Source organism: Xyrauchen texanus, chromosome 39 (assembly GCF_025860055.1).
Source record: "Xyrauchen texanus isolate HMW12.3.18 chromosome 39, RBS_HiC_50CHRs, whole genome shotgun sequence".
Taxonomy (NCBI): domain Eukaryota; kingdom Metazoa; phylum Chordata; class Actinopteri; order Cypriniformes; family Catostomidae; genus Xyrauchen; species Xyrauchen texanus.
Genome location: NC_068314.1, coordinates 12,956,202 through 13,100,380, shown reverse-complemented (window position 1 = coordinate 13,100,380; position 144,179 = coordinate 12,956,202). Strand labels below are relative to the sequence as shown.

The window sequence follows — 144,179 nt, the reverse complement described above, 5'->3', positions numbered from 1 at the left end:
CACGATCCTCGCCCTCACTGGGGGGAGGGGCGGTAGCATCATCCGCGCCCGCTCGTGGAGTCGAGGCGGACTCCCAAAAAGGAGATATTTCGGCTGGGAGAGAGCGTGCTCTTCCCCCAGTTCACATTGAGGCCCAAGCTATTTAGATGCTGAAGCAGTAAGTCTCTGTGTTGGCATAACAGAGCCTCTGATTGTGCTAGTAACAGCCAATCATCGAGGTAGTTCAATATGCGTACGCCGCTCAGTCTCAGAGGGGCGAGCACTGCATCGATGCACTTCGTAAATGTGCGAGGAGCCAGAGACAGTCCGAAGGGCAGGACTTTGAATTGATATGCTGTTCCCTCGAACACAAATCTCAAAAACATCCTGTGGTGCTGTACAATTTGGATATGGAACTACGCATCCTTCAGATCTATCGACGCAAACCAATCGTGTGGGCGTATATGCGATAGAATTTGTTTCTGAGTAATCATTTTGAATGGGTGCTTTATAAGTGCGTGACTTAATTGTCTCAGATCCAGGATTGGCCGAAGTCTGCCATCTTTCTTTGGGACAAGAAAATAACAGCTGTAAAACCCTTTTTGTGCTTGACAATTTGGCACAATCTCTATCGCATTTTTCATGATTAGATTGTGTATTTCGGCTCGTAACACTGGCTCGTCTTCGGACGAAACCGTGGAAGACAACACCGTTGAAATGGGGTGGCCGGCGAGCAAATTGGATCGTATTGCCATGTTCGATCGTTTTTTGCACCCATTCTGAAATGCCCGTTAGGGCTCGCCATGCGTCTGCGTAATGGGACAGAGGGCATTTTGGTTTGCTCACCGTATGATATAATGCGTCGCTTACTACAGGGAAGCAGTTGTGCATAATGTGTGTGCTTTGAAGAGGAAAAGGGCTCTTTTTTGAGAATGTATGAGCATCTCGTGCATTTGCAACGAGTGCTGTATTCTTTACTGCATTTTTTATTGCATATGTCACAGAAACAACATTTTTTAAAACATTGTGAACAGTAATATTCCTCTCCCGACGAACAGCAGTGGGGAGGTGGGGAACAGTGTTCTGTGTCTCCAATCGAGCCTTCTTCAGAGCACCGGAGGGAACGACGGGCTCCATTTTCCTCTTCAAAGCGATGCGCCTGTCAGGAGCACTTCTGCTGCACAGGGGAGTTCCTCCCGTCGGCACGAGGTGGGCGCTGATGCGGCTGCTTCCATTTGGGCCAAGGCTTGCGTGGCCTTACTGGTGGCTCGGCGGGGGCTGGTGCAGGCGCTGAGTTAGCGGGCATGGGTCTTTTATCCGGGCACTGGCTTGAGACAGAGTGGGGGTGAGCCATCTGCGGTATGCTCCGTTTGGGCATAAAGTGTCTTATGGCTTGTAACTGCTGCTGAGTCGTGACGTAGCGCTCAGAAAACGTACTCACTGCACCGCCAAAGAGGCCGGCTGGAGACACTGGGGCAGCCAATAGAGATGTCTTCTCTCTGTCACTCATCTCCGTGATTGTCAGCCATACAAGCTTTTCCAGAACGACCAGGTTATGCATGTATTTCCCGTTGGCCAGCAACAAGTCTGTAGCAGCCCGAAGCTCTTTAAAAGTCTCTGGATCAAAGCCTTGCTCGTCCATATGTCTGAGGTGCTTCGCTTGGAATACCTGAAGCACTGCCATTGCATGGAGTGCTGATCCAGCTTGTCCTGCCACTGAGTAGACTTTCCCCGCCAGTGTGGACGTCTGCCTACACGGCCTAGAAGGATGAATGGGGCATGATTTCCATGCCCTGCTACTCGTTGGGCAGAGATGTGCTGCTACCGCCTCCTCCACCGGGGGTACTTGAGCATAGCCGTTCTTTTCCCCATGGTTCACGTTCGAGAGAACGTAGTCACTGTGCGTGCGTGCTGAGAGGGGCACATGCCAGGACTTAGATAGTTCGCTGTGCACCTCTGGGAAGAACGGGGCAGTTCTGCAGGCCACGGCCGCCTGATGGCGTCCGGACTGCAAGAACCACTCATCAAGGCGAGACTGTCCACGTACCTCTGGGGGAGACCACTCGAGATTGAGTTCTTCGACCACCCTTGCAAGGACGCGAAGCATCTCCCTGTCAGTGGTGCGCGCACGATCCTCGCCCTCACTGGGGGGAGGGGCGGTAGCATCATCCATTGACCAGTCGCCTGATGCAGCGAGAGACACGACATCGTCATTATCATTCTTATCATCCCCAGCGTCAGATCCACCAAACGAGATGAGGCCGCACGCTCCTTCAGAGGGCCGGAGCTCATCTCGTACATAGCTTATGGGGAAATATGCGCTTCATGGAGATTGAGGGGCTCGTGGGGCGTGTGCTGGCACAAAATCCACCTCAAGTTCATCCTGCTCGACCTTGCGACCAGTAGCAAAGGCTTTTTTAACCGAGATAGTTCCAAGATAGGGAATTCCAAGGAAAATCAGCTCGGACAATGGGACACACTTTGTCAATGAAGCAATAAAGCAGGTGGGTCAGTTTTTGGGAATTGACATGAGAACACACTGCAGTTATTGAGAGGGAGAATCAAACAATCAAGAAAAATTGGCTAAGTGCTATGAGGAAACTGGGCTCACATGGGTTAAAGCACTCCCAATTGTGTTGATGTACACCAGAATGAGAAAAAGAGTCAAAACAAATTTAAGTCCATTTGAAATACTCTTTGGTAGACCACCATTCATGGGAATAGAAAGGGGTAGACAAGGGCTGCCATCAACAGATCTGTGTGAGAATGACATTTTGAATTATTGCAAAGAAATGTCTCCTCTGTTGTCCAATGTTTGTGTTCAGGTGAAAAGCTGCATAAGATCAGGCCTGGCGATTTCGTTGTGATTCATGACCTGAGGAAAGAGCTGGGAGGCGAAAAGGTGGCTGGCACCATTCCAAGTGCTACTAACGACTCACATGCCAGTGAAGGTCGCAGAGAGAGCTACGTGGGTTCATGCCAGCCATTGCAGGAAAGTTCTGCGCACATCGCAGGAGAATCAGCAACAGGAAGAGATTGTTCCGAGTGAATGTCAATAAATGCCGAGATCAAGTTTGAACACCAAGTACCACTATCAGTGGAAGAGCAAGGCCAACCACAGAGAATAACACGGCCTGTGTGCAGAGTGGACCCCATCGTGTGGTCACAAGCAGTAATCATCATGAAAAGGTACGAACTGAAAAGAATTCAAGAACAATGCAAGACGGTTTAAAGCAGGACGGTCTGACTGCAGGGTCAGAATCTGATTTCACATGAAGTCAAATTCACATGCCCATTCAGCAAGCCACGTGAAACTTCACCTGCAGCAATGTGGGTGTGTGGCAACAGGGCATTTCATCGGATGCCAAAGAAATAGTCAGGGTGTTATTATCCAGCTTTGATGAATGTGGGTACATCTGTGTATTTGCCAAACAGGGCACCTGGGGTGGGAAGGGAAAAAAAGAAATGTTGAAATATTGCCTGGGGTTTTACCAAAGCACTATGCAGCAAATGTGGGGTGGTCATTGTTCTTAGGGGTGGGTACAACGGTAACAATTAATAAGATAAATGGGCTAGCATGGACAGTATTAGCAATAGCTAATAGCACAGAAAATGCTTTGACAATGATAAATGATGAAATGAAACAGTTAAGAGATTCAAAACAGGTTGGTTCTTGATGTGTTAACTGCAGAGAAAGGGGGAGTTTGCAAAATGTTGGGAATATCTTGTTGTTTCAATATTCTAGATTACAGCGACAACATCACAAATGTAATTGAACACATGAGAAAAGCCGTACAGGACCCTGAACATATTGAAAGTACATGGGTTACTTGGTTTATGAATCTCTGGGGAGGATGGGTGTATTGGCTGATCCAAACTGTGTTACCAATTGCATTGATAGGACTGTTGATATTGTTATGTTTACCATGCATCATAACGTGTGTTTACAGCTCAGTACAGAGACTGGTTAAAGCAGGGATGTCTGTTCAAATGGTAAAAATGACAGCATATCCAGAGGATGATGAACACAAATAAGATGATACAAGTAGCGAGAGCTACTGTGAAATGTGTTAAAATGAGGTATGTCTTTTCTTTCTGAGAATGTTTTGATATGTAAAGAGGATTATAAGCAGCTGTCATCCGTGTTACAAGATGGCGTACAAGGAGAGGGTTTGAAATGAGGGATTTTATTCTACTTTTATTCTTTGTAATTTTATAGCCTGCTGACATAACCAAGATGTTAAATTGATGTGTTTTTCCTACTTAATCTGTGCACTATTTCTTGTTTATACTGAGGTGACTGAGGGTCTGATTTTATGTCAGACGTGCAGTAACAGTGTTTACTCATTTAGCCCGGCTTCAGATAAAGTCTTTACTTGCTTGCTAATACTTAGGGGACTATCCCCACAAAAAACAGCCTAAGCTTTTTATTTTTCCAAATGTTATTTCACAAATGTTTAAGAGAGTGATCATTTATGCGAAAATCAGAGATGAAGAGTGTAAGTGTGATGATATGACTTAATATTTGTCTTATTGTTTATTATTGTGATTGAGTAATCTGAATGATAAAAAGCGGGGAATTGTTGTAGAAATTTTGATACTCATTGAACAGTAATAGTCATTGCAAGGGAATGCCTCTGTGTCTGAGGGATGCAGAGGGGGAGGATCTGCTTTTGTTGAGAAACCTTGGAATAAAAGAGTATAAAATACAAGTCAGCCCTCCCCTCTGGGTCCCACTCACGGCACAGATCAACTCCTGTGTAATGACTGGGTCCTTCTTGCAAGAATAAATCATTTTAAAAGACTGTTTGAGTCAGAGTGTCTCTTACGCAGTGATAATGGTTGGTTGATAATTTTTTGCCACATCAACACATTATGCCAAGATATTGAAGATGGTAAATTGTGAACAGATTTTGAAATATCGAATTTTTACCATAGCAAGGCATTAAATGAATGCCAAAAAATGGGAAACAGCAGTGTCTCACATCTTATATGTGCAATGTGTAATTTAGATAAAAATTGAGATGTTGGGGGCTAATCACATAGATTTGACTATTTTGGGTTATGGACATAGTGCCACCACTGGGCAGCAGGGAGTGTGGCCCTTACAAGATACTTTAAAATAGTTATCTTATATTTACCCAAGTTGCTTCAAACTTTTTAGAATCATGTAAAATGTCAAATGCATGTGTCCACCTTGCATTATTTTCCAGGAGCCAGAGGGTGGAAATGGACCCATGGTGCTTGGCCCCATCATTGCCGTTTGCAGCTATATTTTTTATATTGTTGTTCATTGACTCTTACTTTGATAGTCTTGTATTTCTTGTTTCCCATCTTCCTGTTGCCTGTCTTTCCCTTGCCCAGGTGTTTCTAGTTTGACATTAGTTTCATGTAGATTTAAACCCTCATGTGTCCTGTTTTCAGTTCAGTTTTTGTCCATTTATGGATGTATCTTCAATGAATGTGTGTTTAGTTGATGTCTTCAATTCATTTTTATTTTTTATATAAACACACACACACACACTATATATATATATTCATTTTTAATTATGTTTTTTTATTTTATTGCTAACTATTTTAAAGTTTTGCTATAATTTAATATAATTATTTATTGAAAAGAAATGTAGATCTTTCTTTATTTTTGTACATTTTCACAAATTGTTATTTCCTTTTAAAGCGGCATGTAACAGCCAAGGTTTAGAAATTTAGTTTTTAGCTCAGCAGTTGATTGACAGGTATCAAATCAAATCACTTTATTGTCACACGACCATATACATAAGTGCAACAGTGGGTGAAAGTCTTGTGTGGAGTTCCGAGCAACATAGCAGTCATGACAGTGACGAGACATACCAATTTACAATAAACAACATATTTACACAATTTACATATCAACTGTACACATAATTTCACAACACAATAATAATATACAATGTACAGTAAACAATACACACAATATAGAATACACATACAATAAAAAGCAAAAAAGTATAAAGTGTATAAAAACAAAAGAGTGAACAATTGTTCGCTAAGACTGCCACACCACAATTTATTACATTTTCATCTCAGAAACCAGGCAATGTGTTTATGACAAAATGCTAGACACTTACTCAACATCTCATTCTCAACCTCTGTTTGCTTCTCTGAGCAGTAACTGCCTCTTTAGCCCACATTTGAAGAGTGCTCCAGGGGAGTAATTTTGCCTTTTTGCTACCTGGTTCTGATTGTGTAAAGTGAACAGAAATGGAGTGAATGTACATTGGACATAACACAGTGAGCCAATCCCACTGTTCATATCATCTTCTGTGATAACAGCTTTAAGGCATCTGTGAAATTAACGAACGTTACATTTATATAGCGCTTTTCTGAAACTAAACTCAAAGTGCTTTACATAGTGAACAAGGGGTTCTCCTCAACCACCACAAGCGTGCACCTGGATGATGCAACGGCAGCCAGAGAGCACCAGTATGCGCTGTTGGCGGAGAGGTGAGAGTAGAGTGAGACAGCCAGTTAATGAAGGGAGATAATTAGGAGGCCATGACTGATACGGAACAATTGGGGGGAATTTGGCCAGGACACTAGGGGTTACAGCCCTACTCTTTTACAAAAAGTGCCCTGGGATTTTTATTGACCACTGAGAGTCAAGACATCAGTTTAACATTTCATCGAAAGATGGTGGCTTTTTACAGTATAGAGTTTCTGACAACCACACAGACTACAGGGTGAGCACGCTCTGTTGGGGACAACTCAAACTGGTGTCGCCTAGGTCACAATTTCCTGTAGATTATCATGACAAAAGAGTTAAGTTTGGCAGTCCTGTCAAAATATTAAATGTCTTTATTTGGGATTAAAAATTAAATTTCTTTGACAGGTAGTGAGAATCACCCATTCTACATAGAAATACATTTTGTTTAGTAGATTTCTTTTACTTTGATTTATTTAAAATTGCCTGCACTAACATTTCACTCTCTGTTTTCGACATGTCCGGGGCAAGAACTCCACACACTGCAGCGACTGCATTTAGATTGGGTGTTGCTTCCTCTTCACAAGGAAAGTGTGAGAGGGCTGTCTGTAGGACACCTGGACCATGAGGATATGGAGGATGAGATGGAACCTGATCCCCAGCCAAGACCAACAACTAGGTATGCATGAATGTGTATGTATTGTTTGTTTCTATTTCTCATATGAGTGATACTCACAGTAACAACAACACTGTTACTCTTATTATTTTGGGTATGGCTAGCCATTTTCACACAGATCCCAAGTCAGCTAGAAAGCATAAACGCTTCCCTGACACTGTTTCTTATCCCTCGTACTCTGTCATTGATTCACAGGCACCAAAACCTCTCCCATTTATGCCTAGTCCTCCATTCTGTATTGACTTAGGTAGCATGCGTCAGGCTGTGCGGTCAACCTCCAATATGATGTTGCGAGAAATTGACTTTTTCATGCAGTTTTTTACTCGGGCTGTAGTTGCTGAGATATGCAGCTTTATAAACCGTCAAGGGTGGGAGCTCGTACTTAACTGTCCATCATATTCTAGCTACCAAGGTGCCTGGATGGAGGTGACCCCCAATACATTTTACAAATTTCTTGGGTTGCTCATTTACAAGGGGTTTTAAATTTTCCCTGATTCCCATCATCATTGGGGAACCAAGTCACTTCAGGTCTTGTTTGGGCGAGGGGATTTATGTCAAGTGAATGCTACAAGGCTCTTTTAGCAGCTCTACATGTTGTAGACCTTACCACAGAGAATAATCAGGATCGCCTTAGGAATTTGCATTATCTTATGGACCACCTCAAACAAAACATCAAAAGATGGATAAGACATAAGACAGCTCGTGGGGATATGAAGTGGTGTCTGCTTGAGGGGAATATACTTGTAATTCAGTGGAAGGACATGTGTGCAGTTACATGCCTCTCCAATTTCCACAATGCGAATGGCTCAACCGAAATTACTAGGTTTGTAAAAAATGAAGGCGACTGGACAAAAGAAGTAGCCCTCCAGCCCATTGTCATCAGCGATTATAACAAAAACACGGGTGGTGTTGATAGGTCAGACCAAATGCTAAAATATTACGACATCCTACAAAATAAAAGTGGTGGAAGAGTCTTTTTTCCCACTTCATAGACATTGCCGTCATCAATAGTGTCATATTGTTTAAGGAATGGCAACACATTCATGTGGCACCAGGGGATGAGCATAGACCGTTGAACTTATCCCAGATAGATTTCAGAGAAAATCTGGCTCGTCAGCTGGGATGTATCGATATTCACGCAAGTTTCCCTTTGCAAGCACTAAAGCCTGTAGTCCCTCCTTTGTCGTCATCACTCCACACAGCCCATGTCCCTACATTTGAAGAGTCCTCTAAGAGATGTTGTGAATGTAATGGCAAAAGACTTTGCTTGGTTCGTGATAGGAACTGTTGCCTGCACTATCAGTCTTGGCACTCAGCTGAGTGTGACCAGTTTCGTGAAGAGGCCTAGGTTGGGCTGTGTTTACTGGTGTTGTTCTCCCAATCACCTCTTTTCTCCCTCTCTTCTCTCCACAGGTATTGCAGTTTTTGAGTATTTATGAATTTTTATAAATTCATTTCCTGCACTCTATAATATAAATGTATTTACTGTAGAAAGTTTGAAAGTTTGATTTTGTATGCTTTGCTGTGTAATTCGTGTGTAATTCTAATGTTCAAATTAAATAAAGTGTGTGTTTAATTGAACACATAAAATTTAAATTCCAGTGTTTGTGTCCTTCAATTTCAGATGCAATCTCAATTTATTATTACAGGTACTCAAAAGGAGTATTTGAGGAGTTGTCATGTGAAATGTATCTTAACATTCTAAATGTTTGTTTTATTCCGTTTTCCCACTAATCACTTAAATGGTCATAACTTTTAAACAATAGATTATATTCTAATCGGTCTGCTATTCTACATTGCCCACAAAATTATGTATATTTCATACACTCTAAGTTTCCCTCTAGCTTGTAATTAAAATGGTTGAAAATGCAGTTGTCTGATGAAGTATAGTGGCCGGAGAAGATTTTTGTAAAAATTGCTGTGTGAAATATTTTGGAAATCTTAAAGGATGATAAGCCTTAAATAATCATACATATATTTGTATCATTTGAAAGCCCTAGTTCATCTCTTCAAAATGGTATATAGAGTTCAGGTGTGTGATGTTATATGAATATAATATGAATTTGGATATGAATACCATATTCTGGCACAGAATGGAATTTTTGGAATTTTGGGCTCAAGCTGGAAAAGGTTAACTTTACACCAAACACCACAAAATCATATTACTTCAATAAATGTATCTATTTAGGGGAGTGAATTAACTCCAGATGATGTTTCACTGCCTGTCAATACGTTCTTCAGATAGTGCTGGAGACCATGGGGGGCAGACAGGACTGGAGACAATGGGGTGGGGAGTGGGGTGAGGTGGGGGGGTTAGACGGCGCTGGAGATCAGGGCAGTCCAGATGACCAGGGCTGAGCTGATGACCAGGGCAGAGCTTGCAGAGGACCTGGTGACCAGGGTGCACCAGGTGACCAGAGCGGAGCTGGTGGAAGACCCAGAGACCAGGGCAGACCAAGTGACCAGGGTGGAGCTGGCAGAGGTCCCGGAGACAAGGGTGGACGAGGCAACCATGGTTGATCTGGCGGACAGCTGGGAATGTGACCAGGCAAGGCAGGGAGCGGAGCACAGCCTGATGAGGTAGACATGAGTTGTTGAGCATGGCCTGTCAAGGCAGACGTGGGTCATGGAGCAGGGCCTGATGAGGCAGAAGTGGGCTGTGAAGCAGGGCCTGACGAGGCAGACATGGGCCGTGGAGCAGGTCCTGAAAAGGCAGACATGGGCCGTGGAGCAGGGCCTGATGAGGCAGACGTGGGCAGTGCAGCAGGGCATGAAGAGGCAGGCATGGCGAGGCTGATGAGGCAGCATAGCATGGCGAGGCTGACGAGGCAGCATGGCATTCTGGAGACTCAGTGGCGAGGCCTCTGGAGGCAGAGACTCAGATGTCAAAGTGGCCGGGGACTCAGTGGTCATGGCGGCTGTATGGCATGGTGAGGCAGACATGGGAACTTGGCGTGGTGAGGCAGACATGGAAATCAAGGCTTCAGGCACTGGCCTTGGGATGGCAGAGGCTTTAGGCGCTGGTCCTGGGACTGCAGAGGCTTCAGGCACTGGCCCTGGGATGGCAGACACTTTAGGTGAGGGCTCTGTGACGGCAGAGGCTTCAAGTGCAGGCTCTGGGATGGCAGAGGCTTCAGGTGCAGGCTCTGGGGCAGCAGAGGCTTCAGGCGTGGGCTCTGGGGCGGCAGAGGCTCCAGGCATGGGCTCTGGGATGGCAGATGCTCCAGATTATTGACCGTGGCAGGCGTGGGTGCTGGCTTGTTGAATATGGCAGGCATGGGCGCTGGCTCGTTGACAGTGGCAGCTGTGGTGGTGGAGTCAGGCAGAGCGAGAGAGATGACCAAAGAGAAGAGACTGAAGAGCAGAAGAGAGGAAGAGAGCATGTTCTTCCTGTTTGGAAACATTTGAACTGAAATTGGCCGCATCCCCCAAGGTGTCCTGCGCCAATCAGAAGTGACTTTTCAGAGTCACATGGTCAACTGGGCTGTCTTTTCCGACTGTTGATTTATGGTCCTTTGTTTCAGATTCTTCCAAATCTCGTGCTCAAAAATAGTGCAAATTTAATCATGAATTTGTGTATCTTGAGAATGGTCCAAGAGATATGATATTCGTTGTCATCAGCTTTCTCTGCATATGTCAGCAAATGCTTACATACTAAACATGACATTTTTTCATGGATATTATATGTGTAGGTAACAAAACATGAAAATCCCTGGTTACAAAATCATACTGGTTAATTCATTGGTTATACAACATGGATGAAACATTACACACATTTTAAAGAGGTAAATCAGGCTACAATCATTAATTTGTCAGTTATACAAGTCACCACAGTTCAAAGCAATTGTCAGAATTGCCTAGCTAGGTATTGTATGAATTGTGGATTTAAATGCATTCTGTACATTTTAGAAGGTTGATTCAGTAAAGTACTGTGACTTTGTGTGAGATGTTTCTGGATTAAGGAATGTCTTAGTATTAGAGTTGTGCAAATCTGATGGTCTTTTGGAAACCTTTCAAGAAAAAGTCTGCTGTAACTGTGTGGAAGTTCAGAAGGTCAAGCTGAGGGGCTTGTCTGACCCATGACCCCTTTGCTTTAAATTAGGTTGTTTATAGTCTCTTAACCATTTTATTGTCCAAAGAGAGGCCTTCAGTAGGAAGTTGAGGCTTGGTCCGTTACTTTATGATGCTGAGGAATTCCAGGATTAAAAGGGTAAATCCTATATTCCAATCATGTCATTTAAATTCTTCTGCGTGTATAATCCAACAAAGGGTATCACACAACAAGGTCACCCTTATCGTAGGGCTCATGTGCAACATTGTTCTTCCCTTGGCAAAGCTATTGCAATTAATGTAACAACAATTTTGTATATTCAGGTTTTTTTTAAGGTTTTGCACAAACAATGTTTTCCTTTTCAAAGGGCTCATTCACCACCCTCTGCAAAGATATTGCACAAACAAGGCTCACCTGTTTGCCAGGGCTCAACAATTCTCATAAGCAAACTTCCCCTTAGCAGGGTATGGCATAATAGTAACATGTTGTGCCGTCATTCACAGGTCATGTTTTCATGAATATTAATTATTTCTTCTTTCAGATTCACCCCTCACATCCCAAAGACCCGGTTGCTGTCCTGAGTCAATCCATTTGCCTTGTCTTTTGTTTTGGGGGCATAGATGTATTATAGGTTCTATTCCTTTTGGGGTAAGCTCCGTTCCACTGCCGTCATAACCCCGGTTGGATCTGACAGTTCAATCAAGCATTGGAGTGCTGAACCGTAGGACGGGGCTGATGCCAAACAATATAAGTATCCTTTAATTCGTCTTTACAATCGCCAACAATATCGAGTCGTTCTGATAGAAATATTCTTCAAACGGCTGTGTTCCAACGCAAGAAACACCACTTTAAAAGCAATTCCCTGTTTTGCAGTATTTATATTGCACTCATAAAACAGTTAATTTTAAGCAAACTAAAAGACTATGCTTGCTGACATATCTTTTTAAAGACGACCAATGCTTTGCAAGTGTTTTCCACCTTGTGAGCAGGACATCTCCGTATCTGATGGGTACTTTTATGCTTGGGTAGATTCCATTCCTAGTCTAGTCCATTCATGTGCACCTGAAGAATTTCATGCTGGGGAAAACCACGCCATTGTAGCACTGGGTTTGATGGCTAATGCAGTCAATGTCACCACACTAGGATTGCTACGGATGAGACCTCTACAGTGCTGGCTCAGCCAGAGGGTTCCTCGTCATGCCTGGTGACATGGTCAGAAATGCTTACCAAGATGCCCAGATGCAAAGTTGTCACAACGAATGTCTCCAACATAGGCTGGGGAACCCTGTGCAATGGATGTATGGTGTTTTGCAGCTGGACAGGTGTACAAACTGGGTTACGTTCTTAACACATAAATTGCCTGGAACTGCTAGCAGTCCTCTTGGCTCTGAAAGCCCTTCGATCAGATGTGCAGAGGTCTCATGTCCTGATCCGCTCGGGCAGCAGAGCAAGGCATACATAAATTGCCAAGGAGGAGTTGGGTCATATCCAATGCTGAACCTGGTGAATCGAATTGTCTTCTGGAGTGAGTTATGTCACCTATGCCTCCCCAGCCACCAGACCTGACCAGGGTTGTTGCAACTGGTGGTAAACAACAAGCTACAGGGCTCCAACGTGGTGCTTGGTGCTCCTCCCAGAGTGAGGACCCAAAGCATTGCCCTGTGCCATGCAGGTAATAGTTTGGTATGTGATGGAGCCACTGGAGTGGGGCATGGTCCAAACAGAGGGTAAAAGCACATCCCAACAGATAGTACCGGAGGGTGAGGACCACCCACTTGATGGCCAAACATTCCTTGATTGTGCTGTACTTAGACTCTCAACTAATGTACAGCACAGAGCATTCCTCCCCCTCCACCATCTGGGACATTATTGCTCCCAACCCCCTGTCCGATACATCTGTCTGCAAGATAAAAGGGAGAGGAAGTCAGGAGAGTGCAATAAAGGCCCACCGGAAAGTGCAGCTTTCACTTGCATGAATGCCTGCTGACATGGTTCTGTCCACTGGACCGGATCTGGTGCCCCCTTTTTAGTAAGATCAGTCAGCAGGCTGGTCGAATAATCATACACAAACCTCAGATAATAGCCAGCCAGTCCTAGGAACTGTCTCACCTCCTTTTTGGTCTTAGGTCTTGGGCAGGCAGCAATTGCTGCAGTCTTATTAATTTGGAGCTGCATCCGTCCATGATCTAAGTGGAAACCCAGATACCGTACTTCCACTCTTCCAATTGCACACTTCTTAGGGTCTTCTGTGAATCCTGCCCATCTCAACGACTTCAGGACAGACATCAGGTGCTGCAGATGCTGCTGCCAATCATTACTGAAAATTATGATGTTATCTAGATAGGCAATGGCTTAAGCAGTGTGCAATCTGAGGATTCTGTCTATGAGCCACTGAAACATAGCTGGGACCCTGAACAAACTGGAAGGAAGGGTGACAAATTGGTGTAATCAAAACAGTGTGGAAAATGCAGTTTCTTCATGGTACATGGGAGCTAAGGGGATCTGCCAATATCCCTTTGTCAAATCCAGTGTCGAAAAAGTCTGTCATTGTCGAAACTGATCAAGCAGTTCATCAATCTGAGGCATTTGGTACGCATCAACCTTAGACACTGCATTGACTTTTCTATAATTCACACAGAACCGGACCGAGCCATCACTCTTCGGAACCAACACCACCGGGCTGGCCCAGTCACTGTTGGATTCTACTATTACCCCCATATCCAGAATAGCCTTTAGTTCTTTCCAGACCACTTTTTTTGGTTTGGGTAATTGGGATGACTGCGTACCACTACGCCTGGTGTCGATTTGATATGTTGCTCTATGAGATTTGTATGACCGGGAAGAGGCGAGAACACGTTGGACAGTTCTCCATGCAACCTAGCAACCTCCATGACTTGTGACTGGGGTGACTTGATCGGTGTCTTTTAAGTTCACCTCCAGCCTGAGCTCTTCCCTCTCTGGAACAACCATCGCCAAAGTCACGGGGACCGCCTCTCTCCATGGTTTTAGAAGATTGAGGTGGTAAATCTCACGTGGTCCACCTCTATACGTTCAATTAACCTCATAATCGATTTCTCTGAATCACCGTTTGACCTCAATTGGCCCTTGCCACTTGGTGAATAATTTTGAGCTCGATGTGGGGAGTATTACAAGAACTTTATCTCCCTGTGTAAATTCAGGTAGCCAAGTACCCCTGTTATACAGCCGGTTTTGACGTTCTTGAGCCTGGAGCAAATTCTCCTGTGTTAATTGCTACAATGTGTGGAGATTTGCTCTCAGGTCAAGAACGTATTGAATTTAGTTTTTGCTGTTTGAAGGTCCCTCCTCGTAATTTTCCCATAGGACATCAAGCATGTCGTGCTGTCGATGTCCGTACAATAATTAAAATGGGGAGAACCCCATGGAGGCTTGCAGGACCTCTCAAACTGCAAATAATAGGGACTAGAGACACAATTTCGAGCATCTTCATGCACATACTAACAAATAATTTTTTAAGTGTCTGATTAAATCATTTGACCAAGCCATCCCTTTGGGGTTGATGAATGCTGGTCCTGGGTAGCCGTGCTCCCTAACACCAGTGACCGCCATCACTGCCGATGCTGCTACAGTCTACGGGCACCAGGAGGTTGTTGGCTGGCAATTAATGGGCCACAAGTTGGGCTTCCCCGGACAACAGCAGCAGAAGGCGTACCATCCACTGGGTTCTTGGCCACTTCCATACTTCTGCCACTTGCTCAAAGAACACTGTGAAAGACTCTGGGTCATCCTGAGGTCCCATCTTGGACAATGCAACATGCAGCACGGCCCGGGGTCCTCCGCTTGAGCCTTGAACAGCACCAGGAACTGCTGCTCCTGTTCCACGGATAGCTCAAGCAGAGCCTGATATTGATCATGGTGGATGCCATGATTATGGCCTCCTCCTGGGATTGGGCAAAGGGCATATCTCTGGAAGACATACGTCTGGCTGCAGGATGGGCTTCTGTGGTTCTGTGACAACAATATCAATGTTCTGCCATGGCCATCTCAGTTGCCGGACTTCAATCCAATCATTGAAATTAACACTATCCTCAAGTATCCAGTCATATTTTTTTTTCACATGGCAAAATGACAATACACACTAGGGCTGAAACAACTAATCGATAAAATCAATAATTATCGTTAATGGAAATCATTGACAATAATTTAATTATTATTGATAATGGAAATCATCGACAACAAATTTAATTATCGATTAGTTGGATATTTGCAGTAAGCATGGAACAGCCCCTTCAGTGACATCACTTCACAGCCAAGTGAAAAATGTGTTGCATTATGAAACTCATTTGAAAAATAGCGGAGACAAGTTGAAGCTGAAAAAGCACGACCAGAATTTTCCAGCAAATGAGAGCACTTTATAAATACCTCAAAGAATATCAAAATAAGCATACAGTTTAATGTGGAACAGTTGCTGTGCCAGGTGCATTGACCTAGTGTTTGTGGTGTTTGATGCACTAGAGTTTTACATTTTACTGCTATTTTCTCTGTTTTATTATGTAAACATGTTATGAATTCAAATCAGCCATGTATTTCGCAAAACTGTTTGTTCTTACCACAAGCGAGTTTCCATTAAACTCTAAAGAGCAAACAAGCATGCGCATCCACGTCAATCAAACCGATCATAACGGAGAAAGGGAGCGCAATAATTCACATCATACCATGATACCACAATTTCAGATTTCAATGTAATCAATTGTGCAGCTTTCATGGATATTAGACTAAAGTCTCAGCAATCAAGGTGTGCAAGTTTTTAAAGTGTTTTCTCCTGCTTATGTAAGCGCATGTAATACAGTGAGCACGGATGAGGAGCACAGTGAGTATGAGTCTTTTCAGTGCAAGATTGAATTTCCGCAGGGTTTACAGATGACTATATTAAACTGTATGTAATGCTGATTATAATGTCGATGATTTCCATAATAATGCTAACGGTCCTAATATTTTAAAGTCCTCCTGATAATGCCAAATGTAATGTCTGATTTCACTAGTAATTTTATACTATGGCAAACATTATTTTACCGAATAAGTATACACAATTTTTGAAAAGAATAGTTTAGAAACATGTAATCCGTGAAAATACTATTATAAAAAAAAAATCTGTTCTTGTGTCACTTTTGCCCACTGCTGGGTAAATTATTTGTCCCAATCCATGTCCTAGGGATTATTTTACTCTTTAATGTGAGGTTTCGCAGATGTCCTGAAAGTAATAATAATAATAAATTTCAGGCTTTTTTCAAAGTGAGAGTTTTTTTGTGAGAGTATAGAATCGTGAATTCAGCTATGTAATTCAAAACAAATCCCTACACCATTTATTAAATCAGTTTTTTTTTATCATATTTTAATAAAATACAGGAAATAAATATAATTTTTATCTGATTAATTGATTAATCATAGAAATAATCGAAGATTCATCGATTATCAAAATAATCGTTAGTTGCAGTCCTAATACACACATTAGTAGGTACAGATGTAACAGGTCCAGCTCGACCCACTCCGAGTGGGATTGAAACTGGCATGCAAGGGGAGGCAGGCACGCTAACAAGGAGGCTACAGCCTCAAGCGTCAGTCGCTAGTACACCACTTGTGGCAAGTGGAGTGAGGTTTACATACTGCACAGCTAACTACCAGCTGGCTCCCATTACACCCCCTAAACCTCACTCCTATCCGGGTCATGGCACCACTGTATTTGGTCCTACTCGACCCGCTCCGAGTGGGATTAGATCCGGCATGGGAGGTGTAAACAAGGAGGCTAAAGGCTACAGCCTCTAGCTTCAGTTGCTATTGCGCCTCTTAAGGCCAGGGGAGAGAGGTTTACACATAGCTGTATAACACAGCTATCACATACCAGCTGGCTCCCGTCACACTCACCCTCTGAAATCTCACTCCCATCTGGGCCACGGCATCACTGTTACCGGTCCTGCTAAACCCACTCAGAGCTGGATTCAAACCGATGTCTCCGACGTGGGAGGCAGGTCGTTAACAAGGAGGCTAAAGGCTACATCCTCTAGCGTGAGTCGCCAGTGCACCTCTTGAGGCCAGGGGAGTGCGGTTTACACATAACATACAGCTATCACATACCAGCTGGCTACCGTTACACTCACCCCCTTAAACCTCACTCCCATCCAGGTCACCTGTAACCAGTCCTGCTCAACCCACTCTGAGCTGGATTTGAACCAGTGTCTCCAGCATGGGAGGTGAGCACACTAACAAGGTGCCTCAGGTCAGTTGCTAGGGTGCCTCTAAGGCCAGGGGGAGTGAAGTTTACATACTGCACAGCTACCTCCAGTTATATCAGTTACAGATATGTAGATATACAGATGTAATCCAATAAAAACATTTATTTTTTTTAAATATTTTTGTCAACCAAATATAAAATTACAAAAATGGTTTTATATAAAAATTCTGATTCAGGCTTTTTGGGGTCAATGTTTTTAAAATCTAAATATAATAAGTATCTCTCCTAAGTAGTAGGTTATCCATTTCTCCTCCTCTCTTTGGGATTATAACTTGTTCAATCCCTATATACCGTACCAAAGACACAGGGTGTTTTGCTTCCTTAAAATGTAGAGTTACTAGGCTGTGTTGGTTCTGGTTCCAAAGGCAACTCATATGTTCAAATCAACGCTATGAAAATTGACATGAGATACATCATCTAAAAAAAAAGTTTTATGTAATGTTCTCAAATCAGAGTGTACCAACATCTCTCAAATTAGGTAGTCGTTTATATACAACTTTGGAAAACTCTCTAAATACATCTCGAAGTACTGTATCTGAACTCACAATGTGCAATACAGAGACAGCATTATGTACAGGTGAAACTCGAAAAATTAGAATATCGTGCAAAAGTTCATTAATTTCAGTAATTCAACTTAAAAGGTGAAACTAATATATTATATAGACTCATTACAAGCAAAGTAAGATATTTCAAGCCTTTATTTGATATAATTTTGATGATTATGGCTTACAGCTTATGAAAACCCCAAATTCAGAATCTCAGAAAATTAGAATATTGTGAAAAGGTTCAGTATTGTAGGCTCAAAGTGTCACACTCTAATCAGCTAAACACCTGCAAAGGGTTCCTGAGCCTTTAAATGGTCTCTCAGTCTGGTTCAGTTGAATTCACAATCATGGGGAAGACTGCTGACCTGACAGTTGTACAGAAAACCATCATTGACACCCTCCACAAGGAGGGAAAGCCTCAAAAGGTAATTGCAAAAGAAGTTGGATGTTCTCAAAGTGCTATATCAAAGCACATTAATAGAAAGTTAAGTGGAAGGGAAAAGTGTGGAAGAAAAAGGTGCACAAGCAGCAGGTATGACCATAGCCTGGAGAGGATTGTCAGGAAAAGGCCATTCAAATGTGTGGGGGAGCTTCACAAGGAGTGGATTGAGGCTGGAGTTACTGCATTAAGAGCCACTACACACAGACGGGTCCTGGACATGGGCTTCAAATGTCAAACGTCTTACCTGGGCTAAAGAAAAAGAACTGGTCTGTTGCTCAGTGGTCCAAAGTCCTCTTTTCTGAAGAGAGCAAATTTTGCATCTCATTTGGAAACCAAGGTCCCAGAGTCTGGAGGAAGAATGGAGAGGCACACAATCCAAGATGCTTGAAGTCCAGTGTGAAGTTTCCACAGTCTGTGTTGGTTTGGGGAGCCATGTCATCGGCTGGTGTTGGTCCACTGTGCTTTATTAAGTCCAGAGTCAACGCAGCCGCCTACCGGGACATTTTAGAGCACTTCATGCTTCCTTCAGCAGACAAGCTTTATGGAGATGCTGACTTCATTTTCCAGCAGGACTTGGCACCTGCCCACACTGCCAAAAGTACCAAAACCTGGTTCAATGACCATGGTATTACTGTGCTTGATTAGCCAGCAAACTCGCTTGACCTGAACCCCATAGAGAATCTATGGGGCATTGCCAAGAGAAAGATGAGAGACATAAGACCAAACAATGCAGAAGAGCTGAAGGCCGCTATTGAAGCATCTTGGTCTTCCATAACACCTCAGCAGTGCCACAGGCTGATAGCATCCATGCCACGCGCATTGAGGCAGTAATTAATGCAAAGGGGCCCAAACCAAGTACTGAGTACATGTGCATGATTATACTTTTCAGAGGGCCGACATTTCTGTATTTAAAATCCTTTTTTTTTTATTGATTTCATGTAATATTCTAATTTTCTGAGATTCTGAATTTGGGGTTTTCATAAGCTGTAAGCCATAATCATAAAAATTATATCAAATAAAGACTTGAAATATCTTACTTTGCTTGTAATGAGTCTATATAATATATTAGTTTCACCTTTTAAGTTGAATTACTGAAATTAATGAACTTTTGCACGATATTCTAATTTTTCGAGTTTCACCTGTAAAGGACTCTGTCTTGCCCCCAAAACACAATGTGATGCTTTTGAAAAATCTATAGGATTTGAAAAGTTTTTCCGTAATCTAAGATTGAGAGAATTTCATACTATGAATAAATCATGTAGTCTCTCTTCTGACATTCTTCAAGATCAGACAGATATCCCCTGTCCAAAAACTTCTTTGGACAAAAACACAATTAACTTTCTGATTGAGATACACCAAATAGGGTTATAACTCCTTTCAAAGAAAGATCGACTTTTTGCCCTCCGAAGTATAGAAATGCATTGTTAGATACTGTAGGCTTTTAGAAAAAGATGTCTCCTGTATCTTAAATAAAAGGAGGGAATATAGAGTATATAATAATCTGTTGAAATCTCATTATGAAGCCCTGACTGAATAATAAAATGATGCTAGTATTGTAATTAAACAAGCTGATAAGGGTTGATAAATTTGTTTTCTCAATCATGAAGATTATATTAATTCAATTTATACACAATTTAGATACCACATTTTATGAAAAATTTAAGAGTAATCCCACATATTAATTCAAATATCATATTGATTTGAGATTAAAACAATTATTTGATGGGGGGGAAATAACAAAATAAGAATATGAGATTATGCTGGTATCACATCCTATAATGCCAGTAAATATACACTCTACCAAAAATTCTGAGTCTGGAAAATCCCCCAGGTAGGCGTATATTATCTGCCATTGGTTCACAGACAGACAATATTTCCAGTCTTGATAATTTTTTCTTGAAACCATTTGCCTTCCATCTTATGTATGATATGGACATGATTAACATTTAAAAAACTGTTAATGATTTGGGGGAAAATAAACATCTGGTGACAATAGGTATTCACTAATGTGGATCATCAGGGAGGTCTTAAAAAATGAACTGTTAGGACTCCGGGCTGATCAGCCCACTTCTGTCTTGTATTGTCTGTCTGTGTTTTTTTTTTTCTTTTGCACGTCACCAACTCTGACCTCTCGATCTGACTACGATTCAGTCTGTTTCTCACCGGCTGTGCTTGTCAATGTTGCTAGACTGATTGCTGATCTCACCCAGGCCTTGAGCTATTTTTTTTTAATTCTTTATATGGCCTTCTTTGGATTTTTCAGTTTTGTCTTTTTCAATAAGCTTCTGCTATTGAGTGTACCTGCACAGTCCAGAAGAAAAAAACCAAACGCATCTTAACTTTCCCACGAAGGCTGGATTCCTTCACTCGCTCCACACGCATGCTCTCTTCCACCCGCAAGCTCTCTTGGTTGGGACTTGATTAATGGAGAGAGAAAGCAGTGTCTCTGACAACACCACTTTTACCTGTCTCTGGGCAGGTAAGCTCCACCCTGCCCCCAGTATAAAGGGTGTGCAAAATGGAAGTGTGTTGTCTAAGCTAAATTGTACCCTATCATAACACTGACATTAACACATTCGTGGATAACCGTCCACCAAAAAACCAACCCATTACTCAATGCATTAGAACATTGGCTGAAATAGTTTTAACCACGAATGGTATCATGTTTGAAAAAGTAACACCTTTGTATATACAGTGTAAGGAACTGCTATGGGCAGTAATATGCCTCCTAATATCAGTTCTCTATATGTGGCTTGCTTTTAAAAACATTTTGTGTATAATTCAGACAACCATACAAGGAATTTGTACGGTCGGATCTACCGATGGCCATTCCACCCCTGATCGTCCCCAAAGTGCGTCGGCCCACCAGGAAAATGCCCGGTATGCCAGATTACCAGTCCAGCCCTGCTTAGAAGGGAGACTTATTATATTTATATAAAGGGTTGGGAGGGTTACTTTTGAAATGCATTCCTCTACAGATTACAGAATACATGCTTTAAAATGTAATTTGTAACATATTCTGTTAGATTACCCAAGGTCTGTAACGTATTCTAAATACTTTGGATTACTTTTTCAGCACTGGTCGATTTTTTCACTTGTTTTGACTATAAAAACTCAACTCAAACTAAAAGCCAATGCAGTAAGACAAAATGCACATGTTAAAAATACATTCTCTGAAAGTGTTGTTTCTAAAACAAGATGAATAAAATTGATCTTGTTTTAAAGATTTTTAGATATTTTTACAGGAAAACAATACACTGCTCGTATGGATAGAAAGTGTTTCACCGCTGTTCAAATGCACTTTGGATTGTATCATTTACATGTAGAAATGTTTTCCATCTGAAAGGACTAAATATTAAATGAAACAAATGACAATAAAATGCAAAGTAATCTCTTCAGTAATCAAAATAATTTTTGAATGTAACTGTATTCTAATTACTAATTATTTAAATTGTAACTGTAGTGGAATACAGTTACTTATATTGTGTATTTTAAGTATGTAGTCTTGTTACATGTATTCCGTTACTCCCTAACCCTGTTTATATATTACAAGCATTGATCCCAAAAAGCCTGAACCGGGTTAATGTAACTTTGTGATTTTATATTTGTTTGAAATAGACAAAATAAACTGTAAAAAGGTTAATTATTTTGTTGGATTACATATCTCTATATGTCTACATTTCTGTCTGTAGTTATTGATGTATGCATTTTCATTTGAGCATGTGGAAAAAATCTGGTTGGATACTTATAGACTGAAATATTTCAAATATGTATTGTTCTTTAAAAAAAATTCTGGTCTTTCTTGAAAATAATTTTTGTTCCTTTGTAAATGTAATTTAACATCTGGTGATGGTATATTGCATCCACTTATATTCCTCCAATAAAATATGTAACTTATGTAACTTAGGAGGGAAAAGATTATTAGTTTGTTTGACCTGATGAAGACCTACAGTGCATCACATCGCTTACATTTTTCAAAAGTTTGTTATGTTACACCCTTATTCCAAAATGGATTAAATTCATTGTTTTCCTGAAAATTCTACAAACAATACCCCATAATGACAACTTGAAAGAAGTTTGTTTGAAATCTTTGCAAATTTATTAAAAATAAAAAACAAAAAAAATAAGTATTCACAGACTTTGCCATGACACTCAAAATTGAGCTCAGGTGCATCCTGTTTCCACTGATCATCCTTGAGATGTTTCTACAACTTCATTCAGTAAATCAAGTAAATTTAGTTGATAGGACATGATTTGGAAAGGCAAACACCTGTCTATATAAGGTCCCACAGTTATCAGTGCATGTCAGAGCACAAACCAAGCCATGAAGTCCAAGGAATGGTCTGTAGACATCTGAGACAGGATTATTTTGAGGCACAGATCTGGGGAAGGGTACAGAAAAAATTCTGCAGCATTGAAGGACTCAATGAGCACAGTGGCCTCCATCATCTGTAAATGGAAGAAGTTTGGAACCACCAGGACTCTTCCTAGAGCTGGCCGCCCAGTCAAACTGAGCAATCGAGGGAGAAGGGCCTTAGTCAGGGAGGTGACCAAGAACCCGATGGTCACTCTGACAGAGCTCCAGCATTTCTCTTTGGAGAGAGGAGAACAACCTTCCAGAAGAACAACCATATCTGCAGCACTCCACCAATCAGGCCTGTATGATAGAGTGGTCAGACGGAAGCCACTCCTCAGTAAAAGGCACATGACAGCCTGCCTGGAGTTTGCCAAAAGGCACCTGAAGGACTCTCAGACCATGATAAACAAAAGATTGAACTCTTTAGCCTGAATGGCAAGCATCATGTCTGGAGGAAACCAGGCACCGCTCATCATCTGGCCAATACCATCCGTACAGTGAAGCATGGTGGTGGCAGCATCATGCTGTGGGGATGTTTTTCAGCGGCAGGAACTGGGAGACTAGTCAGGATCGAGGGAAAGATGAATGCCGCAATGTACAAAGACATCCTTGATGAAAACCTGCTTCAGTGCTCTCTGGACCTCAGACTGGGGCGAAGGTTCATCTTCCAACAGGACACCGACCCCAAGCAAACAGCCAAGATAACAAAGGATTGGCTACGGGACAACTCTGTGAATGTCCCTGATTGGCCCAGCCAGAGCCCAGACTTGAACCTGATTGAACGTCTCTGGAGAGATCTGAAAATGGCTGTGCACTGACACTCCCCATCCAACCTCATGGAGCTTGAGAGGTCCTGCAAAGAAGAATGTGAGAAACTGCCCAAAAATAGGTGTGCCAAGCTTGTAGCATCATACACAAAAACACTTGAGGCTGTAATTGGTGCTTCAACAAAATATTGAGCAAAGGCTGTGAATACTTATGTACATGTGATTTTTTTTTTAATTTATTTTTTTTTATAAATTTGCAAAGATTTCAAACAAACTTCTTTCACGTTGTCATTATGGGGTATTGTTTGTAGAATTTTGAGGAAAATAACGAATTTAATAAATTTTGGAATAAGTCTGTGAAGCGCTGTGAATACTTTCGGGATGCACTGTATTTTGGGTCAAAATGTTTTTGACTATTGACTATTATTCTACTCCCCTCTTTCCCACTAGAAAAATGTGTTAAAAAAAAGCTATCCAACAGGGGTGAAAACACCATTGCTTATGTCTCTGCCTGGAATCGAGCAGTTGGTTTATTGTTCCCACTTCCTTCCTATTTCTCAATATGAAGGGGTGGCTACAGCAATATTTCTGACTACCCTGTATTGGCTAGTTGGAATTACACATCAGTGCTATGGTGCTGTGTTATGGAATATAGCTCCCGCTTCAGACGCAGTGTTGAAGTTACCTTCTTAAAAGGAAACACCATGGTTACTCAAGTAACTTTGGTTCCCTGAAAAGATGGAACATGATGCTACTGGTTTTTCGCTGTCATGGGGCGAGAGATACACTCTCCTTCCCTTCAGTCGAAAAATATTGACGTGTGAAGCTGGGCTTTGGCTTATACCCTCACTATTGGCACTTTTCCACTACACGTTACGGTTCGACTCACCTCAACTCTACTCGCTTTACATTTCCGATCTTGCATTTCCACTGCAGTTTAGTGCCATCTCAACATGGGTGGGATTATAGGCTGGTTGTCATAGTTGCGCCACCTCTACTGCTGTGGCATCATCTTAAACACAACACAAACTGACTAAAACAATAACACGACCGCTAGCTGTTAGCTACTTGCTCATTGTTGCTGCATAAAGCAGTTGTTGCATGGTGATTCTACACAAGTGTAACAGTTAAATTGGCCTGGTTGTTTTAGAAGCAAGCTTCCAGTAGCTAGTCAGCTAAATAAAGTGAAGCTTTCAGCATAATATAGAGTTAACATACCATCCTCCATCATGGACTCTGGCCGGGCACTCTCCCCCCTATTCCTCGCCAATCTAGATAGCGTCAATTTGGTCGAACCACTTCCACTTTTCCTTGATGTTTCTGTAGTCACTTTACTTTTTTTTTTTTTTTTACTTTTCCCTACACTGTCCATACACCTCATTTATTGACCACAGCGTGGTTTTGCGCACAACCGTTTCTTTTTCACAATTCGAAAGTCCCGTGAACAAATGATACTGTTATCGCTGTTGCTAACTTTAAAACTAGCAGGTTGATGTCACATGTCAGAAATCCACTGACGCTAGTAGTGATGATTCTCTCTGAACAATCAGTGATCTCCAGGATTTTGACATCACATTTAGTATCGGCTTGGCTCGCTTGGAACCTCAACCGAGGTGGTACTAAAAAAAGGTACCAGGTACTATCCACAGTGGATAACCCCCAAAAAGCGAGTTGAGTCAAGTTGTACCATTGGTACTTCTGATGCAGCATCTTGATCCTTCCTTTAGTGAACCAAGATTACAGGAGTAACCAATACGTTTATTGGCAGAAACCATGTTTACGGTGGTTTTACTACACTAAAACTGTAGTATCCATATCGTAACCATGGTTTTACTATAGTAACAATGTAGGAACCATGAGTGTATGAACCATGATGAATTTTATGGTTACTATGGTGAAGTAGCACACTTGCGCGTGTCTGATTCGCTGTGTGTTCAGAGGTTTTTTGGCTCTTTGGCGCTCCTGTACGCAGCGCGAGCGTGTTTTGCAGAACACGCGATTATTACTTCTCACTATTTCTTCTCTGTCAGTCATCAGTGTACAATTTGCAAGAAAAGTGTTGTCTATGAGAATGCTCTCAAACAATCTCAGGATGCAACGGCAATGAAACAGCAAGTGAATTATCGTACATGTCATAATTCAGTACTAGCCTCAACAAGAAGTTTCTCTTCAGTGCTTGTCTTTAGTCTCCATTTGAATGTTGCAAAATCATCTTCATGATAATAATAAAAGCCTGGTGTATAGGCTATGTTATATTTTATAGGCTATTCTAAAATAACATTGTTAAAATAAATATTGAAAAATCTAAGTGGCTGGTACAAAATCAAAGTGGCTGGTAAAATTATTAATTCACCCGCCACTGTGGCTGGTGGGCAAAAAAAGTTAATTTCATACCCTGCAGCCACAAAAGCATCCTCTTTTTCCCGAACAGGTCCTCTTTTTTGGAATTCTCTGCCAGTGTGTCTGGCTTGGTTTTCTAAATCGCCTAAAATGTCCAGGATGCATTTGGTTTAATTTTCATATTGATGAGCTCTTTAGAGTAGTTATACATTCTCTGTCTGCACATTTGCCATTAAAAACATTTAAACCTAGCGCTTCTGTTGCATAAAAATCTTTACGTTGCAACTCTCTTTACGTGCGCACTGTGTGAGGGAGCAAGAGAGCTTTTTATCTCTTGACATTTCACTTAATTTATGTACGTTGTTTTGGACTGTTTTCTTTGCATGCAATTTCTTTCAGTGATCGGGAAAAAAGCAATTTTAATGGAAAATTACGCAAAATTACAATTACAATACTATAACAATTATTTCATTAGCAAATATAAATGGCAAAATAATGTAACATAACTTTTAAAAGTAACATTACCAACTCTATAGAACAGCTGTTAAGTATAAAATATTTTACACGACTTACGTTTCTCACCAGACCTCTTATTTTACATTAGCTACTATTAAAAATATATATTTTGTGACATTGCAGCAGACGAAAACCAGTACGTCATCCAAAGGAGAGCTTGTCAGCTTAATTAAAGATTGGATCTTCTGGGAAATAGCACCTTTGCACAGCAGGAGGACAGAAAAATGTCTAATATAATGTTTGTTGCATCTTATCTCTTATATTGATTTATTGTCCTTTTTTCTATGGCCATTTCATTTTTCATTGCATCAGTATGACATATTAAGTTAAATTACTATTTATAAATGTAATAATTGTAAAAAAAAAAAAAAAAGAAAAACAAAAGTATTTTTATTTTTTATTGCAACTATACATACAAAAATGTGTGAATATTGACAACAGCAGAGGAAAGGGGTACGTGTCATCTTTGGCACAGAAAAGAGGTTCACCCTGTCCACCCACTTGGAGATTTCAGACCTCACCACTGGCACACACAGACCTGATACTAGGCACTAGGCAGGTGGCAGTAATTACACTGAAGTTGGAGCAGTCTCACTCAGCATTTGACCATTACATTTACAAAAATCCATTTCACTTTTATGGTGACAGGGAAAAAACATTACTGCGCAATGTAAACTCTAATATGCTGCTGTCCACTGCAAACAATTCCACGTTTAAGCATTTGGATGTGTGCTTACATGTTTTTATGCATGTCTTAACATTGCATATCTAACCAACTCCTGATGAACTAACTTTAATTATTATTTGAATTATCACTCTATGTGTCATATAACTATGTGATCCTATGTCTTTGGAAAGGTGTTGTCCATCAAACAGAACAAAATCCCATAATACACATCTTTTGGGATTCACATCAATGCCAAACTGATTGCATTAGCACAGTAAAGTTAGTTTTAGTTTTGCAAATTGCTTTTTTACTATTATCATGACTGTGCATTTGTGATAACTTCTGAGTAATTGTTTGTCTAAATTACTGGAGTAAGACCACATTTGTTAAAGAAATGCATGTTAATCTTCTTCTAAATAGGTATGTTGATGGTTTGAATTATACTTATCAGGCAAAATGTAATTTTATGTTACATGACCCTTTAGGGGCCTTTATTTCACTCATGAACTAACAAATAGCGAGTAAACCACAAAACTCATATCAATTCTCATATTTCGATTAATAAATTATGTTTTCTGAAATGCATTTAAGCAACAGTATCTCAAAATTGTAGAAGAGTATCCTACTAAAATTTATGTGACAACAAATAAACAAAAGTTAGGTCAGAAGTAATCCGAAAGTAATCATTACCTATAACCGGTAATCTAAGAGGTTAAGTAATTGATAACAATTTTGGTCTTGTAAATTGTAATCATTACTGGATTACAATTCCAAAGTAATCTACCCAGCACTGCGAACAACATGGCTCCTCTCCATCAGTCGGTCAACAGATCCTGATCCTTGCTAACAAACGAGATGGATTTGTCGAGTTCAAACTAAAAAGACAGACAGGTTCAGTGAAGGAGAGCATATTTCAGTTTGCCGAACCAATGATCATTCACACCTCTCTCTCGAATGCTACTGGCTAGCACTACAGTCAGTCTTTACAGGCAAGAAAAGTCACCAAAGCTTTCATGCCTCAAACTAAAGCTTTCTGGGAGATTCCAGATTTGTGTGCTGAATGCAGAGTCGCAGCCCCCCTAGTAATGCCTGTGGTTGTGTCCAATAAATGTGTCATATTCACACTGTCTTACTGAAAGATTCATATCAGGTGTCGCTTGTGTAAATCACTCATAAGAATTTAGAGGAGGTTTAAACACGGTCTTTATGATAAATGACAAGCCATTTTGGAAGGACCTGGTCTGGACTTTTGTGAATTTTTGGCAATATTCTAAACTGTAGTTGATGGATTGTGTTTGAGCTGAACACCATCCATCAACTACAGTTTAGAATATTGCCAAAAATTCACAGTCCAGACCACTCACTTAAGAGAAGTTAGGTCAAATATGGATTTGTTACTTACTTGAACTCAATGGAACCTTGACAATGAGTACATGCGAAAAACAATCCATTCAGAGTTCACTCCAGAAGTCATTGGCCCACTACTGCTGCACCTGTTTCTTTTAAACATACTATAAACTAATATGAACTCCTGCCTTATCATCTGTGTACCACAGGTCACACATGGTACAACTTGAAGAAATAAGATTTTGCAATCATTCACTAATGAATCTGAGAAACTTGTTGTTAATGAAAACTAAAACTAAATGAAAAAAATGTTTGTCAACTGAAATAATTAAAGAAAAAAAGAAAAATGACCATTATTTAATGCCATTAAATATATATTAAAATTATATTATTTAGCACATTAAATTCAGCATCCCTAAGATACTGAAAAACTATAACCAACTACAACCAAACTGAAACAAAAAATAAATAAATCTAAGTTAAATTGAAACAACAAATGACAAGTTGGCAACATTAACAATTGAGCTTATGCAAAGAAGTTCAAGAAGAAGAGAAAAAGTCCAGTATCTCATATCATAGCAGTCGTAACAAGCATGCGCCCACCTCCAGTGTATGCATGCACAGTCAAATATAGTATACTTTAAAAGGCTGAGTTTTCAGCCTTACAATATAATTGTGCTATATTTAAGCAATATTGCACATCTGTGATGCTCTGTTATGCAGCACTTTTTGTGACAAAAATAAACGTAATGTTGTATTATGGATTGTGCTGTTAATGTTCTGTATAGAAGCACTTCATTTGATAAAAAATAAATATTGCAATATTATGTTGAAAATTGATTGTTATATTTTCATTTAAATAAAGTTTTAATTAATTCATTCATTTAGACACCATTTTGATGATACAATTTCAATATAATTTTCTCAAAAAAATTATATTGTGATATACCTATTTAATTGTAAGTACTGATACCTGTAGATACCCTCTCTCTCTGTCTGTGTGTGTGTGTGTGCGTGCGTGCGTGTGTGTGTGTGTCAGAGAAGGATTACTGACCGGGCCAATGGGGCCAGTGCCCAGGGGCCCTTGACTGCCCGGAGGTGCCCTGGGCTTTAAGGCTGCATGATCTAGTTTGGTGACCCCCCGCTTGAACCCCCCCAGGGCCTTTGCAAGTCATAATCCATCCCTGGTGTGTGTGTGTGTGTGTGTGTGTGTGTGTGTGTGTGTGTGTGTGTGTGTGTGTGTGTGTGTGTGTCAGGGAAGGATTACCGACCGGGCCAATGGGGCCAGTGCCCAGGGGCCCTTGACTGCCCGGAGGTGCCCTGGGCTTTAAGGCTGCATGATCTAGTTTGGTGACCCCCCGCTTGAACACCCCCAGGGCCTTTGCAAGTCATAATCCATCCCTGGTGTGTGTGTGTGTGTGTGTGTGTGTGTGTGTGTGTGTGTGTGTGTGCGTGTGTGTGTGTGTGTGTGTGTGTGTGTGTGTGTGTATTTGCTGCCAGGGTGAAAATGATTCTACGTTTTAATTAACTTGAATTGAACTGAATGTGTTAACATGGCTTCTAGCATGTATTGGGACCACGGACAGACAGTTATCAGCCCAACTGAGTGGAAGCAAAGTATACTGTGGGAGTTACTCATCATTTTTAATGTGGGGCGATCGGGCAGAATGAACAGAGAATAAACACAATCCTGTGAAACTGTTGGGAAGCGAAGTGTGAATGAATGTGAATGTAGAGAAATGTAATGACTGTTGAGAATGATTATCACATTGTAGATTGTATTTTAATAATAAAAAAAAATAGTCAATTTACTTTCTTCATCCTTGCACCTACAAATAATTCAGGACTATCCAGAAAAGATTCAGGGCTACAGCCCCTTCGGCCCAGGTCTAACAATGCCACTGGTGTTTGTTCACAAGGTAGGAAATACTACTGCAATTCATCCACTAAATATCATCTTACAGCTGTTTATGTATTAACTGGTAACTAAATGTTTCAAATTTAGAGAGAAGAATTTTAGGGAAACTTTAACATATAGTAATATTGCCATTGTTCACTAATATCCCTTACATTGCCACATCCAGTTTCAGAATGACAAAACAGTAGAAAAAAATTTATCATATCATATGTTTTTAAAACTTCCCTTGAGGGAACAAACGCAAATGAAGCTGGCATTTTACTAAGCGCGGCATTGTTTTTAATTTAGTTTGTTTAGACAATGTCATGGTTTAGTTTGTTTGGCCAATGTCATGGTGTTTAATGTAAAATTTCAGCCACAAGTAAAGCCAATAATGTTGTTTTAAAATGTATACTTCTGCACAATCTCTGAGAGACGGGCTTCAATGTTATCCATTTTAATGACAGTAACCTAGGTAACAACTCCTCAGCTGGCATGTGCAATTGTAAATAAAAAACATCACATCAAAACCACACCCACAAATAGTCATCAGTCATCAACAATCATCAACATTCTTCAACCACCTGAGTTCTCCTGGGTCAAGAATTTCAAAGATGTGTGCAAACAGGAGAAATACAACCAAACGAACATATTCTTTGTTATATCTTTAAAACAGTCTGTACAGAGGCTTTATGTCAATGTCAATGTCATTTTATTTATATAGCACAGGAAGTGCAGTTCAATCATTACAACAAAAACTAAAATGGATAAAAATAAGCAAAATATGAAAACATACTATATACATAGTACACAATAAAAGAGCAGTTAAAGAAAAATATACTGTACAAGCCAAAATGTATATCTAAGATAGATGAAAAGCTATTGAAAATAAATTAGATTTATATGATTTACTCATTTTTAAATGGTCACACAAATTTATTAAGTAAATATGTGCCTGTCTCAGATGTCTGCACAGTGCTGTGAGGTCAGAGGTAAGATCACTTACAGTATTTATAGATTTGGTCCAATGCCAAAATAAGGCATATTGCACTGGTTTCCCTTCTCATTTGGAAATGGCTGAAATTCAATGTTTCAGACAGGGAGTTAAAGTAATCTATCAAACATAGGGTAGAAAGTGGAGTAAACTATTGCCCTCCTGAGGATTTCTCTACCAGAAATGTCTTTCATCCAGCGTACAAGTGGAAGGTGAAGAAAGAAGAAAGGCTTCTTGTTGTCCACTGGGAGTCATTTCATGGACAGTGCAACATATCCAAATTATCATGTGCACTTTTGACACTAACCTGTACACTGGGATATGTTTATCTCTACACACACGCAAAAAAACTAATTTACACAGAGCACTTGGTTTAAAAATGGCAGGGTAATACTGCATCTATCAAGACAGAATGTTGTTGTCCTGCACAAATTTAAAGACTAGAGGGAACTCTCTAAAGATTAATCATGCCTGCTTGTAGCAGTGTTTATTTGCATGTACTGTCCTCAAATTATCCAAATCAGGTAACACACCCCAAAATTTTGAGCTTAGTGCATTTTGCACAGCACAATTCCAGGTCTTGCGGGTCAGTTTTTAGTGCTAGACTGTGAATGATACCGCCATCTGGCATACTTTTCTGGGACTGTATAGCATTACTCAACCAATGTGATTCATATACCTGAATTTCTTAAAAATAAATTTTAGAATTGAATATTTTTTAAATACAAAAAGTATCTACTACACTCGACTACTCTGGATGTGTGGGTATATGACGGTCTTATCCATAATTTGGTCATCATTTGATGAATAACTGCTTTCGGCATCAATATAATATGTACTCAAATGTCTCTTTACATTAACCAATGTTTACTGCTGCTTTCCCTGGGTGGTGATAGGGTAATGTTGATTGCACCACACTATAATAAGTTACTTTAGATGTCAGCACATTTTTGGGTTATTTAGATTTTTCAGTTCATGCAAATTTAGTGCATGTGGTTTTGTGAATAATATAAATCTAATACATGCATATAAAGGAGATGTGTTTGTGCTCAAAAGAATAAAAAAGACTTAATTTAAATAATGTGCAGCACTATTTCACTGTATGTAGCACCTGGTTAACTTAATTGCAGGTGGTTAGTAAGCAAAACACAGGATTTTGACTTTCTTTTGAAGAATGTTTCCAAAATGAATGTTGACTGAGGCTTTCATAGTTTTATCTTATATTATTTAATTATAGTGTGTATGCAATTAATTAGAAGAATTGAAAATTACGTTCCTTTGTGCATTAAAATGCATCCTTGATGATTGTCGGGCATATTTCTATCATAGTGACACGCTCCGTTTATACATGTGGAAAATGTGATTCTCATCAGAATTTGGATATAGACTCTGTTAAATAACACAATTGACACAAAAATCATGGCTAGTATTAACAGCGATTGTATCGGCACGCACTTCACTTCTACCGGTCGATTCTGATCAATTCAATTCATTTATTGAAACTAAATATAATAAAAATAATGGAGCGGTCAAAAAATCATTGCCTACCAATTCCAAACATGTTACTCTCTCCAACTTCTACCACCGGCCCATTTTGCAGTGACTTAAAAGTCACTCTATGACAACAGGTGAAAAAATATTTTTAGACTTACAAATCAGATGTCAATTTAAACATCATAATATTATTAATAATAATTGAAAAATAGACCATGAAATTTTAACACAAATCTCTTTTTTTCATTTAAGACTCTATAAATCTTACATTAGTTGATGTTCATCTGCATTTTCATGGAGTTTGGACATAAAATGTATTACCATCTGCTGGTGGTATCTCCAAACTGCAAATGCAGGAACCGAGTTTAAACTGTGCTTATTTAAGACGTGGTTTACAAATGTGTTACTGCAACAACCTATATCTCAGGAAAATTGAAAATTGCACTTTGTGCCACTTCATTAATATACAATACACCCACAATTTAGGTGCATACACCCACGATAGCGCAAACACCACTGGCATGAAAACTGCAATTAGAATTGGTGCTCTCACGAAAATTGGATAAGATGTTGTCCCCTCTCGTAGCGCTGCGCTTTGTGCGCTCACAAAAATAGAACCCTAAGATTGTTTTTTCACTGTTTTTAACTCTTAAATGGATAAAAAAATGACCCAAACATAACAGAAGGGTTCAATTAAATAAATATGCTGTTGCATTTTAAACCTAGTACAAAATTCAAAGATATTTAGAAAATGCTTGGGACTCTGCTCTTACTCCAAACCCTCAGAATCCTGAGCCAAATGTTTTAAGGTGTTTCAGTTTATATGAGTTTATCTTAGTACTTTGGAAAGAATCTTTCTTTGGAGTTACTTTTGTGTGCAAATATGTGGTTTAGTGCTTATATTTTCACAGACAAAAGTTGAAAAAAAATTGAAAAACATTCAGTTTGCACCTTTTCTCAAATTTTGCTGCTTGTCTGTGGCTTTGGCTCATGTAAAGCATTTGAGAGTGCTGTTCATGAATGGTCTGTGGATTAAGAGACAGGATACAGAATACTGCATTTGACAGAGTTCATTATTAAAAACAAAAAAAAAAAACAATTATTTTTTAAAACAAGAACAAAAAACAGATACATGCGATTTAATTTATACTAGATTTATGTTTATGGTAATATTTAATTTTGACTGTGAGATTTTATAAAAAGGCCTTGCACTTTGCACAGGATACAACCTTATTTATTTAATGTGGTAAAGTGTATCATAACTTCAAATTATATGGCATGCCTCTCCAAGAGAATTGGCAGGCAGGATATTTTTGAGTGGCACCAGCTAGATTTTCTTTACTGTGCAATTCTCTTGTTGAAAGTCTCAATATTGCTTGTGGTTGTAAGTTGGAATGTAGATATGTTTTTCCAAGTTTATTGGCTAAATGAAAATCATGTTAGGCCCATTATCTGATAATATTCTGCATTAATAACTTAATAAATGTTTGATTTAAATGAACCTACCTGACATACATTTTACAGGGCAGTCTCATAATTAAATCATATTGATGTTTTAAATCCACTAACCCAACTCCATTCCTAAGCCTAACCACTTCTAATCAATATAAAACATGTAATAGGGAAAGGTGAGCACATTCAAATTACGAATCAAAGTTTTTAATTGCTTTGGCAATATTTTCACAAGTAAATGGTACAATTTTAAAATGCTCTGACTAATCTCACAACAGATAATCAAAAATGCACTTTCTTCAAACGTTTCTGCATATTTTCAGTTGTGTTAGTGTTACAATACACAAAATCACAAAGTAACATTTTCACTACACCTAATAAGTGTTTCATATACTTTTAATTTACTAATTCCTTTCATAACACTATTACCATCAAACGTTTCATTTGTATCTGTTCTCATTCAGTTCAATACTTTGATCTATCATTTAATCCAACAGATTTTTACAGATTTTCAAGTAGTCTGATTGTTTTGTGTTGTATCAACAACAGTAATTGCTGTAAAAGTGTTCAATCAGGATAAACAAAACATAATCATTTCCGATTACTACTCATTTCTTTCACCTGGTAATCACAATTGGTTACCATATACAGTGCATAAGTAGAGCTGTGTGTGAGCATTTGAATTGTGCAAACATGGAGCAGGATAGACTGCAAGGGACAGGAAACATGCAGAGGGGTCAAAGAGGTAGACGTGGACCCCGCTAGAGAGGTGGGCATGGGCCTCCTCCAAGAGTTGGAAGAGTTAGGCATGGTCCTCAGTAAAGAGGTGGACATCAGAGGTATGGAGGCAGAAGGCAGTTTACTGTCATTTATAATGAGGTCCGGGCTATCATTGTTGACCATGTGGTTTCAGTAACAGAGGCCTTACCATTGTAGAGGATGCCAGATTACTGTAATGTATTATGCATTTAAGATTTTTTACATTTGCATTAAGTTTAATTTTATTTATTTTGTTTCAAAATGCAACCACAGTATTGTTGTAAAAATACTATAAATTACCTGTAAAATGTTATTTATTTATTTTATTTTGCATGAATGACTTTTGATGTTTCCTTGTTAGATCAATATATTAGGCATTATGGATTTTGGCAATTTGGTTGGAATATCACACAGTCTTTTATTCAGCACCAAGGGTGATTTGAAACATGTATCTTGCATTGTTTCATATTGAATTAACTGATTGTTAAAAATACTAAATTGAGAGAAGATCATACTGTTGTGTTTTGGTGATTAAACCAAATGTTCTCTTTACATGTTGCAATAATCATGAGTTTTGAAACAATAGCTCCTTTCACACATGCAACTAGGTAAATCTGAGTAAAATTTCCGCTATTATCTATTTTTATCCATCGTACTTGTATTGATTTCAGTTATAGGTCTACACTCAGGTGTTGTATCCATTATATAACAGTTTATGCATGACAATGGAAATATTATTTATATATATATTTTTTTTTTACAACAAAAGTGTGAGTCTGGTGAAACTAAAGTTTAACGTTTGAATGTTATACCTATCAATCAACCGGTGACCTAAAACAAGAATTTTAAACTTTGAACTCATGGATCCTCTTCAGTATGTCTGATATCAACATGCAGTGACACAGTTGAGAAGCAAGCACATCTGAAGCACAATTATATAGGTATTCCCCTAAAATACATCAGAACTCTGCTATAAATGTCATGTTTGCACTTAGAATAAATCCAAGTATAATTGGCAGGAAAGATTCTGCAATTTTCAACTTTAAAATCTCAATCATGTACGCTTTATTATCATGTAGTTACTGACAGCAACACACTGGCGTAATGATTGATGTATACAGTCTTGAAATCAGACAGCCCCCCTTCAAAATTAGAATCTGTCAAATATCTGAAACGTATTTTGAATTATTATCCCTCAATATTAAAAAAAAATCTTAAAACAATGGAGAGTTTTTAGTTAACACAGCCCCTGGCATCCCCTTTCTTCTTTTTTATTTCTAAATCACAATATGTATTACAGCCACAAGGAATTACAATCTCTAAAAAGTGGGAAAATTCATACGATTGCTTTGGAATTCGACTGGTGCCCCATCTGACATTGGTTTGACAAACAGGTAGTCCTGCCCTCAAACTCATGCAATTGGTTGAACCAATGTTGCTGTGTCTGGCTGGTTGGAATGCTTAAATAAACCACATATGTATAATGCGTTTGTGTGTTTTTGTTCATGTATTATGCCTTGTCTTTTATTTTGAAGTTTATTTTCCATGTTCACTGTTTCCTGTCGTGTCCTGTAATTTCCCTGTTTGTCATATGATCCTCATGTTCCAACATGTTTTTTGGTCTTGTCTTCTCATTAGTTAATTTTTATTGTCTTGTTACCTTGTTATAAGTTCAGATTTGTCAATGGCTTATGTCATTGGTTATTGTGTTATCTTGATTCCCTAGCCTGTGTATTTACAGCCCTCATGTTCTCTCATCTATAGTCGTGTACTGTTTATGTAACAGTGGTCTATGTTTCTTGTTCTTAGTTAAGGTATTGTTCTTGTTCAAGGTTGCACAGTTAAATCAAGTTTTTTTTTATTTAATTTAATAAACTGCACTTGGGTTCTCTTTAAATCGTCTTTGTCTGCTGCTGCTGCTTGCCTAAAACATTACAATATGTATCATACTATATCTGAATATAGAATTCTATCCAGGAAAAAAAAAGTGGAAAAGTAACATTCCAGTCCTGCTGAATCTTGCATGATTTCAACAAGCAGTGTTTTAAAAGTGAAGTTATTATGCAGTGGCACGTTCAGATTTGAGGATACATCAATGTCGATCTTAAGGTGTATGTCAATCTTATTAAATTATAAGGCTCAAAGCAATGTGTGTGATGTGCACATTTAATCATGATCATTCACATTTGTTTTGATTTGGCAACCAAGCCAAGACCCTGGAGTTTGTTCAGATCATTTCACCTCTGTAACAGCACAGAATGCATTACTGCACACTGTTCTGACTTGCCAAATTGCAATGACACAGAAATCAGAGAACTGCTGTGATGTGGGTTTAGCAATTTAATTCTGGAGTTTGCTCTTGTAAGATTAGAATTAAACCAAAAGAGCACTGGTGACTGCCTAGAATAAAAAGTAAAAGCAAGTAATTTAATAATATATGTGCAATTGATACTTCTGTGATCACTGGATAATTTGTATTCTTGTCTATAATTTTTACTCTAATTTTGTGTATTTGTTTATCTATCTATCTATAGAGAATTTTGTTGTTATTAAATTAGATGTGTGGCCCAATACTCTTAATTTTTAATTAGTTTGGTGTAGGTTATTTTGGTTATTAGTGATTATATTGTTCTTGTTGCTATTGTTGGATGACCTAAGTAGGAGCATATTGGGCCAAGATTGTTTAAATTTGTGTTCAAATAAAATCTTTTTGGGACTTTTGGAAATCTACTGGGAAACAAATCATGTGTCTCTTTTTGCAGAAATGTTTCTTTAGTCCTTGCACACACTTAATTATCTGTTCCAAACAGCTAACACCAAAAGTATTTCCATTTAAGCCCTACAGCAATACCTTCAAAACACTATGAAGAAATCCATGAAATTATCTGTACTCCCTAAGAACACAGCATTGCTGTCTAAGCAATTCGATTATACAATTTTTAGCCATTTGACTTGACATGCAATTAATTTAAAATGTTTAAAGTGTTATTTATTTATTTTAATTGAGCATAATTTATTTGTAATTAGTTAACATCCCACTTTGACCTTTGAAAAATGTAATGTTACTTGAATTGGTGCTGTTTCAGTGCATTTTTACCTTTATAATGTGTGATGAAGTTTAATGTAATTTAATTCTAGTCATAAATTGGATGTGGCCCCTTTAAGGGCTGGAGTCTTGTCACACCGGAGTTTTGCGACATCTGCTTTCCAGCACTTTCATGTTTGATACATGAGGACAAGAGAGCTCCCGGGTTTGTTCATTGGCTGATTATTCTTTGGGTAAATATAAAATAAATATTAAATTGCAATAAGTATGTGTTCAGAAGAGTTTAATTTAAAAATTGTGTGTTTGTTATGGGTTATTTTTGAAGGATGCATTGTATCTGTATTCAGTACATCACACTCATGTTTGTTCATTGTTATCTTCAGTTAGCTTACCATAATTCTTATGGTAATGTAATTAAATGGATAAGTAGGTCTATTGAATGTAATACTATGACAAGAACATCACAATTAAAAATATGTTTGCTAAAGGAAGACATTTGTGTGTGTTTTGTTCTTCTTCATATTTCACTGTAAAATTGTGGTGGGTCTTGACATTTTTCTCTCTCCAGATACTGTAGGTAATGACATGTAATAATTTGGGAACCCCAGCTTTATGTAAATTTAACCCAGCACAAAATCTGTTGACAGACATCAAAAACCTTTTATAGCACAGAAGATACATCTTGATGACAGTACAATAATATAGAATGGCAAAACTGTCAAAATAACATGCAGCAGGGTCAAACAGTCACTTGAACCAGTTCACTCACTTTATATGTATTCATTCCTGGTAATCCCAAAACACCTTTGATATGATAATATTTTGTAAACATGTTACACAGATGTTTCATAATTTGATAACATACAACTGTTAGAATCAATGTGAACCTAAAATAAGTAGTGTATGAACTTCACTTGAAGTGAATGCAGAACCTAAATCACAACAACTCAAAAGGTTTCAGACATCAAAATCTATTGTGGTACATTTCGGCTGTTCAACTAAAACACACAAAAAAATAAAAAATTAAACGTAAATTGATTTTTAATAATAATACTAATTATGTAAAATCCTTTATGTAGCTATTAGTTTATCCATATTTCATCTGTACATCCATAGGTTATATATATATATATATACACTCACCTAAAGGATTATTAGGAACACCATACTAATACTGTGTTTGACCCCCTTTCGCCTTCAGAACTGCCTTAATTCTAAGTGGCATTTATTCAACAAGGTGCTGAAAGCATTCTTTAGAAATGTTGGCCCATATTGATAGGATAGCATCTTGCAGTTGATGGAGATTTGTAGGATGCACATCCAGGGCACGAAGCTCCCATTCCACCACATCCCAAAGATGCTCTATTGGGTTGAGATCTGGTGACTGTGGGGGCCATTTTAGTACAGTGAACTCATTGTCATGTTCAAGAAACCAATTTGAAATGATTCGAGCTTTGTGACATGGTGCATTATCCTGCTGGAAGTAGCCATCAGAGGATGGGTACATGGTGGCCATAAAGTGATGGACATGGTCAGAAACAATGCTCAGGTAGGCTGTGGCATTTAAACGATGCCCAATTGGCACTAAGGGGCCTAAAGTGTGCCAAGAAAACATCCACCACACCATTACACCACCACCACCAGCCTGCACAGTGGTAACAAGGCATGATGGATCCATGTTCTCATTCTGTTTACGCCAAATTCTGACTCTACCATCTGAATGTCTCAACAGAAATCGAGACTCATCAGACCAGGCAACATTTTTCCAGTCTTCAACTGTCCAATTTTGGTGAGCTCTTGCAAATTGTAGCCTCTTTTTCCTATTTGTAGTGGAGATGAGTGGTACCCGGTGGGGTCTTCTGCTGTTGTAGCCCATCCGCCTCAAGGTTGTGCGTGTTGTGGCTTCACAAATGCTTTACTGCATACCTCGGTTGTAACGAGTGGTTATTTCAGACAAAGTTGCTCTTCTATCAGCTTGAATCACTCGGCCCGTTCTCCTCTGACCTCTAGCATCAACAAGGCATTTTCAGCCCACAGGACTGCCGCAAACTGGATGTTTTTCCTTTTCACACCATTCTTTGTAAACCCTAGAAATGGTTGTGCGTGAAAATCCTAGTAACTGAGCAGATTGTGAAATACTCAGACCGGCCCGTCTGGCAACAACCATGCCACGCTCAAAATGGCTTAAATCACCTTTCTTTCCCATTCTGACATTCAGTTCGGAGTTCAGGAGATTGTCTTGACCAGGACCACACTCCTAAATGCATTGAAGCAACTGCCATGTGATTGGTTGATTAGATAATTGCATTAATGAGAAATTGAACAGGTGTTCGCAAACTGCCAGTGATCGCAAAAGTGACCTGAAGCTTAGAAAACAAAGACAGCTGCATTGCATTTACTGTATACCTCATATGTTTTATAGAGAAATAAAGATGTTTATATGACATAATAAAGTTAAAGGAGATTTTTCTTGACACAGTTATGTAGATGGCTTTATTTCGTGTGCAAGTTTCTTCAGAAAATGACAGGATAAATATATATAAACATCACTTCCAACCTGTTTACTTACATTAGCAGTGTTTAAGTTTTTTTTACAAGACTGTGTGTAGAATTGGAAGAGAATGAACTATGAACATTTTATAAAAAACTGTGACAAAAAACTTTGATTAAATGAAACTATTGAATGTCATTGAGTATAAATATAAAACTATTGATTATTTCTGTTTCCATGTGTAGACAAGTGAAAAATGTCATGTAATTTAACTCTAGTCATAAATTGGACGTGGCCCCTTTAATAACCAGAGTTTTGTGACACCCTCTCATATTACACGCATGAGTGCTGGTTAGAGACCTGAGAACATACATTGTGCAAGAAAGCTCCTGGTTTTGTTCATCGGTTGATAATTCTTTGGGTAAATATTGTATTTTATACAAAATGCTTATAAATTGCATTAAATATATGTCCACAAGAGTTATATGTTATAATTTAGTGTTTGTTAGTGATAATGTTTTAAGGGTGCATATGAATTGCATGTGTGAAGTTTGACCACATTCTGCACACATGTGAGAAGTTGGTATGTACATTTAGTATTAATCATATCTTATTTAATGATTTATAGCCATTAAATAATGAGTGTTTTCCAGTTAAGTGAACATGTGTAATGAGAATTTTATTGTTGAAACTGTTATATACTGTATGTCCTTAAACTGTGGTTAGAAATGCATAAAATGCTTTGAGTGATTTAAAGGTGCAATATTTAACAATTTTCATGTAATATTCAACTTTTGTTTTTGCCAATGTGTGAACGGCTTGTAACGCAACTTAAAAAATGAGCCCTTCCCGGACTTCCTAGGTTGCCTATTAAAGCCTGTAAACTGATTTTAAAGCTCTAGTACTTTTAAAATAAAAACAAGTAAGAAGGATATAAATACTGTTGATCATGACAGAAATTGTACAGATAGTGATGGATAAACATTTTTCTGCTCTCAGGAGCGGTCATCTACGAGGCTCATGTCAACAGCTTGACATACATATGATCAAAGCTTTTGATTGGCTCAGGGGAAAAGGTAAACAAGCCCTTTGGGCCATCATTAAAGGCTCGTTGCACATGCGCATGATGCTTTCCAGATCTCTGTTGATTAACATTAAGGACAATGAGCAAGCCCCATGCATAGCAAATGAAAACGATTAAATGGCTTTAACACAACAAATTTAAATAAAAGCTATTTCTCTTAATAATTTCAATCTTGTAATGACATAAAACAAGTTTAAGATGTGGAAATTATATTATTTCTTAAAATAAATTCATAATGATGCCACACATTTTCCACCTTTGGCGGGGCTCAGCACCATTTGTCCCTATTGCAGAGACGCCACTGTTCACGTCGTATTCTGTTTCAATCTTTATGCCTTTCAATGTAACAGTTGAGGTAGAGTTGAAATCTAAGATGAATGGTCATTCTCAATGAACTCACCACAGAGTAAGTACAGTCTGGCATGACAGACTGCCATAAATCCACTTTTATGTTGCGTTTGAATGTAGCACAGTATCAGAGGCCCTGTAAGGATTTTTGGCCCTGTGACAACTTTGCATTCTGGGCCACCTATCTTGTTGCAAGTTAATATTTCATTAAAGGTCATCATTAATAATAATTAACATGAACATAATTATGATTGCACATTCAATAAGAGACACTAAAAAAGCAAAATTGAGTTTGAAAAGTTAAAATATTAAAATAACAATGCATTTAATAGAAATAACTATACAATAAATAAATGTAATTTTAGTGAGTGAGGACTGTGTTTCTGATGGAAATATTGGATTTTGTGACATTTATGTTGACTCTGCATCAATTTTTTAAGACATTTTGTTTCTATGAAGTGGTCTATTAGTCTGCCACTCCAGGTATTACTCAATTAAGGTGTCTTCTATCATGTGAATTTACTTTTGGAAAATGTTGGTGAATATTTTTTTTAATTATAAGAGAATTTCCATGAAAACCCCTAGAATGCATATGTGGGTCCTATATAAAGATATGTGTTACTTATGTTATTCTATGCATTTAAAACTATTCAGTGTAGAGTCAAATAGCAATATAGTGTAATATGGCAATATAGAGTACATGAGGTTGAAGTGTATAATAATGTCTTTCTTTTTAAAAACATTTTATGCTAGTCCATTGTACTTATATGTATGCGTTTGTGTGAGTTGTTCAGACATTTCATAATTTACCAACAAACATAGAAATTGCCCATATTTCTGATACACAGGCTTATATAGACTCTCACCCAAATGTGTATACCGGTACTTCATTTTCAATATGTCTGAAAGTTCTCAGAATTGAATAAAATATATTTAAATTGTTTAAAAAAATGTGTTAATTTACCTTGGAAAAAAAATAAGTCGTTTTATAAAGATTTTATAAGAATCTAAATATCACCTGGGTCTTTTCTGACCCACATATGTATTAAAGAGGGGTGAAGTTATGTATAGGTTCTAGTGTGAAATTACCTCTACGAATATCTGAGGTCAAACAAAACCAACAGGAGCATTAGAGTATAACAGATTTTATAAAGGTGAAAAACTCCTAGCTTGGCTCATAAATCAAAGATTTATTTAACTTTATTTATTTGTAAGAATTACCGCTGGTTAGACCATGGATGGTTTATTATTATTGAAGGTTAATGTAACTACTGTATGTTTCTATAAGACAAACTAAAACATTTTGTTTTGGGTAAAAAAAAAAGGAGCCTAAACATTTAAAATCATCTCGGTTACTGTTGTAACCTCCGTTCCCTGATTGAGGGAACGGGACGTTGTGTTGATGTAGTGACACTAGGGGGTCGCTCTCTTTGAGAAAAGGCCAATGAGAATTGGCGAGTGGAATTTGCATGCCACTCCCTCGGACATACAGGTAAAAAAGGAGATGGAATGTGGCCACCGCCAGCTGTGGCCTTTTCTCTCTATGTTTTCTCTCCACAGAGCTTTAGATTCTGCTGGGGCCATCTAACGCTATTATACACATTGGGAAGGTGTTCTTTCCTTTCCTACTCTTTCATGGGGAAAAGACCTGGGAAAGGTGCTGTAAGCAAGCAGTATACATAGCCAGCTGTCCCGTAACCTTACATGTTCGTACCTGAAAATGCACGGAAGGAAACCGGCTCAACCCAGTGACCAAATAGTCTCAAACATATTGGGTGTTGCCCAGCCCGCTACCCTGCAGATATCTGCTAGAGAGGTGCAACTGGCCAGTGCCCACGAGGATGCCAGAGTCCTCGTAGAGTGTGCTCGTATTCCCAAATGGGCAGGCACGGCCTGGCCTGGTATGCCAGCACGATGGCGTTCGTGATCCAGTGGGCAAGCTTCTGTTTGGAGACAGCTTTCCTTTCCACTGTCCACCAAAGCACTACTGGGCCCACTGTCTCAAGGGCCCTTAGAATCATCCTAACCTTCCCAACATTACGGCTCCCCTACACAGTATATTCTCATGAGGTGGTTTATATATAGCACATAATGTATTTGTTTGCATGACATTTGTGTTCTGTTATATGTAAGTGCAATACTTATTCAGCCAGTTGTGTTGTGTGAAAAGCTGTACATTATGACAAAGCCAGAAGAACAAAATAATGTTACATACTGGTTGCTTCCAATAAGGTAATGCAACTATTTAATTAATAACACTGTCCAACCTCAAGAGTTCATTACGTTCATCTGGGAATAATTCTGACTGCTTGGCTAGTTCAGAATGAAAAAGGATGAGGTCCTGAAGGCAAAAGGTTGATATGGGCTTTGTGTTTGTAAAGGCTTGAGTGAAAAAGGACAAAAATCCTCCCATGTTGGTTATTCATTCCAGCAGTATTAATGGGAAAGAGATACAATTTATGTAGCTGTAGAGATGGGATGGTTGACTGTGGATCATTTCCCACTGTGTGTTTTCTGCCTATATACACTACCATTCAAAAGTTTAGGGTCACTTACTCATTCTTTCTTTCTTTATGTTTATTTTATTTTTTTCACATTTCAAATAATAGTAAAGTCATAACAACTATGGAATAATAGAAATGGAAATATGGGAATTATCTTGTGACAAAAAATTATTTAGATTTTAGCATCTTCAAAGTGGCCTCACTTTGCCTAGATTTAGCAGAAATGTACTCTTGACATTTTCTCAACCAACTTCTTGAAGTAACACCCTTGGATGCTTTTTAAATAGTATTGAAGGAGTTCCCATCTATGTTGCTGGGCACATAGTAGCTGCTTTTCTTAATTATTCGGTCCAAGTCATCCATTTCAATAACTTATTTTTTTATAATTTTTTTGTTTTGTAATTAAATAAATACATTAAAAAAAATCATAACCATTACAATTACATAGTCTCCTGGAAAACTTCTGATTAACATTGGTACAAAAAAATTTGCCACTAGTTCAGTGCTTGTGCAGTTTTTACAACTAAAGTTACAACTTTGGCCACTGGGAGGGGCAAAACACAGGCCAAAAACATTCATCCACCTAAATAACAAGGCTGTTGTTCTTCACTTTATGCCAGTCCCAAAAGGAGAATATTAAAAACCAGCCTTTATTAATGGTTTAAAACATACTGAGGTTTGTTTAAAGTGATTGGTATAATGCTCTGGGCTGTACAGAAGGATATGGAATGATATTCCGGACATTATTCAAAAGGAATTGCAAATTGTATTTGCAATTGCGTTTTCAATTTGTGGACGCATAAAATGTGACATAATCCAAACGCAATTGCAAATCACGCATTACCGTTTGCATTTTCAGTTTAGCTGAACGCACAGTGACTGCCAGATTTCAAATGGAAAAGCAAAGTCCGTTTGCAACTGTGTTTCCCATATCTTACGAGTTTTGGCCCTGTCATATTTAAATAGCAATTTCAATTACCACGTCTGCTTTTTCACTTTCTCAGCGTCGCGTATGTAGCCAGCCAAAACTCAAATGGAATACTAATTCCCTTAGTATTTCCATTTCCGATGCCTTACACAGAAACCTGTCAATCAGGGTCAAGGGTGGGATTATGCTATGGGGCGTGTTTGTCTTGGGAAGTGACATCACTCACAGTCTATCAGGATCAATAATTAGCACTGCACTTTATTCATCTATAATCTCACACTGGACTGTCAACATATTCTCCTCAATATACTACTTCATAGATATATATATATATATTTCATTTACTCCTACTTATTGTATTGTATATTGTGTGTATTGTTTACTGTACATTGTATATAATTATTGTGTTGTGTAAGTATGTGTACATTTGATATGTAAATTGTGTTGTGTAAATATGTTGTTTATTGTAATTGGTATATATCTCGTCACTGTCATGACTGCTATGTTGCTCGGAACTGCACACAAGAATTTCACCTACTGTTGCACTTGTGTACATGGTAGTGTGACAATAAAGTGATTTGATTTGATTTGATAAACCGGCGTCTGTTCAGGGCATCACCTCTTGACCGTCGACTGTGAGTGACGTCACTTCCCAAGACAAACACGCCCCATAGCATAATCCCACTCTTGACCCTGATTGACAGGTTTCTGTGTAAGGCATCGGAAATGGAAATACTAAGGGAATTAGTATTCCATTTGAGTATTAGAAAATCAGTTATTTTGAATTCTTATAATAAAGTTGGCTTAAATTTCATTGATTTTGATTCTCTTAACAATACTTTAAAAATTAATTGGCTTAAACGTTTCCTTCACAATCAATCTTCTATTTGGAGTATAATCCCAAGATATATTTTTTCTCAAAAAAAAATTAGGAGGTATACATTTTCTTTTAATGTGCAATTATTCAATTAGTAAACTTCCTGTCAAACTTTCCAATTATCATCAGCAGATGCTTATGGCTTGGAAACTTATTTACAAGCATAATTTCTCGCCACACAATTTTTTAATTTGGAACAACTGTAATATTCTTCATAAGAGGAAATCTTTATTTCTTGAAAACTGGTTCAATAATGGGGTGATATTAGTAAACCAGCTATTTGATAGTGAAGGTAATTTATTTAATTATTCGATTTTGTTTCAGGATACCAATTCCCAGTATCTATTAAAGAATTTAATATAGTTTTCAAGGCCATCTCTTTGGAAATCTGTATGCTGTTTAGAAACAATAATAGTGCTACAGTGACTTCTGTTTCTCCCCTAGCCCTGAATCTACTGTGGTTGGTTTTATTTGTTTTTCAATACATAAATCCATTTATAAAATTAGGTCATTATTTTTGGACCCTGTTACTTCAATTCCTTCCTCCATTTCTTATTGGAATAACCTTTTGATGATATTAAATGGTCATATGTTTGGTCACTTCCTCAGAAATTCTTTCTAACTAATAAAGTTAAAGAAATATCCTATAAAATTATTCATAGATTTTATCCAGTTAAATACTTTTTTAAAGAAATTTAGAAATGATATTGATACTTCCTGCTCTTTTGTGAAGCCTCCTCTGAAACTGTTGATCATTTGTTTTGGGAATGTCTTTTTACTCGGTCTTTCTGGAACAATATTGATGCTCTGATTGTCCAAAAGGTTTTATGTAACTTTTCTTTATCATATAGACACATTCTTTTTGGATTTTATGTTAAAGACAAGAATCTAATTAATGCATGTTTTTGTATAAGCCTTCTTTTATATACTGGAAAGTTTCATATCCATAAATGTAAATATATGAAAAGTAAACCCCACTTTAGCTTTTTCAAAGAAGAACTGAAGATGTATTTAAATACAATTTCAACTTCTGTTAACAAGAAAGCAATGAAAACATCCAGAATTAGTGCCATGTTTAATATTCTCTCTTAATGTTTTTTTCTTTTGTGCCCTCTTCTTCTTTTTTTTTCTTTCTTCTCTTACTCTCTTTTCTTTTTAGACTATTGTTGAATATATTTAAATTTCTTTCACATTTCCTCTCTTAATGTATTCTGAACCATAATTTCTCTTTTGTTTTGAAAGATTGTTTATATTTCTTGTATGTATCGTCTTGTTCTGTTTGTTAATATTGCAATAAAAAAAAAATAAAAAAAATTAGTATTCCATTTGAGTTTTGGCTGGCTACATACGCGACGCTGAGAAAGTGAAAAAGCAGACGTGGTAATTGAAATTGCTATTTAAATATGACAGGGCCAAAACTCGTAAGATATGGGAAACACAGTTGCAAACGGACTTTGCTTTTCCATTTGAAATCTGGCAGTCACTGTGCGTTCGCTTAAACGAAAATGCAAACGGTAATGCGCGATTTGCAATTGCGTTTGGATTATGTCACATTTTATGCATCCACAAATTGAAAACGCAATTGCAAATACAATTTGCAATTCCTTTTGAATAATGTCCGGAATATCATTCCATAGAAGGAACTTCACTTACAAAAAATCTAGAGTTCTGGCAAACTAGCCACAAATTTGCCACTTGTTATATTCACATGCAAATGAGATGTTGATTCATCTAAAATGTTTGCCAGAATTTTGAAGCTCTTCACTGGTAGTGGTGAACCTACAGCAAACCTTTGGCAAAAAAGTTTGCTGCAGAGCTCATTTGCATGTGAAAAGGATCAGTGGTGAATCTGAGGCAAGTTTTGCAAGGGTGGTTATCCATATGTATCCAATGGCTCTCAGCACATTTAACACAATTTGTAGCAAGCATGGTGTTGCCAATAAACTTAGCCAAACAGATCAGTCCAGGGAACATTACAATTGTTTTAAGAACTGCAGTCTCCATTATGCAGTTCCAGCTGTGTTTTCCTAACAACTGGACAAGTAAGATTTACCTTATTTTCCTTAATTATTATTTTTGTGCTTCATTTGGTTCGTCCAATGCAAAATGTCTGCGCAAGGGGATTTATTTTTCAGAGCAGTAAGTCAAGAGCAATTACACAAACGCTTTTTTTCTCTAACTATAAGTTGGTTTCAAACCCCTAGATACAAATATGATATATTAATATTTTTGTGAATTCTGTCCTCCAAACTAACATTAAAATATCTCAATTTTTGTGTTAGCTCGAGGGGCTACAAGTGAACACAATGAAATCACATGAGCTTACATTCAGGCAATGGTGAGCTATAATGAAGGTAGATTTTTGCAGAAATGTTAAAATGTATATTTTCCCTAAATGTCAGGCAACTTTCATGATGTCATTTTTATACATTTTATTAAATTACCATTTCTGTTGGCCAAAACTTTGGTCTGATTTTTTACATTGTTGCTGTTTCATGAATTGTTTTATATTTCACTTTTAATTTACTGAGTTACAGTATTGTCATGGCAATACTGGTGATCATGTGAGAAATTTCAAACACATCCACCATTAAACCATTATCAGATCTCCCACAAACAGTCTGTAAAAAGATTAAAAGAAATGTCACAGGCAGAGTAGCTGGAATAAGGACAGTGTAAATATCTTCAGTCCAGCTTCTATAAAACGAATAAACTCTGAAGAGACTGAAGATTCCTGTGCAAAGAGACAGATCGGACCAGAACACACTGCGCCAAGGTATTCTGACAAATGTGTTCCAAAAAGTAGCTATACTTCACATTTCATGTCTATAAAATGGTGCTTTCACATAAAGGTCCCAAGCAATTATATTATTTTCCAAGGTATGTCAGTTAACACTGCTCCTGACCTACCCACAGCAGCAACATCATGCTTGGCCCTGTGAATATAATTATTTGCCTGTTTTCTTCAGTCACACAAGAATATGCATAAGAAGAATAGCCGATTGCTTATATCTATTGATTGCGATTTTCAGATGACTGAAGAGTTTAATGAATGGAATATCAGTGTTAGTTATTGTTTAACTCATGGGTCTTCAGATGTTTTCAAGCCAATAACCCCTATCTGTTACATACTGTATAAAATCAAGAGTTGCATTTCAAGATTGAACTATTATAACATGGTATAGTACCATAATTATATTCTTATGACTCTTACTTGGCAAAGCCTTTAAAATAATCCTTCATTACTGATGTACAGAGTTATAATCAGCAACAGAGGGACAACTGTTTTTGGAGTATGCTTTCCAAATGTCCAAACTGCCCCTTCCAGTGGCCAATGTTGGAACTATAGTTGTGACACAGGGCACAAGCGCAAGAACTACGCAATTACTTCTTCAAATGGATGTGATGTGAAAGGCAAAACATGTTCGATTTTTTGGAAACATTTGAGTAGCAACATTAGTATATACATGAATTTACTAAACTGGTCATATTTCATCACTATTCTATCTTCTGAGAGCATTTGTCTGATGTTTCTATCTGAAGAGTTCAGTTCTTAAAGGTCTGTCATTTCTGTGCCACTAGTGACAACAAACTCCCATCTGCGATTGGTTAGATAGATCATGACACTGGTTAAGCAAATTAATGCACTTACATGTAGAAGCTTAATATAGTCTAGGGTCAGTGGCATGGTGGAATGTTTACATGAGGGGGCAGAGTGCCAGCTCTGCGTTCGTTTTTGTTTTATTATTTTTTTTAAATCAAATATAAATTCCTATTTCGGTTCCACTTGACATTTAAATAGCGTTCAGATGAAACCATACAAATCTGAAATCTGATTTATCATAACATATGATGTGAAAAAGTAGGTCTGCATGAAAATATGTAATATAAAAAGTCAAATATTTTGCTCATAATTAAACATAATAGCAAAATACTACAAATGGCTATTGTTCTATATGTAACATATACAGTATTTTCAGTAAAGCAGTTTATTATCATCAAATTTGTATAGGCTGTGTGCATATATTCCCCAAAATATGTATATTTTATAAGTTCATTGGAATATATCAGATTTCTGTATGTGAAGGCATATGAAATATATTTTATCTTACATTGTAAATAAGCACGAAATATTATTTTTGTATGTTGAAATTAACACTATTTATTAAATCAAGTCAAATCAGAGACTTATCAAGTGTATGCATTGTTTTATAATTCTACATTTTTAATTGCCTCAAAAACAATACCTACAAGTGTAGCCAGTGGGTTGTAAATAATCAACACAGCAGACAAAACTACAGTATTTTGGGGGGTTTAATATGGCGGCTGATTGACCAAAAAAAAAAAAAAAAAAACGGTCGTATATATAAAAAAAAGAATGACGATAAATTTCAGCACAACGAAACATAGAAAAATGAAAATGGTAAAATGGAAATGAAAAACAAAAATGAAATACAAAAAATAAATACAAAAATGAATTATGGTACAACGAAATGCTGTAATGAAAAACATATGAAATATGGTAGACTAATTTTAAATGAAAATACAAACTGGGCATTAGCCTACCCATATGCTTCAGCATACATCACCTTAATGTCATGCTTAAATCACTCAAAGCATTTTATGCTTTTTACACAAGCTTAAACATTCACAGTATTTTATGCATTTAACACATGCTTTAAGGACATGTATAGCAGTTTTAAACAATAAAATTGTTACTACACGTGTTCACTTAAATGGAAAACACTCTGGGCTATAAATCGTTAAATAAGATGATTAATTCTAAACATACCCAGTCCTCGCATTTGTGCAAAACGTGGTCAAACTCCATGCATGCAATTCACATGCATCCTTCAAAAGTGATCCATAACAAACACTCAGTTTTAACATAGGACTCTTCTGAACACCTATTTAATGCAATTTATAAGCATTTTGTGTAAAATTTGATATTTACCCAAGAATTCTCAACCGATGAACAACATATGTTCTCACGTCTCTAACACCAGAGAGTGCCAAGTACTCTGGTTCTTAAAGGGGTCACGTACAATTTATGACTGGAGTTAAATGTCATGAAATTTCTTTACTTGGCTTCACAAGAATACAGCAACAAGCATATTTCAATGTCTCCCCTCATGAGATTTTTCACTGTATCCTGCGGTTACCCCCTCTCACATTCATGCCATGGTATAGGAGCTGAATTAGACCCTGAAGGGAGGCTTGAGAGGCGCTGCTTCCCTCTCAAAATTTATCTGCTGAGTGTCGCTATTTGACAGAGTGACTTTAGAAAGATGACTGCAATACACATTTTTTGAGCTCATATTTCATCATATTTTATAATTAATTTTATTTATGTACAGTGGTTTATTTTGCTCACCCGAATTTTTGAAGAGACATTACCTCCTGCTTGAGCGTTCTAGCCTTTCAAGTTCTGTACATTGTACACTCTTTTGAGCACAAGCCTTTACGGACATGCACATTTTTACTTTTTTTTTATAATTTGTACTTTTTTTGTCAACTCTAATCACATGTGCAGATGATGCGCACAGACCCAGACAGCCCACATGTACTGTGCTGATGATAAAATTTGCATTACACTCTGTGCTTGGGGCGTAGGGTCACGGGGAAAACTGAAGTATACTTTGACCGACGGTGTATAAGGTCATGTAAACATAAGACAAGATCAAAAACTATTTAAGCAAAACCAGATCAGCATACAGGTGAAACTCGAAAAATTAGAATATCGTGCAAAAGTTCATTAATTTCAGTAATTCAACTTAAAAGGTGAAACTAATATATTATATAGACTCATTACAAGCAAAGTAAGATATTTCAAGCCTTTATTTGATATAATTTTGATGATTATGGCTTACAGCTTATGAAAACCCCAAATTCAGAATCTCAGAAAATTAGAATATTGTGAAAAGGTTCAGCATTGTAGGCTCAAAGTGTCACACTCTAATCAGCTAAACACCTGCAAAGGGTTCCTGAGCCTTTAAATGGTCTCTCAGTCTGGTTCAGTTGAATTCACAATCATGGGGAATCATCAAGACTGCTGACCTGACAGTTGTGCAGAAAACCATCATTGACACCCTCCACAAGGAGGGAAAGCCTCAAAAGGTAATTGCAAAAGAAGTTGGATGTTCTCAAAGTGCTGTATCAAAGCACATTAATAGAAAGTTAAGTGGAAGGGAAAAGTGTGGAAGAAAAAGGTGCACAAGCAGAAGGGATGACCGTAGCCTGGAGAGGATTGTCAGGAAAAGGCCATTCAAATGTGTGGGGGAGCTTCACAAGGAGTGGACTGAGGCTGGAGTTACTGCATCAAGAGCCACCACACACAGATGGGTCCTGGACATGGGCTTCAAATGTCAAACGTCTTACATGGGCTAAAGAAAAAAGAACTGGTCTGTTGCTCAGTGGTCCAAAGTCCTCTTTTCTGATGAGAGCAAATTTTGCATCTCATTTGGAAACCAAGGTCCCAGAGTCTGGAGGAAGAATGGAGAGGCACACAATCCAAGATGCTTGAAGTCCAGTGTGACGTTTCCAGTCTGTGTTGGTTTGGGGAGCCATGTCATCGGCTGGTGTTGGTCCACTGTGCTTTATTAAGTCAACGCAGCCGTCTACCGGGACATTTTAGAGCACTTCATGCTTCCTTCAGCAGACAAGCTTTATGGAGATGCTGACTTCATTTTCCAGCAGGACTTGGCACCTGCCCACACTGCCAAAAGTACCAAAACCTGGTTCAATGACCATGGTATTACTGTGCTTGATTGGCCAGCAAACTCGCCTGACCTGAACCCCATAGAGAATCTATGGGGCATTGCCAAGAGAAAGATGAGAGACATGAGACCAAACAATGCAGAAGAGCTGAAGGCCGCTATTGAAGCATCTTGGTCTTCCATAACACCTCAGCAGTGCCACAGGCTGATAGCATCCATGCCACGCGCATTGAGGCAGTAATTAATGCAAAAGGGGCCCAAACCAAGTACTGAGTACATATGCATGATTATAGTTTTCAGAGGGCCGACATTTCTGTATTTAAAATCCTTTTTTATTGATTTCATGTAATATTCTAATTTTCTGAGATTCTGAATTTGGGGTTTTCATAAGCTGTAAGCCATAATCATCAAAATTATATCAAATAAAGGCTTGAAATATCTTACTTTGCTTGTAATGAGTCTATATAATATATTAGTTTCACCTTTTAAGTTGAATTACTGAAATTAATGAACTTTTGCACGATATTCTAATTTTTCGAGTTTCACCTGTACATAGATTTTGCCCATTACATTGATTTCGCTCTGAATGCCTAAATGTTCCCTTTATGGCGGAATGATCTGCACTTCTGGCTCGTCATTGTCGCCCTGCCTCTTAGGGCCACCCTTCAGCCAGGCTCACGATGGGAGTTGGGCGGGAGAGCGAGAAGTGGTGTATAATTAATAAGCCTCGTTTAGTCAGCGGTGAATGAAGCACACCTAATGGGAATAATGCTTCATTGCCGCTGTCTTTAAAATGCAGTGCGCACCTCTTCTTGGAGAGCCGGCTTCAAATATCCACGTGTGCACACACTGGCATCATCGCACGCCCAGGCCGGAGCTGGGAGGGTTCAGAGCTGCACGAGATGGTGGGCTATCGGACTATACATTTATTGTTTAATAAACGATACATTTTTGATTCTCCCTACTCGGTCCGGTCAATCCTGTTTCCCTCATCCCTACCTCTGCACCAGCCTGGATTACCCTTTTCCCCTACGGTGTAGTTTATGTTTGTTTTTTCCTTGTTTTTTTGTATTAATAAATTATTTTATTTTTAAATGCTTTGCTTTGGTCCTTAGCCTCTTTGTACACTGACAATAACTTCCCCTCTGGGTATGTAGTATGAATAGTTATCTATGGCCACGACCACACTCCAGCTTAATTCAGCTGTCAGTTCATCTTTTAGTGCTTAATCCAGTTCTGTACACACAAAGTTAAGTGACAACCGCATTCTACAACCCGTAACCTGTACATTGCAGCAACAACAGCCGATTAGACACGCATAAAGAAAACACAACAATTCTGTCGACGGCTGTTAACTAAACAACACATCTGTGGTGAGTATTCTCTTGCTCAAAAACAGAATAATTTTTTTTAAACCAGTTAAACTGGTGGCATTTATGTTTCACAGGCGCAAGACTCTACAGCATTGCCATGGCTACACTTGTCAATCATTGCAATTGCAGAAGTCAGACCTATATTCCGTACACACCTGGAGCTATAGTTTAGGGGATTTACTACCGTATTTATTAAGTAAATACTTATGACCTGTAAATACCTATGTGTAGTACAAGTCTTGTTGTTGATGTTGATGGGCAATGTATTAAACTAAAGGATTATGTATGAATGGTAAGATTAATGCTTAAGTGTCTTTGTAGTCTCAAATTGACTGCTGAAGTGCATGTAGATGAAGTGTCTTTTTTTGGCTGATGAAAGCTTTAGTTAGCATTCATTTATTGTCTCTGTATTCCATTTAAGGAGAGTCTAGTCTATGCTATGACCAATATTATCTAGGCAGAGCTCAGTGAAGTGTGCCTTACGGTCCAGCCGGAACCTTTTGGCAGTTCATTTCTGGTGAAGTCCATCCTAATTCTGAGGTGCAGGCAGTGGTTGATACCATTCTGAATGCTAGAGCCCCATCTACAATAAAGCTATATACTGTATGCTTAAGTGGCATGTTTTTGCCTCAAGGTGTTTGGCACAAGGTTAGGCCTCAGTTCACTCCCCTATAGTATACTCTTCCCAATGCATCAGCTCTGATGCAGCGTCGAAGTGAATTACGAAAAGAATCATCTCCATTACGTGCGTTACCCTGGTTCCCTAAGTAGGGAACGTGATGCTGCGAAGCTGGCCATGTTGCTACACAGGCTTGTGCCTCTTGCAAAAAATCTGAGAGGACGGTACAAACCTGACACTAATAAGGAGCCTGTGACATACAGTCAGGTCCATAAATATTGGGACATCGACACAATTCTAATCTTTTTGGCTCTATACACCACCGCAATGGATTTGAAATGAAATGAACAAGATGTGCTTTAACTGCAGACTTTCAGCTTTAATTTGAGGGTATTTACATCCAAATCAGGTGAACGGTGTAGGAATTACAACAGTTTGTATATGTGCCTCCCACTTTTTAAGGGACCAAATGTAATGGGACAATTGGCTGCTCAGCTGTTCCATGGCCAGGTGTGTGTTATTCCCTCATTATCCCATTTACAAGGAGCAGACAAAAGGTCCAGAGTTCATTTCAAGTGTGCTATTTGCATTTGGAATCTGTTGCTGTCAACTCTCAATATGAGATCCAAAGAGCAGTCACTATAAGTGAAGCAAGCCATCATTAGGCTGAAAAATCAAAACAAACCCATCAGAGAGATGCAAAAACATTAGGTGTGGCCAAGTCATCTGTTTGGAACATTCTTAAAAAGAAAGAATGCACCGGTGAGCTCAGCAACACCAAAATACCACGGAAAACAACTGTGGTGGATGACCGAAGAATTCTTTCCCTGGTGAAGAAAACACCCTTCACAACAGTTGGCCAGATCAAGAACACTCTCCAGGAGGTAGGTGTATGTGTGTCAAAGTCAACAATCAAGAGAAGACTTCACCAGAGTGAATACAGAGGGTTCACCACAAGATGTAAACCATTGGTGAGCCTCAAAAACAGGAAGGCCAGATTAGAGTTTGCCAAACAACATCTAAAAAAGCCTTCACAGTTCTGGAACAACATCCTATGGACAGATGAGACAAAGATCAACTTGTACTAGAGTGATGGGAAGAGAAAAGTATGGAGAAGGAAAGTAACTGCTCATGATCCAAAGCATACCACCTCATCAGTGTAGCATGGTGGTGGTAGTGTCATGGCGTGGGCATGTATGGCTGCCAATGGAACTGGTTCTCTTGTATGTATTGATGATGTGACTGCTGACAAAAGCAGCAGGATGAATTCTGAAGTGTTTCGGACAATATTATCTGCTCATATTCAGCCAAATGCTTCAGAACTCATTGGACGGCTTCACAGTACAGATGGACAATGACCGAAGCATACTGCAAAAGCAACCAAAGAGTTTTTAAGGGAAAGAAGTGGAATGTTATGCAATGGCCAAGTCAATCACCTCACCTGAATCCGATTGAGCATGCATTTCACTTGCTGAAGACAAAACTGAAGGGAAAATGCCCCAAGAACAAGCAGGAACTGAAGACAGTTGCAGTAGAGGCCTGGCAGAGCATCACCAGGGATGAAACCCAGCGTCTGGTGATGTCTATGCATTCCAGACTTCAGGCTGTAATTGACTGCAAAGGATTTGCAACCAAGTATTAAAAAGTGAAAGTTTGATTTATGATTGTTAATCTGTCCCATTACTTTTGGTCCCTTAAAAAGTGGGAGGCACATATACAAACTGTTGTAATTCCTACACCGTTCACCTGATTTGGATGTAAATACCCTCAAATTAAAGCTAAAAGTCTGCAGTTAATGCACATCTTGTTCGGTTCATTTAAAATCCATTGTGGTGGTGTATAGAGTCAAAAAGATTAGAATTGTGTCGATGTTCCAATATTTATGGACCTGACTGTAGCTTATTACTGGGCGTCACTTAAGCATCATCAGCCAATAAAATTGTTCATGATTGTATAGGGTTTCAGACCTATTGACCACCTGGGGGGTGTTCCCAATCCGTCAGCACTAACAGAGCATTTAGTTCCCAAGGGAACCAAGGTTAAATACTGTGACGAGGAGGATGGTGTGGCCGGGCCATGAGGGTGCACGACCAGCACTGAATCAGCTGATCAGCGAGATAAAAAGGAGCCAGAGACGCCAGTTAAAGAGAGAGAGAGAGAGAGAGAGCGAACGCGGCCACGCTGCATGTGTGTGTTTATGTTTGTTTTATGTTGAGGTTTACATGAAACTTTATGTTGACTTTTCAGACGGTTCGCTCCTCCTCCTTGTCCATCCTTAAACTGTTACACATACGTAACCAAGATGTTTTCTTGTGTTATCTGTTTTCATAGTTAACTTTCAGTGTTTTTTGCCCTCATCGTTGCTATATGTCTTTGGTCAGGATGCTCAGACAAACAGAACAATGTTTTGATAGCGTCACAGAGGCACAGTGTTGTTACACTTTTCAGTGAAATCAACCTATGAATGGCATACTAATAGTTGTTCCTTCCTGCTTTTTAAACTGGGACAGGAGACATTATCTTAAAGTGTCTTAATCTGCTTTTGAGTGTGAAAACAAAAAACACATAAAGCCAGACATTATTAGAATATGTAATATTAAATAATAATTGAATTAAATAAATAAATCTCAATCACCATGGCAAACAAATGGTTGCTATTTCTTTTCTTTTTTTTATTATTTTGCAATAAATGGCACAATACATAATAACAATGGCAAACATCACCCACTCTAACTAGAGGCCACCTCTCGCCAGGAATAATTTTTGAGAGCTTTGATGGGAGTGCAGAACAATAACAACTTACTGCAAGGTTCAGCTCAGGCCCCAGGCCTGTATTTGGACCACAGAATTTCAAAATGGAGCTCACATGAGTAGTGTTCTTGGTAGCTCTTTAGATGCCACAGTGGGGCAACTACAGGGCAAGGTTGTTTATTAGGATAAAGTGTTTCTTAAAGTCTGGCCATGACCTACTTCTGTTCATCCACAATAAACATCTCATCTTACCATTCCACATGCCCTCACACAGTGGAGAAAAGCCTTAGGCCTGTGTTTATACTACAGCAACAATTTTACACTACTGCTGCCAAAACCAGTAATGGGGGCAAATTTTTCATTTAAGTGCTCTTAATACAGCAAGACAATGTGGAGAAATAACAGTAGCTGCTTCACTAAACAAGTTCTTATTAGAAACTTTCAGTTGCTTCCATACCAAAATTAGCAAATCCTCTTGTTTGTACATACTGTAAAAACCACAGGAATGATTCCCAGGATGGTGTTCCCTAGAGAATTTGCTGAACTCAAACACACATGAGCAAAAGATATACAATCACAAGAAAGGGTTTAAATCCATGGCCATGCTGCAATATGAACAAAGAATTTAAGGATGATTGAGGATGCAGTCCAATGTAGAAATGTGATTTAATCTAATATATTCTCTAACTTGAAGAAATAGGTAAGGAAAAGGTTTCATGCTTACTGCGTTCCCTATAATCCATAACCTTTGGCTTCATTCTGAGACTGTATTGGATTATGGTCGGTTCACATATCAGCAATGATGCATTCAAAAAGGTCATTGTCTGGTACTCCACATTTTCCTGTTGTTTACAATTACAATAAACTTAAAGGGATAGTTCACACAAAAATGAAAATGCTCTCATTATTTACTCACCTTTCTTTCTTCACCAGAACAAATTTGAAGAAAAGTAGATAAATATCTTAGCTCAGTAGGTCCATAAAATGCAAGTGAATGGAGTTTTCTCTTTTGAAGCTCCAAAAATCACTGACAGTCAGCATAAACGTCATCAATACTCCAGCGGTTAAATTAATGTCTTCTAAAATGACACGAGCCCTTTTGTGTGAAAAACAATAAATAATTAAGTACTTTTTAACTATAATCCAACGTTTAAGGGGAGGGTGGAGTCTAAGCGGTCTCTCGTGTGACGTGTTCACTTTGTCATGGATACAGGTGTATTCCCACGTTCTCCACTCGGTTGAGACATCCAGGATAAACAAACAAACGCACCATTGTGAGTAAAGAAACTGAATACATATCTAAACCAAAACCAATGAAGCTACTGTACAGCGTTCCGTCTTCTCACTTGTAAACTGCGCTGCTCTTCCGACTGTGACACCCATGCGTAAGTTCTCGAGTGTTTCGAATGCCAATGCGATTACGTCACACGTGCATACCGCTGCTCACCAGAATCATGATTTAGAGTTTAAAAACAAAAGTACTTAAATATAAAAAAAATTCACATCAAAAGCAATCTATTAAACAGCTGACTGCCTGTGATTTTTGGAGCTTCAAAAGAGAAATCTCCATTCATTTGCTTTTTAAGGACCTACTGAGCAACGATATTTTTCTATTTTTCTTCAAATCTGTTCCAGTGAAGAAAGACATACACACCTGTGATATCATGAGCGTGAGTAAATGATGAGAGAATTTAGATTTTTGGGTGAATTATCCCTTAAAACTAAATACTACCATTCCAAAAAACAAAACAAAAACACACCAAGGACAAGCTGATTTCAGGATGCAAAACAAACAGCTTGAAATACAAGGCCTTTGGGAAGAAACAATAAAAGTGGTCTTTATAGAATTATTCTAGTATTGTTCTCTGACATAGAGAATAAGGTGCACATCCTAGTCTAGTGCTCATAAATTGTGATAGCTTCATTGATCTTGAGGGAACATCCAGAAATGGTTTTAATTTTTTACTATCCATCGTATTACCAAAGAAATATATTGCCTCGCTGGTTTTGTGGCATGTACAGTGGTCATGAGGTTATATCAGCACAGATTTCTCGCCAAGCTATCTTCAGGAAAGTTGAGGTCTGATGCTAATACAGAGGTATTTACAGAGAAAACATCGCAAGAAACCAATAAACATGGCTTCAACAAACTCAGAACAATATAAAGAACTAGATCCTCAGCTTTACAAAGGAGCTAGTCTTTAGTTTGGAGATTCGGGTGGAATTCTAAGCACTAAATAAGTGGAAAACTTCAGGATTTCTCCAATGCATCAGATGAGGAGGGAGCTGCCCTGCTTCTAACCAATTTGGAAAGGCAACTGAAAAGCCCAAATAGAATTATATGAAAGATGATGGATTGAGTTGTTGTTTACTTGATAAAGTCTTGAAAGAGCTGTTAAGTACAGTCAGCCCCTGTGCTGGATAGAGACAAGAAAATGCAAGTCACTGCATCCTTCTACATCCAAAAGCAAGTGGTTCTGCAACAATTACCTAACGGTTGAAGCAGGATTACATGCTGTAGATAATGTTTCATTTTTCTTGGATAACACATAGACAACTTTATCTCCATCTTATTTGACATATCATTTGAAAATACTAAACAGCATTTTGCAATTAGCCTGACAGTTTCATCAAGCGATTAAAGATTATTGCATTCCAGGTTCTAGCATTCAAATATTGAGTCATGAACGCACAGACAGTGAATTGTTGTCTGTATGTGGTCTTCTGTTCAAACTTCATCATTGGCCAATGAAGTGTTTCAATTAGATGTTTGTAATAATGGGGCGCAAATAGCACTGGATCGGACTATCTCAGCTATGACTTAAACCTGGCCAATGTTCTGCTAGTCAGTAATTCTAACTGTACACATGAGAAATGATTTTTTTATTGGTCTTGCTCAGTTTTAACAGGAGTTTCAAGAACTATGTCACATCAATCTGTCATAAATACAAATCCATGGCTGTCAAACATCACAGCAGAATTTCCGCAAAGAAGATGAGGCCAGCTTTGCATAACTGTATGAATCTGTTGAAAGTGTTTTCACATGTTATACTTCTCAAGTGGAATATCTTGTTTGGGGATTATACATCTGAGAACAGACTTCTGTTTATCACCTCCGTCTGACTCATAAATTCATCACACTGGACAGCAGCCAGGACTGTACCGCTGCACACAACCTGACAAACTGTCTTCAACCACAAAACATTTCCTGTCATTTAATGTTAATTTTTTGTTTCCCCTCTCTTTTCATTCATTGCTTTAATGTTTATCATCACAGATGAATCTGCTTTCATGGTGTTGTAAGGTACAGTCACTTGTTTTTTATTTCCCAGTATTGCTATATAGTTTAATATTGTTAATATAGTTTAGTCTTCTCTTATAAAAAAATAAAATAAATCTAAATAGCATAGAGATTTGCACACCATTACAGTCATTAAATGGTCAACCCCACAGTAAATACATACATGCACCATTAATAAAGAAACACTGCCACCTAGAGGCAGGACATCTTAAAGGGTTACAGGTCTCCTTCAATTCAAGTGGTTTTTATTGTCGTTCAACCATATACAGTCAGTACAGTACATAGTGAAACGAGACAACGTTCCTCCAGGATCATGGTGCTACATAAAACAAAATAGGACAAACACAGAACCACATGAGATTACACAGATTAAATAACATACCTATATATGCAAGTGCAAACGTGTGCAAAAAGTAAGGGACAGGACAATAAATTCCCAAAAATGAACAGGACAATAGGCACAGTGAGAGACAGTGCAGTGCCGACCAGTACACAGAAGTGCAAAAAGATGACAGTTTATAAAAATGCCAAATTTAAACATAACATACTATGAGATAGTTTTCTATGCACAGAGCAGTTATTGAGGTAGCAGCCAGGTATAAAGTGACAATAATTAAAGTGACACGTGTGTGTGTGTCAGTCCAGTCTCTGAGTATTGAGGAGACTGATGGCTTGGGGGAAGAAGCTGTTACACAGTCTGGCCGTGAGGGCTAGAATGCATCGGTAACTTTTGCCAGATGGCAGGAGGGTGAAGAGTTTGTGTGAGGGGTGTGTGGGTTCATCCACAATGCTGGTTGCTTTGCCGATGCAGTGTTTTTTGTAAATGTCTTTGATGGAGGGAAGAGAGACCCCGATGATTTTCTGAGCTGCCCCCACTATCCTCTGCAGGGCTTTGCGGTTCGAAACAGTGCAAGTCCCAAACCAGGCAGTGATGCAGCTGTTCAGGATGCTCTCAACAGTCTCTCTATAGAATGTAGTGAGGATGGGGGGTGGGAGATGTGCTTTCCTCAGCCTTCGCAAGAAAGTAGAGATGCTGCTGGGCTTTCTTGGTAATAGAGCTGGTGTTGAGGGACCAGGTGAGGTTCTCCGCCAGGTGAACACCAAGGAATTTGGTGCTCTTGACGATCTCCACAGAGGAGCCGTCGATGTTCAGCGGAGAGTGGTCACTCTGTGCTCTCCTAAAGTCAACAACCATCTCTTTTGTTTTGTCCACATTCAGAGACAGGTTGTTGGCTCTACACCAGTTAGTTAGCCGCTGCACCTCTTTGTATGCTGACTCGCTGTTCTTGCTGATGAGATCCACCACTGTCGTGTCATCGACGAACTTAATGATGTAGTTCGAGCTGTGCATTGCTGCACATTCTTGAGTCAGCAGATTGAACAGCAGTGGACTGAGCACACAGCCCTGGGGGGCCCAGTGCTCAGTGTGGTGGTGGTGGAGATGCTATTCCCAATCCGGACTGACTAAGGTCTCCCAGTCAGGAAGTCCAGGATCCAGTTGCAGAGGGAGGTGTCCAGGCCCAGCAGGTTCAGCTTTCCAATCAGGTGCTGAGGAATTATTGTGTTGAATGCTGATCTGAAGTCTATGAACAGCATTCGAACATATGAGTCCTTTTTATCTAGGTGGGTGAGGGCCAGATGGAGGGTGGTGGCGATGGCGTCGTCTGTTGAATGGTTTGGAAGTTACGTGAACAGCAGTAGGTCTAGTGAGGGGGGCAGCTGGGTCTTAATGTGCCTCATGACGAGCCTCTCGAAGCACTTCATGATGGTGGGTGTGAGTGCGAAGGGACGGTAGTCGTTGAGGCAGGACACTGAAGACTTCTTTGGCATGGGGACGATGGTGGTGGCCTTGAAGCACGTTGGAACGACGGCGCTGCTCAGAGAGATGTTGAAGATGTCGGTAAGAACATCTGCCAGCTGGTCTGCACATCCTCTGAGCACTCTGCCAGGAATGTTGTCTGGTCCAGCAGCCTTCAGTGGGTTGACTCTACGTAGAGTTTTCCTCACATCAGCCGTGGTAAGACAGAGCACCTGGTCGTTGGGAGGGGTGATCTTCCTCACCACCACATCGTTCTGTGCTTCAAACCTAGCATAGAAGTCTTTCAGCACTTCTGGAAGGGAGGCATCTTTGTTACAGGCAACTGATGTTGTCCTGTAGTTGGTGATGTCCTGGAAGTGACTGTGGATTCTCTGGGCATGTGCGCGCTTTGCCTTTCTGATGGCCCGGGACAGTTTGGCCCTCGCTGTTCTTAGGGCAGCCTTGTCGCCTGCTCTGAAGGCGGAGTCTCGGGTCCTCAGCAGTCATCCACGGCTTCTGGTTGGAGCGTGTGGTGATGGTCTTGGAGAAGGTAGAACCATCAATGCACTTGCTGATGTAGCTGGTCACAGATGCTGTGTATTCCTCCAAGTTGGTAGAGTCGCCATATGTTGCAGCCTCCCCGAACATGTGCCAGTCAGTACACTCAAAACAGTCCTGAAGAGCAGAGATGGCTCCTGCTGGCCAGGTTTTCACCTGCTTCTGGAGCGGTTTTGTGCGTCTGATGGGCGGTCTGTATGCTGGAATTAGCATAACAGAGATGTGGTCTGAGTAGCCGATGTGGGGGCGGGGCTCTGCCCGGTACGTGCCAGGGATGTTTGTGTAAACAAGATCAAGCATGTTCGCCCCTCTCGTTGCAAAGTCCACATACTGATGGAATTTAGGAAGCACTGTCTTGAGATTCACATGGTTGAAATCTCCAGCGACAATAAACAGTCCGTCAGGGTGAGCGTTCTGCAGTTCGCTCATAGCCCCATGCAGTTCACAGAGCGCTTCCTTAGCATTAGCACTGGGGGAAATGTAAACTCTGGTTATAATAACAGTGGTGAATTCCCGTGGTAAATAAAAAGGTCTGCATCTAACAGTCACAAGCTCCACCAGCGATGAGCAGTAACTAGAGACTAGCATAGAGTTCTTGCACCATTCCGTGTTGATGTAAACACACAAGCCACCACCGCGAGTCTTACCGCACAGAGCTCCATTTCTGTCGGCACAAAACGAGGCCAGCCCATCTAGCTGAATGGTGGCATCTGGAACTCTGACGCTGAACCACATCTCCATGAAAACAAAGACGCAGCAGTCTCTAAGCTCACGCTGCGTAGGCTGCCGGAGTCGGATGTAGTCCAGTTTATTATCCAGGGAGCAAATATTTGATAGCAAGATAGACGAGAGAGACACCTGGCTAGGGTTTATTTTTAGCCAAGCATGGACGCCAGCCCTCTTGCCGCGCTTTCGTTTCTTCGCACACCACTTACGACGTCCCCTGGCACCAACATCAGGCGACACAGAGGACTGGAAGCCTGGTCTCCGCAGCAAGCAGAGTTTGCGTAGCAACTCCTGAAGTTCATCATGCAGCTTGGTTGTTGCATGAATCTTACATTTTAACAGTGTCTGGCGATGGTAGACACGAACACCGGTTGCTCCGATGTCAATGTGCCTTAAAAGTCGAGCTAAGTGACAAAAATAGCATCATTTTGGATCCGGAGTGGCCGCTGCGTTCTACTGCGCCACCATCTTGGATAAGTTCTACCCCTCCCTCCATAACTTCCAATGATTAGATAACCAAGCCTTTGTCAATGAATCTTAATTATAGGAGTAAAAATATAAAAGTCAGCTCAGGATTTTATCAAAACTACAGCTAAATATTAAACTTTCCCATGCATATTCCCACATAACTTTCAGGGTTTTTAGTAATATTTCAAACAAATATCAGATGTTGTGTTTGAAAATAAATTACACACTTCACCTTAATATAACTCTGTGTACAGCATGAGAAGAGAGTAGAAAAACAAAATACTTAACTAAATCTTACACTAAATGCACAAGGCAAGCCTGAAAGCATAAAAATCCAAAATGCTAATTTATAAATTAATATTTATTATAATTATTTTACAGTATAAGCACAATACATTGTACATGTAAACCACATATAATTACAGTAGAAATTAGCACTTAAAAGGGGGTTTGAAATTGTCTGGCACTTCTGAACAGTAAGCATTTTTGTGTGGTTGCTCTTTATAACAGAACCTGTAAGTAACAACATATAGGCTACACATGTGGATATACCAATTAAAGAATCAGTTGCATTGTTCTTCTCTTTTTTCAGTTCATGATATATATAGATATATATATATAATTTACCACAAAGCAGGTAGGCACTGATCAATAATGTCAGTATGTGTGTGCTTTCAACATCATTAAAGACTTCATTATGAAACACAAGAAAAAATACTTTAGTCCTCTTTTGTTGAATTTGCAACATCATAGGCTATTTGCGGACACTGCAGTGTTTCAATGCACAACACAGAAGCACAGTGTTGTTACACTTTTCAGGGTAATCAACCTATGAATGGCATACTAATAGTTGTTCCTCCCTGCTATTTAATCTCGGATAGGAGACTTTAAGTGCCTTACTCTGCTTTTGAGTGTGAAAACAAAAAACACAAAGCCAGACATTATTAGAGTATGTAATATTTAACAGTCTCAATCATCACATTTGCTGGTGACCATTTCTTTAAATTTTTGCGATGAATGGCACAATAACAATGGCAAACACATACAAACTCAGTCCAAGTATGTGTTCCCCTCAGAATCAGCACAGACTGAGGAGTCAGTAAATGTCATTTTTTAAGGACGCTGTTAATTGCCTTAATCTCATCATCGCTCAAAGGGGCAAGATTGTATCCTCTCAGTTCAGGCTTACCTGTATAAGACAACAATTAATAACAATGAAGATTTAAAGGGTTAGCTCACCCAAAAACATTGAAGCTCCAAAAAGGACAAAGGCAGCATTAAAAGTAATCCATATGACTCCAGTGTTTTAATCCATGTCTTCTGAAGCAAAATGACAAATGTAGGTGAGAAACAGATAACTATTTAAGTCCTTTGTTCTACTGTAAATGGACTTCCCTGCCCAGTAGTTGGTGACATGCACGAAGAATACGAGTTGCCAAAAACAAAAGAATGTGAAAATGTTAATAGTATAGATTTATAGTAAAAAAAATTTAATAAATATTGACTTAAATATTGAAGTGTTTCTCACCCACACCTATCATATTGCTTCAGAAAACATTCATTTAACTGCTGGGGGTCACGTGGACTGCTTTTGTACTGCCTTTATTTGCTTTTTGGATCTACCAAGTTCTGGCTGCTATTTACTTGAATTGTATGGACCTACAGATCTGAGACATTCTTCTAAAAAGCTTCATATGTGTTACACAGATGAAAGTCAGTCATACAAATCTATGCTAACATGAGGTTGAGCAAATGATGAGAGAATTGTCATTTTGGGGTGAACTATTCCTTTATATCCTCTGGTATTACCAATGTAATGTAATACTATTTGGTATATACTTATATGGCAGTAACTAACAAATTTTATATATATTTTGGCAGAAAATATTGTAAGCTTGAGACATTTACATTCATGGTTCACAAAATGTAGCATGGGTCATATTTTTTATTTACCTTTATTAGTTTTGCTTGTGACTTTGAGAATGAGGGCACAACATTTCATGATGCTATCTACCTATTTTGGCTATCTTTTACATAGTGCCAGATTCATTTGCAGCAAATTACTGTTGATACGTTATATGGTCAGTTGTGTTTTCTGTTAATTGGGATAAGAATCAGACTGGAAAGGAAGCTGTACCTTGTATCTCATTGAGGCGATTTACTTTTGCTTTTAGACGTTTGCGAAGGTCGTTTATTTCCTTGTCAAGCTGCTCTTGGTCTGTTAAAGAAATATATCAAGAGGCTAAAAATACAAAGAGATCAATCAAAATTCGCAGTAAAACGAAAATGTGAATGTATTATTTAGAGAACAATTGTGAAGACAGCACACTGACCTTTAAGAATCATGGATCTGGTATTCTCTTGGGGAAATTTGATGAACATATTTCCAAAACACACCTTAACATTGCCTGGGGTACAACAGCAAATAAGACAGACAATAATAAAGAGATTTTATTACATCATTAAGAACCACAGAGCAGCTTATAATATAGCAAAACGAACACAACATAATATTTTGGACTTGCCGTTTGTTGAATTGTTGCGTAAAGCGTTGAGTGCCTCTCGATTTCGGTTTCTCCTTAGGTCCAGATCCACAATCTGTAAGTATTATTAATTTAAGCGACATCTCTCAACATAAATCTGATTAACACTGTTATAACTCAAACATACCTGTTGTTTGTCAGTAAGTATATCTTCAGCCGCAACCTCTACCTCCGTCAAATGCTCCAATATTCGCTGTGCACTCTCCTCCATGCTGATTCTGTATGTTTTACTCTGAAATAAAATGTCCGACTGGGGATGGAAACTATTGAAACAAGTGCTGATCTTCTTCTCTCGGTTTACTGGCGAATCACAAACAACTTTAAGGTGCATACTGCCACCTACTGTACAAGAGTGTATAACATCATGTCTTCTTCTGTTGTTTTATGGCGGTTGGGAATCCAACTTAAATGGCGCATTCCCGCCACCTATTGGATTGGAGTGTTTAGCGCTACATGGTTGGCAAGTTGGAGAGAGAGAAGGAAAAAAACGATCTTATATTCTATTGATCAATCTTGTATCTTTTAAGAAATTAAATAATTCTTGATAAATTCTTGATCGTTTTGGGTCATTTCCTAACAAAATCTGAAGTGACACATAATTTACTCCCTTTACTAGAGATCTTAAAGCTTGAGTTAAATGGAATCTTCATATGCATCACATTTTATAATGGCATGTTCTACTGATTCTTCTAGACCCGTTTAAGCCTGTTTAGCCAGATGGTCTGCCTCTTCGTTTCCTTTTACACCCACATGTGATGGTACCCACAAAAAGTTTACAAACATCCAGATTGTTTTATTCTAAATAGACTCTGCATCACTTCATATATCAAATCTTGTCTTGCTACCGATATTCCACTTGACAAGCTATTGATAGCTGAAAGTGAATCTGTGCATATCACTGACCTTGTAGGTTGTATTTCTTCTAGCCATTGAAGTACTAGGAATATTGCTATTAATTCTGAAGTAAATACAGAAATATGATCAGAGATTCTCTTTGAAATGTTAACTTTAAAAAGAGGTATGTAAGCTGTTGCTGCTGTAAATCCAGAATATGGATCCTTTTGTAATGAAGACTCAGGTAAGTCGGGATCCATAAGCAGTTTAATGAAGTGTTAACAGGTCGTACAGGCAATGTTCGAGAAACAGGCAGACAGAGTAAACGTAGGCAGGCAGAGTCAAAGTCAGAGCAGGCAGAAGGTCGGGGCAGGCAGCAAACAGTGATAGTTAGAATTCAGGCGAGAGAGTAATCCAGGCAGGTAGCAAACAAACGTGGTCGAGGGAACAAGGCAAGGTTGGTACACAGTAACTCGGGTATGGTAAATAACGCTCAGAGATGTAGCCGGGGCAGACAAGACTTTGCAATGAGCGAAGCCACGAGCAGGGTTAAATAGTGAGTCAGTAATGGGGAACAGCTGTGGAATAATTAGTCTGGGTGTGTGGGTCTATGGGAATTGTGGTGTAACCTCAGTACTCGGGTGACTCAGATCTCCGAGGGCCGGTTGAGGAGGCGCCTAACTCGGCGTTCGTGACACCTTTGATCCATCTGTATAAATTTGCACTGCGTTATAATATATTCAACCAATATATTGTTAACTGTTAAACTTTCCAACACATTTCTTTCCTTGTTATGCTTATCTTCATACAACTGTATGTCCACTAGAGGCATAAGGAAAAGCCAATGAGGTATTGCTGACATAGACACGGAAGGGGCAATGTTGATATCACTTATTCTTATGTTTTGTGCCTCCTTATTGGCTGTCCATCCAAAGCTTGTTGATTTTTTATAGCCTACTCGTATTCCCAGCAATCATTCAAGACTTTCTTGACTGGATGACCTTTTATATTAGTCTAATATCTCATCTTTAAATTGAGCTTTAACTAGAGGCATTTCGTCCATCTCTACTTGTACTGCTGTTACTGGAGATAATCTTACTGCTCCACAACATATTCTCAATGCTTGTGATTGCAAGTAGTATTTTAGATGCAGAACTGTACACCATACATCCATAATCAATAGCAGCTCTTATTAGTGCACAATATATGCTTTTAAGAGACTGACGGCATGCTCCCCATTCAATTCCTACCAAACACCTCAATACATTTATTGCTTTTTTGCATTTTCTGAATATACACTTTAAAATTCAATTTTGAATCCATCCACATTCCCTGGAATCTAACAAGTGATGTTTGCTCCAATTGTTGTCCATACATATTAATATTTTGTTGGGATAATTCTTCTTTTTGTAAAACAGATCACCAGTTTTGCCACTAAAAACGAAAACCCCATTCAAAAGACCAATTCTCTACCTTTCTTACAGCAGTTTGAATACACCTGCCCAACATTGCGTCCTCTCTTCCACAGTGCCCCGTCATCTGTATATAAAGACCTCCCTATCCCTGAATCTATCTGTGAAAAAACATCATTGATCATTATGTTAAACAGAATTGGACTGCTAACACTTCCTTGTGGTGTTCCGTTCTTTACTTGATATCGGCTACCTGAGAAAAAGCAGACCCCACATAATCCAGTTGTACATTTTACCTTTTACTTCCATTCTATCCAGTTTTATTAAAAGTCCCTCTTCCCACATTATATCGTAAGCTTTTTCAATGTCAAAACATACTCCTATGTACCTTTCTAATTTCAGCTTCCAGGCATAAAACAGAATCCATTGTGTTTCTCCCGTTTCTGAAACCACTTTGGAATGCAGAGAAAAGGTTTTTCTTTTCAATAACATATATCAATCTGTTCATGACCATACGCTCCATTAGTTTTCATAAATTCAACGTTAATGCTATGGGCCTGTAGTTAGTGGGCTGTGAATGATCCTTCCCTGGCTTTGCTATTGGCACAATGATCCCATGCTTCCAGTCATCTGGTAATTTCCCTGATTCCCACACCATATTAAAAAGACTCAAAATAATATTTAGAGATGTTTCTGATAGGTGTTTTACCATCTCATAACAGATGTCATCTCTACCTGGAGAAGTTTGTTTTACCCTAGCAAGTGCTTTCTTCAGTTCAAACAGGGTAAACTCTAAATCTAATGTTCATCCTGATGGTCCTTTTTCCACCAGAATTTGAGGGTTCTTACTCAAGCTCAGATCCCTATATCTCCTCATTTCTTCTGTTATATTTGATAACATCATGTCATTTTATCCTATTTCTTAAATTCTGCCCACCAGCCTTGCTTCATTTAAGCAGTGGCGATTTCTCAGGGCTAGCAAAGCTTTCTCTTCTGGCGTAACATGCCTAATAAATTAATATATTTTTCATCCTTTCATTCTCATTGACCTTTTGCTTTATGTATTTTCAGTCGCTTTCCACTCCTAATTAATCTACAAACAAAAAGCAAAAGGTTTATCCAATCAGAATTTATTCCTTGATGCTTACAAGCAAAGTGTGGCAACTGTTTCACAAATCGCATCCCCGATGCCATGTTGAAGCAACGTGTGAGTTTGAGGTCCACCCTGTCAGCCCTTCAGAATTTCCACAGAATCCCAAAACACTGCAGTGAATAGGCATCTAATGTCAGAATTTAGTCAGATTCATCAGCCAATCAGATTGATTTAATAATTCTTGTGAGTGTGGTCTTTAGGATATGTCTCAGTCCAGGCGTTTTAGCAGGCCTTGAGTGACGCAATCACGCTTTAAGTGATGTATGTAATTTGAAAGCGAAGAGCATGAGATCTTGCTGACGAGTTGGCTATCATCACTGCTGTTATTGCCGTTAAGAAAGAGATCCTTATGGATTGAAAAACCTGAGATGTTCTGCAGGATCGTGCGATTGATTAATTAAACAGGAAATGAGCACAGCTTTTCACTTGCTTTTTGCATTGTTATAGCAACATCAGGAGTTTTATAAGGGTAAATTAGGCTGCTTGTGCATTCAGTGTTACTTCCTTTTGCAATGCCCTTTTTGCTAGTTTATCAGCAGACTAATTTCCTTTCAGTCCCTCATGAGCTGGTACCCAACAAAATTGTACATCAATACCACCTCTATGAAGTCTAAATAAAATGTGGTACAGTTTACAGTAATATGTAAATCTTCTGTTACATTTGTTGTTGATTGTATGCTTTCCAAGACGGCTATTGAATTAGTACATATCACCACCCTATCTGGTCTGACCTCTTCAACCGATTATAATATAATAATGGCTGCCACTATTTCTGCTGTATATACTGATAACTGGTCAGACAACCATTTGGAGATAGATATTTTAAACTCGGGGATATACACACCAATTCCCACACACTTGTGTAGATTTTGAGAAAAATGTGATAACTGTTCCTCAAGTACATACTTGTTCCCTATCTGTCACTTACTCTTTTTTTTGTTTTGTCGATGAGTTGACACTAAGGGTCACCCTTGGGATTCCAGACATCTCTGATCTTTTGAGAAAAGGCCAATGGGAACTGGCGTGTGGGATTTGCATGCCACTCCACCGGACAAACAGGTATAAAAGCAGTGACGCAGCAAACCCACATTCAGATTTCTTCTTCAGAGCCGAGCAGACGTATTCACAGAGCTGAATTCCTCCTGCTGTTCCATTCATCTCTCTCTCTGAAAAGTTGTTGGATCTACGGTGCATTACAGCGGTTCTCCCCCTCACACACAACGGTTGTGCTGAGAAAACACCCCTGGGAGCTTCGACAGCTGTACACAAATAAAAGAGTATATTTTCCTCTAAAAGAGTGGCGCAAACGAACGCGTCTTTTTCAAGACACCTCTTTGTTTGTGTATGTTTTCCTGTTTGTGATCGTTACCTCTCTGCTTCCCACGACCACTATCGCTGCCTCTCGTGTTGGGCACTCCCCATGCGTTCGCAGCTCACGAAGTGGAAGAGCTTTTGATTACAGCATCGGAGAGTGGGTTGGTTCAGTCTGTCGCCATGCGCAGCTGATGGCCATGCTTGCCCGGGCGGCTGTGAGCGTCAGAATGGAGTGGAATTGTCCTCTCCACCCTGAACCCTCACAGCCTGATGTTTGGTCCCAGGACTCCGAGCGCCGCTAACGGCCACGCCTCGCCTCCGTTCCTTTCTTCCCGGAAGTGCATGTTGAGCTCATGCGACCGCGGCAGGCACCTTTTACTGCCCGGACCCGGTTTGCAGGCTCATCCCCTCTCACTACCCTCGACGGTGGGGCTGCCAGGGGGTGCTCGGCGACTCCCCAGACTGGTAAGGTGATCGCGGTGCACCTGTGCCTGCTGAGTGCTGCCACCTAGCGGAGCCGTCCAAGTCGTTGGTCGAACCAAGTTGGCCTATTCGGAGGCACATAGAGGATTTCGCCCAGCAATCCTCAGTGGTTAAAAGTCAGATGGGGACCATACAACACATCCTGCCCGGCATACAGCCACCCACAGAAAGCAGACGCCACCCATCTCATGACCGGTTGCTAAGAACCCAAGAAGGCTTCAAAGCTTTCCCCGAGATGGGCAGCCCAGGAAGTAGGCGATCCGCTGCACAGGAGCTGGTAAGAGCACCACTCCTTCCCCCAAGGAGGGCCAGATGCAAGTTCTTTATTGTCCTTTTCTTATTTCACCGCATGCCCCCAGGGCCGCGGTACCTACAATCTAAGAAAAGAGCGGTTTTCTCATTTCCTAGGTCTCACAGTCGGTGTCCCCGACCGTCATAATTATGACCACTGGGCACCGTGTCTCTCCCTGGTAGGTATGGCGCCTTGGAGGCGGGCCTACCTCCCCTGCGCGCTAAGCTGTGGCAGAATCCGCCCCTGATGTGATGGTCTCCACAGGCTACGAGGGCGAAAATTTTCCTTCCCTGATCCAGGCTGTTCCTGGAGCGGTCACAAGGAGCCAGTTAAGTGCTTTGATGTCTCTAGACTCAGCACAGCCACAAGTGGCATCTCAGGCTCCGCCACATCGTGATGCCCCGCCCGCAGGTATGTCCGACACAATTGCTCCTTGATAGATATGTCTTGATAGAGCCTGTCCCTCCAGCCGAGGTGAAGAAGGGGTCTTACAGCCCCTACTTCATCATACCCAAAGAAGGTGGTGGGTTGCTGCCAATCTGGGACCTGTGAGTCTGAATCAACATTGTGTGCACACAGGGACCTGGTGCTCAGGCACCTCAGCCGGCTGGGGCTTCAGGTCAACTGGGAAAAGAGAAAGCTCTCCCCTCTCACTACCCTCGATGGTGGGGCTGCCAGGGGGTGCTCGGTGACTCCCCAGGCTGGTAAGGCGATTGCGGTGCACCTGTGCCCGCTGAGTGCCACCACTTGGCAGAGCTGTCCAAATCTTTGGTTGAAGAGCATCTCTATCTCAGTATGGAGTTAGACTCGGTCTCAATGACAGCGTGCCTCACCAGTGTGTGCGCAACCAGTGCTGAATGAGTGTGCGCAACCAGTGCTGAACTGTCTTGCTACACAGAATGCAATGGTCCCACTGAAATCCTTTCAGAGGCTCCTCTGGCATATGGCATCCTTAGTGAAGGTGACGCCGCTCTGGGTGATGCATATGAGACCACCTCAGCACTGACCTCAGACTCGAGTTGAGAGACAAACATCTAATGCCTCGAGTTGTTGGTGGTCCTACTTGCCTCGAGGAGGCCATTGCTGTTGATCCGGGCCAAGCATGTGTTGGTCCGGACGGACAACACTCATTGAATATCACAACTCGCCTGACGTCTCCTCCTCTGGAGTCAGCTGCAGCTCAAGTCGCTGTCAGCCACTCACATCCCGGGCCAACTCAACAGCACAGCGGACGCACTGTCGCGGCAGGTCACGCTCAGGGGAGAGTGGAGACTCCACCCTCAAGCGGTCCAGCTGTTCTGGAGTTGATTCGGCCAAGCACAGGTAGACCTGTTCGCTTCCCCAGAATCCTCCCACTGTCTGCTCTGGTACTCTCTGGCCGAGGCTCCCCTTGGCACAGATTGCAAATTCTCCTGAGGAATTACCTTTTTTCTCAGGGATGGGGCACCATCCGGCACCCGTGACCAGACCTCTTGAATCTCCATGTCTGGCCCTTGGATGGGATGCAGAAGACTTAAGTGGCTTACCACCCATGGTGGTAGACATGGTCTCTCAGGCCAGGGCCCCCTTAATGAGGTGCCTGTTCATCTGTTTGCTAAGTGGTGTTCTTCCCAATGCAAAGACCTACAAAGATGTGCAGTCGGATCAGTGCTTTCCTTTCTGCAGGAGAGGATGGAGGAACGGCTTTCCCCCTCCACCTTGAATGTGTGTAGCCGCTACATTGGCAAATCACGATGCAGTAGAAGGTGAGTATTTGGGGAAGCATAACTTGATCCTCGGGTTCCTGAGAGGCACAAGGGGGTTAAACCCCCCCAGGTCGACCTTGTTCCCTCATGGGACCTTTCCGTGGTTCTTCGGGGCCTTTGGGGATCTCCCTTCGAGCCCTTTGAATCAGCTGAGTTAAAGGCACTCTCCTTAAAGTCCACCCTCCTGACGGCGCTTACCTCTATCAAGAGAATAGGGGACCTGCTGGCGTCCTCTGTCAGCGAACCGTGCCTGGAGTTTGGTCCGGTTTACTGTTGGCCTACGAGCCCATTCTACCAGGGGTGTTGCGGCTTCTTGGACATTGTTCCGCGGCACCTCTCTAGCAGACATCTGTAGAGCTGGGCAACACCTAATACTTTTGGTTGAGCCAGTTTCATCCCATATGCTATCAGATGACACAAAGAGGTAAGTTCGGGCCAGCTGGCCAGGTGTACCAGTTGCGCATAGCGCCTTTCCCCTCCTTTGAGGTGAAAACGCGTGCTTTCTTCCCAGTCGCTGCTGCCCCAGTATGTGCATCACTTAGGCTCCCATACTGTGGTTAGTGCTCCACATGTGCTTGTTGTCTCCTTAGGCAACCCTGCGTGATGTATATTCCGCAATATTTCGTGTGATGTTTCACTGCTGGTAAACCGTGTCTTACTTGGGCAGACGGCCCTCTGTCCTTGGTCACCATGTTTGTAGTAACTCCTCCCCTCCTTGGGTAGGACCTACCCCGGTGCCACTCTGCACGACGTGCTTCCGCTCCAATCTGGTGAGACCGTGAGTTGTATTCCACTTAGTTGTATTCCACTTTTTGCTTGACATCATGGGAAATTAAAAAAAAAATCAGCCAAGACCTCAGAAAAACAATTGTGGACCTCCACAATTCTGGTTCATCCTTGGGAGCAAGTATAAACACCATGGGATCACGCAGCCACCATACCGCTCAGGAAGGAAACGCATTCTGTTTCCTAGAAATAAATGTAGTTTGGTGCAAAAAGTGCAAATTAATTCCAGAACAACAGCAAAGAACCTTGTGAAGATGCTGGAGGAGACAGGTAGACAAGTATCTATATCCACAACAAAACGATTCCTATATCGACATAACCCAAAAGGCTGCTCAGCAAGGAAGCAAACACTGCTTCAAAGCTGTCATAAAAAGCCAGACTACAGTTTGAAATTGCACATGGGGACAAAGATCTTACTTCTTGGAGAAATGTCCTTTGGTCTGATGAAACTAAAATTTTACTATTTGGCAATAATGACCATCATTATGTATAAAGGGTGAGGCTTGCAAGCCGAAGAACACCATCCAACCGTGAAGCCTGGGGGTGGCACCATCATGATGTAGGGGTGCTTTGTTGCAGGAGGGACTGGTACACTTCACAAAATACATGGCATCTTGAGGAAGGAAAATTATGTGGATATATTGAAGCAAAATTTCAAGACATCAACCAGGAAGTTAAAGCTCAGTTGCAAATGGGTCTTCCAAATGGACAATAACCCCAATCATACCTCCAAAGTTGTGGCAAAATGGCTTAAGGAAAACAAAGTCAAGGTATTAGAGTGGCCCTCACAAAGCCCTGACCTCAATCCGATAGAACATTTGTGGGCAGAACTGAAAAAGAGTGTGCGAGCAAGCAAAACAAACCTGACTCAGAAGACTACCCAAAACGTTTGACCCAAGTTAAACAATTTAAAGGCAAAGCAGGTGTGAAGCAGAATTAAATCATTTTATTCTGACATTTCACATACAGTAGTCATCCTAACTGACTTAAGGCAGGTAATGTATACGATTAAATGTAAGGAATTGTGAAAAACTGAGTTTAGATGTATTTGACTAAGGTGAATGTAAACTTCCGACATCAATTATATATATATGCAGAGGATTTGAAATTAATTCCCGCCAACCCGCCAAATGCAGGTGAAAATCAACCATGTCGGGTAACGCTGTCAACTCACTAGCCAATTTGCCGGAATACAAATTAAAAGTTCTATCTATCACGATGCAGGCCATCTATCTCAGTGATTCACAACCAGCAGTAACGCATACCCCAGGGAGTGCTCATTACATCTCTATAACAGGTCAAAGGGAAAGAGAATAGAGAGAGAAATGACACAAATAAAGAACAAAGATTGACATTTTTATTTAATCTCTTCTGCAACAGTGCACCATTTGACTGACAGGTGGCTTTGTGTGTGTGTGTGTGCACGTTACATCGCATGTGCTCCGAGCATGCTTATGGTGCAGATATGCGGCTGAACGGTCAAATACTCTTCGAAATTCCGGCAAGATGCCATCTTAAAAAAGGCCTTGATGTAGGAACATACAGGAACGTCAACCAGACAAAGCTGTTCATGCATAGCAGAGGAGGAGAGAAGAAAGTTGAGGGAGACTGTTCACTGCAAAATTAATTACTGTGATTAAAGTCATTTCTGAATAACAGGTAAGAGCAAGGTACAAACTGATGCAGGGCTAATTGTAACACACCTGGAAGATTCCACTGACACTGGTAAGACAAAACTTAATTTGTTTACATGTTGCCATATCAACATGTAGAGTGTTCCTGTTGTGGACCTTAAAATTAGTCTAACATCCCATAGACAGAACTCTGAAATGGAGTGGAATCTATAAACCTTCAAACTTGAAACTTTTAAACTCTCAGACAAGCCTTGTTCGAACCTTCCCTTTTGTAGAAATGGTATGAAAACTTCAGAGTCTAAACATATGGAATTACTTTGGCCATTCAAACATGTCTCCTCCCATGTCAAGAGGATTTAACAGAGCTTTAGGAAAATATCTGGTCTTGTTTAATTTATAGTCATCACTCTCACCTTAGTATGAATCAATGGCATAGAAACTTAAACAAAGTTATACAAAGTGATAAATATTATTTCCTCAGGGCTTCATATGCTATCTACAATGTCCTGTCTGGTGCATTCTCAACAAGCATTTTTCACCCAAACAAGCAGTAGCGGTTCTAGCTGTTATGATGCCCTTGGTGAACCCCAACCCAAATTGAAAAAAGTAGCTTTATTTTTTTTTTCACACCTGGTTTCTGGCAGGTCCCGTCTCCTATATTTGGACTGGCTACTAAGAGTTAATTACAAGCGGTCTGCAATTAGGCACTTGAGAAGTCATTCATATAGCCTTAGTAACATAAAAGTTGCAGAAAAACAAACAGCCACTAAGTTCAAAGTTCAGTGCAAATTTTAAATGGTTAACATTAGAGAAAACAATACTATCACATGCATTTAAATCAGCTGTTTACTGCTTTGTTGATTAATTATAATGGGGGCGATGTAATACCGCAGCTTCCTGTGTATGAACGTGTGTGTGTTTTTACTCTCTTCTATCATATACAACTGATAGACCTATTTACTATACAGTATATTCCATACAGCTAAATATACGATATTGTTGTGCCTCATGTGCTCAGAAAGTTAATTATCCACTCCACTCAGATAGGAGTCAAAAGCAGGCCTACACACAGTCATAAAGCCTGACTGAGGACTGTAGGAACACTCAAAGCACAATAACACAAAAACGGCACCAAAATCAAACAAAGGGAGACCAAACAGAATACAGATCCAAAAAGCCCTTTACACATAGGTGTGAAATTCTGAAGGATCGAACTCTCAACTCTCGAACTGTCATTGAGAGTATAAAACCCCGGAGATTCCTCCTAAGCCTTGCTTCCAGCAGTAGTTTGTGCTGCGTTTTAATTTCAGCCCTGCTACTCCTGGGTAATGTACGTATCTGAACATTGGCCATACAATCTCCATGTTCCACAGAGCACGCTAACGGATCCAAAGGAGACCGCTGAGCAATCCGAGTCTCACCCTTTTGCCTGCAGAAGTGAAGAAGATTTCACTTGAGAATCAGACGACAGCGGAAACACACTTTAAACGGGCAGACACCATTAACCAGTCTCTCCACCCCCATTCGCGGCCACATTATTTGGCCGGAAACCTCGGGTGACATACTCTCCACGAGAGCCACACCTGCCATTTTGTGCACTCCTTCCACTGATCTATATATATATATATATATATATATATATATATATATATATATATATAAAAACTGGATTGCTCATTATGTCACACCAGTTGAGCTACTGCGCCACCATCTTTGTATTTCCTAACATTCTGTACTCCCTTCTGTACTTTGGGTCTTAATGGGAAATCATCTGTTTTTGGTGATCATCACTTATCAAAAAAGTCTGCATATACAGCATCACAACGCAATCTTCCTATACATGTAATTAGTTATTTATATGGACTCTCATTTTTTTCCTGCTTATTGAATGTGCAAGCGTGTTATGTTACTCTTTATCGCAGCAGCATTACCTTCAGCGGAACACGTGTTACCTCAATAGAATAAAATTACGTAAGATATCATTAGATATCATTAATATCATTATCAAACATATGTTTTGCAGGCTTTAAAGTGATTATTCTGAATACATAATTATGCTTTGTAACTATTGTTAACATTGAACATTCATTGGGGTTATTTTCTTAGGCTAAATGAATATTAGGTATGAATAACAGTAACTTACCAAGTTAGCTTTTTTGGTCAAGTTGAATATCTATTTACAGATCAACATCAGTGATACAACTGATGAATATAATGTGTACTTGCATTAATTCTTTGTGTATGATTTGTAATTTTTGCAGTGCAGGCCTGAACACAGCCCAAATCATGGGCATAATTTCTAAAGTGGTCAATTGGAATTCACAAGCAGCACATGGATATTGTTAAACAAGGTAAGTTTGCAGTCTGGATTTCAATAATCATCCAATTGAATGTTAGATAAAACCGGAATTGGTTTGCAACAGGAGGAAAACGCTGTATGAGGAGAATATTGTCAGCCTGGCTTCACTAAAGAGCTGTTGTAACAGGTAAGAGATTAGACAGCAATAACTGAGTAAAATGATGATACTATCCATTTTTACTTGCAGTGTAGATACTTTTGCAGCATGCAGTATAACAATAATCTTAAAAAGTTATTGTGTTTCAGATAGTTATAATTTTTAATGTTAATAGAAAAGTTGACCCAAAAATGTTCTGTCATGATTTACTTAACCTCATGTCCTTCCAAATCCATGTGACTTTCTTTTGCAGAACCCAAAATAAGGTATATTGTATTCCATATAGGGAAAGTAAATGGTGAGCAAAATATCTTGTTTTGTTCATTATTGACTTTCATTATATTGACAAAAACATTCTGTGTTCCACAGAAAAAAATTCATACAGGTTTGGAAGGACATGAGGTTGAGTAAATGATGACAGAATTTACATTTTGGGCGAACTATCCCTTTTAATGTATGTATTATGCACTTCTCATCTCTTTTTTAGTCATCGTTACATATTGTTATAAAAAAGATAATCATTGTTCAAATTTAATTTCTTGGGATGGGCTTGGCTCTTACAGAGAGGGTTGCTGGCAGTAGGAACTTATCTTTATATTTTTTTGCAGTAAAAGCTAGCCCAGAGTTTTCCTGTCATTTGGAGTGTGATGCAGCACATGTTTCCTTGGCAATGAAGTGGAACCTGATGTTAGAGTAGCTTCCTGCAATGTACTTTATGAGTATGAAGATGTGATTGTTGTATGGTTCTAGGTTGAACATGTTCCTTGAATGCAGAACCTCCATGGTGTTCCAGAACCTTTGTGGAGACCCTGGATTTAAATTTGGTGTCAAATTCAGGATACTGTCTGACGGTCTGATAAGTCCCTCTTGGGACTTCATGTTAATCAGTGTATGTAAGTTCATCTTGGGAAGACCTCTCAACACTGAGTGCTGATAAACAACTACAAAGCCTGCTATGTAATAATCATAATTTTCTTTCTTGTACATTTATGCAGCCATTGACTATTAATAAAATTAAAAAACACAAATAGTTTTTCTACTGTCGGAATGGCAAAGTGGTTAGAATCACCCTAATGCCTTATCTTGAATATGGATAAGATAACCATCCAATCAGAAGGAGTCATCAAGCTGGTGACGTATAGACAACAGTCGTCCAATCATTTGACGTCTAATTATATCAACAGCGGGTGTTGCCGGAATAGGGCAAGAGGTCCTCGCTGCAGCCTGTAGCACGATGACGTAGCTGGATGGTCCAGTACGGACGCTGTTACGCTTTGTTAAATTAAAACCAGTGCTCGAATTGAGGGGGGGCTGGGGGGATCCGGGACCCCCCATAAGGTATTAGGGACCCCCCATAAGAAGTAAAAAATAGAATTAGGGGGGTCCCTCAGATATTTTTATTTTAGTAAAAAATAATAATAACAAATCTGATTAAATGCATGCAATGGATACGGTAAATTTCGTGAATTGATTATTTACAATAATTTTTTTTAAGTTGGCTAGTTGCCATGTCTCTTTAAAATGTAAACGCCCCGCCCCACATCTAAAGAGTGCTGTGCGCTTACATCATTGACTGACAGGACTGTTTGATTGGCGCCGCTCCGTTGAAGCTAATTTTAACTTTTAAAAAATTTTGAAAAATATACCTCCACTCGAGGTCGGAAGAGAAAGCTTCTTACCGACTTTTTTGAAGGGTAATTGTCTCTCTCTATATATCTTTCTACTTTATATCTACCCACACCATATCGGGGCTTTTGTATTCCTTGCGTAAATTGGAAACATTTAGGCTTAAGTTACTTAAAAAGTAATTTTTTTCATTATTAGTCCTGGTTCTACGGGAGTGCTAGAGATCTCGACGGAGATGGATAACAGCTTTTTAGTAAAGGGAGCGATCGTTGTGTGCTTTCTATGCTTTCTAATTTCCATTCAGAATTTGTATAAATCTTGTTTTTCATGCTGCCAGCCAGGACCAATGGCCACGTAAACACAAAGTTTCGGGAATTACATACGCATTTATGCGGGATTCACTCTTGAAATAGCAATAATTGACATTGATTGCCATGGTATTGTTTGTTTCTGAATAAAGCAGCCTTTTTCACTGAAATGGTCGTTGAATAGTTGCTGACTTACTCACTCATAACAGTGCTTTTCCGCCACCTACTGGACGTAACTATGTAAAAATCGCATGTGCTGAAATAGTTGAAAAATCCCCACCAACACACAGACTGACAGCCTGTTTTGTCACAATCTATATGTTTAATATCTAATAAACAAGTTTCATCCATTTAATAATTTAATCTTTAAAGTCTTTTGGAACAAACATTATTATCACAGTGTCACATAATCCACATTAATCATCCAGTTGTTTTTAGGGTAAAAACTACATTGGTAAAAAAAAGCTAGAATCATTCTGTTGGATGTACACTACTGTTCAAAAGTTCAAGAGTCTCTTCTGCTCACCAAGCCTGCATTGATTTGATGCAAAATACAGTAAAAACAGTAATTTTATTAAATATTATTACAATTTAAAATAATAATACAATAAAATATCATTTATTTCTGTGATCAAAGCTGAATTTTCACCATCGTTTCTCCAGTCTTCATCACATGATCCTTCAGATCTGAAATATAAACTTTTGTAGCATTATACACTACCATTTAAAAGCTTGTGGTCAGTAAGTATGTATTTTTAAAAAATGTTGGGAAAGAAATTAATACTTTTATTCAGTATGGTTGCATTAAATTGATCAAAAGTGACAGTAAAGACATTTATAATGTAACAAAAGATTCTATTTAAAATATAAACTGTTCTTTTGAACTTTCTATTGATCAAAAATCCTGAAAAATAAAATAAATGTTTATTACATAAATGTTTGTTGATCATCAGATCATCATATTAGAGTGATTTCTGACGGATCATGTGACACTGAAGACTGGAGTAATGATGCTGAAAATTCAGCGTTGATCACGCATTTTACTATATATTCACATAGAAAACAATATTTCACAATATTACTTTTTTTTTTTTATCAAATCAATGCAGCTTTGAGCAGAAGAGACTTTTAAAAACATTTAAAAAATTGTATCGATCTCAACTTCTGAATGGTATTGTATATTTCATTTCATTATGTGTATTTATTTAAAAATAAAAATATTGAAACCAAAACATGGCATTGTCTAGTGTGCAGGTAAAGAGGACCTCCAAGGCAAGCACAGTCCATTCCAGTTTAGCAGAGGGCAGTGGCAGGAGCTCAGCACAGGTTAGCAGCGACAAGATCTCAGAAGAGGACAAATGCAGTGATAACAGTTTTATATGGGTCTGTACCACCAACAGCAGCTCAGCACAGATCAACAAAAGCAAAGAGCAGGTCAGCAACAGCTCAGAACAGCTAACTCCCACCAACAGCTCTGAACGGCTCAGCACCACAAAAACTCAGAGCAAGGAAGTTGATAACTGGAGAAATCAGTTAGAGATATGGAGGAAACAATACTCCCCATGGCTGTACATCAATGAAAACAAAATTGGATGTATTGCATGTAGAGATGTTAAACGAATGTGTACAAACAAAAAAGGTGTTCAAGTGGCAGAAGAGTGGGCTTTAGGGAGGGTCCAAGCAATGAATGTATGTGCCATGAGAAAAAAAATATACAAACACCGGGACAGTCAGGCTCATCAGAGGGCTCTAGAAATTGAAGCCCAGAAAGAAAAAGAGATCCTCCCCACACTAACAGAGAAGGTTAACGATGAGCTTGTCAGAGAAACAGCCAACAGTATAAGAACAGCCTACTTTATGGCAAAAGAGAGATTAGCATTCAGTAAAATGAGCAGACTGATCTGCAAGAGGTCAGTGGAGGAAAAATGGGCCCTTCACACTGATCGGATCATACGTGTATCGCTATGATTGAACACATTGCCACTAAAATGAAAAAGTCAATGATATCTGCATTGAAGTCCAATGATTCTTTTGTGAGTTTGACAGTTGATGAAAGCAGTAACTTTGGCAAAAGCTATTTAATAATTTACTTGAGAGCAGATGACATTGAAAACATTTTCCTTGATCTTGTAGAGCTAGATAAGGGAACAACAGCAGAAGCATTGTCAAGCTCTTAAGAAAACCCTTTTGACAGCAGGTTTGGAAGATGAATATTTAAAATCACACCTGATCAGCATCGCCACAGATGGAGCATCAGTCATGACAGGAAGAGAGAGTGGACTGATTGCAAAGTTGAGAAAAGTCTTCCCTTCATTGAAGAGATTCATTGTCTTGCACACAAGCTAGAGTTGGCAGTGCATGATGCATGCAAGTCTGTAACTGGATGTAACCACTTTGAAATCTTTATTTCAAAGTTGTATACGTTTTACCACCAATCTCCAAAAAATGCCAGACTGCTCTATGATGCTGCCACTCATGTTAACATCTCACTGCTGAAGATTGGGCAGATTTTCTCCATTCGCTGGGTTGCCAGCAGTTTCAGCACTGTCAGAGCTGTTTGGCGGGACTTTCCAGCACTTGCCACACAAATGCAGAAAGCTTCTGTGGATGTTTCCCGCACTGATTTGGATCGACGAAAATGCAGTGGACTATTAAGGAAACTCAGCGGCACAGGTTTTGTTAAAGACCTTGCACTGATGAAAGATGTGCTGCGTGAGTTACAAAGCCTCTCTCTGAAACTGCAGAATCGAAACACATCTCTCACTGATGCCAGTCGGTGGACTCTTTTGACTATGGAGGTCCTGGAGGCCATGAAAACAACACCAGGAAAGTCACTCGCAAAGGCAGAAGGGAGGATAACAGCATGCATGTTCAAAGGCATCACACTAGAAGCCACCAAGGAGAATATCAACAAGGGGCAGTTCCTACAGGCCGTCATTGATAATCTCTCTGTACGTCTCCCTGACTCAGACCTTACTGAGCTTCTGACTCCACTCGAACCATCCTGTTGGCCCAAAGACCGTAATTCCTTTGTCCTGTATGGTGAAAAGAAAATTCATGACCTTGCTAAGCATCTAGGAGTAACCACCAGAGCTGCTGTTGAAGAGTATAGGTTGTGGAAACTTGAAGGTAACAGTCCTGGGAAGACGATCAAGAGGCTGATTACAGCTAGCAAAACCTACCTGGCCACCTCAGCTGAATGTGAACGCGGATTTTCAGCCATGAGTGATACCGCTAACAAGAGGAGAAATTGCCTGAGGGCCAAAATCCTTTCTTCTGTCCTGTTTCTAGACGTCAATGGCCCTCCAGTGGAGCAGTTTGACCCAAAATCGTTTGTGCTCTCTTGGTTGAAAGACGGCCATCGGCTATCAACTGCAACCAAAACAGGAAGGCAAGCACAGACAAAACCAGACAGACCACTGTGGTCTGTTCTAGATTAACATTTTTTCTTTCACCAACATTGCCTGTCACATGTGAACTCTTTGCTCTGCCATCTACCTTGTTTGCTTGCTTGGGCTTCCCAGAGCATTAAAAAACCACTCCTGATGCTTGTTTGTAAAGCATTTGGTGTACTTTAAAAAATACTGCAGTGACAATCAGTCTTTGTCTGGCTTGAATGTTATAAATACTTACTCTCTGTGCACTCATGGAAGGACTCTTCGTCTTGTGTTTTCCTGGATGTTATTTGTGTCTCAGATATGACTTGATACGTGTTTTCTGTAACACATTATATTTAGTTATGTTCAGTTCTCCATTTCAGTTGTGGGAAAAGAAACTGAGTTTATATATACTTTCTGTTGAAGAGGTCATTTCTCATTTGAGATTTTTGTTATCCCTGCTTCTGAAGAAATTGGATGCTTACCAGTAAATACTTACCGGTCCTGAGTTTTGGTTTATGTCTTCATCCACTGGTTCCTGAAATTACTTTGATGTTTGTTATGGATGAATCCTGAGTTGACTTTTGAGAATCTCCTGGACATGCCTATGTTAAACTTATAAACTATTCCAAAGACTGTATCCTGTTTGCCCAGTTGTCCTGTACTCTTTGAGTAAAGTTCCCGCACCTGGGTTCATACCTATCTACATCATTACAGCCTGATAGTATTTTTCCATTCTTTTGCTAATGTTTAAGTAATAAAAAAGTTGTGAAGATAGATATCCTTTTGAAGTTACTCACTGCTCTTTTATCACTGCTTTCAGAGACATTATGAAATAATTGTTCCTGTGCCACTGTTGAATCTGACAGTGATACCATCCAGTGAGTCTGGAAGCCATCTGATTATTTTCTACTGTTTTTGAGACATTTCAATGTATTTTGAAGTTACTTGCTTTTACGGGTCTTCAAGAGCCTTATATGTAGTGCCCTGGTATATTTGCCATAGTTGCTGTTTTGGGTCTGCTGCCCTCTAAATCCAGTATTACTTTAGTAAGTAATTTAAAAGAATAATTATATATATATATAAGACTTGACTCAGTTCGAGCACTGATTAAAACTGTTTCTATATGTGAGTACTTCAATATATTTACATGATGTTTAGCCTTCCCCCCTGGCTGTTTTGTTTTTCTCTTTATATGTATTATTGTAGTTTTGACTGTACATTCACTTTGTTTGTTTGAATCTTAATAAAAAAAAATTAAAAACGCTGTTACGCTTTGTTGTGGGGACTTATTTAAAGACTTCCCGCCAGGCTATGTTGGAGATGGAAGGAAAGGAATCCTTCGTGCCTTTTACTCGACCAAAGACTTTGAAGGTTACTGCTCAGCAGACTGCTTCATCAGTGACGGCAATCACTATAGCCCAAAGGACAACTATTTATAAATATAAATGGTCACTTTAATGACAAGCGCTTGATCTGACTGCTGTGATCAGTTTGTATATTAAACTTAAAATCAGTTGTTGTTTTTTTGTTTTATTTTTAATGTACGTACATGTCCTGCAGAAACTGAAATAAAAAATATACTTCTGGTTTAAAGTTAGGTTTAAAATCATGTGATTTAAAATGTTGTAAATTAACTATCCAGTACGTATTGGACCATCCAGCTACGTCATCGTGCTACAGGCTGCAGCGAGGGGTGTCTCGAATAGGGGAGGGAGGAAACCATAGATATGTCTATGGGGGAAAACAATAACGCGCGTTAGATAGTACTGCACTGCCATCTAGCGGCCGTGTGCGGGACACAATGAAATGATAACGTCAGAAGATCCAATGTTATATTACAATCCAAATCGCGAAGCTGTTTAAAATGATCCCTTCCCAAATGTTTGCTATCAACAATATTCCTGAATCACATGACGCTTTACTGGCGACTATAAGCGTAAACAATTGTTATGTTTTGCACTAATGCAGCATTAAAAATGACTGAAGCTTGAGAACAACTGATCTCAGAATTATAACGAGGCGATATTGTTCTTCCCCACCTATCTGTTAATGATTATGGGTTTGAGGATGATGGCCAAATATCGCAAATAGGAGCATTTTAGGTATTTTGTTGAATCTGTATCCATCAATGGAAGAACCTGTGCAAGACTAACCTGAAAATGTAGCCTATTAGCGCCTTCACAGCTGTAACGTGGACAGGTTTTGAGAACTGTAGATAATTATGTTTATCATAAAGCATATACTGAGTCTGGTCAGAACCTGAAGAGTTTGTTTGTAGCCTACTTACTGTAGAAGAGAGGTCTGGACAGCTTGTGTATTACAGGACTGCCGTTTTTCGGATAAAATAAAATTATTTTTGGGAGATGACTGTAGTAGCTAAGCTCAATCTAGCGTTATAATTGTTAGTTAACACACATATCCGAATCTAAATGCTATAACCATTAAATGTTTTAGTGTTGACTGAACAGCTGATCCAGATTAAATTTAAGTGTTCTTGTGTAGGAAATATCGATGTCGTAGCAGTCTCACAATAAACTGTAGCTACTACAAAAAGAACTGCATGCGATACAAAAAAAAGTAAAACATATTTATTTGGACATACATTCACATTGTAGGCTACATAAAAGTTCAGTGTTCTCTCTAAAGGAAATATAAAACGTTATGAATTATTAAAAGCACTGTACAAATACATTTAAATTATACTGAATTAATTTCCACACTGTTTTCCAAATCAACGTTTCCCTTAGAGAAGACATGCACATTCTGACACTCAAAAGAAAGTGAATAGCAGGCAGAACAAATGCAGGAAAGAGGAAAATCGTAATGCAATTAATTTCAAACGTAATAAAACAGCATTAGTGTGCATGTCTCGTCTAATAATTATAATTTATCCATTTAGCAAAACAGTTGAAAACATCATCACTTACGGAGAGTTCAGGAAAACACTGTTCCTTTTTATACTCAAAGTAATAATGCCATTTCAAATTATGTGAAGCATTCAGAAATGTCATTCATTGCGCTGTGTTTCTGGAAGTATATCATAGCCGGACCGTAACGGTGGATAATATAATTAATCTCCGCTGTTGACTTCTTGCCAATAAAGTGAAAAGAGCACACTTTTTCAAACAGATGTTTCTAAGTCAATCCTTCTGTAGGCAGCCGATGAAAGCGGCATCTGGGACTGAAGCGCAGGGGCGTAGCCAGAACCTTTTTCAAGGGTGGCCAGGTAAGACCCAATGATTTTATTGGGGTGGCCAAAAAAAATTCACTAGCCTACTGACTGTGACATGCAGTACCAAAAGCAAATTCTACAGACAGAAATTCAGTCAATTCTACAGAATTTATAGATCACAAATGTACACAAGAATTTATAGTTATCAATTTATTTCCAGTGACATACAAAAGAAGGTATATGTGCAAAAAATGTATTGGCTGCATATTTAAAAAAATCAAGGCTGGTTTTGTGTGGATGTTTGATGCATGTTTTTACTAGCTGTACGAATGTAGTCACGAGTTCAGAACCCATCTTGATCTGCTTTTCCATGTTGCTGAATGTGCCGTTTTCAGGGCTAGATTGGCAATTTGGCATACCAGGAATTTTCCAGGTGGGCCGATGCACTTTGGTGCCGTTCAGGGGCGTACTGTCCATCGGGAGAACTGAGCAGGCCGGTGGGTCGGCCGAGAAACATGCCGAATGGGCTGCAATAAGCTCAAATGCGCCACCGCGTCACGCAGAACGGACCACAAACCGGCACCGCGATATGCATAAAAGGACAGTGATCACACCCGGCTCAAGAACTTTCGGATCACCATTGTTTTGGCCAATAGATATTTAATAAATTGAACAGAATACATTTATAACTTTTAAAATACATGCGGCAACTGGCCTGAACCTGATATTTGTCCTGAGAACTCAGTTAAACCTTTCAAATAAAATCGACCAACATGTAGTTGACCTTTACTTATGCCAGTTTAGTTTTATTACAGTATGTTCACTTGTTTACCCAACAATTTGTGCAATTAAACATTTGAGTCAAACCAGTTACTAAGATATAGCCCTTGTGGCAACTAACCTGGTCTCCCCTAGAGAACAAATATTACAGGAACAACAATTGTTTATTTATTAATCTAAAACACATTAAAAACACCTGCTGACAATAGAACCTTAGTAAAATCACTTTAGAGAAAATAAAAAAAAAGATATTGCCATTTTAAATTACAGTGAAGGAATAATGGAATTGTTTAAAACATTTATTGGAAATACATATTTAAGGCTGCATAAATCATATTATTTATCTTCCTTTTATAAATGTGGCACAAGTAATATACATATGTATATACTATACTAGTATATACTTATGAGAGAGAAACATTATTGACCGTGTGCATTCATGTAAGAAACAATCTGGGAAAGAAATACGTAAAAATAAACATGGGAAAAATGAAAGCATGCTTAGACTGTTTTTTAAATCTAAATTTAAATTGGGTTAAAACTATGCAGTCATAAACAGACAACATATTCTGCATAATAAGAAGTGAAGAGTAAACATGCATACAATGACCCCAAAAAGTATTTGGACAAATAAGCAACACTTCAAATTGTATGAATATCAATGCATCAGATAAAATATAAAACCCAAGTGGCATTTATTCTACTAGCACGAGCACACTTTTCTCAAAGTTTGTTGATATACTGTTCAAAATTAAATATGAAAAATTGGACATTAGTGGAACATGTCTTGTGGATCCTCTGCTAGAACACCTGTGTAAATTTGAGGCGAACTGACCTAATACATCCACTAAAAATGACCTTAAGGCCATCTGGTTAAAAAAGTTATAGCCAGCATACATTCTTTGTAGGTGCTTCTAATGCAAGGACATTCTATGCATGGATTAAGTGTCCAAATACTTTTCAGGCAACTGTATTTCACTGTAGTCCTTCTGTTATTTTGTAATAAATTGAACACGCTTCTGCCTCCTGTTCAGCCGACAAGTCACAGAATCTTTTGAGTTATGTAAACCACTGGAACTTGCAGCACCAGATAATTTTGAGTCCTGTTCTGTTTTAACAGAATTCTTCCTTTGCTCACTCCGTCCTCTTGCCCTATAGCCAACCTCCCTTATACCCACACAGGAATGACTCCTCTGCCCTGGCCTTCTCTTTTTTACATCACCAAGACTGGCAGTACTGGCTGTAATCGCTGTACTAGAAACGTGGTCAGGATTGTATGTGGAACCAACAGGATTGCGAATGTTACCGATCGCCTGCATGCGCCTCAGGTGGCTACTATCACTCAGAGGGTCACTTAGTCTGTGCTCACGAGATCCGTGTTTTGCTTCAAACTGATGAGCTCTGCTCTCACTGCTGCTCCTTTTAGGAAAACCTGAGGCCTGGCCCCTCTTCTCTAGAAATTGACTTAACCGTGTGTGGTGGTGGTAGGCATAATAGCGGCATGTTCCGTTCAAAATGGGGTATAGATTCTGGCAATGTGGACAGGTACAACTTGGAAGCTGGAGAGAGGGAGCATAGGCCAAAGAGGACAGTAATGCCAAAGGAAAGGCGCGCTGGCACTGGAGGATACATTTAGGAGAGCTGAGGCTGGAAAGAGAATATGTATGAGGTCCATGCCGAACATTTGATATTGGGGCATTGGATTTTCTGCTGTCCTCTTGGACAGTCTGAATCTGGTGCCATTCCATTTGTAATAGGCGGTCCAGGTATCTCTCCAGGTGCCCTATGGGTTTAAGGCGAGGAATGCCTTTGCCATCTGTGTTCAAGTACACAGCTAGCTGCTTCATACTCCAAGAATTGAAAGGAGGTGGTAAGAAGTCTGGATAGCTGCCACTGGAATTGTTGAGTCCTCGACAAGCCGGTCGCAGGGGATGAAAGTCTGATGGATCTATGACCTCTGCACGTAAGTTGAGGTCAGGAGGAGCGATGTGAGGCGGAAGCACTGAACATCTTTCAGAATCAGACAGGTCACTGGCACTATCTGTGTCCTCTTCTCCTCGTTTATTTTGAAGTGTAGTGTCCTCACCATCAGTTCTGCACTCGGAGTCCTCTCTCTTCACTTTTACAGATAGAGGGCATACAGGCTTTAGACTTGAATTCTTACTCCGGTTACTTCTCTCTTTACCACCATTGCAATTTTGTCTTTGTTGCCTTTCCTTCTGTCCATGTTTGGAAGAAACATCCGATTTGATCTTGGTGTTGTGCTGCCTTGAACACAAAAAAAAAACATTTTACATTTATGAAGGGGGATATAATTAAATTTAAAACAGGGATAGACTGGCCATAGTGACCTTTTCCTGGTAGACGTATGGTTCGTCTGATGAAACTAAATGTATAAACAACATAAATATAAAAAATATTCATTGGAGAAAAATATTTTGCTATTGTAGTCAACTTTCTGTTGAGCAGCACTGGTCACAGCCCCCAGATGCTAAGTCTACTTATCTCTTCACTATTCAAAGTGATCTTCTGATCAAAAGCACTCACTGTATCAACTTGGTATATAATAAACATTACTTATCCAGTGGATTGATTAAAAGGCTATGTGCCATTATTTGTGGACGGTGCTGGCCCGTCCTACAGGCTAGCAGCCTAGAGCCCTGACGTGCCGTGAGGGGCCCCATAAATTAGTGTTGTAATAGTGTAATGTACTGTTAATCACCATAGTAATTACAAAAGGGCACACGATGACATGGAGTTCATCAATAGAGGCCCTTCCGGGAGAAATGACCAATAAACATGTAGAGACAGTGCTCAGTGTCACTCACAAAAACACTAAACACCATCAGGGTAACACATTACAAATTAACAATAAACACATTCAATAAAAAATAAAGTAATGAACATTAACTACATCAAATATAACACAGAACACACCAATGTACATAACTGATATTAAAAATAAGAAGATACATAACTATTCCCATAAAATTTACTGAAATGAACTGGGTCACGCAGGAAATTCTGGGAATGCTAGATTACTTTTTACCATAATTTTAAAATAAATTTACAGTAAAAAGTACATGTACTCTCTTGATAAACATAACATACACATTTACTGTTAATTATACAGAAAATCATACTTTATACATAAAAAACATTATTTGAAATATTTTACTGTAAAACTACATGCATTTTCTTTATACATATATTACACATTTTAAGGTAACTACCCGTTAACCAATAAAACATTTTTACTGTAGCATTTTTGCAGTCTTTTAATGCTAAAATTACGTATGAATTCAGTCATGAACAATCTGCTGCTCATGGGAGGAGGAGGAACTACATGTCGCACGTTCAGTTCGTCAATCTCGTTCAACAAGAAAAGGGGCCGGATTATTTATGAATAAAAGTGAATAATGACCACACATTACAATGACATTTGGATGTTATTGAAACACATCATTATTTTTAGGCTAGTTTTCTTTTCTTTTCTGTATACCTTCATAACAAGTCACGGTCAGTAGTTCAGAATATGATATATATGCTTTGTTTTCATTTTTACGGTGGTGCAATGCTGCCACGTACTTATTATTTTCACTCAGTTATGTAGTGAAAACGACATATTTTCCTGTAATAATGAGATGTCATAAAATCGACATCTTTTCTTGTAATAACAAACCATTATGTCGTAAAAAAATATTTCTCTGGTAATAACGAGAGTTATATAAATAAAACGAGATCTGTCATTTTAGCTAGATGTTTTGAGCGTCTTACAAATTAACTTGGCTACGTATCACTTTTCATGTCCCAGCCCACCTGTGCTTAAAGTTCAGTGCAGGCTATTCAGTGGTAATGAATCCTACAAATTAAAATTTTTTATTTAACATTGTCAAATCAGCATGGATTTTGGGATTTTTCTCCAGAATCGCCAGGTTCTAGAGCAACATATTCCAAAAAATGGACAATGTTTTCTGAACCGTGTTAGTGTAAACTGCAGGCCAAGATGTTTTGGAGTGTTCGCAAAAAGGACGAGAATATTATATTTGTTTTATAAAAAAGGTATGATAGTGTAAAATCGTATTTAAAATCCTGTTTTAGCGACAATTAAAATTTTTTATTTCATTGACCACTTATCAAATAGATCATGTTACAAATGACAGCATTTGATAAATCTATTGTACATGTTTATGACAGATTGTTTATCATTCGTGCATTTCACATCAATTATTCTTTAAACAACAAAAATATAAATGCAATCCAATGTTTTGTCTACATTTGAAAGAATAAAACTACAGAGGCATTGTAATGACAATAATAAAATATTATTTATTAGCTACTTAAAGTGTGAAATTAATAAATGTTTTTAAATCAAAGCTGTTAAAGTAAAGCTATATTGTACATCGATAATGAACTTACACACTCAAAAAATATTTTAGCCTATTTTTAAGATCTATTTTATTTTTTATTAAAAGATTACTCTATTCAATTTGATTAAATGTTTTTATGAAATTGAAATTCTTATGTCTTAATTTTTTGTGAGAATTTGAGAATTACAGCTCGACAACCAATTCAAAAAGTTATTGTTTACTTCCAGACTGTAAAATGTCTTTATGGCTTAAACGGAGTAGAAAATAAAGATTTAAAATGACGGTGACATGGTTATGTTGAATTAATTTGCTGTTCATTTGCCGTTTTGCGTAGTTTAGAGTGACAAATCGCATCAGGGTACTTTGAGTCAAAATGCTTACCCGCTACGCAAAGTGCGGACAGGTTGGCAGGTCTGATGACATAATATTTCGTTATTATGAGAAAAGATGTAGTTTTACAACATACCATCTTGTTATTATGAGAAAAGATGTCATTTTTACAACATAGTATCTCGTTATTATGAGAAAAGATCTAGTTTTTACGACATACCTGAGTGAAAAAAAGAATAAGTATGTGGCAGCATTGCGCCACCACACATTTTAAATGTATTCATAATGCACAATAAATAAATACAAATTATCTAAAAAAATATAAATATAAAATTAAAATAACTGCCACTAATGTTTAGAGCAACACCAATTACTTTTATTATGACACTCCCTATCACTTAAAAGTTTTCCACCATACGTGGCAAGCAACATTAACATACGTGTAGACTTCATTATTTGACATCCAATTCACAAAAACCATGACATGGTTTCTTGAGCCCGGGAGTCGAATTGGTTGGAGAAGTGTGGGAAATTCGGCGAGAACTGTTGAACACGTCAGCAATGCTGACGAAGGTCGTTGCTAACTTGGAGGATCTTGCTGTAATAAGTTGATCGATCACTGCCATGGAGACGAAATTCACTGAGGTGGTTACAAGAGTGGGGGATGTCGAGAAACTGATTGATTATCTGGAGTCATTGGAGAGGGAATTATCTGCTAATCCGCTAGAGCCCAAGGTGGATTTGGAGCGTGTCTGGGATAAGTCAGAGGACTTGGAGAACCGTTGCCAGCGGTCCAAGAGCCCATCCATGAATTTCACCATATCCTGACCTTCTTCGGCCTCAGGAATTTCGAGACTGCTCGACATAACAGGCCAACACTACTTGTAGCACTACTTCGGGGGCAGTATTGCGGATGAATCTGCATGTTCTTTGTGTTTATTCTGCCTATTGGCTGGAGTTTGTTTTATAGATGATCTTTTATAGCGTTAAATGTTGGACAAAACAGCACAAGCGCATAAACAAAGCACGCAAGTGAATTACAACAGCGTAAGCACAATGACACAGCTTGCACGTAAAATGTAAACCTGCAGAACTTGCAAATCTCAAACCGAGCACAAAAATATATGATTGTGCACACAAATTAACAAATCGCGAGCAGAAATATCTAAACTGCGAGTCATGACAGGTTCCACCCACGCGCACAAATCTGAACACACGCTCAAGTTATTTTCTGCACAGACGCGCAGCTGAAATCTTTACGCAAGTCGGTTTTGACACTCAGGGGCGGGGCCCAATCCTTTCTGTTAACAAATGCTATTGGCTGCTGACCAAATCCTGTATTGATTGGCTGCATTTGCTTTTCATTCATTTACACTGACAATAATTGTATTGTTCCTATTGATGTATATTTCTTATTTCTCCCCTACGAGAGTTTTGTATGTTTTTTGTTGTCAAAAAAGAAAAAAGAAAAATGTTACCGCTTTCTGTCTGTCCTCCTCCAACAACAACCAATCACGAGAGATTCGAAGAGATGCAGCCAATCAATACAGGATTTGGTCAGTAGCCAATAGCATTTGTTTACAGAAAAGATCGGGCCCCGCCCCTGAGTGTCAAAACCGACTTGTGTGCATAAAGATTTCAGTTGAGCGTGTGTGTAGAAAATAATTTGCACGTGTGTACAGATCTGCGCGCGCGTGTGCAGAAAATAACTTGCGCTTGTGTTCAGATCTTTTTTGTTATTTCTGCTCGCGAATTGTTATATATTTTTTTGTGCTCGAGTTTGGGATTTGCAAGTTCTGCAGGTTTATATTTTAAATGCGAATTCACTTGCTCGCTGTGTTTATGCGGTGGCACCGTTTTGTCTTAATGCCATAATCATTTATTGTGTAATTCTGTCTCACAAAATGTATATAGAAACACCGGACTTGAGCAATCCAACAGCAAAGTTGTCACGGGGGCTCTCGTAGGCATACATGGACTGTTTGAGTTTAGAGGGATGGACGCCAGTTGGTGCTGTCGTGCACGGGTTAATATGCACGTTTCCTTTTTTCTGTTTGTTTGGTTCGGGGTGATTTTGGGGTTTGATTGCTGCACTAATGTGGATCTTATCATTTTGTTTTTGACACACAATCTATTTTTTCTAATATGTCAAAATGTCAAATGCTAATATGAGTGGATTGTCAAAGGAGGCGACACCATGCAAGGAGTGGACATGTGAACGACAAGTTCTGCGCACTTTTTAATTGTTTTTATGTTAGAATCTGATGAGATTCGATACACCCTGCTACATATCTGTTCTTTGAAGTCAACATGGCAAAAAAAATCAATCATCGGGCTGTGTGTCCCATTCACCAAATCACACACACATTCACACTCACACTCATACACTAATGATGGCAGAGCTGCCATGCGAGGTGCTAGCCTGCCATTGGGAGCAACTTGGGGTTCAGTGTCCTGCCCAAGGACACTTCGGCATGTGTAGTCATGTGGGCTGGGAATCTAGCCGCCAACCCTGAGATTAGTGGCCGACAGCTCTACCACCTGAGATAAAGATAACTTAGGAATAGTCATTATTGTTTTAGCAGAAATTCAGGGGCACAGTCTTATTTTGGCTAATATTTACGCACCTAACGTTGATTATCAAGGTATTTTTACAGACCTTGAAGGGATGTTGCAAGCCGCTGGCACCCCTCACGATATAATATTGGGAGGAGACTTTAATCCTTTGATGGACTCAACGTCAATGTTGAACAAAATCAACATTGATGCATCACAGGATGTGTAAAATTCTTGGTCTTAAACTGCATGCGCTGTATAAATCAATATAAAGGTCTTCGATCACATGTCATTTTTACAGCTTGTGCTGTCTACTGACTTTTGAAAGATTTTTTTTTTTCAATGTTTTGTCTGCATAATGATATCAAAACACTTTAAACAACAGTGCAGGAGGAGACTGGAAGATCCCTGTCAAAAAATTGATATTGCACTGTGAAAAAGGTCCATGGCTGCTTGGCCACCGATAATTGTCGCTTGCGGCTTTATTTATTATTATTACTATAAAATGTATAATTTAATTGTAGTGCCTTTCCTAATAAAAGATCTGATTAAGACATATCAAAGATGGCACAATCATTTGATTATATACATATTGTTATTCATATAGTGGGGTGGGGGATTATTCACCAGGGCCTCGTTTCCCGATAACGATTAATCATAGCTCTTAAGAGTGTTCTCTATGTAAAAAGTTTAAATTGTAATACAATTACGCAACCACTGTCTGTAATTATAGGCTGGCATAGGTCACGGGCGATTTGTAGTTCCAGTTCGAACCTGAAAAAATATATTTAAATTGATCGTATCAGATAGATACTGTTCTAACCTGTATGTGGGGTCCTCCATGATCGACATTTTATCAGGTCTTGTCCTTCTTAACCTTCGAGTCCTGTAGACATGAAGAAAACAGCACTTACTGCATACCCGTTATATCCTTAAGATCTGTTCTACCCTGTAAAATTGCAATGCAGTAACTACACATTTTGTCAAAATTGAGTAATAACCGAAATTGGATCTAATAAACCAAGGGGGTTCAAACATAGATCTGGGACCCCCAGGGGCCGCCAAAGGGATGGAAGTGAGTCCACAAAAATGACAGAGAACAATTTTTTATTTTAATGATATCTTATGGCTTCGGAAAAATTGCATAATAAAGACAATTATTTAACTGTCTTTATGATATCATGCTTACTGTTTTTTACTCACACAACATAAATGGGTCTTTGTACATGAAAATATATAGATGCTTTTATATTTTAAAAAAGGTGTACTTAATAACATCAAGAAGTTTGAAAACCTGTCTTGGACCCGTCTTGTGTATCTGTTTGGTTGGGCGTCTCTGCCTATGTGTCAGGAAAACCCCCATCATTGACAATTATCTATTCTGTGACAGATAGGTTTGGCTCAACATACTGTGCTCACACTGAGAGAAACGGAGTAAGAATAGTATATTTAAATCCAAGTTTGGCCAGACAATCAAAAACTTTGAAGCCATTTTTCAGTGTTGATGTAGTTACTGTGATTTGTCCCACATGTTGGGAGAGTGATAGCCTTCCAGTCTGCTGGGCGCTGTTCTCTGCACCTCACCACGCTTCAAGGAGGATTCCTACAAATCTGTCTTCCAAAATGCACACACCCGCCTACAAACACAATTTTCATGGATTTGCCCATTGTGCGGCAACGGCACGCACGCATACACAAACTTCTAATATTAATATAAATAATATTTTTCTATTCTATTCTATTTATCTCGCTCTCTGACAGAACAATCTAGCCAAGTATGGACCCAGCAGAGAAGTCTACTCATTGCTCCGCCCTCTCTCAGCAGGGAGCTTTACTGGGACATCAGCAAAATCAGATCGCTGCATCTAACCGGGCTGTGGAGATGATGGCATCGCGGCTCGCTGAGCTCCCCTCTGTCGTTCAACAACTCCGCCTACCTTCCAATGCTGGTCCCACTCAGGAAGCACCCTCACCGGCTCCGGTGGTTCCCCACATTTCTGGGCACTCAGAGGGTCGTATCCCTCCTCCTACCCCATTTTCAGCTGAGGCGGTATTCTGTAGCACATTCCTTTCACAATGTTCACTGTTCTTCACAAGTCCCTTTCCCATCGGAGACAATGAAGGTTGTGTGATCACACTCCTCACTGGAAGGACCTGAGAATCGGGGAATGCCATGAGGGACAACAGACATCCCAGTTTTTTACTACTATGCTCAAGGTGGGGAGGCGGCGAGGTTCTTACCTGGACTGTCTCAAGGAGATCAGCGAGTCTCAGATTATGCTATAGAATTTCGCACCCTGTCTGCTTCTTGTGAGTGGAACAACCACCCTGTTTCGCACCCTGGCTGATTCTTGTGAGTGGAACAAGTTTCTGCATTGGCTTTCCGACAACATCTAGGACGAAATTTATCCTTTGAATCTGCCTCCACGCTTTGACGATTTGGTGGATCTGGCTGTCCGAGTCTATCAATGTCTGACCCTACGCAGTTGCTGCCATCGACGTCGCTTCTCCACCTACCCGGGCGGCTCGCCATCCTGCCCGGTCCACTATTTCGACCAGGCCACCAGAATCACGGCCCGACACAGATCCCATGCAAGTCAGAAGAACACAGATTTCACATAAGGAGAAGCAGCGATCCCTTGTTCATGGACTATGCTTTCATTGTGACCGGTCTGGTAATTTCTCAGCTTCCTGTCTGGAAAAAGTAGGAAGGGAATTGCTGGCGAGTGTAACACCTTTGGACAAAGCCCTGGACTTCGTACACCAAGTTGACAAATTGTGACCTATAACTATTTCCCCTGTATTTACACAATATCAATTTAACCCTTGATACACTTTGTGACCAGAAAAATGCTAATTTTCTTTAATGTGTGCCTTTACCCCGTCGTACCTATAGGTATATCTATTACTGTAAGACATAGATTAACCATCTTAGATTAACAATTCCCCCCCAAAAATCTTCAATTACCTGAACAAAGTTCATAACTAACCTTATCACTAAGTATTTACAGTATTAGATGAGAGGCTGATGCCTCTGTTATTTGGTTTTTCAATGAAAAGGAGAGATTGGTCAAGATCATTCAACACATTAAAGGATAATTGGCAATCAAATGCCATTTTAAAAGCAGTTAGACGTTTGTTATACATTTTAAAGATGCTTTGCCACGCATCCGAGCTATTTCATCATAAATTGATGAGTACCTGTCAGGTGAATAAAACATGACCTGAATTTAAGTTTATGTTATGCTAACCTACTGTCTTACCTTGGTGCATGTCCCAACCCTTTAGTTTTTGGTTGATCAAATGAAACAAGCTTATTCTGATTCTCCTGTAAAACTGTTCCCATCACTGGCATTTCTCAAAGCAGTTCTACAATTCTCAAAATCACCTAGAACAGAAATATTGTCTCGTATTGAAGCCACGGAATCTCTCGTTTATCAAGGTTTATCCATTTCTCTCTTACATGTGAGGATTACTCCCACGATCCATCGACAGTCTCTCACACTACTCCATTTAATTCATCGTGCATCTGCACAGATCTGTAGTAAATAATTCAGCGACGACCTGATACGTCTGTCTGTAATGAGATGCATCGGTCAATAAATCTGTTTGTTCAATTATCTCACGTTATACAGCAATCGATCTTGGGTAGTTGTCGGAAGCCTTTAAACAAGGATATTTACGTAGGCGTGTACTCCAGCTGCGTGGATGCTAAAAGGCGCGTGGTTGCGTGGGAAATGTAGTCAACAGTGTCACAGGTTTAGAATCACTGTAGATATTACTGTAACTGTCTGACACCTCATCTACACTGCAAGTGAGCGATGCGACGCGACACACTGGAACGCTTCCATGTAATCAACGAAACTGTAATTCCTATCGCGCACCATTTCTTTAATGATAACAATACAGCAACAATACAGCATTATTCTGTATTTGCGCTTTCAGTACCGGAACGCTTCATTGACGCGTGATGTCACGCGTAGCTAGCAGTGCCAAAGTAGTGAGAGTGATTTTAGCATTCATACTGTAATTAGCCTTCTCGCGGTCGATTGGGATCTCACTGAATGAAAACGTTGCATGCATTTTTTATAGACAGGCCGTGAGAATGTCTAATATTCTGTATGGTGGTCTAATAATAACTTGTGGTGTGCGAGACTACACCTCCCAGCGGGACAGCTAAATGTCATAGTGCTTATTGGCTGTATTTTACAACCAAGCTGAATGAAAACGTTGTATCCCACTTTTAAATTCACAATTTGTGGGGAATTTAAATTTTAACTGCTCACACTGAAAGCGTTTTGGAAGTTATCATAGCCTAAGGTAAGAAATATGTTGTTGTTTTTTTTAGCTCTACAGATGTGAAATTGTATTGCATTAAAACTGATTATAGCTAGAGCATGTTTGCTTAAATTTCACGTTGATAAAACCGTCAACACTATATGCTGTTTATGTATTTCATAACATCCAGTTGTAGATAAGAAGTGCTTTTTTTGTTCGTTTGTTTGCTACTTTTGACTCTTTAGTTAGACTTTGTTAGACTAGTTAAGGTTTTAGGGTTTTGTTTATGCATTCAATTTGTGTAGTTTTCCTTTCCTTTCTGATGAGCACACTGAAGAAATTAAAAGAATATTTCACCTAAAAAAATGAAAATTCTCTCATGATTTACTCACCCTCAGTCTATGCCATACGTATATGACTTCCTTTCTTCTGCAGAACACAGTCAAAGCTTTTTTAGAAGAATATCTCAGCTCTGCAGGTCCATACAATTTAAGTGAATGGTGATCAGAAATTTGAAACTCCAAAGTAAAGGCAGCATAAAATAAGTCCATGGTTAAATCCACATCTTCAGACATGATATAATAGGTGTGGGTAAGAAACAGATCAATATGTCCTTTCTTACTCTACATCTCCACTTTCACTTCCACCTCCTTTTTTTCACATTCTTCAAGCATATCTGGTTGGGCCTGGTCAAAGATAGAGATTTATAGTAAAAAAAAAAAAAAAAAAAAAAGGACTTAATTATTGATCTGTTTCTCACCCATGCCTATTATGATATTCAGTAGTTTCCGAAGTTAAATCCATATTTAACCACTGGAGTCATATGGATTACATTAACATCCTCACTAAGAAGAAAGCAATGGACATTTTTTTTCTTTGCATTTTTTATTTCCTTGGGGCAATAATAAGAACAATCCACATTTGTTATTTTTTATACAGATCCCACAGTACAGCCTCTACCAATGTCGCTTCACGTTAAAAGTATCAATACATTTACCAAAACCAAAAACATTTAGAAAAAGTCAAACAAAAGACTTGCTCATCTGTGTGACGGCACAAATGTTTTCTGGGCTTTATTTCTGGTGGTATGCTACGAAGCATTGCTGGTTTGCATTCAAACACAGGAAAATATTGCATTTCTGACACATCCATCTCAACACAGAGATCCGACTCCGCTTGTCACAGTGAAGTGGCAAATGTCTGCAGTTATCGTAGCACACATCTGGTTGTGGTTGTGAGGGTCATGGGGTGTAGTGATTCTTTAAGTGAGACAACATCTGAGGTGGAGAGAAGGATGATGGCCAGCCATTTTGGATGCTGGCTTGTTGACTTGCTTCAAACTGTGGGCGACTGACAGGCGGAACCTTTTGAGAGACATTGGTTTCTCGTTCAGTAGGCCACTGTCCCTCTTTCAGACCAGCCAGAAATTTGAGATGCACAGGTCAAGGATGTATGCGAACAGGGAAAGTACCATCGACTTGACTTGGCTGGGGTCTTGTACATGTGTACCAGTATGTCATGTTGTCAAACCATTTCACTGCAATCACCCATTCAGCAGACCTGTAATCAAAAGCTCCAGAAAAGGGAGGTATACAAAATATGCCGTGTCGGGGGGCCTCCAGGAACAGGGTTGGGAACCACTGCTCTATTTGGTCATTGTCATCACTCAGATCAGCATCAGAGTCTTGAGGATTTTCTGGTATAAGGGCCAGAAAAGTGTGTGGCCTTGCACCGTAAATTTTTTTAATGTCCATCTATTGTTTGTAAAACAGAAAGAAAAATCTACATTACAAAACCATGTACTGTTATAATGCTAGTAATATTTTAGTACACCATATCAATTTCATACAAACGTAAATTTATTATCTTAGCATTACTAATTTAATCACTAAATGACAGTTGAAAAGTTTGGTTGAGCATGTTTTTAGACAAAAAAATCGTATAAATTTATTTTAGCATACTGTTTATATATAATGGAATAACAATAAATATATCATATTAACAACAATGAATAATCAGAAGTTTTTTTATTCTTTCATGGCAAATAGATAATTATATAAGCTTAGTTTTGTAAAAAGAGGGGCCAAAGCTATTGATCCGAAGTCGGATTCCAATAAAATGGCTGAAGGTTTCTGCGTTGTTCTGTCTTTTCTGATCGCTGAAGCAAAAACACATTATTAATTTGCACTTTATCAACTGACTTCGTTATACATTTGATCTGACTCCAATATGATATTAATCTGACTCCAATTTAAGTTGAACCTCTAATTTAGATTTAAGCTCTAATTGATTTCTGATCATTCATTTTATTTGATATTTTTTAAGTTATTGATTTCTCTGAATCATCCTAACTTTCATTATCCTTTCATTCAGGTCCATATTGTCACTCAGAGTCAGATGTCTGCCAAAGGGATGTCGTGATTACCGATTTCACAATTAACCGCAATTAAAATGGTCACGGTTATTAAACCGTAAGAATTTGGAAGCTACGTTTAAAAACCGGACAAAAACAACCATGTTGTCTATTTAAAAAAATTTACTGAAAATTAGTCTTTTAGTGTGGGTCTAACTACATGTGCCCTGCCCTCTGCCTGGCTGGTCTGTGAGGCTGTTACTACGATAACGGAGTTCACGAGGTGATTGTCTAGGCAAGGCGGGGCATGTGCAGAGCGTGACCCTTCAGCTCATGTGAAACTCTCAAAATGAAAACATGGCTGAACAACGCAATCTCCCGGAGTTGTATCAGCTATTTGGGAGAATATTGGCTAACAAAAAATGACACCGGAGTTTCTGAAGATGGGTATCCAGTACGCAAAATGTGCAGACATAAATTGCCAGCAAAAGCGGTGAAAACATCTAATATGTTCCAGCACCTGAGGGATCACCATCCAGAGATTTATGCCCAGATGAAGGTAATCATTTTACAAACACAGCAAATATTATATGTAGTGTACTACTTACCTTTTGGTAAAATCAAACACTGAATTGAAACAGTAAATCCGAAGAGTTGTAGATTTTACATTTTAAAGAGGTGGGGTTCAGCTCTTCCAAATAATTTTTTTTCAACTTGAATAAGATTTCAGTGAGCGTAAATTGCTGTGATTATCCGGCTGATCGTTAGATTACGGAATAAAGAAAGAAGGTTCTCCTAGCCTGACCAGTTTTATTTTAAACATATGGTTTAAGTTATAGTTGTTTTTGGATATTTATTTTTAATTTATATTTATTTACATTTAGGCAAGGCAAGGCCTTGGGTATACATACTTTTGTTGAAAAGGTACAGTACGTTTTGGTGCCAGAGGGCAGATAGAGAAAAGACACTGTGTAAGGTCAGGGAGGACAAGGAACAAGTCACCCTCGTGGCCCCATACTGGCCCACCCAGACTTGGCTCTCGGACTTCATGCTCCTCGTGACAGCACCTCCCTGGCAGATTCATGTGAGGAAGGACCTTCTTTCTCAGGGATGGGGTACATTCTTGCACCTGCGCCCAGAACTCTGCAACTCTGGCCCTTGGATGGGACACGGAAGACCTAAGTGGCCTTCCACCAGCAGTGGTAGACACGATCACTCAGGTCAGAGCTCCCTCTATGAGGCAGCTTTATGTCATGAAGTGGCGCCTGTTCGCTAACTGGGGTTCTTCCCGAGGCGAAGACCCCCAGAGATGCGCAATCGGGTCATTGCTTTCCTTCCTGTAGGAGAAGTTGGAGGGGCGGCTGTCCCCCTCCATCTTGAAGGTATACGTAGCCACTATAGCCACTACATATAGCCTCTTCCCCTCATGGGCCTCCGGGGAGCCTCATTTGAGACGTTAGAGTCAGTCAAGCTGAAAGCCCTCTCCTTAATGACGGCTCTCCTGATTGCTCTCACCTCCATCAAGAAGGTGGGTGACCTGCAAGCATTCTCTGTCAGCAACACTTGCCTGGAGTTCGGTCCGGCAGATTCTCACGTGATCCTGAGACCCCGACTAGGCTATGTGCCCAAGGTTCCCACGACCCCTTTAGGGATCAGGTGGTGAACCTGCAAGCACTTCCCCGGTAGGAGGCAGTCCCAGCCCTGTCGTTGCTGTGTCCGGTGCGTGCTTTGCACACCTACTTGGATCGCACGCAGTGCTTTAGACACTGAGCAGCTCTTTGTCTGCTTTGGTGGACATTGGAAAGGGAACGCCATCTCCGAACAGAGGCTTGCCCACTGGATTGTCATGCCTGCCCCCTTAAAGGTTCAAGCACACACTACAAGGAGTGTGGCGTCCTCGTGGGCACAGGCCAATGGCAGCTCTCTAGCAGACATCTGAAGAGCAGCGGGCTGGTCAACAACCAATACATTCAAAATTATACAATCTCCAGGTTGAGCCGATTTCATCCCATGTCCTTTTAAGTATGAACAGGTAGAGTTCGGTAATACGGAACAGCTGGCCTGGTGTATCGCTTGCGTATAGTGCCTTTCCCCTCCCCTGAGGTGAAAACGTGTGCTTTTACCCCCAGTCGAGTTCACAAAGTTGTGGACCCTGGATTTCCTTCCTCCCTAGCCCTATGGTTCGCAAACTCTGTGGAGGAGATTGCAGCCAGCCCCACAACGGGGTCTAATATGCCCTGCACTGGGATAGGTGCTCCACAGGTGCTGATTAGTCTGGTAACCCCTGTGATGTATATTCCTCGGAACGGTCTCCCTGTCGGCAGACCCACGTCTCCCTTGGGCCACATGTTGACCTCCCCTTTTGGGCAGGATGTGTTCTCTGTGGGGTCTTTTCCTCCTGAAAGAATAGGAAAGGAAAAGAACACCTTCCCCGATGCATATGATAGCGTTAGATGGCCCCAGCCAAATCTAACACTCTGTTGAGAGAAAACATAGAGAGAAAAGGCAGCGTCTGGCACAGCCTGCTCCCATGCTAGTTATGTCACCTCACCCCCTCAGGGATGTGGGGAACTACATGACGTCTTTTGGGATTTGGTGGAGGTTACATGAAGTCTGATGCACCTGCAATTACGCACACAGCAGCTTGCTTGCACCTGCATCGGCAGTTCACGTAACATGGTTCGGCTGTTGTGCTGTTTTTCTATAGGGACCCCTAGTGTCACTACATCGACACAACGTCAAGTGAGTGACAGAAGGGGAATGTCTCGGTTACTGTCGTAACCTCCATTCCCTGATGGAGGGAATGAGATGTTGTGTCCCTCTTGCTGCAGTGCTGTTCTAGCCGCTGAAATGGCCGGGACCATGTCTCGCCTCCTCAGCACAAAACCTGAATGAATCCGCATTCCAGCTCCCTTTTATACCCGTATGTCTAGGGGAGTGGCATGTAAATTCCACTCGTCAATTTTCATTGGCCTTTTCTCAAAGATCCGAAGTGATCGGGGCACTCAAGATTGACCCCTAGTGTCACTACATCGACACAAAGTCTCGTTGCCTCCATCAGGGCGACTGAGACATTAGAAAATCAAATCAAAGCCAATTTCACACATGATCAGAATAAACACAAGTCAAAGAAACATACCAGGCAACATACCAGAGTTCCTTGACTTTTACCGGAAATGGCGCCTTTTGGGCGTAGACATCCTTGTGCCAGCCTTACAGTTTCACTACCTTTACCATAAAATGACAAACAACCCGTTTGGTAGAGCATTTTCTTTTTACATTATTTGACCCTTATTATACTGTCTTTTGTTGTTGGATCAAGTTAGATAATTCTGTTCAGTAAGACACTATATGTCAAAAAAATATGCTTACCTTTGAGAATTCCACCAAAGAGAGTCCTCATGTCTGGAGTAATTTTCTTGTTGCTAACTTCCTTTAAGGAGGCGAACTGAAAAGGCACACTATTTAAAGACACAGCACATCTAGTAGATTTTTTTAGCATAACATACTGTAACAGGTAAAGGTGGGTAAGGAGGAGGTGGGAACTGGCTGAACATTCAACATCAACTTTAATGATATAAATTAAATTAAAACATCATAAAACATAAGGAAACAGACACACATGCAGTGCAGCCGCGTGCATCTCTATCTCTCTCCCTCTCACGATCAGCTGTCTCCGGCACCCCTTTATTTTGCTCTCCTGCTGATCAGCTGATTCAGTGCTGGCCGTGCACCCTAACGGCCCAGCCACGCCCTCCTCCTCGCCACACATACCTAAACCGAGTGGTAGAGACACAGTTAAGTTCAACACATTTTTCAGTAAGCTATAGTGACTCAAAATGTGCTCTACCAAACAGTTGAGCACAACGTTATAGAGTTAATTTGCCTTTATGTGCTTTTTGGAGCTTCAAAGTTCTTGCCATCGTTCACTTGCATTATATGGACCTACAGACCTAATATATTGTACTCTTCATTTGCGTTCTGTATAAGAAAGAAAGTCTTACACTGGGATAACATGAGGGTGATAATAAACATTTTTGGGTGAACTATTCCTTTAATAGCATTATGTAGTGAATCAATCACAACACCAGGTTTAATTTCATAAAATTTGGCTACATTTTGTGTTGTGATAAAGATGATGTCTTCAAATACAGGTCCTCCTTTTGGCCATAAAAAGGGTGAATAAAAGCAGAATGGAATCACATCGGCAAGAGTCAGGACCTGCCATGCAAGTCACAAGTGACTTTAATGAAGTTTCTAGACCCGTCAAGACCTTCTATCTTCAAGACAACTATGACCCCAAACCAGCTTCTCAAAGGACCTCTGTGGCAATACGGCCACCCAGCCCAAAACCAGGTCCTGCTCAGGAGCCTGTTGTACAATGTAAAATGTCTTGCGAACCAAAGCCAAAGCCCATCATGAGGAGACGGGCAAAATCACTCTCATCCTCCACAGACGAACATACCTGCAGGAATGTACAGGTCCGCTTCGTTGATTCTCTAGGGTTGGAACTGGAAGATGTTAAGTTCTTCAAAGCCAGTGACGACCCTTCGGTGCCAATTCATGTCATCACTAGACTGCTGGCAAGCTCTGAGCTAGCCTCCAGGAAAAAGCTGGAGCTGTCCTTACCCTACTTCCAGCCATTCTTCTCTGGCAATATGGGAGCCGAACCTGATTTCATGAAGCGCTTGTGCCATCAGCGAGTATGCCTGGAGCAGTTGTTTTGTTCTGAGATGGGAATTATCGGAATTGTGCAAGTACTAAACCTGGCCTATGAGAAGGAGGTTACGGTACGCTACTCATTCACAGACTGGAAGAGCAGTGCAGATAGTAAAGCATGCTGGGTCAGAACCGTGTACAGAGATGCTGCTGATCCAGAGTCAGACATGTTTCGTTTTCGCCTACCCGTACCACCCTTCATCATGCAACCAGGTGCCATGCTGCAGTTTGCCATCTGCTTTCGTATCAGAGGATCTGAGTATTGGGACAACAATAATGGATGTAATTATAAACTGGCCTGTCAGACATACAAATTGACTGTCCCCAGAGAGTGTGAAGATAGCCTGGTGCATTTCACTTGAGTCTCCACTAAAGACACAGTGAGATACAGGCCTACACACAAAACACTTTTTTGATTTACTGAAACACACAGAGCAATGTTATGATAGTGCTACGGAGCCACAGTGTTTGCACTTTTCTGGGAAATCAACCTATACGAATGCCTCATAGTTATGTCTGCATATGAAATCAAAGAGAGTGTTGAAAATATCTAATAAAAAACAAAATGGCTTAGTTCTGGATTGATTTCCACCCAAGAGCAATTAGCCTGTAATACCTGATCAGATCAGTATTATTAGCCTCTTTCCCACATACAGTCCTGGTACCTTCCCATTAGAAACTTTCCAGACGAGAACTCGATTGCACACCCGAGGAGACTTTCCCTCTTGCATTTGCATACACAAAAGGAACCTTGACGTCATCGAGTGCTGACCATTTTTTTCAGACGAGAAACCACACCGATGGAGGACACCAGTATCAGAGCTACACTTTTGTTAGGGCTGTTTTACATAAACTGTGTCTTCAGGTTACAGTCTTTACACTGCGCGTGGTGCTGTGTCCCTGAAGTCGCAATGAGAGATGAGGTGCCTATTTGAACCAGTGGAAAACTTGCTGAAAATGCACTATAACCCCATTTATCAACACAATCTTTTACGATAAATGCTTTTATGACTAAACATAAAATACTGTTCTGAACTACTCTCCCATTAACTTAAAAAAAGACATCTTAATACAAGTTAATATAAGTTTATAATAGATTTTAAATACTTACTCATTATAAACATCTTATTATTATGTCCTGTTTCCCAGGAATAAATAAATGAAGTAATCCAGAAATAACTTTATTTTCTGAATAGTCAGACAGTACACACGTTTACACTGTACAGATGCGATGAAAACTCAAACTACGTCTCCTGTTGAAGTGACGCAGCAGCTTTACTCATCCCTTAAACACACATGTGAAACAGGCAATACACTTTGTGTACTTTGTTTGTTTTGTGTTATTTAAGGGAATTGGAAAATTTGCACCCAATTCTCTGAGTAGCAGCTACAAGTTTGTTTACTCATTGCGACTGCCAACTCTTCATGTTTCTTATTGCTTTGTGCATCATACATGTTTGACCAATTTCTGGTCAACCTCCCACAATCCCTCTTCTCCGAAAAAGTATACCCTGGAGTAGGAGTGAAAATTCCCTCTAAAGGCCCTCCAACTGGCGGTACAGGAGCCAGTTTTTAGAACTTCTAACCATGACTAATACTTTTTGTCGCATTTTAGGGGGATTTTTAGCTCCTATTCTGGGGTAGATACTTTTGGGGCATATAGGAACTGTGGGAGGTGCTGTGGCCTGTGATTGGTCAAAAACAAGCATTAAAAAATTAGAGGAACTCCACAGCCACCAATAGTAAACAATTAGCTGCTAGCCTGCTACTCAGAGAATTACACTAATTTTACAATTTCCTTAACAGAAATAACATATAACAAACAAAGTATCCAAAGAGAATCACCCATTTCACCTACCGTATGTATGTATGTGACTTCTTTGGGAGACACGCTTTGAGTACTGTACTGTATATTGCATCTGTACTTTGTGACTGTACAGAAAATAAAGTGATTTCTGAATTACAACATCGGCTTTTTGCTGGGATGACGGATATAAACAATCAGATGTTTATCGAGAGTGGGTAATTTAACTTTATTCCACCAAACTGTCATGAAATGTACTTTACATGAGGGAAGTATTGCGTGCCATTTACTGCATGGGTAACTTGTATCGAAACATATTTTTTAAGTAAATGAGGGAGTATTTCAGTTCAGTAATTTATGTTGAGTCATAAAAGTCTTTATTGTAAAAGATCTAGTTTATAAATAGGTTTATAGTGCATTTTTAACATCATGTCCACTAAATTCAGCATGTGTGTGTGGTAGTCTGATTGCTCATCTCATCTCTTACTTCAGCTGAGGCAGCACGGAGCTCTGCTCTCACGGCTCTCGTGCCCAGTCTCAAACCGTATCATGAAGACATAGACAGCATCCAAAAACTGGAAAATGCTGCCGGGGGCTGTATAAGGAGTTAGGATGAAATAATGTGCTTGAAACTGTTCTGTGACCAGTTTCCTTAGTTCCATTCATCCAAAACGCTGTGGTTTAAACAATTAATTGAATATTGAATACTTTTCGGATGCAGCCAAAGCTCATGTGAAACAGCCCGAACAAAAGTTTAGAATGTACATCCGATCCTGGCATCCTCCATCGGTGTGTTGATTTTGTTGTTGTTGGTATTATTGTTGTTGCTATTGAATCGCGCATGCAAATCATGTCAGAATAAAAATGGTCGATACTAGATGACGTCACTACGGTGGTAAATTTTGTGAATATGACTGCAGCAGGGGAAAAGTCTCCTCAGGTGTCCGTTCCTCGTAAGAGTTCTCATCTAGAAAGTTACTAAAGCAAAAGTACCAGAACTGTAGGTGGGGAAAGGGCCACCATGGCTAAAAGGAACTATAGTTCCTCATGTGTGAAAAAAACGATCAGTAGTAGTTCTGAGTAAAAGTGCCTAAAACAGGCTTTAGTTCCTGAAGTGGGAAAGGACATATTATCCAATCGAGAGACTCTGACCCTTAAGCGACATGTGTCAAAATAGAACAGACTTCACTCACACTTATATGTATGTAATTCAGATCTGCAACGACTTTGTACCTTATGGTGTCACTTTAATCACTTGTCAATTCCATGTCATGAATACAGCCAGAATACTTTTTTTTTTTTTAATGGTGCCTTATTAAACAGATCCCTTTTTATGTGTGCAATGTGGAATTAGACAGTTGTTAGTTCTTTAATACACAAGTTGAGTTAGAAGCCATGTCATTATGCACTTTCTCTTGATTCAATTCTTAAAACTTTTTTTTCTCCATTCAGTTCAAATTGCTTGTTACTCAATGAATAGTGCCACTTTAACCCAACAAAATGTTATTTTGCACTATTTAAAATGATATATTAAATTAGTTCAATATTTTTTTTACATATTTACAAGAGGACAATTTGATTGATCCTTGTTTATTTCATACTTTTGTTGTTCTCTGTGGTTATCGTTTTCCTGACCTTTCCCTGACAGAAATTTCTCCAGGCAACCTCTTAGAAATGGCATTTGAGGAAGGCAAACTCTGAACATTTGACCCAGTACAGCTGTAAGGGCACATGATATAAATATGAGGTCAGGGGTCTAAAATAGCCACTGCCTGCAAACCTTTGATCAAAGCCTGAAAAAAAAAAGCCTGTTGTAAGCCTTTTTTTTTTTAAAACTTGGCTGGCTTTACACTTGCAATAGATAATTTAACTAAAGTGTGTGATTATGTTATTTGGGGGTAATTGTTAACTGGGTCTTTGATAGTCAAACGAAATGTATCTGATTTTATCAGCATCATGACTTAACACTACATGGTGCAGTTAAACTTGAAGAGAATATTTGTATGGCAGTTTTTCACTGACATTAAATTTAGGATATAGATAATCATCTGATGCAAGGAAATGGTGCAAAGTGCAGAAATTATGCAGTCAACCTTTTTAAATGTTCAGGTAGATTCCTCTGATATGTAAGTTAAGAAGAACCATGATTGCAGTGGTCTGTCTGAGGTCACTTGTTCTGTAAATCAGCAGAAAGGGAAATACATGTGGATTCCATTGATTAGTTCTACACTGTAAATGACAGATTAAGCCTCTGTTTTAGGCTAACAGACCTTAGTCAGAAAAGCGCTATATTGGATATTGGTACTTTAATTCACCAAAGTGTCATTCAACTGATGACAAAGTATAGTCAGGACATTACTGATGTAAAAAAACAGCACCATCACCATTTTAAAAAAAGTCATTTTTTTATCAAATCTAGACAGTCCCCATTTCCAGCAGCCATTACTCCAACACCTTGTCCTTGAGTAATCATGCTAAATTGCTAAGTTGGTAATAGAAAATCACTTCCGATTATATCAAACACAGTTTAAAGCTATTTGGTTAATTATATAAAGCTTAACAGTGTCTTTGTGTTTGATTTTGAGTTGCCACAGTATGCAATAGACTGGCATGTCTTAAGGTCAATATTAGGTCAAAAATGGCCCAAAAGAAACCGCTTTCTCTAGAAATTCATCAGTCAATCATTGTTTTAAAGGAATGAAGGCTATACAATGCTTGAAACTGCACATCAGTTTATGATTTCATACAAAGTTGTACACTACAGTCTTCAAAGATAAAGGACAGCTGGCTCTAACAAGGACATAAAGAGATGTGGAAGGCCCAGATGTACAACTAAACAAGAGGATAAGTACATCAGAGTCTCTATTTTGAGAAATAGATGACTCGCATGCCCTCAGCTGACAGCTTCATTGAATTCTACCTGCTCAACACCAGTTTTATGTACAAAAGAAAAGAGAAGACTCAGGTGCAGACCTTATGGGTAGAATTGCAAAGAAAAACCACTTTTGAAAAAAAAGAAAATGTTAGAGTGGGCAGAGAAACACAGACATTGGACAAAAGATAATTGGAAAAGAGTGTTATGGATCTTAACCCCATTGAGCTTTTGTGGGATCAGCTTGACTATAAGGTGCGTGAGAAGTGCCGACAAGACAGCCACATCTATGCAGAGTGCTACAGGAAGCATGGGGTGAAATGTCACCTGAGTATCTGGACAAACTGACAGCTAGAATGGCAAGGATTTGCAAAGCTGTCATTGCTGCACGTGACATTTGTTTTGATGAGAACTCTTTGAAGTAGTTTAAGTTTAAAAAATGTCAAATTACAATTGTAATCATAACATTATGATCAGTTGAATGCCTCTTTGGTGAATAAAATACCAATTTCTTCCCATAAGATCAAAATCTGTACATTATTCCAAACTTTTGGCCTCCAGTGTGAATATATATATATATATATACATACATACACACACACATACATGCATACATACATACATACACACACACACACACACACACACACACACCGGTCAGTTACAACATGAAAGCTACCTGCCTAATATTGTGTAAGTTCCCCTCGTGCTGCCAGAACAGCTCCAACCCACATCTCAGAATAGCATTTTGAGATGCTATTCTTCTCACCACGATTGTACTGAGCAGTTATCGGAGTTACCGTAGACTTTGACTCTTGCCATTCTCTGATGATCTCTCACATCAATAAGGCATTTCCATCCACAGAACTACCACTCACTGGATGTTTTTTTTGTTTTTGGCACCATTCCGAGTAAAGTCTAGAGACTGTTGTGCGTGAAAATCCCTGGAGATCAGCAGTTACAGAAATTGTCATACCAGCCCTTCTGGCACCAACAATCATGCCACGCTCAAAATCACTGAGATCACATTCTGATGGTTCATGTGAACATTAACTGAAGCTTCTGACCTGCATCGGCATGATTTTATGCACTGATTAGATAATCGCATGCATGACTGTTGGTTCCAGATGGGCTGGTTTGAGTATTTCTGTAACTGCTGATCTCCTGGGATTTCCACATACACACACACACATATATATATATATATACATACACAGGGCTCTCAAGTTTTATCAAAAGACTGGAGTGATATTACATATTGTGGCAGCGGGGGTGTGGTCAAGTGTCCACCTGGAGAGAGAAAGAGCGGTAAGGGCACTTACATCTGAGCTAAATTATGCCTGACACCTGTTTCTGATTACAATGAACATGGGGAGAGCGGCATAAAAGAGCGACATAGCCAGCAGATCGAGAGAGAGTCTGGATCAGAGAGAGTTCTGTGAACCCAAGACATTATTTTGTGAAACTCATCTAGTGTGAAAGCGCAAATAAAAGACCACTCACTTGAGTTAAAGGAACCTGTTGTCCACTGTCATTCGTGGAGTCTTTACACATATGTTAGAGGAGGAGCCACTCAAATATTTGCAGCAGTGGCCCCTCGACCCCACCCTATTCTCTCAAGTTTTTGCTAGCAGTTCAATTTTACATATTGTTCATAATTGACAAGCACAAATAGAAATTATAACAATTGGTAAATCTGATAAAAGACAGACAACTTCATCCAAATAAAATACATTGTTTTATATATTTCCAAAATACAAATGTATCAAAAATAAAAAGAAATTTGACCCAAAACGAGCCAACTGAACAGCAGTGCTCAATGTACAAAATGTACACATACAGTAGGATTGCAGAACTTGCACTGAGCATGTATGTCAAGCGGGGTGTGTGTGTGTGTGCGTGAGAGAGAGAGTACACATTTCAGCTTATGAATGGTGTTTTGTGTTGTAAGTGTTTGTAGCACATTTTGATGCCTTGATGACAGGGATAGGGGGCTACCACTTAAAGCACTGTGACTCAAGGCCATTCATTTTCACCATCATGATGGATAGCGTTCTGTCCAGAACCAAACTGTTCCTAGTTTTGGTTGTGTTCAAACCCACCATGGAGAACACTCTCTCTGCATCTGCATTCGAGTGGGGAAGAACTGGGAAGGTCGGCATGGGCATTTTACCTCTTCATGGGGAAGAAAGATGGATGACCTCTCTCTCTGGAGGAGTTCAAGTTGGAGAAGGCTGGCAATGTAGCTTGATAAAAGAGGAGGTACACTTCCATTAGTGGGTTGGAAAATGCATCCACCAGCCTTCAGAACCTTGGTTGTTTCTCATCTGTGCAGTAACAAAGTACAGGTTGTGCATACTATATAAGTTTACATTTCATTCTCTTGTAATAATCTTGCATTAGTGTCAATGAAATATGCAGCCTACTTGAAGAATCGAAGTAGCTGGTGAGTGGCTCATACTGCAGCAGAATGCGAGTCACAGGCTCAACCATCGAATGGAAACATGCTGTAGCATTTCCATATATTCGCTAGCTTGGAAGTCACAAAATTATGTGATGAAAATATACAATCCTAAATATCAATTTAAATTAAAATATTCTGCATTTCCTTTGTACTATACTGGTGCTGGTTAAATCATAAACCTGACAGGTATCCTTTACAGATGGTGCTACCCCTAAACCAGTATCCAACATTACATTTATGCATTTTGCGGATGCTTTTCTCCAAAGCGACTTACAGAGCCCTTATTACAGGGACAATCCCCCCAGAGCAACCTGAAGTTAAGTGTCTTGCTCAAGGACACAATTGTGGCGACTGTGGGGATCGAACCAGCAACATTCTGATTACCCGATTACCAGTTAAGAGCTTTAGACCACTACACCACCCACCACTCCTGCAACATCCACAGGCAGATCCTCTGGATCAAATCCAATTACCTGCAATACATGATAATTTAATCACATTCCATTTTGTTTACAGGTTAATTACAATACAGCACAACAAACTATTTAACTAAACAGATAGGTCATGGAAAGCATACATGATCAAACTTACTTCCAAAAACCTCTGCCCAGCCTGTTTGGCCATATTGTGGATGATGTGCTTTTTGCTTATTCCATGACATCTTTGAAACAGAAAAATGCAATGATTAATGTATGCATTGCCAGGATATAAAACATTATTGAAATGATAGCCAGTGCACTCTGCTTTAAGAGATGTAGTCTTAACATAGATGAAAAGAGTATTAATACAGTAGAATTTGAAATAAAATAATGAAATACATCTCGTACTTTCCATGGTTTCAGCTAACCAAAGCTAAGCTAAAGCGTCTGGTTGCAAAGCTGTTTGAGAGTTTTTGACTGCATCAATAATAATTTAGCACAAATTTACTAACTAACGCGCCTCCTCACACAGGCCGTCGACCGCCTCGGGCTCGAGTGGTCACCGCCCCCTGAGCAGGCTCCCAACAGACTCCACGCCGCACCTTTGCCCGCCCTCCGCGAGATGGCGGTCTAAGCTGGTGCTCCCGTCTAAGGCCTGCAGAACTACTTCCGCCTGTGTTGGCCGCGCCTATACCGCCGCCGGCCAAGCCGCATCTGCTCTGCATTCCATGGCCGTCTTACAGACAGAGGCTGTTTCAGATCTGACTAGCCGACTTGGGAGAAGCTGAACGCACTACGCGCCGCTCTCTCTGTCCGGTCTCTTCAGTTCCGCGGTGAGTGGCATTGTTGACCGTTTCTCGAAGCCCAAGCCATGAATCTCTTTCTGCCTTGTCGCGCTAGCTCCTCTGCAGGCCGCCCACGTGACCAGCCTCCTGCACGAGCCTCTTCACAGCGCCCAGCTCAACAAGCCAGACTTCTCAGCGTCGACAGGGCGGCCGCCCTCGATCGCGCTCAGACAGCCGCCGCAGACCGCCGCCCCCCTGCGGGCCTCGGCCTAAGATTGCACTGAAACCTGAGCAACCGAAGTCCTCCTAGCGTTGTTGAGAAAACGACGGCTCAGTCCCGCCACGGCCGGACCACCGTCAAAGCTTCGCCCCCTGTCAGTCCCCTTCTCTCAGGCTACTGCAGTGGTGGATTCAGCAGCCAACAAGCCGGTGATACTACCCGTTTGCCTGCACTCAAACGCCGTTTTCACAGCGACCCATAGAAATCTTGTAAACAGTAAACATGCCTTATGTGTAGAAAATGTGCCCACAATCCAGTGCTCACCCCTACACACAAGCATTACACATCCCGTGTCCCTATCAGAGCACACTCACATAAGCGGTTACGACCCGCTCGAGTGTCGGAGTTAATAACGCCAGACACGAGCCCGTCGCGTGCCTCTCCTCTGCCCGCTCTGTCACACGGTCAGCTGTATGTAAGTCCCGTACGCCCCTGTCAGTCCCCTTCTCTCAGGCTACTGCAGTGGTGGATTCAGCAGCCAACAAGCCGGTGATATTACCCGCTTGCCTGCACTCAAACGCCGTTTCCACGGCGACTCAAAATAAAGCCTTATGTGTAGAAAATGTGCCCACAATTCAGTGTTCACCCCTACACACAAGCATTACACATCCCGTGTCCCTATCAGAGCACACTCACATAAAGCGGTTACGACCGGCTCGAGTGTTAGGGTTAATAAACGCACCCACCGAATCCGTCGCGGCGCCCATTCTCTGACTGCTCTGTCACACGACCAGCCTTATGTGTAGAAAATGTGCCCACAATCTAGTGTTCACCTCTACACACAAGCATTACACGTTCCGTGTCCCCATCAGAGCACACTCAAAAGCGGTTACTGAACCACTCGAGTGTTAGAGTCAATAAATGCGCTCACGAATACATCGCGCGCCCATTCTCTGCCCGCTCTGTCACACGGCCAGCAAACACTTCTCTGTATGTAAGTCCCGTGCCCGTGGCTATGCTTGCGCATCACTTAACAGACGTGACTCTTTCCCCATTCACCTCAATCCGGAAGTCACTCACAGAACAGCCTGTCCATGCTGTCTGCGAGCAGTCCAGCATAAGCACAGTAAGCGGCTCACACATTCTGTTCAGCTGGCTGTGCGGCAATCAGAGCGATTTGGCCATTCACCCTCTAACATTACGCTTCAAAGTGTAGGAAGATATTCCAGGGATATCCGAATGGGTGTTAAGCACAATAAAACAGGGCTATTTGCTACAGTTCGATCGCCGTCCTCCTTGCTTCAGAGCTGCTCGAAACTACTTTGAACACGGAAGCAGCGTGCATGCTTCGTTCAGAAATAGCAAACCTTCTGTGCAAAGGGCCATAGAGAGTGCCGCCTCCCTGAGCGAGTCAGGGTTTTACAGCCGTTATTTTCTTGTCCCCAAGAAAGACGGCGGCCTCAGACCAATATTAGATCTCAGGGTTTTGAACAAAGCGCTTGCAAAAGACCGTTCAAAATGCTTACAACCAGCAAACTCCTCGCGCATGATGCGCCAGGGGACTGTTTTATTTCTCTCGATCTGAAAAATGCATACTTTCAGATTCAGATAAATCCCGTCACAGGCCATTCTTGAGATTCAGCCTGACGGCCAGGTTTATCAATACACCGTCCTTCCGTTCGGCCTGTCCTTAGCACCCGTACTTTCACGAAGTGCATGGACGCGGCGCTCGCACCCCTGCGGAGTCAGGGTTTGCGAATTCTGAACTATTTGGACGATTGGCTGATTTTGGCACAATCACATACGGAGCTTCTGTCTCACAGGACAGTTCTCCTCAGTCATCTGAACAGTTTGGGCCTTGCAGTCAATTGGACCAAGAGCTCACTACAGCCCAGTCAGGCAATTTCCTTCCTTGGAATAGAACTAGACTCAGTGGCAATGATGGCTCGCTTATCTACACAGCTGCGCGCCGTGTGCAGCGACTAGCAGCGTCATTTCAGATGAACAGCCTCACACCTCTGAAGAAATTTCAGAGAGTGCTAGGCTACATGGCCTCAGCCGCAGCAGTACTTCAGCTGGGTTTACTGCACATCGCCCGCTTCAGCATTGGCTAAACACCCAGCGTCTCGCCGGGCTTGGGACACAGGCCGCCAGCCCATCAAGGTGACTCAGACCTGTATTTCAGCTCTGCAGCCCTGGACAGTGGCCGAATGGTATCAGCGGGAGTGACAATGGGAGCTGCATCTCGCCGAAAAGTCATCTCGACAGACGGCGTCCAACACGGGTTGGAGCGCGGTCTCGCGAGGGCTCTCCGGTTTTCGGCCTATGGTCAGTTCAGGAAAAGCTCCTTCACATAAATTGTCTGGAAATGATAGCGGTTGAGTACGCGCATGCGCTTTCTCCCGGTCATTCAGGGTCACCACGTCCTGGTCCGTTCGGACAACAGATCTGTGGTATCCTACCTAAACCGTCAGGGCGGTGTCAGATCCAGGAACCTCTTCCATCTGACCGAAACGCATACTGAGTTGGTCCCAGTGCCACCTGCGCTGGCTGAGGGCGACGCGCGTGCCAGGCCACCTGAACGATGGCCCAGACAGACTGTCCAGAGACAATATTCCCCCAGGGAATGGTCCCTGCACGCTCAAACAGTCCAGACGTTATGGCACCTATTCGGCAGAGCAGAGATAGACCTCTTTGCGTCCAAAGAGAACTCTCACTGCCCAATATTTTTCTCGAAAAGTGAGGACGCGCTGGCCCAGGACTGGCCCAGACGCCCGCTTTACGCCTTCCCTCCCGTCTCGCTATTGCCACAGGTAATGCAGAGGATCAGGGAAACGCGTCACTCGGTGCTCCTCATAGCCCCGCGTTGGGAGAATCAGACATGGTTCCCGGAGCTAACGCAGCTGTCACTGACAGCGACGTGGCCCATCCAAGTGAGAGCAGATTTCCTCTCTCAAGCTCGCGGCAAAATCTGGCATCCCCACCCAGAGCGCTGGGCGCAGCATGCGTGGGTGATCAACGACTACCCGTCGCTCTGCCAGAAGGAGTAATAAACACCATCATACACGCTAGAGCCCCTTCCACGAGAAGACTCTATGCGTCAAAATGGTCTGTGTTCTCAAAATGGTGCACCGACCGAGACCTGGACCCACGGACATGTGGGGTGTCGTCGCTGCTCGTATTTCTACAAGAGCTGCTGGATAAGGGCAGATCCCCATCCACGCTCAAAGTGTATGTGGCGGCCGTTGCGGCGTTCAGCTGAACCCCTGCACGGCCAGTCATGGGGTAAAAATGAGCTGGTCATCCGCTTCCTCAGGGGAGCTAGAAGGATGAACCCCGCGCCCCCATCGGTTCCTATCTGGGATCTTTCTATAGTTCTCGAAACTATGAATGCCCCCTTTCGAACCACTTCAATCCGTGGATTTGAAATACCTTTCACTCAAAACCGTTTTCTGACTGCCCTGTCATCAGTCAAACGTGTGGGAGACCTTCACGCGCTGTCTGTCAGCCTGCGTGTCTTGAGTTTGGACCAAGTGACTCCAAGGTCATTTTAAAGCCTAGACACGGCTATGTTCCCAAGGTGATCGGTACTCCTTTCAGAGCACAGGTCATTTCCCTATCGGCGCTGCCAGCATCCGATAGCTGACGCGACGCCAATCTCCTTTGCCCGGTCAGAGCACTGAGATTGTATACTGCGCGCTCCGCCGCTTTCAGACGCTCTGAGCAGCTTTTCGTTTCGTTCGAGGGCGCACCAAAGGTCTCGCCGCCTCGAAACAGACACTATCTAGATGGATAGTGGACGCTATTGCTGCTGCATACGCGTCAAAAGACCTGCCATGCCCGTTGGGCATTAGGGCTCACTCCACTAGAGGCATGGCATCCTCGTGGGCATGGTCCAGCGGGATTTCCATTCACGACATATGTGTGGCAGCGGGATGGACTTCCCCTCCACCTTTGTCAGATTTTACAATATGGAAGTGCCCGCTCTGCAGGCAAAACTACTAGCGGTTTAATACGCTACAGCTCCCCTGGTGAGCTGCACTGATGGGACACATTCCACATAGACCGGCACCGCCCTCTGTCATTCCCTTCCCACTATGTGCTTATGTATTACACAATCAATGACCCGCATTCTTGCCGGCCAAATATTATTTCCCCACTCATAAGGGCTCCCCGGGTCCCCCTTAATTCCCTGGGGCTCATACAGTGGATGCTTGGCGCGCACAGCGTTGACAATGGGTTCCGTAGCGTAAGCTAGCTTACGCATATACGAGAGAACCTCTCGTAAGAGAACGTATCGGTTACCTAACGTAACCTCGGTTCTCTCTAGATGAGGGAACGAGTATTGCGTAGCCGGACGTGCTTCAGCGCCACGAGCTGACTTTTCGCTTCAGTCAATGAAAACCAGGGTTCCAGCCTACGAACTACGCTTATATGCATTCTAGTCACGCCCATTTTGGCGGGCTTTGTTGCAGTGAGCGCGCGGACGCCTCTCATTGGATGTGAGTTCGCCCAAGCTCGTCTATAGGCTGCAGCAGTTGCCGCAGAGCAACCTATGAGCTCGCTAGCTAGCCCGCTCAAGGTCTGCAGCTGCCGCACTGCGTTGACAATGGATACAAAAATTAAGGATAATTTTTTGGCTTCAATATCTCAGAAAAGATGAATCTTTCCCGTAGCGTAAGCTAGCTTACGCAATACTCGTTCCCTCATCTAGAGAGAACCGAGGTTACGTTAGGTAACCGATATGTTATCCCTTACTTCTCAGTGTGAGAAATACAAGCATATTAAATACAAATAGCAAGGTGTGGCGTGTGATCGTGTGAACTGGTTGAAATGCGTGTGTCTCAGGGTGAATGCCATTAATTCATTAATTAATCCCATTCATTTATCTTATAGACAAATAGATTTTCAACTATAACTTATAAAACTTCAACCTCCGTTGAATCTGTTTGTCTGCGTTATCTCAACTTCATTGTTTTAAAATCGAGTTTGATAGTGAAATACATAGTAAACAACTACATTACCCTTGGTAGATCAGAGAAAGATCCTCCAATCAGAGAACCGCATCCAACGAAACCCCCAATCACGTGCTCCCATGACGCATTGTATATTACGTAATCGTGTCGGTCTCCCTTCACCCTTAAAATACTTATTTGTACAAATCGGGATATTTTGCAATAAACTTAAAATATAGTGTTTCTATACTTATAAACAACATCCTAAATAAATAGTTTTACATATTTCTATAATTTTATATTCAATTACATCATTTGCAATGCTTTATAGGATTGTAGTTTGTGCCTTAATGAAAGACTGTAAGTACACAGCCTTGTACATTTGTCTTTATATCCGATTTTCAACTTTGGTGGTGTCTGTTTCATTTAGTTCATGGCTCACAACTGTTTTATGGAGGATTTTATTAAAAGTCAATAGAAGAAATGAATGGGGAAAATACTTCCGGAACCCAGAGGCTGAAAAGGTGGGCGGTACTGTTGCGCTAGGGTTACAGTACAATGACATGGAAAAACGTATGTTCTACAAAAGAAAAACAAAATCTGTAATTGTAATAATATTGACTTACTGATCAGACTGACAAAGAGTCAACGCCCATAAAGAAACATGAAAGCAATTCCTGTTCAATATTATGATACTCTCTCTCTCTCTCTCTCTCTCTCTCTCTCTCTCTCTCTCTCTCTCTCTCTCTCTCTTTACCATGCTTTATTGGCATGGTAAAAAGAGGCTTTTCATTACATTACATTTATGGTAATGTTAGGGGTATAACAGTTATGATCCGGATCAGATATGGAGAAAGAAAACCAGGAGTCAGAAGTTCAATCAAAGAATCCAAAATTTACTGAAGAATAGTTTGCAGTGAAATTGGTACAGCCAGAGGCAAAGTCTCACGAGGAGATCGAAAGCTAACTCATACCTTACACAAAATTTTACATCAATTATACCATTTGCAAGGACGTATATTCTATTATTTAACTCCTGATTGGCTAACAGAGCATAAAGTCACAACATATAGATAGCTATAGCACATCAACATTAATCAGCGCAATTGTCGTCCTGGCTCAAGATTTACATCTGAAGTGACCTCGCAGATGGTCTCGGCGTCTTCGAGTCTGCCTGCTGTGTCTCCCTGGGTTCAAAACCTGGGTAGAAGGTCAATACGCACACACCGAAACACTGATCGAATCGACAGTGTTTCTCTGCATGCACAAGGGAACCAGAGCACACATTTATCAGGTCATTTTAACCAAAACAGTGAGATAAGAAATATTCACCCCTCAGGCAAAGGAGAGGAAAGAAATAATAAGAGAAAATTTACACTTCTACTTATTCAAGTGCTATTACATAGGATTTTAAATCATATAATTAGTCATGGACAGGTAAAAATCAACCACAGAATACATCTGGAACATATGTTTAACATTCACCCTGGTGTCTCATCTCAAGCTTATTCCCAAGATCGACCTTCAAGTCAGCCTCCGTGCAGAACAGAGAGAGAGGCTTCAAGGAATGTGCATGAAATCAAAAATTAACTCTTAACACACATATGATTCGAAGTATATTTCAGTTATGCATAAGAAAAATAAAATTGATTATGTGCTGAATGCATATAGTTAATTCATCACTTTATTAAAGAAGTTTAAGCAACAGAATATAGATACATAGTGATCAATACATCTTTATATATGTATCGATATAACTGAAGAGACAAGGGATTTTTGACCTTCCCCCTTCAGTCCCCCGTTTTAGACCAATGTGGGGTCCAATACCGCCACATCTGGTCTACCAAGTGAGGTCACTACGGAAGGTGGAGTGGTAACGCATGCTCCCCTGACGGGTCACACTTGTCTCTTCGCCTTATTGCGGACATGCTGGATACTAAAAATTTCCAGTCCCCACGCAAAGGCTCTCCCCCCTTCCACTCACAACAGGGCATTGATGTTATCCTTCTTAAGTTTCTCTTCCAAGCGTGTCGTCAGTTTTCTCAGTCGGTTCTCCTCCTTGGACGGGTTCAAGTTACTGCAAGCAGACCTGCATACATAAGAAAAAAAGAAACGAACACACATCCACACACACAGACAGAGGACACCCACTCCCAAAAGCGCTCCGAATGCATATAACACATATTTAACAGCTCCCATGACCAGATCCTCTGAGGCAGCCACAAAATCCTCCCAGGCTTCCTCCACATATTCCTCCACTGTTTCCGTCATGTCAGTAAATATTACTCCTACCGAAAAAGCCAACACCAAAGCTGCTGCTATAGCAGACGGAGGTTCCGAATCAGTATACCATGGAGTGCCCTTAGATTTAAGCCATACAGAATTCAAATACTCATAACCTGCAAATGGATCATTAGTTTTTATCTGTTCCAAAAATGCAGTGATAAATTTCTGCCGAGCTGTTTGCGCCTTCAACCGAGGAAAATATTCAGTCTTCTGCTTCAACTCTGCAACACAAAGAGACAACTCTGCTTCGTTAGTTTTCTTACTCTTATCAACTGGACGCCATGCAGGACCCATGGGGTGTGTCAACCTGTGTTTAGCACAGTCCTTTTATGGAGTCTTAGAGTCTAGATCTCTAATTTCCTGTACTGAAGGAATTGGACTCAGAAATTGTCTAAATTGTTTTGCCCTGTCAAACCACTCATCTCCAATAGCTACATCAGACAACTGAGGCCACATCCTCACCTGAAATGATTTATAATTGTCCCATAACAGCTCCGATCCAGGTTTTCCTCCTTTCAGCGCCTCTGTGAGTGGTTTAGAAAGTTCAGTGTATTCAGAAACATACTGGCGACAGTAATTCAAAAGACCCATTACTTGCCTTAGACCAATAACCGTGTTTGGTTTTGGAAGTTCAATGATAGCTTTAACTCGTTCAGGAGTGATGCGTCTGCCGTGCACACCCACAATTTGCCCCAAATAAATCACTTCAGGCAGTGCTAGTTGTGCCTTCTTCAAGTTAACTTTGAATCCCCATTTTGGAGGACATTCAAAACAGTCTGTACAGCAGTCAAATGTTTAAACTTGGTTGGACTAGCAATTAAAATGTCATCCACATATTGAGAACAACAGATCCGTCATGTTCAAGTTGTTTTCTTACTGGATCAATGAAGGATGCTAGTACCTGATGAAACAGTGTGGGTGAGTTGCAGAAACCTTGTGGCAAATGACTCCATGTCCATTGGCGACCCCTGCTGGTGAAAGCAAATCTGACTTGATCCTCCTTGGCTAGGGGACAAGTCCAAAAACCGTTAGAAATGTCTAAAGCAGTAAAAAGACAATGTTCAGAACCTATCTCATGTAGGATAGTTGTGGGGTTGGCCACCAGAGGGTGCATTTTCTCAGACACTGAATTCAGAGAAGTGTAATCAATGGTCAAACGCCAGCTCCCATCTGGCTTTTTGACAGGCCACATAGGAGAGTTAGTGGGGGAAGCACAGGGGATCACAATTCCCCGTTTGCATAATTCATCAACAACCGTGTCAGCCCCCTCTCGGGCCTCATTTTTCAAAGGATATTGTCTTTTAGCCTCATGCAAAGGGCCCGGGATGCTCAGTGGCTGAATCTGTGCTAAACCACAATCATATTTATCTTTGGCCCATACATCAGGGAATTTGGAAATTATAAACTTCCACTCAGAGCGAGTCTCAGTTAGACTAACCGATCCTGCCAGTGCACACTTTCGCTCATGGTGGGGGCCACTCTGAGATAAGCGAATTGTTTCATTGCAGCCAAGCACCAGCTTATTCTGAGAAAACAAAACATCAGCCTCAAGTACTTTCAGAATGTCAACACCGATAAGGGTTCCCACAGTATTTCTCCCCACCCAAAATTCAGTCCAATATACAGTTTCAGAGTTAGAAAGGGTTAGAGGGACAGGAACAGATTTATGAAATACATTTGTGCCATTTAAACCTTCTATATACAAAGTTTCAGAAGTGATCTCGAGATCGAGATCTGTAATAGATACAGTCGCGCCCGTGTCAATCAAAATAAGGCATTGCCGGCCTCCTAACAACGCATGTATGAATGGGCGGGTGTCTGCATAATTACAAGAACCGGAGGCCGCTGACCCCTATTCGTCACCTATCAGCTGCCTCAGCTTTTTGAGTTCAGCTGTAGTGAGAGAGTTAAACTTCGGAGCATCACTGTTGACAAACACATCATTTTTAAGACCTTCCTTTTTCTCAGTTCTGTGATTTTTTTGTTTACCACTTCGACAACGTCTAGCAAGGTGGCCCTCTTTGTTACAATTTCTGCATCTGGCAACAGGCTCGGTGCAATCTCTAGAGGTATGACCTTTTTCGTCACAATTATAGCAGGTCATGTTATTGCGGGGACTCATTTCCACTTCAACTGAAACAGCAGATACTTTACCCACATTAACATCATCATCACACTCATCATCGGCTAGCTGGAATACAAAATGAAATGTTAAGAAGATTGCTAGAGACTGATCACCTCAGACCACATTTTGACATAAATGCTCCTATACTTTTGCTGTGTTTCACGTCTGCACTTATTTAGCCCAATCTGTTGCTTTAATGCATTCTCTCACAAAGGGGCCCAAATCTGCTCACAGCAGACCTTATTCATTTTCATTGTGTTTTTTTTTTCTTCAACGAAAGTGAATGGTGACTGAGACTGAACGCTCTTTGGCCTTGATCACTGATAAAGTTTCTCAGTGTTCCCTGCTATCAAAATAGAACTGCATTTGTTTTTCTGTCAGGCAAGCTGAGAGCACACACACTTTTTTTCACAGTCTCAGTTTTCACACACCATTCATAAGCCCACTGCGGTTCAAATTTAGAACAACATATTTACTTCCAAAGGAAGTAAGGGTCAAATTTAATTCACACATTAAATCTCTGGCCATTAGAGGTACCGGACAAGATGGTGAACACAAAAACACATGTTTAAATGTTCTACCCTTCTCCTTTGACTCATACTCTAAGGGCACTGTCAATTTTTTTACAGCATTTTTCTGCCTTTTCACAAACAGCCTCGAAACCCTCACTCAAACTACACAGATCACAGCCGACTTCCTGCCCAATAATTTTTGCCACTCTATCACGCTGGGCAATCAAACTAGACCATCCGTCCATCATATTTGGAATTGCCTTTTCATGGTTTAACGGTATACCACCCAGTTTACACATCCATGAATAGGCAAACACGGATAAATATTTGGCCCTATCAGCGTCTTTTTTGTTCTGCAGCCAGTCAATCTGCTGCATGACTTTCCAATCAGAATCAAACCCCTGACTCACCATTTTCTTAATGAGCTGCGCACATTTCTTTGATTTGAGCTCGTCAGAGCAGAGCTGTTTACAGCGTATGCCCTCCTTGTTTTTGTCAGAACTACTCAGAAAATTCCCTTTATCAGACATTTTTCTTGGTCACAGTTGAAAATCACTACCGAAAAGATTTTAGCAGCCAATATTTTATGCGGATAAATTAACTATAACAGCAACAGTCCTGGATTTCTACACAATTTCACCACAAAGTATTCTTCACAAACATCCTGGTCACATATACTGATCCATACCAATTAGGGTCACAATTTATTTATTTACTTGGGACCGCTCCTGATGCATCCCTGGCAAAACAATCCCTATTGTATTTTATTTTATTTTATAACTAATATCTGAATCCCTAACTGCCTGATTCACTAAGCTCGGGGATCCCCTATCTGAGCTGGAGGAAATTGAGCAGGTTTACGGTGCCACTGGACCTCCCGTCCAGGGACGCACTTCTGCGGGGGTGGTGCTACACCAATGCCCACCTGAGCCCAATGCCCACCTGAGCCCCCCACAGAGCACGTATTACTTGCGCTGTTTGCTGTTTTAACCCTTAAACAGCTCTCTCAGCGACTTCTCTTCACACGCCTCGTTGGAGTGAAGCTCTCCCGCTCCCCTTCAAAATCTCTTCCAGTCAGACAGCCCTAACCATTAATAAAAGCTTCCTACCTTGTTAGCTGATTTGCCAGAGATGTCACCACGGAGTGGTTGCCCGCGAATCCTCCACCAAACTGTTAGGGGTATAACAGTTATGATCCGGATCAGATATGGAGAAAGAAAACCAGGAGTCAGAAGTTCAATCAAAGAATCCAAAATTTACTGAAGAATAGTTTGCAGTGAAATTGGTACAGCCAGAGGCAAAGTCTCACGAGGAGATCGAAAGCTAACTCATACCTTACACAAAATTTTACATCAATTATACCATTTGCAAGGACGTATATTCTATTATTTAACTCCTGATTGGCTAACAGAGCATAAAGTCACAACATATAGATAGCTATAGCACATCAACATTAATCAGCGCAATTGTCGTCCTGGCTCGAGATTTACATCTGAAGTGACCTCGCAGATGGTCTCGGGCATCTTCGAGTCTGCCTGCTGTGTCTCCCTGGGTTCAAAACCTGGGTAGAAGGTCAATACGCACACACGAAACACTGACGAATGACAGTGTTTCTCTCTGCACTAAGGGAACCAGAGCACACATTTATCAGGTCATTTTAACCAAAACAGTGAGATAAGAAATATTCACCCCCTCAGGCAAAGGAGAGGAAAGAAATAATAAGAGAAAATTTACACTTCTACTTATTCAAGTGCTATTACATAGGATTTTAAATCATATAATTAGTCATGGACAGGTAAATATCAACCACAGAATACATCTGGAACATATGTTTAACATTCCCCCTGGTGTCTCATCTCAAGCTTATTCCCAAGACGAACTTCAAGTCAGCCTCCGTGCAGAACAGAGAGAGAGGCTTCAAGGAATGTGCATGAAATCAAAAATTAACTCTTAACACACATATGATTCAAAGTATATTTCAGTTATGCATAAGAAAAATAAAATTATGTGCGAATGCATATAGTTAATTCATCACTTTATTAAAGAAGTTTAAGCAACAGAATATAGATACATAGTGATCAATACATCTTTATATATGTATCGATATAACTGAAGAGACAAGGGATTTTTGACCTTCCCCCTTCAGTAAATATACTTGCATACACATTTACACACAAATACACACAGTAAAAGAAACAAATCTCTATATAAGAGTATAATAAGTAGGTATGCGAGTTTGTCCTTTTGTTGTATCTGATAAGTCTTTGTGATGAATTGTGAAGAGGGGAAAAATGTTTCCCTAATTTGTGTATAATTAGGGCATCTTTTTAAAAAATGCAGTTCTGTTTCCACTTCATTTAGTGTGCAGTGGGGGCACAGCCTGTCCTCTTTTGGTAGCCAGGTCTGACTGTGTCTGCCTGGAAGAATGGAAGAATGTGTCTCTATTGCGAGATTATGTTCACTTAGTCTGTATATTGTCCAGACTTTTCTTATAGGGTCAGCCTCTGTGCTCAGTTATTCTGCCAATTTATATTCTCTATTAAGTGACAACTAGCATTACAATTTACTCACTCACTCACACACTCTCTCTCTCTCTCTCTCTCTCTCTCTCTCTCTCATTTCAAATGTGCCGCCATTCATTACTGAGGAAGCACTGGAGCGCGAGTTAGTGCGGGTTTGGTAAGCTGTCTGTCTGGGGTGTAAACATCTAGCTTTAAAACATGTAATATCTTTTAGGAGGAAACTTTAAAAAAAATTTAGACTCTCCAGAGCAAGTATTAGATGTTTCCTTTCGAGTAAAAACATGAAGGAAAATACATATATGGTTTATGTGACTACAGGCAATCTGAGTTGTTTTGAATGTGGAGATGTCGGCCACAAGTGGATTGCTTGTCCGCAAAAAGAGAGAGAATTGGAAGGAAATCGTGTCGGATTGTAGGATAGCGGTACAGTTGCACGGAAGGAAACTGCAGGTCCTGAGTGTCAGAATTGAATGAATCTGCATCTGTACTATGTATTCAATTGGAAGATAAGGTGCGGTTAAGCGGAACAATGGCCATTACCTCTGAACCTAATGAAGTTGCTATGAATAATGTTGATGACGGAACTAATACTGAGCCGTCAGTTGTTGAAGAAGTCATTATTGATGAGGCAAGTGCTGTGCCAAACACTAGTTTCAATCAATGTGATAGCAGGGGAATTGGCAGAGGAGTCTGCAAATAGAACATGTAATAGAGAATTAATCTGACCCATGCGTCACACAGTGTTTCTCTGTACACTCTCTATATCTGTTTTTCTCTTTTCCATTTTTCTATATGGAAGTGTTAAGAGTAGGCTCTCTTAATATTATCGGGGGAGAGATGTAAAAAAAAAAGTGCATTAGTATCTGAAATAGTAGAGCAGAAGAGTTTAGATGTTATGTTTCTTCATGAAATGCATAGTGATGGAAACAATGAAGTTGAATGGGGGATGTGGTGGAAAGGGCAGTACAAATTGAGTCATGGGACAAATTTGTGTGTAGGAGTGGCAATCCTTTTTTCACCTGACATAAGAATTGCTGTCTTGAAAACAGAAGAAGTAGTCAATGAACATCTTGTTGTAGTTAAAGCTGAAATTGAGTGGGGGTATTTATTATTTTATACATTTTTTATATATATAATATACATATATATTTTTTTTAATTATTATTATTATTATATATATATATATATATATATATATTAAGTAATGTGTTAAAACATTGTTTTAATGATGGCAGTATTATAGTTGGTGGAGACTGGAATTGCACAGAAGATTTTACTCTTTACCGTACTGCTGAAAAACATATACATAGACACCTCTTCTTGTCTATTAACTTTTAGATATGTGGAGGATTAAATATTCAAATGCAAGACAATATACATGGATCAAGATCAATTATAATTGAGGCCAGAGGCCAGTGACTACAAATAACTTGTTAATTTTTTTTTCCATTATTTTTGTTTATGTTGTGTAGTAACTTTAGTTTGTTGCAAATATGAGTGTGGAAGGGGAACAGGAGGAACTTCTTGCTCTACGTGAGGAAGTACAAAGGTTGCGAGTAGCTAATGCACAAGTTCATCAAGGAGGGGGTGCCAGTTTAGCTGCCAGTAGTACTAGTGGACTACCTGAGGTTTCTAATATTGCCTCAAGTCTCCCTAGTCAAGCAACACCCGAAAGGTTTGTTTATATTCAGCGGGAGAGGAAGTGTCCTTATTTTTCTGGCTCTAAATCCAAAACCGATTTATCGGTTTATGATTGGATTGAGAATGTTGAAGCATGTCTTAGAGATAGGTGCATTACTAATAGAGAGAAGGCCCTCTTCCTTTATGATCATTTGGAGGGGGAAGCTAAAGCAGAAATTAGATTTCGATCTTTGACAGATCGGGAAAACCCGGAGATTGTTTTACAAATTCTAAAAGAATTGTATGGTTCCTCCTCTTCCTTTGTTGGTCTCCAAAAACAGTTCTTTGAAAGAAAACAGAAAGAGGGAGAGTCATTAAAAGAGTTTTCTCACTTATTGTGGGCTTTAATGGGGAATATCCAGCGTTTTTATCCAAATAAGTTAATGGATTTAGAGACCTTGGTTAGAGACCAATTTGTTGAACATGTGCGTGATGTAGCCTTGCGCAGAGAGTTAAAGAGTATCGTGAGACAAAACCCGTTAATTTCATTTTTAGTGCTCCGACAGGAGGCCATTAAATGGGCTGAAGAGGGTGAGAGACCTTTTGGACAGGCTCGATTAGGGCTTTGCCATCAAGGAGCTGACTGTAATGTTGAGGGGGCATGTAATTCAATGGAGACTGGGAAGGGGTTTGATTTGTCCGCTCTACAAGAGCAACTTCATAAACAGCAGTTGCAAATTGATAGCATTCTACAAAGCTTAGCTAAAATACAATCTGTATTGGATCAGTCTGCCTCCCGTCCTCTTAATTCTAATTATCAGTTCACTGCAGAAGGTCTGCCTATTTGCCTGCGCTGCCGTAAACCTGGACACGTTCTTCGTCAGGGGCCAAGACCACGCGTCACTAGTCCATCTGTTGAGACGAATGTCACCCTGGATGCTACTGGACCCTCAGGTATGGGAGATGGGGGGGAAACAAGCATTAATAATGTCAGTAGCATGCAAAATTCACCACCATTACAGAGTCATTTTTTAAAGAGTCATTTAAACATTTGATGGCCCCTAGACTCCGATCATGTGGGTGGCTTGCCTTGAAGGCAGCTAATGGGCTAGATATCCCTTATGTAGGCTACTTGGAATTGGATGTTGAGGTGTTAGGTAGAAACATTCCAGGCCGGTGGGTTTTAGTGGTGAAAGACCCCTTTGGTGTTTCACAACAAGAGGCAGTACCAGGATTATTGGGAATGAATGTAATTGGAGAATGTTATCGAGATCTATTTGTACAACATGGGGAAGTTTTGTTTAGCTCGTTAGATGTTGATCAGGCCAAAGCAGGTTGGGGGAAGGCTTTATGCCATTGCCATAGATTGGAGGTTTGCCCAGTAAGCAGTGAAGGTAGGGTCCGTGTGCTTGAAAGGGCAGGAGATTTTATACCAGCAGGGTCACTAAAATTTGTAAAAGTCACTTGCCCAAAGGTTCCCTACGCCGCCCCAAAACACATGTTGTTAGAGCCAGGGGGCTCAGATCTTGCTCTGGGTTTGTTGCTCTCACCATCTTTAGTGACAGTGGTAAATGGTGTGACTTATGTACCTGTGGTTAATGTAGGAGTCACAGGGGCCACAGTGCATGCAAAACAGGTGTTGGGCAAGTTACATCAGGTTGAAGGAATAGAAGAACAGCAGTTGAATTTTGTTGGGGAGGGTGAGGAGGTGGCGCATGTGACTGTAGTGACTGCCCATACAGTTATGGGATCTCATGTGCCTTTATCTGAGAACATTTCAGCATTACAATGGCCAGGGTTAACATCTGCAGAGAGAAGACAAGTAAAAGAGTTATTGGAGAAGTACCATCAGGTCTTTGCTAAGAGTGAGGGCGACCTAGGGTGTACCGATGAGATTGAACATGAAATACCACTTACTGATAATATCTCAGTTCGCCAGAGATATAGGAGAATACCTCCTACCCAGTGGCAGGCTGTGAAAAATCACATTAAGCTACTTCTGGAAAGTAAAGTAATTAGAGAAAGCAGCAGTCCCTATGCGTCCCCTATTGTGTTGGTACACAAAAAGAGTGGCGAGTTAAGAATGTGTGTGGACTATCGACAATTGAATGCCAAGACACGGAAGGACGCTTACCCACTTCCCCGTATTGAAGAGTCTTTAGATGCCCTGGCAGGGGCACAGTGGTTTTCTACCCTAGATCTGGTGAGTGGCTATAACCAGGTCCCTGTGGCTGAAAAAGATAAAGCAAAGACTGCCTTTTGCACACCTTTTGGGCTCTTTGAGTTTGAGAGAATGCCATTTGGGTTGTGTAATGCACCAGGGACTTTCCAACGGCTCATGGAAAGAATATTCGGTGACCAGAGCTTACAGTCTGTCCTTTTGTATCTTGATGACGTTATTGTTTTTTCTTCTTCCGTGGAACAGCATTTGCAGAGATTGGAGGTGGTCCTTAGTCGACTGAAAAAGAAAGGACTAAAAGCAAAGTTAAGTAAATGCCATTTCTTTAAACAGGAAGTGCAGTACCTGGGGCATCGTGTTTCCAAAAAAGGGGTGGCGACTGATCCAGAAAAAACATCCACTGTTGCAAATTGGAGGCGGCCTCGTGATGTGACGGAAGTCAGGTCTTTTCTGGGTTTCTGTAGTTACTATCGTTGCTTTGTGAAGGGTTTTGCCCAATTAGCTGCCCCCCTCCATCAACTGGTTGCTGAGGTTCTTAGGACTGCAAAGAAAGGCAAGGCCAAACCAGGTATGTTTTTGCCTAATATGTGGACCGATGAGTGTGAACAAAGTTTCAGAGAATTAAAGAGGACTCTTACATGTGCCCCTATTTTGGCCTTTGCCGACATTACTAAGCCATTTGTTGTGGAAGTTGATGCGAGTCATCAGGGCTTAGGGGCTGTCCTGTCTCAGGAAAATCAGGGGAGGTTGAAGCCAGTAACCTATGCCAGCAGGTCGCTGCGACGGTCTGAGAGAAACATGGAGAATTATAGCTCTATGAAATTGGAGCTCTTGGCACTTAAGTGGGCTGTATCGGAGAAATTCAGAGAGTACCTACTGGGAAGTAAATGCACCGTGTATACTGATAATAATCCCCTCAGCCATTTCCAGTCAATTAAGTTGGGTGCCACTGAGCAACGATGGGTAGCCCAATTGGCTGCTTTTGATTTTACTGTGCAGTACAGCTCAGGTCGTGTTAATGGCAATGCTGACTCTCTTTCTCGCCAATACAATGAGCAGGCCAGTGAGGATCGGGGTGATAGATTTGACCTGTATGATCGATGCCTCCTTGATGTAACTCAAAATGCAGGAGCCGATGTGATGTCGCAACAGATTGGGGTGTTTCCCAGTCGTTCCAGAGCTGACTTGGTGGCACTGCAAGGTGCAGATTCCCTGTTGAAGTCGTTGCTCTCATTCTGGAAGTTGGGGCAACTACCAACTAAAGAACAACGGGTACAACTGCCAAGAAATCTTCAGTGTCTGCTTCGTCAATGGGATCGGATAACTGAGGAAAATGGCTTGTTGTATTGACGGGCAATGACATCACATGGTGAAGAGTTTTTTCAGTTGCTTTTGCCTTCTTGCCTTCGCCAGGAAGTTCTGTATAACCTTCATGATGGGCATGGGCATCAGGGGGTGCGAAGGACTACTGATCTGATCCGGCAAAGGTGCTACTGGCCAGGAATGGGAGTTGAGATAGAGAAGTATTGCCAGCATTGTCAACGCTACATACTCTCAAAAGCTGTTCAGCCAGGAGTGAAGACATATCAAGGCGTTCTCCTTGCTAGCCAGCCATTGGAGATTCTTGCAATAGATTTTACTCTTTTGGAACCTGGTACGGATCGGCGAGAAAACGTGTTGGTCATGACTGATGTTTTTTTCAAATATACACAGGCGGTCCCAACTAAAGATCAAAGTGCCATTACTGTAGCTAAAACTCTGGTCGAGAGCTGGTTTTATCGTTTTGGAGTGCCTAAAAGGATACACTCCGACCAGGGGAGAAATTTTGAGAGCGTTCTTATTCGACAGCTCTGTGGCCTTTATGGGATTGAAAAATCTAGGACCACAACATACCATCCACAGGGAAATGGGCAGTGTGAGAGATTTAATCGGACTCTTCATGACCTGCTTCGCTCCCTTCCGCCAGAGAAAAAACGGGCATGGCCCAAGTACATCTCTCAGCTGGTTTGGGCGTATAATAGGACAACTCACTGCTCCACTGGACATTCACCGTATTCTGTAATGTTTGGGGTGTCCCCGCAACTTCCGGTTGATTCCCTTTTGGGGATGGATGTCTCCAAGGCTGACCAGGAAGTAATTAACTCCTGGGAAGAGTGGGTTCAGCACCACCAGGAACGGCTTTGGCTGGCACGTAATTTAGCACGGAAAAATCTTGAAGCAGCAGAATATCGACAACAGCATCATAACAATCAGGTACACGATCGTGGATTGAGCAAAGGGCAACTGATTTATTTAAAAGATCATCGCCATAAAGGCCGTCATAAGATCCAAGACGTGTGGTCCCCAGTGTTTTATAAAGTAGTCAATGTGCCAGACAAACCCGGTGCTCCATACACGGTTACGTCAGTTGATGGTGCTAGTGATGCACGCAGGGTACATAGGACGGAGATCAGGGCAGCTCGGCTTGAAGATCAGCCCGGTGAACCAGTAATACCCCAGCCCTGTCCGCAAGCTGGTGCCCAAGAAGGTGAACTTGATAGTGAAGGAGAGGATTATTTGGTGTGGCCTACTAAAGAGAATTCCATTCTGTCCGTCGACAGCTTTCCATAAGGGGCATACCAGGAGTTAACGCCTGGTAGAGGAAAAAGTGTTCAGAGGGCAGATTCTGACGCTCAGGGAGATGTCATTCTAGTTAGTGATGGATTGGAGCAAGAGATATTGCAACCTCATTCCCCTCAAGCCAGAGGTCGGCAGGAGATGCCACAATCTCACGATGAGATGCTGACCCTTCGACGTACTTCAAGGCCAACAGCTGGTCAACATTCAAATCCGTACCATCTGCCGCAATCTGCAGTGACGAGCATTTATGTTGGGGCGGTAGGGGCTGCTGCTTTCATAGGTCTAAATCAAGCTAATCCTTTTAGACCCTGGCTATAAGCTAGTCCTTGTCGTCGAGGCGACGACATCTTTTTGGGGGGGGTGAATGTGGGAGGAGACTGGCCAGTAATTAGTTTCAGGTGCAGGTGGTTAGTTCTATCATTAAGACCACATAAAGGGTTCTTACAGCCACAAGTGGTGGTTGTGTTGCAGTTCTGGGGTGTGTTTGTTGTGCTCAACGTGCAGCCTCTGTACCCCTGCATATAGGTATGTTTTTAGTTGGGTGGTTTGTTTGTATGGAAGGACTGTGCCTTGACGGCGCAATTCCATCTTTTATGTTATATTTTTTCCCTTTTAGACTGATTATTTAAGAGGTTTTATTCTCTGTCTGGGAAGCAAGGCAAACAAACATTTATTGCTGCGGTACCTTCAATGGGCTGACGGCCGTGTGGGAATGCTGAATAATGGTAAACGCAGTATACACTAAGACCGATCGTTTATGAGTTTGATGCAATTAATATACAAATGTATTTGATGTGGTGATCTCTTCTCTTGTTTTATTGTACCTTTATCAATCATGTTTGGGGATTGAGAGCTGAGATTGGGTAACTGTGTTGCAGCGGTATTTTCATTAAAGTAGGCTATGTTTTGTTTGCTTTATATTGTGGGCTGTATTGACGTGTGCTAACATGCATGTTTCCTTTATTGTTAGAGGGGGCAGACCAGCCACTGTTTCTTGTATATTTTAGATTATATTGTGGATTGTTATTTTGATATTGACGTTGATCATAAATTTTGTTTGTCATTTGTTTTGTTTCTTTGGTATTGCTCTCACTTTTGTGTGTTCCAGTGCTCAGAGACTTTGTACAGGGCCGGGCCTGCATCTACACTAAAACCTCCTTCGGCGTAGGTGATTTGGGTGGTGTGGCACAGCTGTGTGGTGTGTATTGGAGGTTGGCACTGAAATAGGGACTTAACGGTTACTATTTGGTTGTGGTGTATGCTGTGGGGCTCTTTTGTTTTCTTTTGTCTTTTACAGGTGGTAGGAGGTCCACAAGGGCAGGCCCGACCCTCTTGCAGACTTGAGGAGAGCTAATTCCAATTTTTTTGTGTGAATGTTATTATCGATATGTGTTTTAACTTTTGATGGTTTTATTGGAACAATAAAATTGTTATCTTTCTTTAAAATACATTGGTTGTCCAAGATCAGTATTGTGACTTTTAGAGGGTTCCTCCTGCCTTAAATAAGGAGGTGGCGTAGTCTAGACTGCCTACACTACATTTGCCTATATCTTGGTTATCTCTATTGCCAAAAAAAAGAAGATAAATCTTTCTTGAAAAATTGGATACTAGTTGTCTTGTTGACTACTGAATATAAAATTTGATTCAAATGTATTTCTAATAGGCTTAAAAAGTATTTACATCAAATAGATCATAGGGATCAGACTTACTGTGTTTTATTTTTTGATATGAGATGTTTTTGATATTTGTAGAGAGTTTAAAGTAAAAAATTGGGTTAATCTCTCTATATCAGGAAAAGGCTTTTGATCATGTTGATCATGATTATTTATTTAAAGTATTGGAAGCTTTTGGATTTGGGGAGGGTTTAACAAAGTAGGTGTAATTATTATATGCAGATGCTGCTTGTATTGTTAAAGTAGGAGGGGGATTAATTCAGCCGTAGTGTCAAGGGGCAGTAGGCAAGGTTGTCCTTTGTCAGAGCAATTATACAGCTTAGCAATTGAACCCTTACTTTATTTTTTAAGGGAAAAAACATTCTGGTTTTATGTTAACAGGTTTTTCTAAAAGCCTAGGAATTGTATTAAGCTCCTATGCTGATGTTGTCACAGTGTTTGTTAACAATGTGCTGGATCTCAATGTTTTGTTGGATTCACTTTGTTTATGAGAGAGCTTCATCAACTAAGGAAAATTGAGTGAGTTGTGAAAATTTAACAGAATGTCCACAGTTGCCTGGGCATCTTAAATGGGGAATCTGGTAGCATCGACTCTTTGGCATAAATTGTATGTGCTTCAGCAGTCCAAGGATTTCAAAGATAACTAGTGACTTTTTTTTGGATATGGTCTGCTGTTTAGTATCTCCCTATTCAAGAAGGGGCTCAGGCCTTAGTGGACATCACTTTTCGCTTACAAACAGCCCAAAGACTACTATATAACAGCAATCTTGCTTGGATAGATACAGCAACTATACATTTGAGGAGGGTGGTCAAAATGAAACTCGACAAACATCTGTTATTGATGCAATTAAGGGAGATTGTGCTAGTGGTTATTAACCCCTTTTATAAATCAGTGTTGGAAGCATGGAACGTTTTTTTCTGTCTCAAGATCACCTGAATTGAAAGCGGATTTGTGGCTGTTGGAGGAACTCTTGTTTTTTAACTCTCTTCTCTTCAAGACATTAATCCTCTGGAAGCCTGTGCTCTTGTATGATAGCTGTTGGGTATGTAAAGTTGGGCAACATTTTGAGCAACATCCCAAAGACTGTGAGTCAAAGAACTGGTGTGAAATCTGTAAGGGTGATACGGCCGTTAATCACAGAACTATGACGGAATCTAAAAGAGGATTATAGAGCTTTTGTGGAAAATCTTTCTGCTCTTGTTGGATTAGGGGAGGAGCAAGACTACAGTGCATCCAGAAAGTATTCACAGCGCTTCACTTTTTCCACATTTTGTTATGATTCCACAATTGTCTTATTCCACAATGGATTAAATTAATTATTTTCCTCAAAATTCTACAAACAATACCCCATAATGACAACGTGAAAGAAGTTTGTTTGAAATCTTTTCAAATGTATTAAAAATAAAAAACGCATGTTCATAAGTATTCACAGCCTTTGCCATGACACTCAAAATTGAGCTCCGGTGCATCCTGTTTCCACTGATCATCCTTGAGATGTTTCTACAACTTGATTGGTCCACCTGTGATAAATTCAATTGATTGGACATGATTTGGAAAGGCACACACCTATCTATATAAGGTCCCACAGTTAACAGTGCATGTCAGAGCACAAATAGAGCCATGAAGTCCAAGGAATTTTCTTTAGACCCTAGAGACAGGATTGTATCGAGGGACAGATCTGGGGAAGGGTACAGAAAGAAATTCTGCAGCATTAAAGGTCCCAATGAGCACAGTGGCCTCCATCATCCATAAATGGAAGTAGTTTGAAAACACCAGGACTCTTCATAGAGTTTGCAGCCCGGCCAAGTTGAGCGATCGGGGGGAAAGGGGCTTAGTCAGGGAGGTGACCAAGAACCCGATGGTCACTCTGACAGAGCTCCTGCGTTTCTCTGTGGAGAGAGGAGAACCTTCCAGAAGAACAACCATCTCTACAGCACTCCAACAATCAGGCCTGTATGGTAGAGTGGCCAGACGGAAGCCACTCCTCAGTAAAAGGCACATGGACTCTCAGACCATGAGAAACAAAATTCTCTAGTCTGATGAAACAAAGATTGAACTCTTTGGCCTGAATGGCAAGCGTCATGTCTGGAAACCAGTCACCGCTCATCACCTGGCCAATACCATTGTGAAGTGAAGCATGGTGGTGGCAGCATTATGCTGTGGGGATGGTTTTCAGTGGCAGGAACTGGGAGAGTAGACAGGATAAAGGGAAAGATGAATGCAGCAATGTACAGAGAAATCCTTTATGAAAACCTGCTCCAGAGAGCTCTGGACTGGGGTGAAGGTTCATCTTCCAACAGGACAATGACCCTAAACACACAGCCAAGATAACAAAGGAGTGGCTATGGGACAACTCTGTGAATGTCCTTGAGTGGCCCAGCCAGAGCCCAGACTTAAACCTGATTGAACATCTCTGGAGAGATCTGAAAATGGCTGTGCACCGACACTCCCCATCCAACCTGATGGAGCTTGAGAGGTCCTGCAAAGAAGAATGGGAGAAACTGCCCAAAAATAGGTGTGCCAAGCTTGTAGCATCATACACAAAAAGAATTGAGGCTGTAATTGGTGCCAAAGGAGCTTCAACAAAGTATTGAGCAAAGGCTGTGAATGCACATGTGATTTGTTTCGTTTTTTATTTTTAATACATTTGCAAAGATTTCAAACAAACTTCTTTCACATTGTCATTATGGGGAATTGTTTGTAGAACTATGAGGAAAATAATTAATTTAATCCATTGTGGAATAAGGATGTAACGTAACAAAATGTGGAAAAAGTGAAGCGCTGTGAATACTTTCTGGATGCACAGTATTTTTTTCCTTCAATCACTATCAATGCTGCTGTGGAGAATCTGGAAGAAGATTATTGCTGTCTGTTGACCTTTAAAACCCCAGAGCTGGACTCTTTTGAGACTTCTGGGAAGAAAACTATGTACTTGATTTGTGTGAAGGTGTCTAAAGTCAACCTTTTGAATGGGGTCGTTTCGATGAAATGGGCAGAATTTTTTGAACCAAACTCCTACCCCAAAGCTTGCTGGTGTGCTATTTACAAATATCCGATTGATAAACAAACAGGATACCTCCAATAGAGGATTGTGCATGGAGCAATAGCTACAAACAGACATGTGGTGCATCTCAATCCAAGTATAGGGGTGGGCTGCCCTTTCTGTCTAAGAATAGAATCCATATTTCATCTATTTGTGCAATGTTTTCGATTAGGAAATTTTTTTTCATTTTAAGTAAATGGTTTTCATCTTTGGGTGGGGATTTTTCTTTTCAGTTGTTCATTTATGAGCCTAAATACTCAGCAAAACAGAAAAAGTAGTTGTAGACTCTAGTTCTGATATTTCTTGAAATCCAGATAGAATCCAGAATTGTTTGTGGCAAATTGAATAATATGTGATGTAATGTAATATTTTCTTGACCTATTGTTGTGTTTCTTTGTAATATTAAAGGTGAATTTCAAATTCAAAATTCTCTCTCTCTCTCTCTCTCTCTCTCTCTCTCTCTAAATATATATATATATATAGGTTTGGACAAGGGATATAAATCTTTAAATGTAGATGATGGTGCTTTGTGGAAAAACGTTTTTTGGAAAAATAGAATGTTCCAGAGAAGCATGCAGATTGCAGTTAAACAAGTGGAAAAGTTGGTAAATAATTTAGGTTTTCAGAATTAAAACAACACAAGTGATATGTTTACCAAAGAAGAAGATAACTCCCAAAATGACATTGCAACTTTATGATCAAGCTTTAGATCAAGTTTCAGTGATTAGGTTTTTGGGGATGTAGACACAACTAGGCTAAGTCGTAAATTATTTATAGCTGGTGCAATCGGCCGCAGACTTTACGTTCATTCAGAGGAGCGAGTGAAGGTGCAGACGCAGATGTCACGTTCATTCAGAAGAGCGAGTGAAGCAATGTGAAGGCATATGCAGATGTCACATAAGGCAAATGCAGACATAGTGTTAAAGAGATGCAGACATCACATTCAAAGTCATAATTTTTACCCTAAAGGCACGCTATATCTGTCATCCTTAGCTAGACTGTAAGGTGCGTGAGAAGTACCGGACAAGACAGCCACGTCTATGGCAAGTGCTACAGGAAGTGTGGGGAGAAATGAGTATCTGGACAAATTTACAGCTAGAATGCCAAGAATCTGCAAAGCTGTCATTGCTGCATGTGGAGGATTTTTTGAGGTTCAGAATTTGTTTTTCAAATTGTAATAGTAATTTTTCACATTATTAATGTCCTTACTATACATTGTGATCAGTTGAATGCCACTTTGGTGAATAAAAGTTCCAATTTATTTCCATAAGATCAAAATCTGTACATTATTCCAAACTTTTGGCAACAAGTGTATATTTTTTATTAAAAGTTGTATAGTAACAGTTAATACATTATGAACTAACAATTTTTTTTTTAAATGTATTAAAAAAACTAACATTGGCTAAGATGAATAAATGTTATAAAAGTACATAGTTCCATGTTAATTAATCATAATTAATGCATTCACTCATTTAAAAAAAAAATGGAACCTTTCAATTTTAAGAAGTCTTAATATGAAGTGCCATTTGTTCTCAATGCACGGCATGATTCACTACTGGAAATGATAATTCCAGGAGTCTTGATATTGCTGTTGGGTAAAATTACCCCTCCCACTTTGAAAAGGAAATAGCACTGAAAATTGTTTGTGTGTCTGTGTGAATTGTCTCCAAAATTAACTTAATGGAGCTTAATAACAGTGTCCACCCACTTTTTCAGTGGTCTTAGTTCTGGAAGAATTTTCCCATTCATTTCTTCCACAGGGATGCCATAAAATCCTTTATAGAAGTGTTCTAAGCCATGAACCAAACCAACCAGCTCAGCAAGCACTGACCTGCATTCTGTTGAGCCATCTACTCTCATGCCATGACAGGGAGAAAAACAAAAACAAACTAGAACTTCTTAAAATGCAACTTTAATTTAATAAGGCCAAACATTTAATCTTTGATTATTCACAAAAGAAATTGAGCACTTGAGAAATAAATGTACAACTAAAGACTGTCATTGCTCCTCAGAGCTTGGTGAGATGGAAAGGAGGAGGTAAGAACTGGCTTAACAATATAAATAATATTTAATACAACAAAAAGACACAAACATAAACACATACAGGGCAGCTGCCTGTAGTTCTCTCTCTCTCTCTCAAACTGCCGCCTCCGTCGCCTTTATCCATCTCGGGCTTGATCAGCCGGATTAGGGGCTGGGTGTGCAGTATCACACCCTGCCATATTGTGTTCTTGTATTTCCTTCAATGATGGTGAAACTACCCGACAGCTTATCTAAGACTTGACGCTATTGTACATATTTGCTACTGATAAAAGACATGAAAGGAATTGTATCTAATTCCCCCCTGAGGACACGACTTCAACAGAAGAGACATCAGCTGTCAAAATAAGGGTTATCAGTAGGTTTGATTCAATTAAATGTTATTGCATTAGATAACAAAATATCAAACTATGCTTTCCCTATCAAAAAATCTAAAGTTCTGACAAGATTGCCGCACATTTCCCACTCATTATTTTCACATGCAAATGAGCTTGCAATTCCCTGCAAATGTTTACCAGAAGTTTTCAGCAAACCTTTGGCGACAATGAAGAGTTTGCCGCAAAGCTCATTTGATTGTAAAAATAATTTGTGCCGAATTTGCTGCAAATTTGTAGCAAGTTTGCCAGAACTCTCGAATTTTGTAAAGGTTTTCACCTTTCTGCAATTTTTTCACTTTTACCTTTAAGCTGTAACATTTAAGGTCATTTTAGTAGCTGTATGAAGTCAGTTCCCCTCAAGTTCACACAGGTGTCCTAGCCAGGCAACCACAGGCGTACTGTAGTTCATTACATTTTAATATGCAACATGTTCCACTAACGTTTGATCAGAAAGTGTCCAAATACCTTTTCTCTTAATTTTGAACAGTTTATCTATTGTTTTATAAAGGTTTTGCTTGAAAAGTGAGAGTGTGCTATATTTCTTTAAAAAAATTGGTTTGATATTTTGTTATATAATGAAAAGACATTCATAGATTTTTAAGTGTGGCTTAAGTGTCCAAATACTTTGGGGCCACTGTATATATGGTACCCAAAGAGGATCTATCATCCATCCATCCATTTATTCGTTCATTCAGAAAAGAAGACAGACATTGTTGTTTCTTTAAAAAATCCAAAGCTTGTACTGTACAGACAATAAATAGTCCTTGCAAATGTAAAACATGATTTCTATTCCTCAGACTAACATCAATACAGCTGAAATGAAACTCAAGTTTTAGTAGGAGGAGCCCAGAAACGGTTTGGGATGTCACTACAGCACCAAACTGGTGTAGGAAAAAGGTTCAAATGAGTTCACATGCTTGACCCCCCCCTCCCTGATTGGCATCAAAAGGCGACCATTCAAAAACAGTCTAATTAGAAAATGTCCCTTTTTTTATGTCTTCCACCTTTCCTCAAGATTCCCTTGAAAAAGTATAAAGGTTCAATAATCTACAGACATGTAGCTTGACTGAGTGGAGTTTGGAGCTGCTTCAGGCTGAAGCTCCAGAGACATAGCCTCCAAGGGTCACTACCGCCCAAATATCAGGCCCTCCATGGAGTTCCCATGGACTAGGGCACGGGACGAAGCCTCCTGAGGATTTTGACTTCACAGAGATACAGTTAGCATATTCTTCACAGAAGAAACCTTGCTATGGTCGGTGGAACCTGTAGTGCAAAGGGAAAAGACACCTGTAAGTGTGGTGCGACCAGAAACCCAACTATCATCCATCAAATGTGTATTAATAGAAGAACAGTGTGTGAATGGGACCTTGCTCAGCTATTAGTGCCTATTCTTGGCTGCAGAAATGAGGTCTAACGTACAACAAGCGTAAGCAAAATGAGAGCAAGCATTTGTTATACATGTCTGCGAGCACTAATGCGTGCTGATCCTACAAATTCTGCAGTTTTAGAACGGGAAGGATGCGACTATATTTAGAACGACCTCCGATATTGATCTATGGTCTTGCACCTATATCGGTTATGCAAGAGGACATGCAAATGAGTTGCGGCAGGTAATCTATCATATATGCTATTCTTTTTTAGAAGTGAATGGTTACATAAACACAACGCAATGTGTAGAAACAAATAAAAAAGTAAACACACTGACCTTGTCAGATGCTTGCTTGACGCGTGAACCTCCATCTCATTGCTCTTGAACTCATTCAGCTCCTTGCGTATTGCTGCCTGCAAGACATAAATATCAACAATGAGTCACCGGTGAGCAGACACGCTGGTGCAACCAGTGACATGCAGGAAAATGCAGTACAAAATGACATCAAATACAACAGGAGGTTGCTTTTCAGCTATAAAGAAGACATTGTAAACACTTGAATAGTCATACTGTGCCACATCTGTGGTGCATAATAACTTGATTTCTACATGCCATTAGATCTACAATCTGTCCCTTTTTTTGTTGTTTTTATAATTGTTGGTCATGATAAGGTCCACACAGAATCTGTAGCCACAAAATCTGAATGCTTGCAGAATTTGAATGCACAAATAATACACATAAGTTACACACATCCTCTTTCCCTTGTGTACTCTGGCTAATTTGATAATGCATTAAGCAGCCAAAAAGAGTGTAGTACCCTGAGTACCATTTTGAAACGCATTCTGCAGCACCCCCCCCCCCCACCCACATATAAATATCAAATTTAAATGTCTTTATTCTTGTATTATTTAATTACATGAAAATGAATGATAAGATCATGGCACAGAACACTTTTATAAAGGATTTTAGGGCATCCCTTAGTTCCAGAACTAAGACCGATAAAACACAGAGCTTAATACTTGTTATATTAAATGTATTACAGTAGATCAGGGAAGTCAAACAAAGGGTGTGCTGGCCTGTAGAGGGCACATGTGCGCTTTGAATGTACACACCTTATCCGAAGCTGATAGTCTTGTCCAGGGCTTGTCTGCTCTCCTGTCGTAGTCCTGAG

General features: G+C 40.2%; 4 protein-coding genes across 4 annotated transcripts in view; 1 reads left to right on the top strand and 3 right to left on the bottom strand.

Annotated features, from left to right (window-relative positions):
• Nucleotides 1–64,987: 64,987 nt before the first annotated feature.
• pdrg1 (p53 and DNA-damage regulated 1) lies at nucleotides 64,988–67,453 on the bottom strand. Its single transcript, XM_052110992.1, has 5 exons — nucleotides 67,270–67,453; nucleotides 67,125–67,197; nucleotides 66,933–67,007; nucleotides 66,737–66,817; nucleotides 64,988–65,788 (listed from the first exon to the last, which is right to left on the bottom strand). The coding sequence occupies exons 1-5, from the start codon at nucleotides 67,351–67,353 to the stop codon at nucleotides 65,706–65,708; spliced, it is 396 nt and encodes a 131-aa protein (XP_051966952.1). The 5' UTR covers nucleotides 67,354–67,453; the 3' UTR covers nucleotides 64,988–65,705.
• A 20,633-nt stretch (nucleotides 67,454–88,086) lies between these two features.
• fam217bb (family with sequence similarity 217 member Bb) lies at nucleotides 88,087–99,426 on the bottom strand. Its single transcript, XM_052110985.1, has 3 exons — nucleotides 99,037–99,426; nucleotides 96,597–96,659; nucleotides 88,087–90,785 (listed from the first exon to the last, which is right to left on the bottom strand). Exons 1-3 carry the CDS (start codon nucleotides 99,126–99,128, stop codon nucleotides 89,510–89,512), a joined length of 1,431 nt encoding a protein of 476 aa, XP_051966945.1. The 5' UTR covers nucleotides 99,129–99,426; the 3' UTR covers nucleotides 88,087–89,509.
• A 529-nt stretch (nucleotides 99,427–99,955) lies between these two features.
• Nucleotides 99,956–108,403, top strand: ppp1r3db (protein phosphatase 1, regulatory subunit 3Db). The gene is made up of 2 exons (XM_052110989.1): nucleotides 99,956–100,093; nucleotides 106,559–108,403. Exon 2 carries the CDS (start codon nucleotides 106,598–106,600, stop codon nucleotides 107,483–107,485), a length of 888 nt encoding a protein of 295 aa, XP_051966949.1. The 5' UTR covers nucleotides 99,956–100,093; nucleotides 106,559–106,597; the 3' UTR covers nucleotides 107,486–108,403.
• Nucleotides 108,404–140,630: 32,227 nt separating this feature from the next.
• phactr3b (phosphatase and actin regulator 3b) overlaps nucleotides 140,631–144,179 on the bottom strand; it is a 96,254-nt gene continuing 92,705 nt past the window's right edge. The window contains exons 11-13 of the mRNA XM_052111658.1: nucleotides 144,121–144,179; nucleotides 143,345–143,421; nucleotides 140,631–142,902 (exon numbers count right to left, since the gene is read on the bottom strand). The exon at nucleotides 144,121–144,179 is cut by the window's right edge and continues 82 nt beyond it. Of these exons, the coding sequence (XP_051967618.1) occupies nucleotides 142,887–142,902; nucleotides 143,345–143,421; nucleotides 144,121–144,179 (152 nt within the window). The 3' untranslated portion in view covers nucleotides 140,631–142,886. The remainder of the gene's footprint in view (nucleotides 142,903–143,344; nucleotides 143,422–144,120) is intronic.

Coding starts and splice junctions, on each gene's coding strand:
- pdrg1 (XM_052110992.1), bottom strand. CDS start 67,353: ATGGAGGAGAGTGCACAGCGAATATTGGAGCATTTGACGGAGGTAGAG. Junction 67,198..67,269: donor TACTTACTGACAAACAACAG/GTATGTTTGAGT, acceptor TAATACTTACAG/ATTGTGGATCTGGACCTAAG. Junction 66,818..66,932: donor CAGATCCATGATTCTTAAAG/GTCAGTGTGCTG, acceptor TTTCTTTAACAG/ACCAAGAGCAGCTTGACAAG.
- fam217bb (XM_052110985.1), bottom strand. CDS start 99,128: ATGCCAGTGATGGGAACAGTTTTACAGGAGAATCAGAATAAGCTTGTT. Junction 96,660..99,036: donor GGGTTGGGACATGCACCAAG/GTAAGACAGTAG, acceptor TCATGTCTACAG/GACTCGAAGGTTAAGAAGGA. Junction 90,786..96,596: donor ATGGAGGACCCCACATACAG/GTTAGAACAGTA, acceptor TTTGTGTTCAAG/GCAGCACAACACCAAGATCA.
- ppp1r3db (XM_052110989.1), top strand. CDS start 106,598: ATGGAATCACATCGGCAAGAGTCAGGACCTGCCATGCAAGTCACAAGT.